The 122,857-nt window shown below is 30.5% G+C and overlaps 12 protein-coding genes and 1 pseudogene across 22 annotated transcripts; 10 read left to right on the top strand and 3 right to left on the bottom strand.

The window, feature by feature from the left end:
- The first annotated feature begins 4,441 nt into the window (after positions 1-4,441).
- On the top strand, positions 4,442-6,372 carry LOC137814991 (AT-hook motif nuclear-localized protein 15). Its single transcript, XM_068617982.1, has one exon. The coding sequence runs from the start codon at positions 5,312-5,314 to the stop codon at positions 6,173-6,175; it is 864 nt and encodes a 287-aa protein (XP_068474083.1). The 5' UTR covers positions 4,442-5,311; the 3' UTR covers positions 6,176-6,372.
- Positions 6,373-12,880: 6,508 nt separating this feature from the next.
- On the top strand, positions 12,881-19,091 carry LOC137814990 (probable phosphoribosylformylglycinamidine synthase, chloroplastic/mitochondrial). 6 transcript variants are annotated; one of them, XR_011081708.1, is made up of 6 exons: positions 12,964-13,152; positions 13,500-17,673; positions 18,123-18,168; positions 18,293-18,345; positions 18,477-18,586; positions 18,930-19,091. XR_011081708.1 is itself a non-coding variant. In XM_068617980.1 (3 exons), the coding sequence occupies exons 2-3, from the start codon at positions 13,111-13,113 to the stop codon at positions 17,664-17,666; spliced, it is 4,209 nt and encodes a 1,402-aa protein (XP_068474081.1). In that variant the 5' UTR covers positions 12,881-12,991; positions 13,086-13,110; the 3' UTR covers positions 17,667-17,813. The 6 variants fall into 6 exon arrangements, 3 of the variants coding, with proteins under 3 accessions (XP_068474081.1, XP_068474082.1, XP_068474080.1); XR_011081706.1 differs by having other exon boundaries at positions 18,293-18,586; XR_011081707.1 differs by lacking the exon at positions 18,123-18,168 and having other exon boundaries at positions 18,293-18,586.
- A 2,072-nt stretch (positions 19,092-21,163) lies between these two features.
- LOC137814997 (ribulose bisphosphate carboxylase/oxygenase activase, chloroplastic) lies at positions 21,164-24,771 on the top strand. 2 transcript variants are annotated; one of them, XM_068617991.1, is made up of 7 exons: positions 21,164-21,825; positions 22,420-22,748; positions 22,855-22,960; positions 23,055-23,140; positions 23,518-23,990; positions 24,175-24,471; positions 24,554-24,771. In XM_068617991.1, exons 1-6 carry the CDS (start codon positions 21,781-21,783, stop codon positions 24,459-24,461), a joined length of 1,326 nt encoding a protein of 441 aa, XP_068474092.1. In that variant the 5' UTR covers positions 21,164-21,780; the 3' UTR covers positions 24,462-24,471; positions 24,554-24,771. The 2 variants fall into 2 exon arrangements, with proteins under 2 accessions (XP_068474092.1, XP_068474093.1); XM_068617992.1 differs by lacking the exon at positions 24,554-24,771 and having other exon boundaries at positions 21,331-21,825; positions 24,175-24,472.
- Positions 24,772-26,942: 2,171 nt separating this feature from the next.
- On the top strand, positions 26,943-29,412 carry LOC137814996 (L-type lectin-domain containing receptor kinase S.4-like). The gene has a single exon (XM_068617990.1). The coding sequence runs from the start codon at positions 27,278-27,280 to the stop codon at positions 29,270-29,272; it is 1,995 nt and encodes a 664-aa protein (XP_068474091.1). The 5' UTR covers positions 26,943-27,277; the 3' UTR covers positions 29,273-29,412.
- Positions 29,413-30,626: 1,214 nt separating this feature from the next.
- LOC137814995 (uncharacterized) lies at positions 30,627-34,520 on the bottom strand. Of its 4 annotated transcripts, none has more exons than XM_068617988.1 (5): positions 34,273-34,520; positions 32,223-34,023; positions 31,639-31,840; positions 31,350-31,543; positions 30,627-31,132 (listed from the first exon to the last, which is right to left on the bottom strand). In XM_068617988.1, exons 2-5 carry the CDS (start codon positions 34,015-34,017, stop codon positions 31,053-31,055), a joined length of 2,271 nt encoding a protein of 756 aa, XP_068474089.1. In that variant the 5' UTR covers positions 34,018-34,023; positions 34,273-34,520; the 3' UTR covers positions 30,627-31,052. The 4 variants fall into 4 exon arrangements, with proteins under 4 accessions (XP_068474089.1, XP_068474087.1, XP_068474088.1 ...); XM_068617986.1 differs by having other exon boundaries at positions 31,255-31,543; positions 34,273-34,504; XM_068617987.1 differs by having other exon boundaries at positions 31,255-31,543; positions 34,099-34,274.
- Positions 34,521-35,403: 883 nt separating this feature from the next.
- LOC137816108 (thaumatin-like protein) lies at positions 35,404-36,400 on the top strand. The gene is made up of 2 exons (XM_068619202.1): positions 35,404-35,497; positions 35,683-36,400. Exons 1-2 carry the CDS (start codon positions 35,404-35,406, stop codon positions 36,354-36,356), a joined length of 768 nt encoding a protein of 255 aa, XP_068475303.1. The 3' UTR covers positions 36,357-36,400.
- Positions 36,401-36,831: 431 nt separating this feature from the next.
- Positions 36,832-37,098, top strand: LOC137814994 (protein RADIALIS-like 3). Its single transcript, XM_068617985.1, has one exon. The coding sequence runs from the start codon at positions 36,847-36,849 to the stop codon at positions 37,093-37,095; it is 249 nt and encodes an 82-aa protein (XP_068474086.1). The 5' UTR covers positions 36,832-36,846; the 3' UTR covers positions 37,096-37,098.
- A 1,030-nt stretch (positions 37,099-38,128) lies between these two features.
- LOC137814992 (anaphase-promoting complex subunit 2) lies at positions 38,129-48,783 on the bottom strand. 2 transcript variants are annotated; one of them, XM_068617983.1, is made up of 17 exons: positions 48,410-48,783; positions 48,249-48,341; positions 47,926-48,157; positions 47,239-47,531; positions 47,052-47,123; positions 45,847-46,091; positions 45,009-45,425; positions 44,699-44,900; positions 44,452-44,566; positions 44,261-44,343; positions 43,307-43,426; positions 43,081-43,169; positions 42,920-43,001; positions 39,618-39,809; positions 39,129-39,197; positions 38,846-39,014; positions 38,129-38,695 (listed from the first exon to the last, which is right to left on the bottom strand). In XM_068617983.1, the coding sequence occupies exons 1-16, from the start codon at positions 48,638-48,640 to the stop codon at positions 38,892-38,894; spliced, it is 2,658 nt and encodes an 885-aa protein (XP_068474084.1). In that variant the 5' UTR covers positions 48,641-48,783; the 3' UTR covers positions 38,129-38,695; positions 38,846-38,891. The 2 variants fall into 2 exon arrangements, with proteins under 2 accessions (XP_068474084.1, XP_068474085.1); XM_068617984.1 differs by having other exon boundaries at positions 38,129-38,632.
- On the top strand, positions 41,706-42,444 carry LOC137814993 (uncharacterized; annotated as a pseudogene).
- A 5,486-nt stretch (positions 48,784-54,269) lies between the features above and the next one.
- On the top strand, positions 54,270-56,221 carry LOC137814989 (probable E3 ubiquitin-protein ligase RHC2A). The gene has a single exon (XM_068617978.1). The coding sequence runs from the start codon at positions 54,668-54,670 to the stop codon at positions 55,826-55,828; it is 1,161 nt and encodes a 386-aa protein (XP_068474079.1). The 5' UTR covers positions 54,270-54,667; the 3' UTR covers positions 55,829-56,221.
- An 8,196-nt stretch (positions 56,222-64,417) lies between these two features.
- LOC137814986 (aspartic proteinase PCS1-like) lies at positions 64,418-66,377 on the top strand. Its single transcript, XM_068617974.1, has one exon. The coding sequence runs from the start codon at positions 64,730-64,732 to the stop codon at positions 66,050-66,052; it is 1,323 nt and encodes a 440-aa protein (XP_068474075.1). The 5' UTR covers positions 64,418-64,729; the 3' UTR covers positions 66,053-66,377.
- Positions 66,378-69,006: 2,629 nt separating this feature from the next.
- Positions 69,007-73,673, top strand: LOC137814987 (E3 ubiquitin-protein ligase SDIR1). Its single transcript, XM_068617976.1, has 9 exons — positions 69,007-69,290; positions 70,310-70,472; positions 70,618-70,672; positions 70,783-70,835; positions 70,937-71,165; positions 71,332-71,446; positions 71,972-72,017; positions 72,533-72,658; positions 73,326-73,673. Exons 2-9 carry the CDS (start codon positions 70,395-70,397, stop codon positions 73,443-73,445), a joined length of 822 nt encoding a protein of 273 aa, XP_068474077.1. The 5' UTR covers positions 69,007-69,290; positions 70,310-70,394; the 3' UTR covers positions 73,446-73,673.
- A 2,469-nt stretch (positions 73,674-76,142) lies between these two features.
- On the bottom strand, positions 76,143-81,086 carry LOC137814988 (peptidyl-prolyl cis-trans isomerase FKBP20-1). Its single transcript, XM_068617977.1, has 6 exons — positions 80,890-81,086; positions 79,709-79,827; positions 77,555-77,688; positions 77,398-77,477; positions 76,586-76,678; positions 76,143-76,471 (listed from the first exon to the last, which is right to left on the bottom strand). Exons 2-6 carry the CDS (start codon positions 79,815-79,817, stop codon positions 76,321-76,323), a joined length of 567 nt encoding a protein of 188 aa, XP_068474078.1. The 5' UTR covers positions 79,818-79,827; positions 80,890-81,086; the 3' UTR covers positions 76,143-76,320.
- Positions 81,087-122,857: the final 41,771 nt, after the last annotated feature.

Raw genomic sequence — 122,857 nt, 5'->3', positions numbered from 1 at the left:
CATAATATTTGACAAAATCATATTTATTTGCACAATTTTATTTTCATCATTTAGACTCTAGTCTAACAGGTCATAAAATTGTTTAAAGTAATGTTACAAACAAGAATATTAGCAATTATAATTCACTTGTAGAAGATATCCTGACGTCCAAGTTAGTAAGAGTATAAAATATAATAAGTATAGTATAAAATATAAATTGAAAATACTCTTCGTGTTATTGATGTTATGTTTTTTCTTTTACATAAGATAATTTTTTCCTTTTTTTCCTTTTTTTTATATATGAATTTATTATTGATTTAATTGAATAATAAATATTCTTTCTTCCTATTTAAAGCTGATTCAACATTTCTTAATCTATGCTTAATCTCCTTAAATATAAATATCTATAGATGTACGACTTTGTTTTTATTGAATATCAGTTTGGCCATGACGGTAGTAGTAAGAAGCTTCTTCTTGTGTCCTAAAAGTCCAGAAGTGTGACTTTGACTTTGATTTGTCTTGAGTTTCCAGAAATTCCTGGACTTGAGCATTAAGCAATCAACCATGGTTTTCCTGGTCAAGAACACCATCCCTGTAATACAGTGTTGTAAATAATTATATTTAAATTTAAAGTTTGTAAGATTCTTTTCTTTAGACATGGTGATATGATAGAAATATTTTTGTAATTAGAAACTTTGTGTCATTTCAATGTCTTTTCTGTGAGAAGAAGAGAAGGTATTAGTGCATGGTAATTGAAATCCTTGAGGTGTTTGGAGCTTATGATGAATTGGATTTTAGATGATCTTATCTCATGCCGCGCACAACTTATTTGACTAACTTTTCTATTATAATTTCATTCTTCACATCTCAGACCAACTCATAACTTTTACCTTCACCAAAAAAATCCATACTCTTTCCTACCAAACCTATACATACATATACAAAAAAAAAATCACTCAAAAACCAAAATATTTAATTAAAATTATTAATATTTAAAGCAGTTTTTATTATTAATAAAAATTTATAAAATAATTTTAAATTGGTATTTAAATATTAATTATCTTATATTCTAAATTAGTAATTTTTATTAGTAATTTAAAATTTAAAATATTAATAATTCAATTTTTTGTAATTAATTTGAATATTAATTTAATTATTTTTATTAATAATAAAAATTACTTTATATATTATTAATTTTATAATTTTAGAATAATATTAATTTAATAAATATAATAATTAATTATTTTTATCAATAAATATAATTATTATTTAATAATTTTATTGTAGTGTATCAAATTTTCTAGGATTAAATACAAACTCACCGATCTTTGCTTCAACTACTTGGAAAGGGGGAGAATTTCTCTTATTGCACCATTTGCATTTTATTTATGAAAGTACAGTTAATTCTTATAATATATTTTTTATTTTTTTACAAAAATATTTTGTTCTTATAAAAGAATTGAGATAGTAGTATCTATTCATCGGTTAAATAATTATATATTTTTTTTCTTTTTTTTTTCTTCTTTCTTTTGGTTGCATGATTTTGATTTTCGGTTGACATTTGCAAAAGATTATCTGACATTTAAGTAGGTGTTTAGTATTCGGGTGCAATAAATGTTATAATAATGACATAAATGTTATAATAATAACAAGTACTGGATTGTAGTGGCTATTTATAGTATTGATGAATCTTTTCACTCTTAGGTCTTGATCAAGGTATCTGTAGTTATTAACACTCTCATTACCTAATTTTTGTACGGTTTAATTACCATTAATACATACTTTAACAAATACATATAAACTTGTATCATTCCATTGTGGTCAGAGAGTTTTTATTTATTTATTTTTTATTTTGTTGAGATGAAAAAATAAATTTAATATGGTTTGTATTTTTAAAATAAATTTAAATGGGAGAGAATAAATTATAGTAAACTTGGTTTTTTATTTTTATAATAAAATTGAAATGAAAAGAATAAATTATTATAAATTACAATATTGATTTTTGAATTAAAATTTGCATTTTTAGTTTAGTAAAACATAAAAAAAAATAGTAGCAAAAATTAAATAAAAATATTGGGATATTTTTTAAAAATAAATATTAATTTAATGGTTTAAAAATTAAAAATAAAATTTAATTTATTCATTAGTGATATGTATGTAATGATAAAATAATAAGTGAATAAATGTATGATTTGGTTTAGTAAAAAAAAAGTGTATAAATTATATTTTTAAATTGTGGAATTAAAAAATAAATGATGATTGGAATGAAAGATGTTTTAACTAAAAAAATAATTATATATATATAATAAAGTATGATAAAAAAATATGTAATAATATTTGGTTATAAATTAATACCAAAACATATATAGAATAATGAAATATGTGTTGATAACTAATTAAAATGTAATTTATATATTAATTAAAGGTGGATGAAAAATAATACATCAAATTAATATAACAAAAATATGAATTATTACTAATTTAAAAAAGTGTGGATGTTATTTTGTGAAGATGGCTGATGTAGATACTCTCCTCTAAGTCAATTATTGAGGTGTGTGAATTTTTTTTTGAACAAACAATTCAATCTTGTGTAGTTGAATCGTAATGTTAAATACTTATATTAAGAAATTAAGTACTTTTTCAACTGTTAATCATTCTTGCATGTGAATATTTTTTGGTATTTTTAATGTTCGTGACAAATTTTCTAAACAACCAAATTGTATTTCACCTTACATAAATTTGTAATTTTTTTAGGGTTTTGGCGGTCAGAATTTAAAAAAATGTGAGAATTGAGTAGCTAGAGAGGCAAATTCTCACCAACTACAAAGAATGAGTTATACTTTTGAAAATAAAATGCAAAGCGGTTTAATTGGGGAAAATTTTCCTCTTTTCAATCCTACTACACTATGGAAGAAAAAAGAGACTCTTACTTCAACTACTATTAGTGACGTGGCATGATTATATTAAAAAACTTGACTTCTAAAATTTGTCCTCATTTGTTACGAGAATGGATAACGATGTTGCTTTCAAACCTCTTCTCTAACCAATCTTCACACCATTCTATATTTTCACACTATTTCAATTTTAGTCATCGATGACCTCAAACACAACTTTTTTATAAACTAGTTACAAAAATGAAAGAAATTTAGAAGTTGACGTGCGAATGGAGATAAGATTGCAGTGCTGGAACAAACTTACATGTCTGCTATTTCCTTCTAAATTTCTGATCAAGTGATCATCCCTGTGAAAACGACCATTGAACTATATTTTTTTTCCTCATCTTAAAATAAACTACATAGTTAATTTGATTTAATCCATGAAGTTAATTACACTGTCTCCCTTTTTCACAAGCATCTACTTTGTTGTAAGATGTGTTTATTCGAGTTGTTTTTCTGGGTTCCATTCTCACTTTTCTGGTGGCGTACAGTAGATTCATTGCAAAAGTGGCATCACCACTTACGTATTGGTGCCACTCATCCAAATTCCCATGCTCATTATTCACAGCACACTCACCATTCAAAGCTCAAAAATCTCCAACACTATGCACACTACACCATTTTGGTTTTATATCAGTGTGTTACTGTCATGTGAGATAAAATGTAAAATATATCAAACATTTGATAAGAAAAAATGTAATATTTGAGAACCCAATTGGTATAATTGAAAGGTAAAGATAAAATAGTTACTGCGTTGAAAATACAATGATAGAAAAAGGATTACTGATTCTGAAGTGATTTTGCTGAGAGAGAAAGAAATAATGTTGGCGGTGATGTTTCAGAGACCTTGGCATTCGTTATTTTTGTCGCCATTTGCAGACATTGATGTGTCCCACTCCTGCTCCTGCCGCCCTCCTTATAATCTTCTTTATTCCTTTTCTTTTTTTTCATTTTCATTTTTATTTCAGACCCTTCAAAAAATATTATATATTTTTCTCCAATAACATTAAAATCTCATCCACCAAACTCACTTTAATCACTGTTAAGGTGTTGTTTAGTTCAGAGGATGAATAACTGACCTAATCTTTTTACTTATAACCAAATACCTTTAATGCTTTTTTATTGTATTTCTATCTTGTCAACCTACTCACGTCTCACGTATTTCTATCTTCTGAACCTTTATAATCATAAAACCTGAACTTGAATTGACTTACACTTCTGCGTCCCAATAAATATACGAAGATGCCAACCAAAATCTTGAAACTAGAGAGTTAAAAAGGTGGCATTTTTAACCTTCTGAGTATTTTATTGCTGTAAAACAAGATTTAACTTCTGTGTATTATTGTAAATACAGCAGTTAAGGTTGTTGGGGTGTGGGAAAACACAAGGTTGTGCATGATAAGTTGGTATGTTTTTGTTGAAAGTGGGTATTGCAGTAATTGTTGATAGAATAAAAAGTAAGAAAAAGGTGTATTTGTTGTGATGTAAAAGTGAGAGGTGAAATTATTGGGAGAAGGAGAAGAGTGAGAAGAGGAAAAGCAGAAGGGCACGCGTCATTGGAAGGGAGCATGGTAGGAAGTAGCACTTGATGAATGAGGAAGAGAGAAGGGTAACAGAGTAAATTGGGAATGAAAACTCAAAACTGTTTTTACTTCTCCATCTGGGCCAACTTGCTGGGTGAGTAAGTGACACCACATCAACAAGTGGATGGAGTTCTGCTTGCTTCGGAAGTTGAAAACTTTGAACACAACACAAGAACCGCTTACCAGGGAGACTCCCCAAAACCACTTCATCCTTCAATACTACTTCTTTCTAATGCATATCATATCATAACATAACAAAACCATTTATTTCATCATTGATGGTGCTGCTGTTGCAATTGATGTTGCTAACATCATCTTCCTTCTCCTTCTCCCATAAAATATATATAAAAAAAAGAACAAGCATAGAGGACCCCGCTCACTCTCAAGGTACTTCCCACTGTTTCCATCTTTTGCCCCGTACTAATCTGACCCTTTTAGTGGCATAGATTGAGGTACAATTACAAAAGCATATTACCATATTACCGTATTATATCCTTTCTGCTGCAACAACAACAACCCCCCGAAAACACTGCGTTTTTGTCAACTAAAAACACTTCCTTCACCTTCAACTTCAACCCCAACCTCAACCTCAACTCTTCTCTTATCTTCTCTTGTACTTCTACACACCCTTTTTCCTCCACTTTCACCTTCTTTGATTTTTAGGTGGATGTGACTCCTCCTGTTTACATGTGTGGTTAGGGTTTACATGCAAAAAGCATGTCTTTCGTGCCTGATTCAGACACAGATCTCCCCTGTCTATTCTTTTCATCCTTATATCTCTTTTCGACATAAAATAAAGCTTCAGAGGCGAACATGGCCAACCGCTGGTGGGCTGGGAATGTGGGGATGATTAGAGAGCAAGAGTTGATGGAGAACAATAACAACGCGAATACTACTCCGACCAATAGCAGCAACAGCAACACCAACGCCAACACCAACACCACGGAGGAAGAGGTCAGCAGGGACAACGGGGACGACCAGAACCAGAACCTCGGAAGCCACGAAGGTTCGGAGCCCGGAAGCGGCGGTCGGAGGCCACGTGGAAGGCCTCCCGGGTCCAAGAACAAGCCCAAGCCGCCGATTGTCATAACCAAAGAAAGCCCCAACGCGCTCCGAAGCCACGTGTTGGAAATCGCCAGCGGCAGCGACGTCGCGGAGAGCATCGCCGCCTTCGCCAACCGCCGCCACCGAGGCGTGTCGGTCCTCAGCGGCAGCGGCATTGTCACCAACGTCACTCTCCGACAGCCCGCCGCGCCCACCGGAGTCATCACCCTCCACGGAAGGTTCGAGATTCTCTCCCTCTCCGGCGCGTTTTTGCCCTCCCCCTCGCCTCCCGGCGCCACCGGACTCTCCGTCTACTTGGCCGGAGGGCAGGGGCAGGTTGTTGGCGGCACCGTTGCGGGTTCTCTGGTGGCCTCCGGGCCGGTGATGGTGATCGCCGCCACGTTCGCCAATGCTACCTACGAGAGGCTGCCGCTGGAGGAAGAACAAGGTGAAGAGGAAATGCAAGTGCAACAACAGCAGCAGCAGCAGCCACAACAACAATCTCAGGGTTTGGGTGAACAAGTTTCAATGGCCATGTATAATTTGCCTCCTAATTTGCTACACAATGGTCAGAACATGCCTCATGATGTATATTGGGGAGCTGCTCCACCTCGTCCTCCACCCTCCTTCTGATATGATGGATTTGCTTAATCTTACTGACATGTGAATTAAGTATGTTAATTTTTCTGACGGTTTTTCTTTGTAAGCATAAGACTAGGCGGTTGTTTTTTTGGTTCCTTTTGTTAATTTTGCTTCTGAAAGAGACTCGAGTCAAGCAGATGTTATTATTATTATTATTATCATCATCATCTTTAAGACACTTTGTAGCAGCACTGGTTTGTTTATTTGTTTGTTTCTCTTGTGTCTAATGGATCTGCTTTTTTTGTGTGAGGAAGAGTTGGATTATGATTATGTGTAGGTAATAAGGATGGAGTTTGAAATGGTCCGGAATAAGAGTGGAGCTAGCTAGCTGTGTGCTGGAATTTGTGGTAAGCAAACGTGTTGTTTGACTCTTCCTTGTATTAATTGGAGGCTATGCCACATTGAATGTTTTGGCACTTGCTACATTCATATGGAAATGGAACAAACACTTCTTTAAAGAGAAGGGAAGGGGTGACAGTGATATGGTCGGTTCATCTCCCTTTCCCTCAATGAATCAAATCACTCTCATCTCATCTCATGCATGCTGTTTGTTTGGACTTTAGAATAGACCATACTGCTTAAACTCAGTCAACATTATTATGCCTCATGTGAGGTGGTGTAAAAAAAAGGTTGTCTGGGTGTAGTTCCCCTTGTTTTTGTTTTCTAGGTTTTACGGGGTTTGCTTTTTAGTATTTTCTAAGAACCAACCTGCACCCATTAAAGTTGGACCCATGGTGGATAATATTGTTTATGGTCTTGGCCTTTTGGTCTGTGTCACTCGTGCTTAGAAACCCGTTTAGCCAACATCGTTTTATAAATTTTTTAGATAATAGTTATCGATGGACATCAAGTATGGGATGCGTACCATAATTGTGTCCACTGTATTTTTAATTGAAGTATTCATCGGACCAAGGGTTTTCAAAATCTTGTACTGATCCTTAGCTATTCCTTTTCGTATCTCACTTTTGCTTGCTTTCTTGCTCAATTTGTTCATCAATTTGACACTTTATATATTCTCATTTTCATATGTTTTGGAATAATATGTTGAATGTGGGAAACTGTAACTTCTTTCATATTTCATCTGTGTGGTTGAAATCCATCTGCATTATTTAACACTATATAAGTGTCTTGCATTAATTTGAAAAACTATACTATTAGCCATTTGGATAGAACAAATTTTACAACTAAGAGAGGAATACGAGATCTAATAAATGATACAATAAAGAGAGAGAAAATATTTCTATTAATTCCGTTGTATACAAAATTGATGCATGTCATAATTAGTGTGTTATTGATATTTTTGTAGGTTATACTAACGGTTAGTGCAATCAAAATGAATATGATGTATTGTATTTTTTGTAGTGTTGTAAAATAGTAGAAACAAAATGGCTTGGTCTTAATGTTAGTTACTGATGTGATTTAAGGAGTGGCTGAATGAAGTAAGAATGGGTATGATAGATCCTTGATGAACATGAAATATGAATAATGTCCTTTGATGTGTGTTGTAGGGTTGTAGTGATGTAAATTAAGAATGTTAGTGGGGTTAAGTTTGTCTAATATGATGAAATAAAACCCTAGGCCACTTGAGCAATAGTTCAGATGACAGCCTGGTTTTCCACTAATAGGCAAACCATAATTCAAATGCATCCTCCCTTGGCTACCTCTTTTCTTGCTCTCTGCTGTGACTTCTGAATTCTCTCAGAGGAAATAACCATTTCATTCTAATATACACTTAAGCTGTTAATCAACATTTCATACAAAGTTTATTTTGGCATTCCTTGTAATTGTAAGTTAATGTGTGTCTTGGTTGAATACTGCATTGATCATGTGTCGGTGGAGGGTTGACACCAGTCTCTGGTGGAGTTTCGGTGGCAACCCCAAAATCAAACACCTGGCGCACATGTATACGTATGATAGGAAACTGGAGATAAGATAATGCCTCTACTCTCTACTCTGACCGAATAGTGGGAGCTTGCCCTCTTGCTTAATCAAACACCTGGCATGCATGCCACAGAACTTTAGATAATGCCTCTCAACACATATTCCTTTTTAATCAATTAATCAATGTAGATTATTCTAGCAAGGAATTCATTTTTTTCTTTCTATAGTAGGGTTTTTTCTTTGTATGGTTAGAGTAAATTACTGAGATTTAATTTCTGATTGGTCTAATGATCATGGGGAAAAATGATAGAATGTAGCAAGCTATTTGGTGAAATGGGAAGATTTTGAGCGAAAGTTAAGTGAAAATTAAGGTGAAGAGAAAAAGGGAACAATTTGATTGAATACAAATGATGTGAATGTTTTTCTTTCAACATGTATGATTTATTTCTCACGCAAGGTGATCGTATTCAAATTCTAGAATGAGATATTGATAAATTGAAGATATGATGTGATAAAAAAAAAGTAGATGAAAAACAAAAAATGTGTAGCATGTGAGAGTAGTATTTCAGCAATGAGATGATTTTTATCGTATCTATATATATTCATAATCATATATACATGTCAACTCAAAATAATAATATCTATCTAATATTGTTATAAACAAAATAATAAGTATATTAAGTAGAAAGATGTAGGAAAATAAGTTTAGTTAGTTACATATATACATACCAATAATAGAAATTTTGAATTTTTCGTATGGCTAAGTGAATTTTCCTTATTTCTCTCCATAGTATTAAATAAAAAATCTTAGAATGTTTCACAATTATGTCTAAACTAATTCTATAACTTTGAACATCTCCTAGTTATTTATGGCAAGTAGCCGTCATAAAGTTTGTGACATTAAATTTCCATTTGATGAAACCGCTACTAATCTTTATCACAAATTCACATCATCAACCAATACAATATTCTTTCAAAACATCAAAAGTCAAAGACGAATCAAGTCAAAAATATTAATACTGTAGAAATTTTGAATTGAACTAGAAAAGTTAGGGAAAAAATGTAGTGGGAAAAAATCAAATCAGGAGCATATTTGCTTTAATCTGTGAAAAACTGCTCCAGAACAACTAGATAATCCAAATTACATTTTACAGTGATTTTTTTTTTCTTTTTAATGCATCGATGGTGTTAAATTTCTTCACAGTTAGATTAAGAATTAAAAATTAAATAATATAAAAAGCAAATCAAAGAAGAAGAAGAAGAAAAAGTGTGTGGGGCTTCAATTTGAGAGAGAAGGTAGGTTTTGCTAGGGTTCTAAATTCTGATTGGAAACGATGAGTGACCCATAACTAACAACCTATCTAGTGGATAGATATAAAGTTAATGAAAAAATTCTTTGAACCCTCTATTCATGACAACTCCTTATAATAATATTTTTAATTAAAAAATAAAATGAATATAGTTAAAATATTAATTCATTAAATTGGTGTATTTATTCTTTGAAGTGTCAAACAAACTATTAACACTGGTTTAATATTTTGTACGCATATATTTCTTTTGTTTATGGTTCTTGAAAATTGAAATGATAAATATCTATAAAGATAAAATTGTACTAAAAGAGAATTGGACAAATTTGGTTTAATTGGTGGGTGAAATGCTTTAGTTTGGTGAAGCTTTGTCTACAAAAGTTCAAAAAAATTTCTTAAAGAACGTGTTATTACCATTATATAGTTGTATTTTATTTTATTTTTTTTTATTTTTTTTTAATAATTTTTTTTCATGTGATGATAGATGATTGTTGTTACTTGAGGTGTCAGCTTAACTGAGATTTGCATAATAATGCCTAACACGAAAACTTTATATAAAAAAAAGATAACATGTTTAGCAAATTTTGGAACAGGTCATTCATAGTGGATGTATTAAAATATTTTGATTTAAAATTCATGGTGGTGTATGAAAATATTTTGATTTAAATAATTAACCGTAAAAAAAATCTAAATAAGTAAAATCTTTTTATTTAAACGTGAGTAATGAGGACGTAATAAAAAATTATTTAGGTTATTGGAAGTAATAACAAAATGATTTATTATATACTTATTAATACATTTTTAAACAATATACATTTTTATATCAACAAAAGAATATTTTAGAATAATTTTATGTTCGAATAAATCAATATATTAGAAGTATTTGTTATTTGTAGTTTGTACACATGGTAAGAATTTTTTTTCCATGAAAAAAACACTGGAGATTATTATTGAAATTTGAAACAGATACATGACACATAAATAACACAAATATACTTGTAAAAGAAAACAATTAATTTAAGAACCGACTTTTACCAGTTTAAAATATATGGATTTATAATCATTAATGTTAACATTTTAAGAATATAAATTATAATTAATTACTTAATTACTCAATTTTGAAATTATTATTTCTTTAATTTTCTTAACACTCTCTAAGTTCTTAAATTTCTTTAACATATTTTTAAAAGAAATTTTAGTCAAATCTCATCAATTAAGGATGAATGCATCTTAGTAGTTTCTAATTCATTGAAGTTTGATTTGGAGTAAAATTCTTTTTTATTTTTAAATATATTTTGTTTTTAAGTGTAAGTGTTTCAAAGTTTTATATATTTGACTAATTGAAAAAGTTGTTAACTCGGTGGTTTCACTTTTGATAAGTGTTTTAGTTTTAGGTCTGAAGATTATAAATCTCACATTTTATTCTTCTACGTTGAAGTTGTTATTGTTTAGTAAATAAACGACTAGTAAATAGGGGAGAGTTGAACAATTTTTAAGTAATATATTGATTTGTATTTTGTGATATTAAATTGGTGGTAAGATTATGAGGTATTGAAATGATGTCGTTGGTCAATTAATGAGATTTAGTATGGTTTTAAAATCAATGTTGATTGTGTATATATTGATTAATTGATAATTGAAAAAAAAAACAAAATTTAATTTGTGTTTAAAAGTGAAGAATTATCAACATTCTTTAAAATATGTAAAAAAATTATATTATTATATGAATTTGCTAAATAAAATCCATTCAGTATAAAATCGATTCTCAAACATAATAGTAGATACTAGTAGTAAGTAGTGGAGAAGTAGTTAATAACCAATTATATATAAATATATATATATTTATATATAATTGATGAGAAAAAATTTATCTTTAATAAGATTTAAAATTTAAGATAATTAGTTATAGATATATTGATACTAATTATGATAGGTTTAAGTGAATAGTTACTAAACTAGTATGTTAGTTGTGTTTTATGATCTTGTAATTTTTTATATCATTTTGATTTATATACACTAGCAGAAATATAAGTGCTATCGTGGGGTATATCTGTTTTTTTAATATTATATTTTTTTTAATATTAAAATTTGAATAAATGATGTTATTATTCACATGTTTATATTATAAATATAAATTTATAAATTATTTTAAATGTTTGTGTTTTGTATATTTGTATTTTTTATTTTTATTATTATTATTATATGTGTATTTATATTTATTTAAATGAAATATAAATTTATGTGTATTCATATATTTAAAATATCAAATTCTCTCTTTAAGAAGAAAACATTAAATTCTTCATGAAAGGAAAATCAAATAAAGATAAAGATTGATGGGAATGTCTTTATACATATTATTCAAAATAAATAAAAATGTTGTTAACAAATATTTTCACTAATTAAATTATATAAAACATATCATTCATAATTTTTTCAATTTTAAAAAATTAAAAATTTTATTTATTATTTTTTTATTTGTGTACTCTTATCAAGATTAAAAAAAATAAAATAACTATGATTGCTAAGTATTAGAATTTATCTGTAAGATAAAATAAGAAATAAAAAGTATATAAAAAACAATTATAATGAGAAAGTTTTTTATATATAAATGTAGACAGTATTAAATAGAAATATACAATAAGATATATATAAAAAGTACGTGAAAAACTATCTGTGATAATTATTATTACCAAATATTAGAACACATATTCAAATAAAAAAATAGTTATAATGGAAAATTCTTTTATAAGTAGGCATATATATTTAAATTTAAATTTATATAATATATATTTAGTTACCTAAACACCTATTAAATATAAAAATAATGATAATAATAATATCTGTATGTTTATTAAACTAAGCACAAACTATATTTTGATGTTAAAATAAACACAGCAATGTAAAAAAATGTAGTACATAGGAGTGAATTTTATACAACAACAGAAGATAAAGTTTATATTGAAACATTTTATCTCATCAATTATTAGTTTCAAATATTTTAATATTTGATAACCATTGAAATTTTAAAAAGAAAATCTTTGTACTTAGAGTTCAGCGAAGAGCCAATTATACTTGGAGTATAGTGAAGGGCCATATAATAATAATATTACTAGTTTCTTAATCTAAATCAGGGAAAAAAAATCTAATTTAAAATCCATCCTTATCACAAAATTTCTTAAAAATTATTCTTTACTGCATCAAGAAATTAATTTTATTTCTTTTTTATTATACTGAAAAATATTACAAGTATAATACTGCATTAATTTTGTTATTAATACCTAAAAATATTAATTAAAAATATAATATCCACATTTATACCAAGCAACCTTCAAATCAAAACAATTTGGATTCACTATTTTTTTTTATAATTGAAATTAATTAATATTTGATATTTCACTATGCTGAAAAGTGTATAAATACAACTTTTAATTTTTAGGAAGTTTCAAAATTTATGAGACAAAGAAAAAGAATAGATCTATGAAACAGAGGAGTTGGATAAAAAGAATATAAAATTGAAGAATAAGAAATAGCGCCAAAGCAATCAACAGAGTTTTTTTTTTATTCTTGCCTCATCAAAACCCTCTTTGTTTTACGCTGCTGCCACACTCTTTTTGTTTCGGTATTCTTCGTTTCACTTTTATTCGCACCATAACCTTTTATGATTCTGCTTAGTCCTCAAAGATTTTATTTTTCGCCCTCTATTCTTGTTTAAGAGCTTCCCAACACTTGATCGAGGACATGGCGGCTGTCACGGAATTTGGGGTGTCTCAATTGCTGCAGGTTTGGTTTTCCTCCGTGTCTTTGAATTAGCATTATTTGATGGACCCCTTTTATTTATTAATTGTTGTTGTCGTCATTTTTTTTGGGGGAGGGGTGTTTCAAGCTTTGATGCTCGTAATAGCATATTTTGATTCGTTTAAGTTTTGTTCCTTTGGCATAGGTTGTTATTATTTCAGTTGTTCGTGTATTACTTGGTGAAGCGTGTTAAACTAGCAAACTAGCATAGGTTGACATGGGTTTGTGTTTGTTTTGTTTATATCTTTGTCGTTGACTAGTTGGTGCACTATGTTTAATTTGGCAAATGAAAATGCATCTTTGTTTATGGGTTTTGTTGATTTTGGTTTCAGGGTACTTCAAGGCAGACATTGTTCTTGAAGAAGAAGCCTCAGAAACATAGAAGTCACATGCTTTGGGGTACGCTTTGGAATAGGAATTGGGCTTTGGGATCAACTCGAAGAGCTTTGTCTTTAAGGTGTCACGCTCAAGAAAATCCCAGAGCAGTTGTAGAAGAGCAACCTGGCTTGGTTGAGATGCCTGCCTCGGAGGTTGTTCATTTATTCCGGGTACCGTTTATGCAAAAAAGTGCAGCTGCTGAGCTTTTAAAGGATGCTCAGGTGAAAATCTGTAGTCAGATCGTGGAAATACAAACGGAGCAATGTTATAATGTTGGCCTTAGTTCACAACTTTCGAGTGAAAAAATTTCTGTCCTTAAATGGCTTCTTGAAGAAACATTTGAGCCCGAGAATCTGGGAAATGAGAGCTTTCTTGAGAAGAAGAGGAAGGAGGGATTGACTCCAGTTATAGTCGAGGTTGGTCCCAGGTTGTCATTTACCACAGCTTGGTCTACTAATGCTGTGGCAATTTGCCATGCTTGTGGATTGACGGAAGTCACCCGTTTGGAACGGTCAAGGAGGTACTTGTTGTTCACCACAAGTGCACTGCAAGATAATCAAATAAATGAATTTGCATTTATGGTGCATGATAGAATGACTGAATGTGTTTATAGTCAGAAGTTAACATCCTTTGAGACTAGTATTGTTCCCGAGGAGATTCGTTATATACCTGTTATGGAGAGGGGACGGAAGGCATTAGAAGAGATTAATTTAGAGATGGGTTTTGCCTTTGATGACCAGGATTTAGAATTCTACACCAAACTTTTCAGAGAAGACATTAAGCGTAACCCGACAAATGTGGAGTTGTTTGATATTGCGCAATCCAACAGTGAGCATAGCAGACATTGGTTTTTTACTGGAAACATTTTCATTGATGGACAACTTATGAATAAGACTCTAATGCAAATTGTGAAAAGTACTCTGCAGGCAAATCCAAATAACTCAGTTATTGGGTTTAAGGATAACTCAAGTGCTATAAGGGGTTTCCCTGTAAAGCAGCTCCGACCAGTTCAGCCTGGCTCCTCATGTCCATTAGAAATTGCAGTAAGTGAGTTAGATATACTATTTACAGCTGAAACACATAATTTTCCATGCGCAGTGGCACCTTATCCTGGTGCAGAGACGGGTGCAGGAGGTCGCATTAGGGATACACATGCTACTGGAAGGGGCTCCTTTGTCCAGGCAGCTACAGCTGGTTATTGTGTTGGGAATCTCAACACGTCAGGCTTTTATGCTCCATGGGAAGATCCCTCCTTTACTTATCCATCGAATTTGGCACCACCTTTACAGATTCTTATAGATTCTAGTAACGGCGCATCTGATTATGGGAACAAATTTGGAGAGCCATTGATCCAGGGTTTCTGCAGAACTTTTGGAATGAGACTTCCTAGCGGGGAGAGGCGAGAATGGTTGAAGCCAATCATGTTCAGTGCAGGCATTGGACAGATAGACCACCTTCATATAACAAAGGGAGAACCTGACATTGGGATGCTGGTTGTCAAGATTGGAGGCCCAGCTTATCGCATTGGTATGGGAGGTGGGGCAGCCTCAAGCATGGTCAGTGGGCAGAATGATGCAGAGCTTGATTTCAATGCTGTGCAACGTGGGGATGCTGAGATGGCTCAAAAACTATATCGTCTTGTTCGGGCCTGTATTGAGATGGGGGATAAAAACCCAATAATCAGCATTCATGATCAGGGTGCTGGTGGGAACTGCAATGTTGTGAAGGAAATTATATATCCAAAGGGTGCTGAGATAGATGTCCGAGCAATTGTTGTTGGTGATCATACAATGTCTGTTCTAGAAATTTGGGGGGCAGAGTATCAGGAGCAGGATGCAATCTTGGTGAAGCCTGAAAGTCGTGATCTCTTGGAATCAATCTGTAGCAGGGAAAAAGTTTCAATGGCTGTTATTGGAACTATTAGTGGTGATGGACGTGTTGTGTTAGTCGATCGCTTAGCAACCCAACAGTGTATTTCAAATGGACTTCCTCCACCTCCGCCTGCAGTTGATCTTGAATTGGAGAAAGTCCTTGGTAACATGCCTAAAAAGTCTTTTCACTTTAATCGGGTGGTCTATGAGCGGGAGCCACTTGATATTGCCCCTGGGATTACAGTGATAGATTCTTTGAAGAGAGTGTTGAGTTTACCATCTGTCTGTTCAAAACGTTTCTTAACAACAAAAGTTGATAGGTGTGTTACTGGTCTAGTTGCTCAGCAGCAAACTGTTGGTCCTTTGCAGATTCCCCTTGCCGATGTTGCTGTTACAGCTCAAACTTTTACTGATTTGACTGGAGGTGCTTGTGCCATTGGGGAACAGCCAATTAAAGGCTTGTTAGACCCCAAAGCAATGGCTCGGTTGGCTGTTGGAGAAGCACTAACAAATCTTGTATGGGCGAAGGTCACTTCCCTTTCTGATGTCAAGGCTAGTGGTAATTGGATGTATGCTGCCAAGCTTGATGGGGAAGGAGCTGACATGTATGATGCTGCCATATCTTTATCTGAAGCAATGATTGAACTTGGCATTGCTATTGATGGAGGGAAAGACAGCCTTTCTATGGCAGCCCATTCTGATGGAGAAGTTGTCAAGGCTCCTGGAAATCTTGTTATCAGTGTTTATGTTACCTGTGCTGATATAACAAAAACAGTGACTCCAGACTTAAAACTTAAGGATGAAGGTGTTTTGCTTCATATTGATTTGTCAAAAGGTCAGAGGCGGTTAGGTGGATCTGCTTTTGCCCAGGCGTTTGACCAAGTTGGGGATGAGTGCCCTGATCTTGATGACGTTCCTTACCTTAAAAAGGTCTTTGAAGGTGTTCAAGATCTTCTTACTGATGAACTGATCTCTGCTGGCCATGATATCAGCGATGGTGGGCTGCTTGTTTGTGCCTTAGAGATGGCATTTGCTGGTAATTGCGGACTTAATTTGGACATGACATCTCAAGGTAACAGCCTCTTCCAAACACTCTATGCTGAAGAGCTTGGGTTAGTTCTTGAGGTAAGCAAGAAAAATCTGACTTTGGTAATGGACAAATTGATCAATGTGGGAGTTTCAGCTGAAATCATTGGTCAAGTAACTGCCAGTCCATCAATAGAAGTTAAGGTTGATGGGGAGGTTTTCTTAACAGAAAAAACTAGCACTCTAAGGGACATGTGGGAAGAGACCAGTTTTCAGCTGGAAAGGTTCCAAAGACTGGCATCTTGTGTGGATATGGAGAAAGAAGGACTAAAACATCGATATGAACCCTCATGGGATCTGACCTATCTTCCTGTCTTCACTGAGGAAAAGTTTTTGTCTGCAACTGTGAAACCTAAAGTGGCTGTGATTAGAGAAGAAGGAAGCAATGGAGACCGAGAAATGGCTGCAGCATTTTATGCTGCTGGTTTTGAGCCATGGGATGTTACTATGTCAGACCTTCTCAATCGAAAGACGTCTTTGCAAGAGTTTCGTGGAATTGTGTTTGTTGGTGGATTTAGCTATGCTGATGTGCTTGATTCTGCAAAAGGTTGGTCTGCTTGCATAAGATTCAATGAGCATGTTTTGCAGCAATTTCAGGAGTTTTACAAGCGACCGGACACTTTTAGTCTAGGTGTATGCAACGGGTGTCAGCTAATGGCTTTGTTGGGGTGGGTACCTGGGCCACAAATTGGGGGTGTGCATGGTGCTGGTGGTGACCTATCACAACCAAGGTTCATTCATAACGCGTCAGGGCGGTTTGAATGCCGCTTTACAAGTGTTACCATACTGCCCTCACCAGCTATGATGTTCAGGGGCATGGAAGGTAGCACAATGGGTATATGGGCTGCTCATGGTGAAGGAAGAGCTTACTTTCCAGACGAAGGTGTATTTGACCGAATAGTTCATTCTGAGTTAGCTCCTGTAAGATATTGTGATGATGCTGGGAATCCAACTGAGGCCTACCCTTTCAATGTGAATGGCTCTCCTTTAGGGGCTGCAGCTATTTGTTCCCCAGATGGGAGACATCTTGCCATGATGCCTCATCCAGAACGTTGCTTCTTAATGTGGCAGTTCCCATGGTATCCAAAGCACTGGCATGTAGAGAAGAATGGGCCTAGTCCTTGGTTGCGCATGTTCCAGAATGCGAGAGAGTGGTGTTCCTGAGATCACCGTATGTTTTTTCTTTTTTGTATAATAAAGCACTTGTCCTTGTTTTTGTTGATGAATTATCCATCATCTCTTCCTTTTGTTTACTATCAATAATTAATGGACAGGTCTTGGCAGTGGAATATACCAAGATTCTTGAAGAAACCGTTTTCAGCACTAAAAATATTTGTACTTGCACAACCGTTTATTACCAATATGCACACTGACTATAGGCTGTTGATCTGATGACTACCGATATGCACATTAATTATAGGCTGTCGATTTGATAAACAGTTAAACCAGATGCAATGGTTGTGAGGATAGCATAATTTTTAAATTAAATTTATAAAATAAATGTCTGCAACATAATGCTTATTTTTATGCAATCATCCTGTACAAGTAAAATTCAGTTGCAGCTTTAGTTTTCTTAATTTTACGGTGCTACGATGTTGCTTGCTTGGAATGTGTTAGCAGGTAAGGAAGAATGGCCAAATATTATTTACTTGAGTGACTACACGGAGTAAGTTCACTCAGTCCTTCGTTATATCCTCCATTTGATTTGGTATTAAAGGTAGTCTGAGTTCTATTCCAATGCATTCTTTTGGAACATTGGTAATGGTAGATCAATTATTTTCTGAAAATAGGTGAGGTGGTTGATGTTGGTGAAGGAAAGACAAAAGTGGATGTTAGTGTGAAGGTAATGGTGCTGCTATGTTGGAGGTCTTTAAACCTTATGTGATCTGTGTTTAATTTTCTGGGGAAGGAGTGGGGTTGGCTCTAATTGATGCTTTCATGTGCTGTATTCCAAATACGCTGGTACTGAGGTAGAATTCAATGGTACAAAGCATCTTATTGTGAAGGATGATGACATTGTTGGTATACTTGAAACTGATGACGTCAAGGATCTTAATCCCTTGAATCATAGAGTCCTCATAAAGGTACTTCCTGTGCTTAGATCATTTGGCAACCGTGTTTTTAATCATATAATATAATTCTCTTGATGTATTTTTCATGTCATGGCTGTCCTCTCCTAGGAACAGTATGTTTGGTTTTGTAAGGAAAGTGGGTTTTTTTAACTGTAATAACGGTTGAAAAATTTAGTTGATTGCAATCTGTTCCTTAAACAACATGCCTTATCATTGGATTTTAAATCATCTTCTATAATGTCTTGAAAATCTAAATCCAGAAAAATGTTTTGAAAAAAAATTTCAAATTTATATTTTTATCCACATTCCCCTCTATTTTAAGAGTATTTTTGTCATTTTACGTGAGCATGTGCAGGTTAAAATTTTATCAGGATTTCATGGAAGGGAAACTCCCAATGCAGATTCTCGTTCGTGGATATTTATTATTGCTATTTGTAGGACAATTTCTTGTACAAACACTTCTGAATTTGGGTTCTTTATTTAGCAAAAAGTAAACCCTTATGTAGTTTTTTCTTTCTCTATCTGCTTTATGGTTTGAAAAAACAAGAAAACTGTAAAATCACTACTTTAAAGTTATCTTCAGTATAAGTATCTTTATTTTATTTTATACTAACGTCACCATATCACATTATTTTAAACTATTATTGTAATTTTTAATATAAAATTCTCATAAGATTTATAATTTAATATTTTTTTTCACATTTTAATTATTTCCAAACCGAAAAAAATAGTTATTATTTTTTATCATTCAAAATCTTATTCAAAATTATAAGTTTTAAAATTCATATCACATCAAGTTTCAATCAAGATTCCTTATCAAACTTAGATTTCAAAGTTATATTTTTAATTAAAACACTTACATTAGAGATAATTGAAAATATTTGAGACGTCCGAAGCTTTATTGGAGGAAAAACTAAAGTCCAAAATATAAATGGATAAATAATGTTTGTTGAAACACGTACGCAACGTTGATCTTTTATGTCTTCAAAAGGTAGGGATTCATTATCCTACCCACATTATTATTTGTGGACCATTTAATTAAAACTTTAATGTTTTTTTTTCAATTTCTTATAATTTTTTGTTAATATAATTTTTTTTTTCAAATTTACATTTATTATTTGAGCTATATATTATTTTAGTCACCAATTGAATTTTAATTGATAACGTATTCTTCGTTATTTATATCATATGTTATTGTTATAATTTTATTTTAATATAATGTGTATTTACAACTTATTTTTAATGAAAGCTAAGAAAAATAGGAAACTTTCTAGCAACTTGAAAATATATGAAATTTTTAAAAAGATTCATCATTAAACAATGTAATACTAAATGATGTAACATAACATAATTCTATGAGATAATGCAACATTGAATGATGTAATTAGGTGATAAAAGCACACTATATTCTTATGATATAAAAAGATAAAGTAGATTTGTAGAAGTCTAATGTCTTGTTATTTTTCCTCTTCTTTCCCAAAGATAAGGCATGCAAATACTCTCATGCAAACAACACTTTTCTCCATGCACAATCAAACTAATTTTCCAGACATTTTACTCTTATATTGCAATGTCATATCTCAGGTTGTCAACTTTTACAAACAATTCGAGTTACTGTAAATTTGTATCACTATTGGAGATTTTTCTACCAACTTTTTACAAAACAACTATAGTGAATAAATGTGTTATTTTTTATATAATGTATTATAAAAAAACTGAGATAACAAAAGAAAAAAAATAAAGAATATGAAAAAAAAAATATTTCTTCTATTTTCTTTTCTTTACATCAATCAAAATAGAGAGCCTTAATAGATTCAAGCTGTACATTCATTTTAGTCTAGATAAAAGATAAAATATAAAACAAAGAGACAATAAAAAATAAAATTAAAAAAGTAAAATAAAATAAAGACTAGACATATATACAAAGAGAAACAACTAAGAATTATAAAAGATAAAATTAATATTAATTTTCTTATAACAACCTTACATCCATATTCTTTGTTACAATGTTATCAATAAAAAAAATAAAAAAAATAATTAAATTAAATCAAAATAATAAGTAAAATTGAATATGTTTTAGACACATTCATTTATATAATATAATATGAAATTTATTTTAACTTTAAACCATCTAAATACTTAGTACGAAAAGAATTGGAATAGGTTATTATGTAGGTTTAGGTTTTAAAGGTTAGGATTTAGTATAAAAATAATTGAAATAGGTTATTCTATGTGTTTAGGTTTTTTTTTATCATCAAAGAATGAAATTAAATTAAGAGGGATACAAAAGGGGTATCCCCACCCTTTTACATAAACCAGACCACATTAAGAATCTCCAAGAATAAAAAGATGAACAAACATCCCAGAAACAATAGACCGATAATGTTTTCTGCATAAGCTAGACATTCTATATGTTTAGGTTTTCAAAGTTAGGATATATGATTGAAATGAGAAAATGAAAATATTAAACAAGCTTATATTTTAGATAATTAAACATCAAATAATCAATTTTTTGTAGTTTTAAATTTGTTTCTTGTTATTTGGAAGCTTAACAGTGAAGAAAAAGCAGTGAAGTTGTGAATTTCCTTTAGTTGCAAGTGAAGAATGTTGGCCACACAGAACAGATAGAAGAAAGAAGGAGAGAGACATGGTAGGGTCAAGGGATGTAATAGGGCTCAATCCCCTTCATTCATGAAATTATCTGAGACTCACCAATTAAATTTCTTGTTTCTACCAACAATAATTCATCTTCAAATGAACCCATTGGCTCCAATGTGGGGTCATTAGTACCATCTCTACCTCTGTAAAAAGACAACCTCAAAAATTATGCCACTTACCAATTCTAATATTATTACTCTTATGATTGGTTATCAAGATTGAAGATGCTTGAATTTGAATAAACGACACAAGTTCTTCAAGGCTTGTGTGGCAAACAAATCTCCTTAATTCTGGTGGAGATAGAAAAAGCTGCAATGACAACCTCAAAATCCTCGACTAAGAGGGACAAAAAACCTTGGAGGCACAGTATCTTGCCACGTGGCTGCTGTTCAATCTTCTATGTGTGGATCTTAGGCCTCTGTGACCAATCCTTTTGAGCACAGGCAACTACTATAAGTCAGACGTACCCTTCGCTTATACTAAGCCATCCACCACTGAATTTGCAACTCAACAACAACCTTACCCTTTCTCTCCACAACAGCACTTCCATGGCTGCCTCCCTCTCCACTGTCGGCGCTGTCAACAGAACCCTTGTACGATATCTTTCCTACTTTCTTACACTCTTTCCCTTTTCATGTCTTCTTTGATATCCATCTTTATCTAGCATCATGGTAATCATTGCATGATGAATGCTCAAGTGTTAGGAAATGTAAAAACAAGTAGGCTCGCACATGTTTATTCAGCTCACGTAACCCTCTGTCACTTCCAAACAAGGGTTACTATATCTTCATTTTATGTGTCATAGTTGTAAAGTGTGTCATGGTTGTATAGTTACATGCTGAGTTTAAATATATGAGTTTCGGACTCTTATGTTCATGTTGGATATACATATCGAATATCGACATCCTGATATTAGTAGGACACGTATCGGTGAAGTATCCAATTCAAAAAATATTTATTGAATTTATAATAATTTTAGTTCGGTTCTAACATAATTTAAAAAAAAAATACATTAATCTTCTTAAAACTTAAACTTATTATGAAAAACATATTTGTAATCCAAACAAAATCTAAGAGTATCAGTGTCTGTGTTGTGCTATTGGTGCATTAAGTTGCTTGATTTGCATGTTTATATGGCTCATGATTGTGCATGGTATAACATGAGTTACTGTGATGTGACATTGCAGTTGAATCTGAATGGATCTGGAGGCGGAGCTTCAGGTCCCAGTTCAGCTTTCTTTGGCACAAGCTTGAAGAAGGTTATTAGCTCAAGGGTCCCTAACAGCAAGTTGACATCTGGAAGCTTCAAAATTGTTGCTGCAGACAAAGAGATCGAGGAGACCCAGCAGACCGAGGGGGACAGATGGAGGGGTCTAGCCTACGATGTTTCTGATGACCAACAAGACATCACAAGAGGGAAGGGTTTGGTTGATTCTCTTTTCCAAGCTCCAATGGATGCTGGAACTCACTATGCAGTCATGAGCTCCCACGAGTACCTCAGCGCTGGACTACGCCAGTCAGTATACTCTTTCTTCCTCACATAATCTCTAAACCCTTTATTTACCGTTTCATTCTCTTTTTTATATCATCATCATCATCATCTTCTGTGCTTCTTAATTTAGGTACGACTTTGACAACATGAAGGATGGTTTCTACATTGCTCCAGCTTTTTTGGACAAGCTTGTTGTTCACATCGCCAAGAACTTCATGACCTTGCCCAACATCAAGGCATGCCACCACAAACATCTTCTCTGCATAAATTGCACTTCAACTTTTCTCAAATTGGGAGACACCATTCATTTTTTTTCTAATCCTTTTGCAGGTTCCTCTCATTCTTGGTGTCTGGGGAGGCAAGGGACAAGGAAAATCTTTCCAATGTGAGCTTGTCTTTGCCAAGATGGGAATCAAGTGAGTTCTTGCTGAACTATCCCCTTCATTATGTGAACTTTTTAATCACGGTCATCAAATATAGCTAAAGTAATTTTATATATAAAATCACATGTTCTGTATCATGGAGAGGAATTTAAACAACTTTTGTGTTGAACCCAAAATTTTGTCCTAGATTTTACTATTTTTACATGGTTTGAGATAAACATGTCCAAACATGAACTATTTAACTTCGAATTCATTTTCACAAATCCCCACTCAAACACAGAGTAGGAAGTATTGATATCTGGCAATACTCATACTTCATCAAAGATTTGAATTATATTGTATTGAAGCTCACAACAAATGAACTGAACACTCTTTATATTTGATTTGTTTGAATTGTGATTACATTACAGCCCCATCATGATGAGTGCTGGAGAGTTGGAAAGTGGAAATGCCGGAGAGCCAGCAAAATTGATTAGGCAGAGATACCGTGAAGCCTCAGACTTAATCAAGAAGGGAAAGATGTGTGTTCTGTTCATCAATGATCTTGATGCAGGAGCAGGTCGTCTTGGTGGAACCACCCAATACACTGTGAACAACCAGATGGTGAATGCCACTCTCATGAACATTGCTGATAACCCCACAAATGTGCAGCTTCCTGGTATGTACAACAAGGAAGATAACGCCCGTGTGCCCATCATTGTCACTGGTAACGATTTCTCAACACTTTATGCTCCTCTCATCCGTGATGGTCGTATGGAGAAGTTCTACTGGGCACCAACAAGGGAAGACCGCATTGGTGTTTGCAAGGGAATTTTCCGGACCGATGGTGTTCCTGAAAAGGACATTGTCGAGCTTGTTGACAAACACCCTGGCCAATCCATTGGTAAGAACTAAGAACCAAAAACTGTAACACTAAGGTAGAATTTGGGTTCCAATTTTAAAAAAGAACAACATTAGATGAGTTTAAGAAAGAGAACAATTTGATTCCATTGAAAATAATAAAACCAAGGAGCAATTTGATTGTATTTTCACAAATAACTGCAATAACATCCCATGTTGTGGTGCAGATTTCTTTGGTGCACTGAGGGCCAGAGTGTATGATGATGAAGTAAGGAAGTGGATTTCTGGTGTTGGTGTTGATTCTGTTGGGAAGAAGCTTGTGAACTCAAAGGAAGGACCTCCTACCTTTGACCAGCCCAAGATGACTCTGGACAAGCTCTTGCTGTATGCTAGCATGCTTGTCCAAGAACAAGAGAATGTGAAGAGAGTCCAATTGGCTGACCAGTACTTGAATGAGGCTGCTCTTGGAAATGCCAACGAGGATGCTATCAAGAGTGGATCTTTCTTCAAATAGATCATTGAAGGTTTGCATCTAGCTTAATCTTCCTTCAACTTGCAACAATAATCTCACTTTGATATGAAATTCTTGAATTGTTTTATGTGCAGGCAAAGCAACCCGACAAGTAAATATTTCTGTCCCTGATGGCTGTGCTGGTCCAAGTGCTAGCAACAGTGTATTACATTCTTAGCATTCTCAATGTGTTGTGTGCAAAGAGAAGATGCTAAGTTTGAAATAATTTTACCATGTTTCTTATTGGACTGTCCTCTATAATTTTGGTTACAGTTTGCACTTAATGAATTTGGTGCCTTTTCCTTTTGTCCTATATTCTTGATTCTTCTTTATATTTTTGTCTGTCACTACAGCTTCATCTTCCAAGTTCAGATAATAAACTGTTAAGAGAACATCACAAATCATAAACATTACAAATTGAAATACGAAAAGAAAAACATTGTTCAATATGATTTCTTGTATACCTTTCAAATTTAATGCACCTTGAACATGAATACCAAACATTGCTAGAAAGTGATTAAGTTTGGAAAATCATTGACACTACTGGAAATAATCATTTGAAAAACGCACACAGTTGATACAGAAGTATATAACAGACAATGAGAATGCTGTAAATTTTTTCCTTCAAGAAAAAAAAATCCTTCTAAACAAGATTTTGAAAACCAATGCAAGAGAACATCAAGGTCATAAAAAAATCAAGCAACTCTATTGTGCACCCATATTACTTTGAGTTTAAAAGTTAAAAATCAAAGCAGAAAAAAAAGGGTCTGTTCTGTGTAAATTTAAAAGAAAGGACCTCTTGACATCACATTTACAGGTCATCCATATTCCTATATACATCTCTTCCAGGAGCAAATAAATAAATAGTGGATATTAAATTTCACAAAATAATTGTTGGACACCCTAAATCCTATTACTTAGGAAAATGAGAGAAAAATATGAGAACAAAGGTGATATAATATGATATGATCGAGAGAGAAAAAAATAATAGAAGAAAAATATGTGTTTAAGATGTCTTAATATCATTCCTTTAAATTTTAAGGGAAAATGAGAATAGGAGGAGATAGTCCTGAATAGGAACAAGACTTTGTTGTTTGAGAAACCTACCTTCTGTAGCTAAAAATGATGGTTTTATAATTTTTTTATATACAATTAATTGATAATTCTTTTATGATACAATGAAACTCTAATGTTTTTCCTCTTGTTGTACAAAGGGTGAATAAATATCTAAAAATGTCTAAATTAAAAGTTGCCATAAAGCAACAAGAAGAAAATTGCAGGCATAAATGAGTAGAGGGAGGGCTAGGCTATATAGTTGATATGCATGGAAATGGTGACTAGATAAGACTAAGTTTCTCCAACAGCTAGAGAATAGTGAAGAGCACTAGTGATGGGTCACTTTCTCATTATTTGTGTCTATACAATTAGAGGAAAAAGAAATGGAAAAGATTTTATAGAAATATTCACTTTTTGTATGAAAAAAAAATGGTATTTTTGGGATTCATAAGTATCTCCCCTCCCCTTCAATTGGCATGTAATAAGGAAGATGATTGATATTTTTTTTCTACATATTTTTTTTATTTTTTTAAAAAGGTGTAATCATTTTATACATAAAAAATTGAAAATAATATGTAGTTTAATGATAAGAGTGTGTTGTTTAAACTAATTTTTAAGTAATGTGAAAATAATTTCATTATTTATTAATTTTTACTCATTTTAAATAAGTGAAAGAATGTTTTTTTTTCTTTTTTCTCTCCATTTAAACACCTTTTTGCATCTTATTTTTATTCTCCATTTTTTAGTTTTACTCTTTTTCTCTATTTCACTTATGACGTGAGGGAGCATTAGTGCAAGCACTCAAATTTGGTGGAGGTAGTCAAATTTGTCACGAATAGAAAAGGAGTGCAATTTGATAGAACTAGCATATTTGGGCTAATTTGGATTAGAGTTTAGGGTTTATACATTATAAAGAAAATTATACACATGTTTGTATAATTTGATTATCACAATTAAATTTGATTTCAATCAACTTGCAAAATCCAGAAATTAGTTTTTTTTATTCTGCTTCTGTAGTTCATCTTGTTTTATAGAGTAAACCATTATATTATTTTTATGTTAAGTTACCTGCATGTTCTGACTTTCATGGTATCACTTAAACCAGAAGACAAGCCCCAGAAAATCACAGCTTTCTTTGCTGAGTTGGAGATGCTCCATATTTAATTATATCTCACACTCTTAAACATATAATCCAGAATCACACTCTTGCATATCAAATTATAAATCATGATAATAAGCTATTCAACTTTCCATCATGTTATTTTAATATCACTGTAATTTAAAAATTAAGAAAAAGAGACAAAGTTCTGATCCATGCAAGTGGTAAAGAAAAACATTTGACATCAAATATTCACATGCTATCCACGTTCAGCTAGACAATTCTCCATATAAAGCCTACATGCAAACAAATTCATAGTGGATGACAAATTATAAGGGAAAAGGACCATAAGAGGAAATACCAACACATAAAATAAATTGTGTAAAGCTGATACAAAAAAAGAATTGAAGTGGAAGTGGACGATGATGATGATGATATTCAAAATGGTAAAGCTGTGTTAAGTCACAATCCGTGGTAAACACCAAACATGTGAGAGAAATGAATCATGAAATAGTAACCACGTTTCAGTTTATAATCCACACACACTCTTGAATAGCACCTCACAGCACAGAGCACTATTCATTTGAGCTTACTTAATGATTCTTACAAACAGCATGAAGTACGTAACATTTGTGTACAAGTTTTTTGGTTGCTCTGCCTCGTGATGGCCAAAACCAGAACACTTGTGCTTGTGTGTGTTTTGACCCTTCTTCTGGTCACAGACATTGCAAAGTCTCAAGAGTTTTTCTTCAACGGATTCGGTGGTGCTTCTGCCACCAACATGGCCTTAAACGGAGGAGCAGTGATTGAGCACAAGGGCTTGCTTCGTTTAACAAACAACACTCAGAGAGTAATTGGGCACGCGTTTTATCCAACTCCAATTCAGTTCAAGCACACCAACAAAAGCTCTTCCACCGACACAAAACTTTTCTCCTTTTCCACTGCTTTTGCATTTGCAATCATCCCTCAGTACCCAAAACTCGGTGGCCACGGTTTTGCCTTCACCATTTCGCGCTCCGCGTCCCTCGCGAACGCGTACCCGAGCCAGTACTTGGGCCTCCTCAACCCAAAAGAACTGGGGAATTTCTCAAACCACCTTTTTGCAGTGGAGTTCGATACCGTCCAAGACTTCGAGTTCGAGGACATCAATGACAACCATGTTGGTGTCAACCTCAACAACATGGTATCCAACAAATCCGTGGAAGCTGCGTTTTTCCCTGAGGACTCAGCCAATAAACAAAACCTGAGTTTGAAGAGTGGTAAAGTGATACAAGCATGGGTTGATTATGATTCATCAAATAACCAATTGGAGGTTAGACTCTCCCCAACTTCCTCCAAACCCACTTACCCAATTTTAAAATACAAAGTAGATCTCTCACCAATTCTCCAAGATTCCATGTACGTGGGGTTCTCTGCTTCAACAGGGTTACTAGCAAGCACACACTATATTTTTGGTTGGAGCTTCAAAATAAACGGAGAGGCCAAAACCCTTTCCTTGCACAACCTCCCATCGCTCTCTGTCCCTAACAAAACTCAAAACCACTTAATCTTAGGACTCTCCCTTTCATTCATTCTAACACTCGCCGCAATTTCTCTGGCGTGTTACCTATTCAGAAGGATGAAGAACACCGAAGTAATCGAAGCTTGGGAGAGGGACGTTGTTGGGCCGCACAGATTCCCGTACAAAGAGCTGCACAAAGCCACGAAGTGTTTCAAAGACAAGAACCTCCTCGGGTTTGGAGGGTCCGGTCGCGTCTACAAAGGGGTTCTCCCGAAGACCCACATGGAAATCGCGGTGAAGCGAATCTCCCACGAATCTAAACAACGTGTGCAGGAGTTTGTGTCTGAAGTATCAACCATAGGAAGACTCCGACACAGGAACCTCGTACAGTTACTGGGTTGGTGTCGGAAACAAAACGACCTTCTACTTGTGTACGATTTCATGAAAAATGGAAGCTTGGACAGATACTTGTTCGATCAACCGAAGAAAATACTGACATGGGAGGAAAGGTTTAAGATAATAAAAGGGGTGGGTTTGGGGTTGGTGTATTTGCATGAGGAGTGGGAACAGACGGTGATTCACAGAGACGTCAAAGCTGGGAACGTTTTGCTGGATAACGAGATGAATGGGAGGTTGGGGGATTTTGGGTTGGCCAAGCTTTATGAGCATGGTGCAAACCCTAGCACCACACGTGTGGTGGGAACGATGGGGTACCTTGCACCTGAACTCACACGAACGGGGAAACCCACCACCAGTTCTGATGTTTACGCCTTCGGAGCATTGTTGTTGGAGGTGGTGTGTGGGAGAAGACCCATCGACATGAAGGCGTTGCCGGAGGAGCTGGTGCTGGTGGACTGGGTCTGGGAGCGGTGGCGCATGGGGGCGCCGCTGGCGGTGGTGGACTCCAGGTTGGGTAATGTGTTTGATGAGGTGGAAGTTTTGATGGTGATCAAAGTGGGATTGTTGTGTTCCGCGGAGGCACCGGAGAAGAGGCCCAGCATGAGGCAGGTGGTGAGGTACTTGGAGATGGAGGTGGCGCCTCCGCCGGCGGTGGTGGATGGTGGTGGTGGCTGCTATGGAGAGTTGCATTCGTATTCGCCGTGGTCGTCGGTGGGTGATGACGTGCCGTCGTCGCTTTCACTTTCCGGTGGCCGGTAAAGGGACAAAAAAGACAGTTAAATTACTAATTTTCAATTAGTTGGAATTAAAGGGTCAAAAGATTCTCTTCTCTGCCTATTGTCTTGACTTGAATGATTATCTTTTTTATATTAATGAAATTTGTTTGTTTATTTAGGACATATACTGTTAAGACTTCCAACACTTCTTAAAAAATGAAATAAGTTTATTAATAAATTAAAATAATTTATTTATGAATTAAAAATTGCTTTTTCTGTTACAGCGTTAATTTTAACTTTTTTAACAAATTTAAACTTGAGCAATAAACTTTTCATTTTAATATAGTATTAATTATTATTTTTTAATTTATTCTCATATTAATTACTCTTCTTGTTTTATTCGAAATAATATGTTTATGAAAAAATATTTGATAATCATACTAACATTTACAAAAATATATTTTTAATTCATGTATAAATTAATTTCTTTTATAAAAAAAATACTTCTTTAAAATATTTATGAAAAAAATTATCCGAAGTGAGAAGTAGTAATAAGTATTTACGATTTATGATGTTTAGGAATTAATTAGTATTTGTTTTATTTTATACAATATCTTGAATATAAGGTAGAATAAATTAAAAATTATCATAATTAAACACTACATTAAACACTTTTACTTGAACATAAACAGCAGAATTTGCTTGTTTTCGAATTAAACCCAATCTAAAGTTTGAAAAACTGAACCTGTATTTCCCCATTAACACCCTCACAAACAGACTTTTTTAGCTGGGAGAGTAACCTGTTTAATTTGAATGGAATATTAAATTTAAATTATTTTAAATTTACTTTTAAGATAATCTGGAAATTTATTTATTTTTTACTTTATTTATATATGAATTTTAAAATCAAATATAATTTTACAATTTATTTAAAAATGATAAATAACAAACTCTGAAAGTAATAAAACAAAATATTATAATAACTGTATGTGTTTTGGTTCAAACTTGTATTTGGCTCCTATGCAGTAGTACTAGTCCCATGTTTTCTTAGTCAAAATCTCAATCATTTATCATACAACTTTTTTATTCTTATTTAAAGATTTCTCCTACTTTTCATAATGCATTTTTTGTTATAAAATTATCAAACTTATACAATATCACTTTTTGTAATATAACTCATTAAAATTATAGTATGAATTATATTAACTAAATGTATTTAAAAAAATACAAATATATTTGAACCTTTTTAAGATGATAATTTATTCAGAGTAAATCAAAATATAAACCTAGTGTATGTGTGTGAGAAAATTATTGAAGTGAAAATACTCATGAACTTGTTTAACTGTGATAATGTATTACAGTACTTCATAAAAGACGAATCTTAGCCAAAAAAGAAATTGAAGGTTCAAATGGTCACTCTCCTTTTCATTTATTTCAGTTTGCAATAGCTGTACACTCTAGAAGGCAAGAAAATTAGCAAAACTATTAAATACAGCAGATGTAATGTGACTAACTGTACAAGAACATTGCAAATCATGTCAATTCATACGTGTATATACATACATATACATATACATATATATATATATATACATACACATATACATATATATACACATACATACACACATATACATATCGATAAATAGGATGCTGGATGCTCCTCACTTGTCTACCAAGAACCTCCTCAATCTCCCTCCATCTTCTTCCAACATTAATAACTTGGAAACAATGGAAACACCTTTTCTGAATTAGGCAATAATGTGGGAAGCTATCAACACTGATCAACAAACAAATGCATGGTTATTCTCTCTGATAATTTGCTATTGGTTTACCAACTTTTCAACAGTGTTTTCATCCTCACTATCTTTTCCACAACTGAAAATTTCATCATCATCAAACCCTACAATCAGTTGAAAACATGTTCGTTAGTATCATTTTCTACCGCACAATATTTTATAAATACTTTAGGAAATAAAAATAACAAAAAGAAATTAAATTCTTTATAAGCTACAGTCTACTCACATATAAGTTCATTTAATTTTTTCTTCTTATTTTACTTTTCTGTAGGTGTTTAAAGAGAGACTTGTCCAAACAGATCCTAAGCACATGTAGTGTACCTTCATCCAATTCTTCAGCTTCATCATTTAAAGGCCTTAAAAGCATTGTGTTAACTGAAGATGGATCCAATGCCATCCAATCTGAGTTCCCATACTCGTCTATGTATAAATCCCTTGGCCTAATCCACTCATCAACATAACTAATGGTGTCAAATGATAGGGGATCACTAAAATCTTGATCTTTGCTCGTAAACCTGAAAGAAAAGTTAAACATTATAATAATTCCCTTCAATTGGCAACTGCATTAAAACAAACCATCAATATTCAATGTACAACAGTTTAAGCTCACATTTGTCTTAATCGTAAATTGCAGTGAACAAAGACAAGATCGGTAAGGTGTTGGCGCTCTATATAATTCCTTGTGTTGACTATTTGTTCAAAAGGAATCTGGTTTCTCTTGCAGGACATCACACTGGATGTTTGGCTGAGAATACGAATTGCTAACCGTGATAAGTTAGGGCAGCCTCCTCCATATGTTGACCACCATTCAGCTGCAAAAATAGCATATGTAAGTCTTATGTAAGGAAAATGTAAATTATCAAGCATAGAAGTCAAATAGAATCTAGCTGTCGACTCCAGAAAGATTTCATCAGGGCAAAATTTCAAAAGAACTACGCTGCCAGTGATTCTTAAACTACAAGTACTTTGTGCAGAACTTTCAGACAACAAAAAATTCTACTTCAAATTCTACAGCATTGGTCATCATGCCAAAGTCAAATTTTGTCCTCTTTCATCTTATCGGTTTTTACACCAGCATTCTTATACTATTACTACTTTCATACTATGAATAGATTCTAATTCATTTTTTCAATTAAGTTACTTAGACTTGAGAAAGTTAAATCACAATATAACAGATGTGTATGCTACTCTTACAAGGAAGCAGATTATCTCTTGCTCTCACTGCCATCTTTCTCCCAAAGTCACCTGCAGCAGACTTATACAAGTTTATCTCTTTGATAATTTTATCTTGGATTCTTGTATCAGATACCAATCTCTCTATGCAGTCAAACATTCCTGAGACAATCTGACTGTGAATATCTCCTTGAATACTATAGAAGAACTTTGGATTAAGGTAGAATCCAGCAGCGTGAAGAGGATGATGCCACAGCCTTTCCCATCTATGATGTATAATATTCCAGTACACCATGTATTCCTCCCTCTTACCGAGAGCTTTTTTAATTGCTTCTTTTGCCCGGTATATTCCAGCATAAATGTATCCCATTGCAGGTCTCATCTCACTACTAGCTATTCTCAGAACTTTTAAGAGAGGGGCTGTTAGACGAACAATCATGTCACACGAGGACCAAAATGTTTGACTGCTTAGGCAATCTAACATTTCAAGCCCTGCTGATTTCTTTGAATATGGGCAATCTGCCCACTCCTGAGAAGTCACCAAGGCCTGTAAATTGTGTTTAAGATCAACCATCCGTTTCAATGTGGTAAAGTTTGTTGCAAATTGTGAAAAAGATGGATCCACAATATCATTCCCTAACGTATACCTTTTAACCATAATCAAAATTGCACTGTAATTGTACACAAATCTTGTTACAGATTTAGCTTGTTCAATCACTGCACTAATCCACTCAAGATTTCCAAAATCTTCAAGTATGAAATCAATGCAATGAGCAGCAGAAGGGCTCCAATAAAGGGTGGGAAAAGTGTCGGTCAGCCGTCTACCAGCAACAGCATATTGTTCTTCACCAGACGTAATCACTTGCAGCACTTGCCCGACTCCAACTTCATCTACTACTTGTTTTATCATGTCATACAGAAAATCTGCAGAAGTTGAAATCTCAGTCGCATCCATAGATTTCAAAAAGACAACGCCTTCAGGACAATAAGCCAAAAAGCTTATCAGTACTCTCCCAGTTTCTGTTGCCCATTGATCAACCAAAATGGAACAGCCAGTCCTACCCCAAGTCATCTTGCATCTATCTATATCATTCTTCACTTCCTCCACAGAGTTCTTCAGGATCCAACCCCGAAGTTCATGATGCGAGGGCCGCTCGAAACCCGCCCCCCTTGAAGAAATTGCATCAACCATTTCATGAAAATAGACTGAGTTCACGGCATCAAAAGGTGCACCAATGTCATACAAAAACCGACCAATCGCCATATGAATGTGATTGTCCACCCTTTTGGGAAACAATCCATTCTTCTCCACAGCAACAACACCCTCCGAATTTGCATAAATTGCTGCAGGATTCTTACTAGCTCTCATCTTCTTCCTCCTTTCCATATTCTTACTCATTCCTTCACCAGGATTCACTACCAAACTTGAATTGTGGTCCACTCCAATGGCCTGCAGCCCCTGATTGACATCAACCTGGTTATTATTGGGAAGCGAGTTCACAACAGTGGTCAAAGGATTAACACTCATAATCTCCTCCTCGATCTTCTGCTTCCTCCTCTTCTTCACCACAACCCCATCCAAACTCTGCTGCATGTGAAGCCTGACATCATGGGGGACACGGCTGCAAGTGGATGCATTCCCTTTCTGGCAAGCTAGGTGTTCCTTAATCCTATGAATCCCACCACCCTTGAACATCTTCTGACAATATATGCACTTCAGCTGCACCTTGTCCCCATTCTTATACATCTGAACATGTTTCCATGCCGGGTCATGTTTCTGGGATGTAATTGGCACCGGTTCCAGATTCGAACCCATTTTTCCCTATAATCACAGCCACCATTTCAGAGATTAATAATAACATAACAGCCATATTAGTGTGAATGCAACAAAACCAACCACTTTCTCATGACCCAAATCGGTGTTTACTTTCCACCGAGCCAAATTGTAACAAAGATGCAATCTTTTTTCAATATCAAATCCTTAACGCTTCTGGGTCTGGTTTTGAGACAACAAAAAAACGGAAATTGAAGAACCAAATAGAGAGAGTGGAAAAGAGGAAAATATGCATACCCGGTTTGATGAATCGCTTTTTTTTATTATTGGAAGAGAAGAGAGGAATAGGAAGAGAGAATGAACCGACTCCAAGAGAGAAGCCAAGAGAACCGTGGAGATGTGACCGGACAGACCGGTTAGGGCATAGAGAGAGGGGTCCGGTTGAGTTGGCTTCGCTTCGAATAGATCCGGTTTCGGCGGTAAAAGGTAGCTGGCCGGACCGGTTTGTTTTCCAACAAATAATGAGAAAACCGATATTCGTGCCCATCCTCTTCTCCTCAATCTAATCTTCTGTTTTTATATTATTTTAGAGTTTTAAATTTTAAGCATGATCTTTGGAAATACACTTACTTTTACATTAAATACAAATTATTAAATTTTTAAGATAGGTGTGCATAAATTAATCCAATTGCATTCTAATAAATAACAACAAAATAACCCAAGAGTTATTAATCTACCATCATTTTAGTTGTTACTTTTAAAATTAAATTCTTTCAAATTTTTAGTTTCAAGATAAATTAGATAAAAAAATTCTCTATCATATATGAAAATTTATATGCAGTATTATCAAACATTGCAATTACATTAATAATGGCGACATACTAATAACAATAATAATGATTGTAAAAGTAATAATAATATTGATTATCAGCATAAACATTACAAATAACTCCAATGTAAATAATAATTGTGATGATAATATATATATAGTTTTTATTATCTAAAAAATTACGTATAAAATTGAAAATGTTTTATTGATTATAATTAGAAAATTAATAAAATATTTTATAATTTAATTTAATTTTGTTACTTGTAATTTCAAATTGATGAATTAGTTTTCAAAACATAAAGGGTGACAAGGATGCTATAGTAGTATATATAAGCTTAAAAGGAATATTTTATCTTCATGAATTTCTGGAATAGAAGTATATACTAATATAATTTTATTTTCACATCAAATTAAAAATCATTGCCTAATTTTTGTTTTACAAATATTAATTGGTGAAAGGAAAGTAGTGGGAAACGGTTTTCAAACAGAATTAGAAAATGGCTAAAAGCAAGGAACCTCCATCACATATATATAGCTTTTTCCTTCTACACAGCACCATTATATGAAACACAACACAACACAACACAGTTGAAGAAAGAATGAGCAGAAACAGTTCCACTCTCCCAAACTCAATGCCTACTTCCTCACATTACTTCCTTCTCTTCTGCTTTCTAATCTCCATCTCCCACACAGGTTCTGATCTTCTTCCCTCTCTCACAATCCATGCATGCATATCCCATGAAAGATTTTCACATCTTTTTTCTTCATGATTATAGCTATTTATTGTGGTATTAATGTTTATAATTCTTTTACTCATTCATACTCACCCTTCTCTTATAGTTTACTTCCATTTTTCATCACATTGTTTGTTACTTCAGATGGGACACAACTCATAGTGGTAAACAACTGCAAAGAAAGTGTATGGCCTGCAATTCTCGGCAATGGAGGACAGCCTTCACCTAAACATGGCGGCTTTTATCTTGGAAGTGGTGAAGAGGTTGTTGTCGAAGTTCCTGAGGGTTGGTCAGGGAGAATCTGGGGCAGACAAGGGTGTTCCTTCGACCAACAAACAGGCAAAGGTTCTTGTCAAACAGGAGATTGTGGAGGCCTATTGCAATGCAATGGCATTGGTGGAGTTCCTCCTGCAACCCTAGTAGAAATGACCCTTGGAACCTCAAAATCAGCATTGCATTTCTATGATGTTAGTTTGGCTGATGGGTTTAACCTTCCCGTCTCAATGAAGCCACTGAATGGTGGTGGTGCAGATTGTGGTGCTGCTGGGTGTGAAGCTAACTTGAACGTTTATTGCCCTTCAGCCTTGGTTGTGGAGAGGAATGGGAAGGTTGTGGGGTGCAAGAGTGCTTGTTTGGCAGCAAAATCAGATAGATATTGCTGCACTGGTGAGTTTGCTGAAAGATGCAAGCCAACTGTGTTTGCTCGTCTCTTCAAGACCGTTTGCCCTAATGCTTATAGCTATGCTTATGATGATTCAGCAGTGCTCAAGACTTGTGTGGCACCTCGCTATGTCATTACATTCTGCCCTCCACATTGATCATGTGTCTCTGCTGTTTTCACTGTTTTGTTTTTCTTGTTCTTCATTCAGTATGAACTTTAGTTTTGCAATTTTCAAGGGTACAAAACCCATTTAAGCATATGACAACATCAATTCATTTTACTGCTCTACCATTTGGAGTTGTGATTAACTGATTGTGTTCATTATTTCAATTATTAGATTTTAACCAGCCTCTTACTTATATTATATTACCATATATTTAATTTTCTAATTAATATTTACTTAAAAAACCATATTCAGCACTTGTGTCATTGAGATAAGGATATTAACAGAATTGATATCTGTCACTGGTTCAATCTATTTATATTTGTTTCTTCAAAGCTATCCACTACTGACCCTATACTCAAGCCACAACTTACGTAAATCCATAAGGATAAGTGCAACAATTCTAAACATACTTCTATATATATTTCTATTCTTCTCTACTCTTTCAAATGGAGTGAAACTACACCTTCAACCTCTCTAATTAATGGCTTCAAATTCCTTGGACATGAACCCCTCTTGGACAAGATTGCAGAACAAACAATTTGAGAAGGCACTGGTCTTGTACGATGAAGACACACCAGATCGGTGGCATCATATAGCGAAGGATGTTGGTGATAAATCAGTGGAGGAAGTGAAGAGACACTACGCAATTCTTTTAGAAGATGTTAGTAGAATAGAGTCAGGGCATATTCCAATTCCCCAATACAAGTTCTCTGAAAACATGCATGGATGATGATGCAGAGGTATATGCTTTAATTAATTAATATACATATTAAACTTCACAAGTATTATTTCTCTTCTCTCTTGCAATTTATCGAAATTAATAATAATGCAGTTCACCATGCAATTTTGTTTCCTTTTAATTATGCAGGCATTCCAAGTATCTTATTTTCTGAGTTAAAACCAGCTTCGAACCTTGGTAAATATCCGTCGTATTCAATATCCATTTTTTTTAAACCCATCACTCGTCTCATTTGTTTTGCTTTATTGGGTTGTCTTTCAGAATTTAAATTCAGAAACTGTCTAAAAAATTTACTTTTGAAAGTCTATTTGCTACACGTTCATAACTCTAGCAATAGTTCATAATTGCGTGTTGAATTATAATTCTGGAAATAAATAAATAGAATAAGCATTGATTAGAGATTATTTTTTATTAAATATAAACCAGACATGTGATGCGTTTAGGAAAAAAGTACTGGCTAAAAAAATCCTAAAACTTTCTCAGATATGAGTTAAGTGGTGCTTAAAGTTCACTTCTTAATATAAAATCAGAATATTTTGAATATATCCTAACAAAAATTTGTTGAATCTATCATGTCACCCGTTATCGAATTGTTATCGAATCACTCATAATATATTGTCATATATACGAGCTGTCATTCTCGATATGAAGAAAATGTATTAAAGATTCCACATTAACTAGAGATTAAAACATTTCATAATATATAAATGAATACAAATCTCATCTAAAAAATCGGTTTTATAAGATTATTTAAAGTTCATTTTTTAATATATTAAGATATGTTATCATCTAAGAACAAGATTGAGTGTGTGACGCTAATGTGTCTTGGGTGAGTAATTTATTAGAATGACAACAACAATTAAAATAAGATACGAGGTTTAAAGGTATAATAAGTCAAAAAACCTAAGTGATGACTTTTATCTCCACATTTTTTTCATTCAAAAGATTATAATTATTAATCTTAATTTAATAATTTGGGGTAGCAGACATACACAGCTAGGTATTAGTTGTGGTAATGATCACCTTGATTTAATGTAATTTTTCGTTAAGTTGGATCGATGAATGGTACAACAAATATTCTGTGCCTTTGACTTTCTTACAAGTTTGCTCGTGTTTACTCTACTGTCTAATGAGTTATGTAAAAAGTAACATACGAATTAATTTACACATTTGAAGTAAACACTATAAAATATTGTTTCATATTCGATTCAATTTATCATCTAAACTTACTAGCAGAAAATACTACAAATTTACAGTAAACTCCTTTAGAATAGATGATAATATCAGAAAGGTGGAAGCTTTTGGAAAAGGTTGGCAAACCCAGGAGTAGCACTTGTTGAAAGCCAATAAAGTCTTCAAATCCAAATCTCCTAGAGCAAAGATGATATTTGGTGTGCTTGAATTTGCGTTATCTAGCATATCTTGGACAGTGTTATCCCAAGAACTTGATGAATGCTTCAGATTGGTACTACCATTGCAGAACCGAAATAAAATTGACACAATGACTAGTCAAGTCTGCAAACAAACGCTTGACAAAATGATGCAGTTTCATCAGGACAACACAAAGATGCCACCAAGAATGGAGATCAAGCTGTTGGTTCAGTAAATTCCGAAGATAAAGTTATTCGTGAACATCATGTATGATAATCAACATATCAGTAAAAACATGGACAGTTAGGAGTGAGTTCATAAAATATACACCAATTTCATGAAATTCAGGTTCTGGAAACACAAATTTCACCTTTTTGTCGTGACCAAAAGCATTTCATTTCAACTCTGTAATCAAACTACTTCTTTAGAAAGTACATTCCATCCCGAAGTTCTAACTTTTCCTCAGAGACCAGACCAGATAAAAAGCTTTGTAGTTGTTGGAGTGACTTGTCATATGGGGGATCAGCAATGCAAAACATCTGAATACAACCATGTAATTAAATCTATCGGATCATGGTATCAGCATACAAATACTAGTATAGGTGTAAAACTGATCTTTTTATCAGGAAGTACAAGTTTAAAACCATTCTTACCTTGAGAGTATTGTGAATTCGATCCAATACCATGCTACCAAAGTTTGTGAGCATCCCCAGGATAAATTTCTGCAAAGAAACTTCATCAGTTAGACATGCTTTAATCTATGCATTGCACATCCCCTGTGTTTAAATACCTCGAGATGCATAAATGAAAATATATGTGCACCCCAAAAGCTCAATCTTTGGCAAAAAAATATTTGTTCATATTGGCAAAACTAGGAATAACAGGCTGATGACGATAAAGAACTGTATTTATTTATTCAACATTCATTCTCTAGTGTGCTTCTTCATTAAATATTTTCCCTGCCCTTGTGCATGAAAGCCTATTTGTTGTAAGAGATCCATTAAGAATTGCTTTTCTACAACATATATTAGCCGTCTAAGATTAAAATTTAAATAGCATACATTCCAAGGATTCTCAAGTCTAGGTATTGGATAATTAAAGTAAGTCATAATTATCAACTGACCATTAATTTTCCCACGTACCTCATAAACAGTCATTTCCTTACGAAGTTGATTTTCCACAGAGGCCACAGATCTGTCCTCCTCCTCGTCACCTCCTAGAAGTTCCTGAGTACCAGTAGTACTGGCCCCATTCTTACTTGTCTCAGCCATGTTTTCCACAATGGTGTATACATGGTCAGAGGAATCTTCCCCTTGCGACTCTGTAATGATTCCCTGGGTACAAAAAAGACAGCAAAAGTATTTAGTTTCAACTTCACTACTGAACTTAAGACTTCACAGTTTTAAAAAGAAAATTCACAGCCGTGAAATTGTGCTCAATTGAACAGCAAGTCATGTCATTGAAAAATTAGAATCATTATACATAAAGGAACTTCGAGGTTAAAGTAAAATGTGTACTTTCTTTTGTGAAAAAACCATCATAAGTTAGTTAACTCAAAAAAGAAAATAGTATTTGTCTCCACAAAAAAAATATAATTATTAAGAAATGATCTAACTCAATCTCATAAAACCGGCTTATAAAGTGATGTTTGCACCCACTTATATACTATAAAATATCCTTATCTTTAGTCGACGTGAGATCTCCAAGACACACCCAATCTGATATATGAAGGAAAATGTTGAAATTCAAAATGTTGTTGATCTGCATTATTCAGGAACCTTTGGATATCCAACTCTATTCACAAAATGGTGACACGATGACGAGGGTTCTGAAGCGCCTCAACCAAGAAAGGGTCAACCATTGACTCCTTATCTTTGAAACTAGAAATGACGTTGTTTGAGATAAAGTAGGAATCCATGGTGTCAATAAGAAAGCTCTGACCCAGAGAGATAAAGAAAACGGCGACTTCAAGAAGGTTGTTCCTTTTTTGTGTTTCCTTATAATATGGGTTCAGAAGGAAGAAGAGGTGAAAGATTTGTGATTGTGGCCTAACATAGAGAAGAGATAGGAAAAAGGAGGCTCTTGGGTTTTTCACCATCCATTCTTCCTTCTAAACCCATATCAGAAGGAAACACAGAAAGAGGCACAACCTTCTTGAAGCCTCTGTTTTATTTATCTCTCTGGGTCAGAGCTTTCTTATTGACGCCATGGATTCCTCTTTTATTTCAAACGGCGACTTTGCTGGTTTCAAAGATAAGAAGTCAATGGTTGACCCTTTCTTGATTGAGGTGCTTTAGAACCCTCTCATCGTGTCACCATTTTGCTAATGGAGTTGAATATCCAAAGGTTTCTGAATAATGCAAATCAACAACATTTTGAATTTTAACATTTCCCTCCTTCATATATCAGATTGGTTGCACATCGTGTTGCTCGACACTATGGTATGCAAACAATCAATGTAGTCAAAATCGCGAGTAAAATCACACGAGGCAACGAATTTGGAAGCCAAACCGAGGTGACTCGGTCGACGGATTGTCGTCGAAGCGAATCGTACCGCGGCGCTACGCAGCTCGGTGCATCATTGCATCGAAAGGCATCATCGATCCGCCTCATAAACTAGTGCAGCACGTTTTTGCCCCAAATTTATTTGACCTAGTGCGGCCCAAAAGCATATTTCTAAGTGAGCGAGTGAAGCGGGAAAGAGTAGAGTGAAGAGTGAAACAAGCACCGCAAACTCCATCGGTGTCGTTGTCGTGCTCAGGTTCTCTGCCACCTCCAACGCTTGCGATCATGTTCTCCATTGCTGACGTTCACCACCGCCACCGTTTGAGTTTGCCACCGTTCACGTTTGCCATCGCCACCGCCACCGCCGCCACCAGCATTCGCCATCACTGTCGTCGCTCGCGTTCGCCACATCAACTGCTCATGTTCTCCTCTTTTTTCATTCTCCATCACAGTCATGGTTCTCATTCTTTTCTTCTTCAATACAAAGCCTTTTATAATGGCTTCAAACGGTGAGAGTTAAAAAAAAAAGGAATTATTTGTAGAAGAGGATGATGATTATCCTTTAATTAATATGAAGGATTTCCTTGGATAATTTAATTGTATTAGATATTTGTGAACTTAGTTGTTTTCTATATAAATAATTTATGATTTAAGAATCTATTTACGATTATGTTATGTATTGAATATTATTTTTCATATGTTAGTAACTCTTACGAATTGAGTTACGATCTTTTAGCTCTTTTTCAATCCAAGTTACGAGTTTGACTACATTGCAAACAATGGTCCAGGATAATGGCTTAGATGGTCGGGGAACCAAGATTATGGTTAGAAAGTTAGCTAAAAGCAAGTATCCTATGGTCTGCTTGTCTGAAATAATCTAAATAGTTGGAAAATGATAAACTTGAGCAGATAAAAATTGCCATAAGGCCTAGGCCAAATGGAACCAGTTTAAATGAAGCCAATGAAGTTGGAAAAAAAAACAATGCTCTTAGAAGTGTGGAAGAGAGGAAGGAGGAATATTCCTGGGCACAAGCATGCATTTTTAGTAGCTACAAAAGTTGTGATTCAGATTACTTAGTCCCAGTCTTCAACAAAAGAGAAAAAAAATCTTATAAGCAAAGATCAGAATGAAACTAGCAAGATTCATGTGGTTGATTCTGAAAAGTGCATGACTAGCACGGATATTAATTCTACCCGAGTTTCCATATTTAGAAATAGGGAAAAGGACCGTAATGATCCAGATTATGATTGTAACTATGGAAGGTGTGTCAAGGGTATTTTCCACCTTCTTCGATACCATATTCGAGCCTATCCTAATGAAAGTTTGATTTGGTGACATCTGACTCAATTGATTGAAAGCAATGTCATACTGCATGAATGGATTTTGAACTTGTTGGAAATTAAAAGGCATCAAGTTAAGGGAAGAAGGTGGAATTCCCCTAGCATACCTTCCATAGTTACGGTTATAATCTAGATCACTACGGTCCTTTTCCCTATCTCTAAAACTAGCAAGATTCATGTGGTTGATTATGAAAGTTCTGATAACATATTAAAAAATAGACTTTAAGTTTAATTCAACCTCATAAAACCAACTTATAAGGTAAGGTTTGCACCCACTTATATATTATGAAATGTTCTTATCTCTAGTCGATGTGGGGTCTTCAATACACATCCTCCCACGCCGAGGCTACCAACTCGTGTGCGGGACTATATATTATGGATGATTCGATAACGACCCGGTAATGAGTGGACTGATATGCCCAACAAACTCTCGTTAGGATAGACTCTAAATTGCTCTGATACTATATTAAAAAATGGACTTTAAACCGGTTTTATTAGGTTGAATTAGGCTTAAAGTCTACTTCTTAATAATAATCATGCTGCAATTAGTAATGCCAAAAAGAACAACAAAATTTGCAGAAGTGTCTATTAGACCCACCTTGCTTATCCAGAAATGTATTCTCCGGTTTAAAGCATCTGCAGGTATCCCAATAGCAGCACCAAGGTTTTTAGCAGTCCAACTGAAAAAAAAAATACAGTATAATATTACTACTCAACCAAAACAACAGACTAAAGGTATGCAAAGATTGCTAAGGATACCTTGGTTGATCTTGAAATTTCATAATGATAGATGCATGAACAGGGGCTACTGTGAATTGCATTTCCCTATCTTGAAACTGCAACTCCAACTGAACAGTAGAAAATGGTAATATAAGGAGCAAATACAGAGGTAAAACAGTAAAAGGTGAGAAAGGAGGGGCATCATTATTCATAAAGTTCAAAACTGTGTCAAATATCTGCAGACAGAAAATATAGAGCAACTAACCTTGATGGTTCCAAGACTTTTTTTCCACTGTAGCTTACGAGGAGTTTTGATTTCACTAAATCTCTTTGCATAATCAGATAAGAGCTGGTCAACAGGTTCAGGCAGGTTAAGGGGTTCATCCTGTAAATCTCTTCAAAGTTAAAATAGTACAGACACAGTTTTGCAGGACAACAATGAAATCACTAAATCTATTATATTAAAAAAGGATAGATTTTTTTTTTTATCAGTGGCTAGATTACGTTATCATAGTGTCCTTGGTTTATGTTTCAAGTTTAACACAACTCAATAAAACAAAAAGTGATAGGCAAAGTTGGCTGAACTTTCTAGAAGAGAGAATTGAAATGTAATATCACAAACCTGAAATTGTTTAACTGCTTGAAAATAAACACCAAAAACCTGATTTCATTTATGTGTTTTTATTTTCTACTTCACCTTTTTAGAGAAAAAATCAAATATTTGCTGCAGAAAATTGTTTCATACGTGAGGAGTACATTTACATTTGGAAAATATAAATTTGCCTTGGCATAATGATGACAACAATGAAAAATGAGTGATAATAGCAGGAAAGGTAGGGACAGAAAAAGAAAATTTTGATCATTTTTATTTGTTTAGACAATATAGGATAAACTGTGTAAAAAATTGTTATGGAACAAATGGACCAACATAATTCCTGCATCTCAAGTAGAAGTGATTCTTAGACAGAAATTAATAGAAAGAAGTAATGAATTGGTACTGCTAGAAAGTGAAGAGTACATATAATAGTAAACAAATAATAATAAATGTATTGAAAAATAATTTTTTGCACTTTCTTCTGAGAATAAGCCTTATAGCTGAGCCTAAATATAATACACAATCCTAGTGAGAAATAGATGTCGTATCATGACATGAATAAATGATTTATCTGCTCATTAACTAAAGTTTAAAAGAATCAATAAAATAATTTTGACTGCAAACCTGTATTGGAGGCCAGAAATTAGAAGATATGATAGTGGCAGAAATTACATCCATGGATATTGCACTGTCTCCCACTTCAACACCTGAGGGAGCATCACCAATTTGTTTGTGAAAAGGACTTAAAGATAAAAAATAGTTAAAAATGTTGTTGGCAATTATCACAAACATGGAAATATGAACTTGGAAATTACTTGTCTGGGGTTGCTGATTTATGGTAGCTTTAATGTTACTGTTGATTCGCTTTGAGCCAATTAGGTCATTGAGCATAATCTCACATTTCTGTAGGCTACTCTCTCCAAAGTGTATCTAACAAAAAGCATTAATAAGTGTTTAGATACCAATACAAAACATGAATGGATACAACAAAAAAAGTAATAAAATATTAACTCGACACCTACCAAACAACCAGGTTTCATGAGTTTTTATTTGAATAAATACCTTCAGGAGTTCTAGAGTCCGTATCTCTGAATCAATATCATAATCTGATTTATTAAGAAGTTTCTCAGCAAGCATAGTTCGATATTCATGAACTAGTTGATCTTTTGAACCAATTATGCCAACAATCATCCCAAGTATGTCAACCTTCCTTTGGTTTCTGCTTCCCTTTAATGGATCAGCTTCCACAGGGTCAGGTTGCCATCTGCTTGGAAAAGGCAATTACAAGAAACGTCATTTATAATATGGCAGGCACATCAAATCAGAAAGAACATTTAAAAACAACTGATCGTCATCCAGAATACAGATATACCGCATGGCATTGATCCATGCTTGCCTATCATCACTGTTAAAATCATCATCAACACCAGCATTCTCTTGAATTTCTTCATCTCTGTTCAACTCTTCAAGAAGGCTATCTCCAGGATTCCCAGAAGAACTTGAATTTCCACCAGTCCCATCAGTGAGCATTGTTACTATGCACTTTATGGTATCCCTCCTTCCTCTTAAATAATCCCTTATGGGTTCACCAACTGCCTCAAGGAAAACACCTGCAGGATCTATTGTCCTAAGTGCTTTAATAGTTGAAACATACTGGTGTAGTATATCATTGGTTGATGCACCTGCAGTAAGCAATCGATATCGTAGTGCTGAAATAAATGATTCCACCAGCTTTGAATGTTGTCCAGTGTATTCAAGACACAATTTTAAGTCTTCAATTGCAGGAGAGCTTCCAAAATTGGTAGAGAGAGAAAGAAAACAAATTATCAGAAGACATGGCATGAACAAGAAAGCCACAATCTAGCAAAGAATTAATTAGTTGAGACAAGTCAGATGGCACAACTGCTAGATGTTGGAACTTGAAAATTATCCAAAACCAAAGTTAAAGCATGCAACTGCAAGAAGAAAGAGTTGATAATTCAAATTCAAAGTTCATTGTTCAGGCAAACAGAAACAACTTCATTTCTAGAATAAAATGTTAAATCCTAGAACAATTGTCGATCTCTTTGATATGACTGGAAGCTATAACCATAAGTATGTTTTAGTCAAGGGTGTTGAACTAGCCATTCAATTTGTCAAGAAATAAAAGAGGGTAATTAATTTTCTAATAGAAAACCCAGAAGAAATAAAGTGAACTAGAAATAAAGTACCTCTCAGGATAATCAACAATTATCTCAAATAATTTAGCAATTCTTAAATCTTGCAGTGTTTCATATGCAAAATATTCCAGCCGCAACTTCCATCTCACTAGCCCTTCAGAGGGAGTATTAATTCCAGGACAGCATGAAGATGGTTGTGGTGCCAAAGGTGATTTCAAACCTGATGAAGTACTCTCATAACTAACTACATCGCCAAGATAGACAAGAAGTGCATGCAGAAATTGGAGAGGAACAGCCTGAATGATTCCAGTTACCAGCATACTGTGTTAGAATTGTGAGAATGTACATTTTTTTCTAAACTGGCTACTATGGGCAGAAAGTATATTTTAGATAAAGTGCAGTGACTGTCAAATTATATAACTAGGGTCTGAAAATAAGTTATTCCATAAATGACTTTGGAACTCGTATGCACTATGCAGATACTCTTTATCTACCACACTTAATGCATATGAACATCGATATTTTAATAAAGCATGTAAAATTAGGTTGTTCCTGTGAAAACAAATAATTGGCCAAAGCAAAGCATCATAATAAAATATTATTTAATTGAATCCATATACATATGGTATATATAATGTATTAAGTATATATCATGTATGATATATGTAATGTATCATGTGTGATATATGTAATGTATCATGTTCATGTGTGATATATGTAATGTATCATGTGTGATATCATATATGTAATGTATCATGTGTGATGTATGTAATGTATCATGTGTGATGTATGTAATGTATCATGTGTGATGTATGTAATGTATCATGTGTGATGTATGTAATGTATCATGTATGATATATGTAATGAATTTAGCATATGTCATGAGGAAAGAAATCATAGTTATGTAAGAATTGAGATGCAACACGACTAACAAAGCAAAAAATGCTAATAAGAAAACAAGTGGAGTGAAACTTGTATGTGGCATAAAATTTTGCCAAGACTGGATATTGGAAATGTTTTTTGGCTGGTTGGGCATCCTTTGACCAGTCCCTTTTAGCAATTCCCAACATCTAAATTTAATAAATAGCTAAGTGCTATCTGAATGATGAAATGTACTACAACATCAATTATTACAATCTGATGCAAAATTCACATTTGTAATGTAATTAGAATCATAGTTATGTCTCAATGTAATTATAAAAACAAAAATTGAAAATACAGCATAATTAGGATGAAATTATATATGCATAACAAACCTGTATCCAGCTTTTAATAGATTGTAAAACAGAACTCCGGAAATCATCACCAGCTACATCATTCACTTTTGCCTGCCATTCAGACAGGAGAAAGGAAAATGGCATCCCAAGATTATATTTACAAAGAGACGCAAAAGTGAAACAAAATGGCGTGAGCCAGGATTTTGAATTTCAGAAACATTCTCACCTTCAGTAGTAAAAATATAGCAGAAGCATAAGCATCTTCAGCCATGGAAGTAAATCCTAGATTTCTAAGATCAAGAACAACCTTTCCAATGTTCTTCACCAGTCTACTGTTTTCTGAGAACCTATGGTCGTTATAGCACTCATCAACATCCATTTCACCAACCTTGTTGCATACTTTTCCTTTTTCATCTAAATCCATGCCATCCTTATTTTGAGATGCATCATCGCAGAACTCTTCATCCATGATCGTACTTAACTCCTCCAGTTTTCTTTTAAAATACCAATGCAGTATAACTAATAGTTGCAAACAGGAAAAAACATACAAGGCAAAAAAGGAAAGAAAGCAGTAAGCTCCTTAAAAAATATCAAGAAATTGATGCGATCAAGAATGTATTTGGAACATCAACCATTATTTTTTTTTATCAATGACAGACATTACTTATTTACTCATACTCAGTTACTCACTTTAAAAGAGTCAATCAAAATAGATCAAGTGCTCAAAATATTGCATTAGGAGCTAACCAATGTTAACCAGTATATTAGAGCTAACCATAGCAAACTTTGATATAAAAGTACACATATGGTGAAAACCATGAGATTTGTAAACAAGTTTTCAAAATTAAAACAATCGATTTACTTATAACGAACCCTCGTTAACCTATCAAAAAGCAACAAACTGCAAACAAACCAGGGAAATGCCGAGGAAGTGTGGCCATAAGAACAGAAGAGACAATCCATTGATACTTAGAAGTAAGGTAATTTCTTTCTCCTTCAAAATCATGTTTATCCTCTGACATCTGGTCCTTGTAAGATTGTAAACCATGCACCAACATCAAAAGACACTTCTCCTGATACTGTTTCTCCAAAGTAACCTCTTCCAAAGCATTATACAAAACACTCTGAATCTCATCCTCATCAATCTGTTTCAACCATTCACGAACTAAACACTCACCACAACGAAAAAAAGAAAAGAAACAAAAAAGAATTCAAGTAAGCATCAAAAACACTCACATCAAGGTCATCATTCTTGTTCAAACCCGCAACATGAGAGTAGGGATCAAAATGGCGCCAAAATCTCGATGCCCCATTTCGTTCAAAAGTCTCCTGCAACAAAAAGAATCGATAAATTTTCAAACTTTGGACCACTATTGGTGAAATAAATTGTGGGGTACCTCGAGGACTCGAAGAAAGTGGTCTTGAACGAGGGAATGGAGACGATGTTTGCAGAGGGCTTGAACGTGAGAAACGAAGTCGGGACCCACGGAGAGATCGCCGTTCCCGGTGAGAAGGGATTGCGTTGCGGCGCAGAAGCCATTGTAGCTGCAGATGATTTCGTGAAGAGAATCCTCAGTGAGGGAATCCAAAATTGCAGGGTTGAAGAAACAAGAGTTTAGTTCTTCCATAGCCTTGGGAATTTTGAGTCAGTGAACTAAACTAAAAAATGAAAATGTTTGGAATTGAAAACGCAAAGACCCAAAATTGAGAATGTTTCGTTCTTACGTGCAATTGTTATAATCAAAATGTAGTTGTTTTAACATACTTTCATATTCTAATTTTTTTGGTGCTAATTCTTCTTATTTCAAAGATCTTAGGAATTTTCCTAATTGTGTATGTGTTAATGTTTAGTTCATAACTTTTATGGGAAGATTGGTAATCAATAAATTTTTCACATTCTAAGGATTTTAAATCCTAAAAATTGTTAATTTTAAGAATGAATAAATTATACGGTAAAAATAATTTATATTATTTTATCATCTTTATTGTCATTTTAAATGTTTTAATAAGTAAAAAACAAAATGTCAAATACTAAAAGTTATTAAGGGATTTTTAACTCTTAATAATAATAACACATTTGTAATTATGAAAATTTTAAAAAATTGTTCATATTTTTTAGAAATATATATATATATATATATATATATATATTATTCTAAAATTCATTAATAAATATTAGATCCGTCAAAGGGTATGTTTATAATTTTCAAAAATCTAACAATTTTATAAGAATGAGAACTGGAGATTTATAATTTTACAAGAATAAAAAACGTGTGTTACCCTTAAATCTTCATTTAAAATTAAAACTACTAATTATTATGTGGCGTAAAAAATTAAAATATGTAAAGTTTGTTCCATTAATAACTAAATATGTTTAAGCATTGTTACATATTGCATGACCTAAAGAATCATTTAAAAATTAGGAAAAAATTGAGATTATTTCATAAATTTTAATTTAACTTTTATAATGCATGAATTTACATGAAGGAATTTGAATTGACTGCATAGACTCCCCGTTTTGCTACCTTGTCTTCTATTCTAAACTTATCTTAAATAACAGGAAATAAAAAAAATGAAATTTTAATAAAATTCATTTGGTTTGTTTTTTAAATGAATATATAAAAGCATGATAATAGCATTTTTTAAAACCATTGCAACTACACTAAAAAAATATCTAACCAGAAAATTTAAGTTAATTCGTAGGTTTGATGATAATAGTTGACCTAAGAACAAATATATGTTTTACCATCTTGATATGTAACAACTTCAATATAATACTTCTGAAAAAAAAATCAATATTCTTCATATAAAACATATTTCTTCGTAAAGTACAATGTCTATATTTCATAAAATATCTCAATTTCATCCTAAAATATTTTAGAAAAATATAATTGACTATTAAAATATAACAATAACTTCAAATTAATTTTCTAATTTAAAATTAAAGTAAAAAGAAATCGTACGCACAGTTCTAGAACTAATAAATAACAAAAAGGATAATATAATATAAAAGTAATACAATATACTTTACTATTTTAACAATCGTATTAATATATAGTAAGTTGACATTTGTATTGTAAAATAAGATAAAATAATACCCAAAGAATAAAATGTGTCAATTGTAACAATAATCAAGAGCTATGAAAAAAAACAAATATTAATACCTAAAACAAACATTAAATCGTGTAATACTAAATTTGGTAATTATAATTTTATCAATAAAAAAACTGGAAAACTAAGTTAGCAAACTCACTCCAATACAAGTAAGTAAATTCATACTAAATAATGAACTCATCACTAGTCATGTAGCATTAAAAAATTTATCATTCAACAACTTAATATCTTAGTTAGGCTGACTCTTCAAGTAACAACAATCATTTGTCATCACATAAAAAGTATTACTAAAAAATAAAAAAATAAATAAAATACAAAAATATGGGAGGATTATATCAAAACTCATATGTTAACAAAAACAACATATAGGTAGATTATACATATTCATAAAGAATTTTAAAAACATATTAGATAGTAACTTATTATACCAATGAAAAGATTCACAAATCCTAAATTAGTAAACTCATTAGCACACGCATTCCCCTCACGAAAAATATGAGTAACCCTAAACTTGGTTTTTCCACTCTAATTAAGACAAGTATTCTATCAATTACGAAGCATAAAAGGAACATTGGTCATAACAGTAAATGCAACACGAACCAAAATAGAATCACATTTCAGTTAGACATTAGTAAATTCATCTTTTGAGTTTCCTCCATAACATATATAACTCCACAAAACTAAACAATGAAAGTCGTATGAACTTAAAAAAAATACAGAAAAAGTTTCAATCAATTTTTCCATACTCCATGAAAATAATATTTTATATCATAATTATATTGTATAAAAAAATAATTATTAGATTTTTCAAACACATCAACCAGATGATTTTGGATAATCAGCCGGTACTTAACTTTAAATAATGGACGACGAAGTTTCATCACTCACTTAGATAACAACAAGGTTTAAAACCACTAATATATTATTGAAACTAATTGGACTTAACTTTTCCAACTAGAGTGGTTCTAGAACAAATTCTGGATATAACTTTTCCAAATTCTAGAACAAATTCTTCATAGGCAAACAATTAAAATTGTGCACCAATATGTGTTCTAGAGCAAGTACAAAATTGGCTGGCTTCCTTTTCTAACCCAATGAATGTGAACAAATAGTTTGTCATCAAAATGAATGAATGATGCAGTGGTGAAGTCTACTTGCATCAGTCAACCCAATTAAGAATTAGCAGACAATTAACTTCACTTCAATTATTATATCCTATACACTTTTTTCAGTCTTTTGTTTACTCCCAAATTATGCTCATCATTTTGCGAGAGATAAAATAGTTGGTGGCTGGTGTGAAGTAAAAGTTTATACAAAGATTAATTGTCAATGTTTTATAATGCAATTTTTATACAGAATATTTAGCACATGATATACACATAAAGGGTTATTACAATGAATAGGAAGATTTTAGATATTTATGGTTGGCAAGGAAAGAACTCTTCTAAAAGAAGAGATTACTTTATACACCTGTTATAAAAACTCAAAATCACTTTATATAAAAGCTGTTAATACTTCTTTTCGTAAAAAAAAAAATTATAGGTTAAGAAAATGAACATAATTTCTCTCCAAAATACTTATTTATTAAATAAAATATTTTATCATTTATCTTCGAATAACTAAAAGTTTGAATATATTTTATGGCCTTTAATTTATGCATAAAAAACACAAGGCAAACTGATAAAGAAAACTAGACAGAAGATTATATTAAATTTCAAATTAAGGATCGAATGTTATATAAACAACTAACAAATGCTTTTCTTTTTCTTATGTAAAAGTTTTTATATTAAACACAATACTATATATTAATGATATGTATTTTTAGTATAAGTTCTATCACAAACTACGTTTTACGTTAAGAATGATAGTGAAGAAAGAAAAATACTATATTATTTAATATTATTCATGTATCTGTAATTTTTACAAACATTATCATAATACATAATAAATATTTAGTTAGTATATTAAATATCTTAATTTAAAAAATAAATAAAAAATTGTTTATCCATGCATTTGACAGTTTATAATATTAGAGTACAATATTAATTTAGTGGATTTTGAATCGTACGGATAACATTCATTACCGAAATCTGTATTAAAAGATTATCCGATCGTTTATTTATTTATTTATTAATTAATTAATGTGTGTCATTTAAGACAACCAATTCAAATTCAATTATTGTTACTTTTTTTTACGGATTTTCAATTATTAGTATTACTTATCATAATGAAACGTACACCTTTATTTCATTATTCCTTCCATGTTTATATTTTCTGAATAAGAACAAGCAACCGACCAAACACGGCCTTAAAAGATGGGAAGGAAAAATGCACCCAAAACGCTCCTTTGAAAAACAATGCCCTGACCCCACCACTTTCGAAAATGTGTTAATATTTTTTTCTATTTGTAGAGAAAAAAACAAAACAAAAATCCCAACAATCATAACAAAGGAATGGATATTTTTAAGGGAATGTTAACAATGTCAAAAGTCTTTTTCTTCTAAAAATAGCATTATTTATTGTGCTAAAACATGAAATTATTTTTGGCTTAATTGAGTTTTTTTTTTTTTTAAATTTTGGTCTATATTCAATTTTTCTTTTATTTTATACTCTCTTAGATGGATTAAAAGTAGAGTTTTTTTTTTTTATATCAACACTACATAAATATTGAATTTTTTTCCAATTTTTTCTTTAAGCATAATTTTAAAATACTTTTAACAAATGTTCAACTCATACCCTGGCCATTTTTAGGTAAAAGGAAAAGAATACAAGTTTCGTTCATTAACTGTGATTTAAAAAAAAATTGGAGAAGAGTTAGGGACTAAAAGTTGCAAGAGAGAAGATTTGTGAATTTTCACCAAAATTTATGAGTTTAGAAGGGTAGATTAATTTCACAATCGATTGCAAGTTGTTGTCATGTTAACCATCTTTCAAGTTCCTTTTAAATTACAGAATTTTTAAAAATTTAGAATGTATTTCGTAGAAATAAATTAATGTATAATGCTTTTTACATAATTTAACGAATTAATATAATAAATAAAATAATAGAAATTGCATTTATCTAGATGTTACAAAAGATTATATTGATGGTTTTTTTTGTTAAACTTTTAATAAACATTTGACTAAGATCAATATGAAAATAATTTAGTTAGCATAGGTAATAATGTAAAAATATTTTACGATATTGATTAATAAAAAAAAGGTTTTTCCAATTTAAAGACGACATTAATTTAATTGGTAAGAAATGTTGACAACATTAATTTAAAATAACAGCGAGGATAAACATTGTATACGGGTATATATGTTGATGAAATTTGAATTTAAATTTATTATGATTTTGGTATTGGTTAAGATTAAGATTAAGATTAAGATTAAGAAAATCTTAATAAAACGAAGTAAAATAAGGTTAATGTAGTGTGTTTATAGTCTTAAATGCGTATGAATAAATAAGATGAGATAATTGCAAGTTTGAGAAAATTTTGGTATAACCATATCAAATTCTTTTTAAACAATAAGACTCATAATTAAAACTACAACTTATAGTATTTAAACAAAAAGAATTATTGAGACAATTTTCTCTATTCTAGAAATAAAAACTTTTTATTTTCTCTTAAAAAGTATTAAGATACATATTTCTTAATAATTAAGTAAACAAATTTATATTTTACTTCCCTTAAAATAATTGAATATTTAAGTTTATCTAAAATTAAAAAAAAATACATATGTAATAAATGAGTAATCAACATTGCCATATGTTTTTAGTAATTATAAATAAAAATTAAAGTAAAAGGTAAAAAAAAATACATGTATTAAATAATTGAATTTTATTGTTTTATCTAAAATTAAAAACACACATCTGCATTAAATAATTGAATATTTATTTTTATCTAAAATTAAAACAAAATGCATATGTATTAAATGAGTAATCAACATTGATATATGTTTCTTATTAATTATAAAGAAAAGTTAAAGTAAAAGGTAAAACAAAATCCAGTATATTACAAAAATACAATACAGAAAAAGGAAGAAAATAAAAAAAATATATTAAATTGAGAGAAAATTTGAATACAAAGTGTGTAATATTTTTTGTAAGACGGAAAAGAATGATTAGCAGCAAGTGTCGAAGTCAAGAGAGAGTAAAGTCAGAAACAAAGTCCCAAAACAGGTCATTTAGTTTATTAACAAGGTTCCATCATTGAAACGGTGCCGTTTGGGTTGCATCCAACGGCAGTCCGCCACGTGGTTGGTGACACGCTAAGACATGACTACGCGGTTTCGCTGTTATCTTTGTTTCAAGCGACACATGACTCTGCCGTCGTCCCCGCTTCCCTCTCTCTTTCTCTCTCTTCCATGGAAACTCCCACATAGACACATGAACAGTTCCTCATAGTCTCTTACTCCTTTGATCTTATCTTCTTTTTTTCCCTCCTCGTTTTGGGTTTATTGAACTGGGTTTCAGAGGTCTGTCTGTGCAAGAATCTGGTCCAAAAATTTGAATCCTGCTTGCGGATCCGTTCGGTTCCTTCGAGATCTACTGCACGATGATGTCTTCTGGGACATCCTCGTACTGGTGCTACCGGTGCAGCCGCTTCATCCGCGTTTTGCGCCATGATGCCGTGGTCTGTCCCGACTGTGACAGCGGATTTATCGAAGAAATCGAACACCCGCCGCGTTCAGTTCACCTCGACCCTCGCCGCCGCCGCTTCCCCGCCGCCGCCATGTACATGATCGGTCAGCGCCCCGCCTCCGATAACGCTGCCCGTCCTGCTCTACGCCGCACCCGCCGCAACGGTGGTGACCGCTCCCCTTTCAACCCTGTTATCGTCCTCCGTGGCGGCGCAGCTGCCACCTCCGCTAGCAGCGAGGACGAAAGTCGAGGCTTTGAACTCTTCTACGACGATGGTGCCGGTTCTGGCCTGAGACCCCTGCCTCCGAGTATGTCAGAGTTTCTTCTCGGATCTGGATTCGATAGGCTTCTGGAACAACTCTCTCAGATTGAGATCAACGGTATTGGAAGGTACGAGCACCCTCCTGCCTCAAAAGCAGCCATAGATTCGTTACCGACCATCGAAATCGATGACACTCACTTAGCCATGGAATCACACTGCGCCGTTTGCAAAGAAGCTTTTGAATTAGGTACGGCTGTGAGGGAAATGCCGTGTAAGCATATATATCACCCTGAATGCATCTTACCATGGCTTGCCCTTCACAATTCTTGTCCTGTTTGTCGGCACGAGTTACCTGCGGATTCCTCAAATGTAAATTCTAATGCGAATTCAAATCCACCACAAAACGTGGGCTTGAACGAGGAAGAGAATGTGGGGTTGACGATTTGGAGGTTGCCCGGTGGAGGGTTTGCTGTGGGGAGATTCTCCGGTGGGAGAAGAGGTGCTGAGAGGGAGCTTCCTGTGGTGTATACTGAGATGGATGGAGGGTTTAACAATGGAGGTGAGCCTAGAAGGATTTCATGGTCTTCTAGAGGGAACAGAGGGAGAGAGAGTGGGGGATTGAACAGGTTTTTCCGCAATTTGTTTGGTTGCTTCAGAGGTGGGGTTGGAAGTAGTGGTACTAATGCTACACAGCGTTCTACTTCTAGTAGAGAGTCTATGAGAGCAAGTTCTTCTCGTTCTAGTATGGATCCTTCTCCGCGGTCACGCAGGACTTGGTCTATGGATGTAAACAGTGGAATGAGAGCATGGTAGTATTAAAGGGAAAAGAAGAAGGTAAGTGAGAGTGTATAAAAGCTCTCAACTTTGTTTCTCTGGATTCCCCTTTATCATTGTCAAATGTACATAATGATATTGGTTGAGAGTCCTCAAGGATGCAATCCAATCATGGAGTCTAGTGACGGATTCTCACATCTTCTTTTACTGGGAACTGTTATGTTAGCAATAGGTCATAGGGACAGGGAGTGACAGCAATGGTTGAAAGTTAAACCCATGGAGGAAGGAGATTGAAGCAGGGGTTCTGGGGCTGTCAAGTGTTTGTGTATCTTTGAAATTTTTGGGGTGAGGGGATATGATATGATAATGTTGATGATCTTGAACTTCATTTTACTTTCATAATGAACTGAAGTACCCTTCTATTGTTTTTTATTCTATGTTTTTATCCTTCTCTGTCACACCTATACTGCAGTTTATGGTCCTTCAGATTCATTGGTCACGGTGTCCCTATTTATCATGGTTTTTATTTTTTTAGCCTATTGCTGTCTCAAATTGATTGTGTTCTTGGTGATAACTTGCTTAGTTTAATGGTCAGCTACATCACTTTTTCTTTACTACAATATATTATTTTTCCTACCTTACTAAAACATTGATCCTTTTGATTCTAAATAAACATTTGTGTAGAATTGTTTGTTTTTGTCTCCTTCTGTTCTGCTTTTCTCCTGTTTTATTGATCAGGTAGCAGTTTTTTTTATGGTCTAAAATTCTAGTTCTATAGGTTCAGTCTAAGTATTAAGACATTCTTGAACTCTTTTCATGACAATTCTGTGTGAAACTAACTCGAGTTTCTACACTAAAAAATACATCCTTATTATGATGAGTGTTTCAACTTTGAATGTGATTCACATTTATTTACAGTACATCCTTATTATGATGAGTGTTTCAACTTTTGAGTAATGTTTCTGGACCCTGTATAATGCACAACTTGTTCCTATTAAAGTTAACATTACTCATGAATTTATTAGGCTATTTGGTACAAATTTTAAGGTGATGTTTTGTGCTTTTTTGTTTGATCGGAGTCCTTTGCTAACTTTTGTGAATTCTGTGAATTCGTACTTTTTTACATCATTGGGGAGTTGGCTCTGTATTTTGAGTGGACATTGATCAATTATCATGAAAGTAGCATTACTAAATCAGTAAAACTATTTACCCTTCTTTCCAAAGACCTTTTTTAATGACACAAAAATTAAAAATTCCCCAATCGTGCATTCTTCTTACTAAATTATCTAAACAATTCAAATCAATATTTTAAGTTGAGAATTTGTTATACAGTCTAATACCTCTTTGAGAATTTTGATTATTGGGTACCTCGCTTTTATTAATTAAAAGAGTTGATAATATTTTGAAATCTGTAAAGTAAAATTAAAACAATTTTATAAATATGTGTCAAAACAAATGGTAATATTTTTTTGTAATATATTTTTAAATAAAATTGATAAAAAATTTAATAACATTGTAGAAAAAATTGAGGACGTGGGTAAAAAATGAATAAAGACAATGATGTCTATTTGAAAAATAATATTATTGTACCATAATTGAAAATATATAGCTTGAAATATTTTACTAAATGAATAAATCACTAACATAAAGGTTGGGAATTTTTAAACAATGATAACCAGTTAGTAGTAGTTTATGATATAACGAATTTTAATTAATTTTAAGAATGTGAAAAATCTTCAAGTTATTAATAGGCTGAACAAGGTCATTTCAAACACATCCAAAAAAATCAAACTCAAATTATGATCGATGTGAAACCACAATTTGTAGCACGAGAGACCATTAACTTAAAACAATTTATAATAAGGTATGTGTTTGGGTTGGGTTTCAATCCCTGTCATTGGATAGTGGATACTTATTTCTTCTGCACGCGATTCAAGTGCCAATAATTTCTACACATGCCCTTTACCTGTATTCAAGGAAATTTCAAAATTGGAAAGGGATCTTACAAGATGCCACCACCCTTATGCTCATTTTGATGCCTTTGCTTGGGATCATTTCATGGGGAAGAACATTAATATACTGCATACTTAAAGCTTCAAGCAAGAATATATTAATAACTGAACTTTAATTCAAATTTAACTTAATAAAATCAATTTATAAAGTAAGATTTATATATATATATTATAAAATGTTTTAATCTCTAGTTGATATGAGATTCTCAACACACCGCTCACAAAAAGAATGACAAATTGTGTGAAACAACATATTATAGGTTGTGTGATATCATCATGTTCCGATGATATTTTTATTAATATGTTCCGATGATATTTTTATTAAAGGATCTGAATCTTGATATGTATGGAATCCTGATTTTCCCAACTATAAATAAGTCTAGAGATGAGCATCAAAATCATAGAACACTGAGTGATTATGGGTTGTGTGTGAGCTGTGATATAATACTATCATATTTTTGTGCTTAAAGCACGTAGCCACGTTTCATTTGAAGGAGAAATAAAAGACTAGGTAGTAAGAAATTGCCATCATCTTACAAGGTTTGTGTTCTCTCTCTAATATATGCAGTGTCTCTTTCTTACATTTGTTAAGTTCATAACAACTTTTGTGAGTTTTATTGTATAAACGACAAAACGCACCGCGATAAAGCTATATATTTTCCACGTTTGCTTTGGATTTTTTCTTTTTTTTTATATATTTTTTATTTTTTCTTTTTTTAAAAATTATGTTTATTTATATGATTATTATGAGTCATTTATTATTGAACTAAATTAAAAAATTTAATCATGATTACAAATATATTATTTAATAATTGATCATTTATTAATCTTCTGTATGACTAGTTTTAATCGATCAGTCTTTAACGAGTACTTGACCGTTTTATATAAAAGTTAAGCAAATTACCATTTTAATTTCATTGTCCGAGTGAAAAAAAGGGACAGCATTTTTTTTCCCCTCAGCTTGGTGCAGTGTAATTTAGACACCAAAAAATTTAAAAACTAGAAGCAAATAGAGGTTAAATAGCACAGTTCTAGTATATGAACAAAGCGTGTACGTTTGAACTGCTTGAATGAAAATTAAGAATATTCATTTGTTTAATATATGAAGTATGATGAGGAGAGAATATGAGTAGGAATTTGGTGTGAATATTAGTGCAAAAATAGATGAATTTGGTGTGCTAATTTGCATACAAAAAGGTCGTCCCGTCTAAGCCGTAAAATTATGAAATTTTCAAATCTATTTTATTGGGATTGGGTTGGTATGAATTTGTTGTCCACTCTTATTCATAATTAAAATAAATAAGCCTCTATCCCTAATTTTACTCTCTTATATATATATATATTATGCGTATAATATCTAATTAACATATAAATATATATTATTTTTTCATATTTGTATCTCAAAATATATCCCTCCTCATAGGAATTTAATATATACATTCAAAAAGTTTAAAAACAAATTAAAGCAAAGCATTCAATTTAAATCTATCTAATCCTTCTGCTGTTCATTTATGAGCTCTATTACCTGCAATCTCATCTGCTCCCGTGTAAATACACTATCATCACAAGAAACAACACAAACAAATAACAGGGTAAGCTAGCTATATAAAACAAAATTCTATATAAAATTTCAATTTGAAATTTATAAACATAAATGATTAAGTTTCATACCATTTTTCAAATCAACACAAATTCTTAAATCATCAAGTGTCTATTAAAATTCAATATTCATTTTTCACATGTCAGACTTCCACTGACTCATATCACATGTATTGAAATTAGAATCCTGAAACCTGAATAACAAAATTTCTATTTATATGCTCTTTTAAGTTTAATAATAAAATATTCAGATGTCATTTTAATTTTACCACTTTTACTCTAAGACTATTTTTCTCAATCCTTACAATTCACATTTAAAAAATATATATATTGTTTCAAAAATTATGAAAGTGATACATGCCTTTTTAAAAATTGTATAGCATAAGTTAATTCTTCGAAAGTTGGTTTTATTTTGTTTGTATTTTGTATGACTGGAAAAGGATACAAAAGATCTGATAATTATAATTTTTAAGTTGTTTTTATATCACTAAAGTCTACTGTTTGAAAAAATCATATGTTAAACTTTTAAAATGTATTAATAATTTAAAAATCAACTTTAAAAAAAATCATAAATTTTTCATTTAATAAGTTTGGAAGTAGGAGTGACAAAAGGGGGGTTAATTTCATCTTCTTTTTTTTTTATCTAATTTGTAGTATATAATGGCAAATTGGGTTAAAATTTTTGATTTGTTCTGATGGACTGCGAGTTGATCAACCACTCTATCAATATTTTTTAAATCCTTTTTTGTTTTGTAATTTTAATTTTTTTATAATTCTGTAAATATTTTTTCTACTTAACTAATTAATATCTATAATTGAATAAATTAAAATAATAATTATTCCATTATAATTAATAAATAAAATTTAATTTGTAAGTATTAATTATTTAAGTTACCATATTTACATCACTCATATAATATAATATAATATAAAAAATTAATTTTTAAACTATTTTTTATTTTATGTTTAATTTAAGAAAATAAACTGACAGGTTCTTTCATCCTATCTCTGATCTGCTAGTTTAACGAGATAGATCAAAATAGATTAATAGATTGAAAATACTAATTGGACTCATAGTTCAAACAAACCAATAGATTATTCATTTTGCCACCCCAATTTAAAAACACTAAATATTTCTTGTATGTTTTCTATAGTGTTAGACTTAGATTCTAGCTAGATTACTTTAAAAGTACTTTCGACTGAATCATATTTTTGTTGAGTAGAATTAATATTGTATAATCGTGTTGTAATTGCTATATTTTTAAATTTTTCTTAAGAAAATCTCAATGAAAACTTTCCTTTGTTATTTTTTTTTCCCAAAAAGTAACACAATGAAAACTTATTTTTTTGTATTATTTTATTAAATTTCTTAGAAAACATCGAATGATGACTTGTTATTTCCTTGATATTCAATGATAACCCTGTGGAAAATTTATTCAATTTGTATTTTTGAATCCACAACTCTATACAAAACCAATTTTGGTAAATTTTTTTCATTGTGTTTAATTTTCTTAAAAAAATATGGCTAAAACTTGTTTATCTGATAAGAATTTTAGTAGAAAATAAAATAAAAAAGCTTGCGAACTTAAATAGTAAATAAGGGGTAGCAATAGCAATGTCTGAGCTTGTGTCTTCTTTGTCGATTGGTGTATTATTCTAGTGATGCGCCTTTTAAGCATTTTTATTCACCAAATAACAAATAATATATCGTTTTAAAAAATAAGTAGTCAATAATTATATTTATACTTTGATACCATAATCATATTTAATTGTTTTTTATTTTTTATTTATTTATCTCTCAAACACAGAAACCAAGATGGTCTCAGTCATCATCATAGTTAAAATTATGTCTCTTCTTTTTTAGCATTTTTGTGTTTTGTATAAAAAAACTTATGTTCACACGTCACTAGCTCCTTTTTCTCTTTGTTAAATTTCTCTCTCATTGTTATATTTTTTGTTGTTGTTTTTCATCGAAAATTGACGTTTGTGTTTGCATTCAAATTAAGGCCACCTATTGCGTAACAATTTCCTTTTGTCCTCTATTCTCGTGTGCCGTATTTAATAGATTCTTTCTTTTTTTTTGCAGATTATTAAAAATAAAAATCTTATTAAAATTGATGAATTAGGTTTTCTATATTACACTTCAAAAAACGATTAAATATACTTACTGATAAAAAAATCCATATCAATAATGAGATTCAAACTTAAAACTAATATGGTTCTCTTTTAAAGTAAAAATATAAAGTTGCACTGAGTAATTTGTATGTTAAAAATGAATAATTAAATGAATGTAATAATTAAATTATGTTATTAAGTTTTCAAAGATCAAGATTGTAATAGAAAATATTTGCATTTCTCCGGCAAAGTGACAAGAAAATTAGCGGTGAAGCTGATGATGATAACTTGTACTTTTCAACCCTTTTTCCAATTTTTTTCATTAAATTCCAACTTCAAATTCTATGGTGGGGTTTGTTGGCATGGCAACATCTTTCTTAGCCGTTCTTGTTGAAGATAGTTCACAAAGAACAATTTTAGGGTTTTATTAGGGTTTTTGTTCTATGCTTTCAAAAAGATCTTAATTATTTGATTATCACAAAACACATTTTTATAAGGCAACTTTATAGTATAATTTAATAGAGTATCTATCACGCGCATACTTATATAGTTGATTAATAATTTAACACAGATAAGAAATTTAAAGAAAAAGAAGATTGCAGCCATTGTTCTGCTATGAAGACAAAACCACATATGAGAACAAAGAAGATGCCAACATATTCATTTGACCCATAATTGAAATTAAGGTAAGTTTTTGTGTCGGTTTACTTAATGGAATGGCATAAAGCGAGTGGTATTGGAAAATTAATACCAAATATTTGGCCATATGTTACTAGAAAAACAAATTAGTTAGTACTGAAATTTGTGAGTTTGATAGGTTTGGAGATATGGGTATGTCATTATGTGCAAATTTCAAAGGAAAGACCAAAGTTGACTTTGTTGCCCTAATTGAATTTATATTGATTGATACCAATTCTCATCTTAGATTCTATTTTTTTAAAACTCATTCTAATATAAGCATAATATGTATTATTTATGACTGAATATTCATTATGATAATAGAAGATAAATTTAATTTATTTTTTAATAACAATTATGATTGATTAATTAAAACAATCTTAGTTGATAACAATTAAAAAATTGTGTTTGACCTTAGTTAGATCAGATAAAAAATATCGATGATAAATTTTGGCATGAAAAACTTTAGTGACACAAAACACCTTAATAGAGATAAAATGACGTATAACTAATAACACATAACCAAAATTGACTTAACAGTACACATACTAAGTTTTAAGCTACTTTTACTAAAATTGAGTTGAAAATACTCAAACTAAATAAAAGAAAGAACACAAAAAGAATAAACAAATATAAAAAAAATTATGATAAAAATTATTTTTTTTGTACATATAAGTAAATATATAATTCTATAAATTTTAAATTTTCTTATTCAAATAAATTATTTTCTATGCAAGTTTTTTTTTTAAATATCCCATTCTCATTCGGATAGCAAATTTAGTTATAATTGGCATAAATCTTAATCACAATTGCCTACCAAACTGCTAGCTGTAACAAAATTTGAACTTAATCACAAGAGTAGAAGCACCAACCAAATTGTATGATTTTGTGAAAAAAAAAACTATTTTTTTATAATGATTTTTTAGTTCAACAACTCATATTAAGAGTTACATTAATGTCTGATTGAAAATAGAAAAATATTCTTAGTCTTGTGTAGAAGATAGAAAGAAAACAACAATGATTAAAGTGAACAGAAAAAGTTATTAGAAAGGATCACATTCACTTAATTAAAACTGGAGTCATTATGATCATACCATATACAACTCATACACGTAAGTCTCAACCTTTTTATGCCCATAATAATTTTTACTAAAAAAAATCTAACTAATGCCCTTAAATCATTAATTAAAATAGTTTAAAGTAAAAATTATTGCTGTTAAGATATTTTTAATGCATGGATTGTAATTAGATTTAAAATTTAAAACACTAGTCTTGTAAGAATTTTCATAATTTTAAATGTGTCATAAAATTTTAAAAATATTATGAAAAGTTATATTTACATCAAAATGTAGATTTTATAATTTTTTTAATTAGAATAAAATTTTAAAAATGTAAAAAAATATAGCTCTTGGAAATAAGTTTGATAAGTTCTATGCTCTTGAAGTTGAAGTTATTGAAATAGAAACATAATCTCGATTAAAGTGCATAAATTTCAATGTGGTGATGTCTGGAAAAAATCAAATGTTCATAGTCCCAATAAAAGGGAAAAGTCAGTGTCGTCATTAAAATTATAACTAATCATATCAGTTTAGTCAAAGACTGAATCAAAAGACTATTAAACCAGAACTCATCTTAACATCTTCTCGAATCAATCACTTTAATGGTTCATTTCTGGCGACAACTGTGTAACCAAATCTTACTGAACACATAAAAAATTGGTAATATCAGTAAATTATCACCAACTCAACTAACAACCAATCAAAAGCAAGTCCAAATCAAGTTGAACTACATATTGCCCTGAATTGACAAAAAAACAGTAACTCATAGAACATGTAGCCTAATAGGTGTCTCCATCTAGATGCAAATACACAATGAGTTTTAACAGAGTCAAAGGCCACTTTATTATCTCTAAGCTCAACTTTTTTCTCCCGGTTTTCCTAAAACTCTGCTCTTTATGTCTGATTATACCTTCTAAAGTGAAACCTTTTTCCTCAGAAAAGCCCTGCTAGCATCTAACTTTTTTCCTTCTTTTTCTCTGCCTCACCTTTCAAATTAATCATCAACAATAGAATTAATCAACGAGCATCAGTGTTTACAAGAGCTGGTTATGGCCAAAAGATATACTTTACACTAGAGCATAGTACTATAATATAGATAACAGAATGGAGTATGAATGAAAATAATGTAACAACACCATTTTTTAAAAGGCAAGTGTAAAGAAATATGCAGATAAAAATATATTAGCACATCAGTTTATGCAGTCCACACATCTTGAAGGGCCAAAGTGAAAGTTGTACACATTCACCTGCATGTCGTGACATGACACAATTCAAAGTTGAATCCAACTACATAAGAGAATTTCAAGAGTAGAGTAGAGATATAATGTGTGTACCTCTAACACTTTCCCACCACACAACAACAACATAGTGACTGTCTCGCAGGAAACACATCCTTCACCTTTCTCTCTCCCCATTATTTCCATTCAAGTTTGAAGCCTCCAATTTAAGGTAAACCAAATCAATAGACACAACACAACATGGCCTCCAATATCCTCCTCCTCCTGCTCCATCTTCCTCCTCTTACAATTACCCTTTTCACTGTTTTTATCCAAATCCAAACAACAACTTCTTCACCCCAAGGCCCTCTCATATTGCCTCTAATATCCCAGACACTCTCACATGGGTTTGTTTCTGTTCCAACTCCTTCTTCACGTAAGCTCTCATTCCACCACAACGTCACCTTAACCGTTTCACTCACCGTAGGCACGCCCCCACAGAGCGTTACCATGGTCCTCGACACAGGTAGCGAACTCTCGTGGCTCCACTGTAAAAAAAACCAAAACATTAACTCAATCTTCAACCCACAACTCTCTTCCTCCTACACTCCAACACCCTGCACCTCACCTATTTGCACCACCCGGACCCGAGATTTCTCCATACCCGTTTCCTGCGACCCGGCAAAGCTCTGCCACGCCACCGTCTCATACGCTGACGCCACCTCCTTAGAGGGGAACCTCGCCACTGACACGTTCTCCTTATCCGGTTCGGGTCAACCCGGTATTATTTTCGGCTGTATGGACTCCGGGTTCAGCTCCAACACCAAGGAAGATTCCAAAACAACCGGGTTAATGGGCATGAACCGCGGGTCGCTCTCGTTTGTTACGCAAATGGGGTTTCCGAAATTCTCGTACTGCATCTCCAGCCACGATGCCTCCGGCGTGTTACTCTTCGGCGACGCCAAACTCACGTGGCTGGGTCCTTTGAAGTACACGCCGCTGGTGAAGATGAATACCCCATTACCCTACTTCGACCGGGTCGCATACACGGTTCGGTTGGTGGGTATTCGGGTCGGTTCAAAGCCATTGCAGGTGCCGAAGTCAATTTTCGCGCCGGACCATACTGGGGCGGGACAGACAATGGTGGATTCGGGTACCCAATTCACTTTCCTTCTCGGGTCGGTTTACACTGCTCTAAAGAACGAGTTTTTGGAACAGACGAAAGGGGTGCTGACCCTTTTGGAAGATAAAAATTTTGTGTTTGAAGGAGCGATGGATTTGTGTTTTCGGGTCAGAGGGGGTGCTGTGCCGACGGTGCCCGCCGTGACAATGGTGTTTGAGGGGGCGGAGATGGGTGTGTCCGGGGAGAGGCTACTGTATCGAGTGGGTGATGACGCGGCAATGGGAAAAGATGTGTATTGTTTGACGTTTGGGAATTCAGATTTGTTGGGAATTGAGGCTTATGTGATTGGGCACCATCATCAGCAGAACGTGTGGATGGAGTTTGACTTGGTCAACTCAAGAGTTGGATTTGCTGACACAAGGTGTGAACTTGCGAGTCGAAGACTTGGCATGAGTTCTTAGTGTTATGATTCTGCTATAACTGTTCATGATTCATGTACACTGTAGTTATTTTTTCACTGTTTAACGCAACAAATCTATATTAATTACACTAACTCCTGTGCTGATATCAGTTTAGTTGTACTGTTTCTTAGATCCTACTATTTGTTAATGGCAGTGAGAGTTTAGTGAGAGTTTGGTGATTTGTGATGATGAAGTTTTGTTGAGAGGTTTTTCTGTAGAGATGTAGTATTGGTAGGGCATATAATGGTGTAACTTAACGTCACAGTTACTTACAACTAAGTGAACAGAGTTTGGTAAGAATATGTTTTGCGCGCTTTCTATTCAATGGTTTTGGCTTTTGAGTGATTTTAAAGTAATATAACAATGATTTCTAAGGATTACTTTTGTATTTAAAATGATAAAATATTGAAGATAGAATGGAATATAATCGATTAGAAAGTGACCAAATCATTTTAATAGCATGAGTTTTAAAATGTTTTCTTATTTAAAGATATATATCATTTCGGGGCTAGAAAATAATCAAACATTATGTTAATACTTGAAAAAAATAACCACTTTTAGTTTAACTCCATTTAAGGTAGTTTGATAAATATTTAGTCATTTAACTGCTAAATATGAAATAATTAATTACACTAACATATGATCTCTTGTAAAAAAAATTAGTTTCATGCTTTTTAACATTATTTTGAGATCAAGATAATGCTTTTTTTTTTACAGAAATTAATAGTTTCATAATTAAATACTACAATTGTCAACATAAGTTTACATCTCAGATATTTTGATTGAAAAAGAATATAATTATTGATGAATGTTGCACATTTATGGAAATTTTATAAATTTTATGCTTGATTTGGTGGGGAGAATGTCCAAGAACTTCCATTTGGAGAAACAATCCTTGATGATAAAAGAAAAAAAATGGATGATAACTTTTGTTTAAGGAGAATTTACGGAAAAAAAATCATCTCCTGAAATATAAATGATGTTAGGTATTTTTAGTGAGTTTAGTTTAGATTCAAATTTTCCATATTTGATTTAAATTTTCATATTAAAAGTAAAAAACAGTAAATAGTTGTTTCTCGTTTTTCGAATTTTAGATGTGATTTTAAAAACTATAATATATTATAATAGGTATTCATTAAAACATGTATTTAATATTATGAAGGGAAGGATAAAAAAAATGGGTTTGGTACCAAAATAAGATGAAAATATTTAGGGTGTAAAAAAAATTAACAGTTAAGGGTTTTTTTTTTTTATGTCAGACGCATCAGGTGTAATATGAATAAATCATATGGATGCTAGCGTAATTTGATCATTGTAAAATGATCAATATAAAATGATACAATTATATCAAAATGTTAAAAGAAAATGGAAGCTTTAATTTTTTTAGTTGATTTTTAACTCTTGTCAGTTTTTATTATTTTTATAACTATAATTTTATTATATATTTTATTAAAAATTAATAAATAAAGTGATATTACTGTAACATTACGAAGGTAAATCTTATAAACAATATAATATTAAAAAAATAGATTGATATTTATTGATTTATATTTTAAAACCATTAAATTAATTAAACATCAATCAAAATATTTTATATAAGAAACTCAATACACCCCTTTTAACTCAAAATTTTAAGACATTTTTTTTCTGTTATATATTATTTTTCATGTATATCTTCAAATGCGAGTTTCTTCAATATTCATATTTTTGTTCGAGCAATGTGCTTATCTATTTGTATTGTAAAAGATTTTTAATACATGAAATTTTAATATATAATGCAAATTCACCAAATTAGATTATTTTTTCTTGGGAAAACATTGGGTAACTCGGCATCATTAAACTATTAAACTATGAACATTTAATGTAAAAATTAAAAATAATCACTTCTAATCTAAAATTTTAAAACATGTACTATTTCTTATATATTGTTCTTCAAACATGTTCCTACACCACGTGAGACAAATTCACACTTAAATCTTAACAGTAAAATTATTAATAAATACTCTCAAATAATGAAAAAAATTATTAATATTAAAGTTTAAAACATAAAAGAAATTATAAATGACAAGTTAAAATATAAGTTCAATTGGTTTGATGCTATTTTAGTTGATGTTATTATAGATGATCATACATGTCACAACGAAAATAAATAATTAAAAAATTGGTAATTAAATAATTTACTCAAAAATATATTATTGTTGTTATATTATTTAATATTTTAATCTATTAAGTTATGTAGACTTTTTGCTTGAATTACAGTTGGACTTTCTTAATTGATTTTTTTTTTCAAATATTTTAAGTTGATTTGTGTCATAATTGAATCATTTTTTACCCCTTAATTTTTATTAAATTTTCCACCTATTTCGGGTGTTAATATTACTATAAACATCCCTACAAAATATTTTTCTATACGAGAGTAAAACTAAGAAATCATTGTTTTAACTATATACAAAAATATTTATGGTTAAAATGAAAATATATAATTTAGAGAGAGAACTTTGTTATTTTAATTAAACATTTTAAGTTATTTTTTATGTATACATCATATTACTTTGTAATCATCTAAAAAAATTATCTTTTACTAATTTTTTCTTTATCTATTATATACTTTTTTTTATTCTTTACTTCTTTTAATCAATTTTATTCTGCTTATACACGATTTTATTTATTTGTTAAATAAATATTTTTTGATAATAGTCTTACGGAAATTGTAATTAGCATATTATTTAAATTCATCACCACTAAATTGACTAAAATGATTTTAAATAAATAAAAGTATCTTAAAAAAGACGAAGTAAATGTGGTAGAATATGAATGCAAGAGTAAATAATACTATTTTTAAAATTGTTAATTTATTACAGTGTTATTTATTTATTTATTTATTTTATTTTATAATGTGTTTTTTTTATTCGTCCATTACATTACTTATTTTATCTTGTACGTATTTTATTCTTCTTCACTTTTTTATCGCTCTAATTTGTAAAATGTTGAGAATGGACGCATATACGCGAGGATTACCACACACCACAGACTTGACCATTGTTTAACCATAATACAAAAAGATCCAAAAAGAAAAGAAAAAGAGAAAACTATATCACCGTTTCTCGTGATCTTCGGCAAAGAATCGAATCGGGAGGTGAAAGATCCAATTCCGACTGTCTTGTGATCGAAAGCGGATTAACGCTGTTTCCGATCACAACCCCCAATCACATTCAGCTGTCGTTCCTCGCCAATTTCGGTAACCCTCTACCTCTCATTGTCCACGCGATTCCGTTTTCAAATTTTCATCACCTGAAATGTTTTGCCGATTTTGTTGTTGTTGTTATTATTATTATTATGAATGAGCGTTTCTTTCTTGTTACTACTCGATTCAATGTTATCTCGAGATTGAGCTAGGGTTTTTATTTGACGTTGTTGGAGGATTTGCTGTTGGTTTCATTGATGCCGTTAAATGACCACGGCGTAGCGAACGGTTGTGTGGATTCTTGATCGACGTTATATCCTTGATTTGTTTATCTCCATTGGATTGGAATCTTGAAAATTGTGTAATTGTATGTAATGCTTGGAAATGATTTGGCTCCGCGGCTCTGGTGTTTTGTGTTTTCCTGTGGAAAATGGATTTTGAGTTAGTAGTGGAAGCCTAGTGACTGGTTCTGTCGATTTATGTTATCCTTGATTGGAGCCGGTGGATGGTATGACATATATTGGAATGAATGAATCATGTTCTGTTAAGTTTAAAACTGGCAAATTTTCTTTCATGACGTATTTGGGATGATTCTTAATTTTTCACAAATGCTCCATACACTAAATAAACTGAATAACGGAAGCATATTTTAGGATCATGTTCTCTGTGAGAGTGGAAACATTTAAAATGTTCACGGATTACTTTGAAAATTGAAATATGAGTTATTGTGCTTTAGATAGTTATTTATTGTTAAGCAAGATCCAAACTTGGTCCTTTATTATTCCTTTGTAGTAATGTTGTTTTTATGATGAATATTTCCGATAAGTGATAATATTTTATAGCATTGGCCAATTTTAGGGATGATCCTGTTAGGGTCAGGATGTGGTATGTTAGATACCTTCTGTCTGTCTGTCTGCCTCTTTTGATTTATCTGATACTTGATAAAATTATATGGTATTCATGGTAAATTTTCATTCTTCCCCTCCTTTCTGTTCCTATCGAACTTTATTCTTTAGCATTTATCTATTAATTGATTTATTGTCTACTGACCATGGTTTTATTTGATATTTCAGAATATTCAAAGGTTTTAGTTGCTGTTTTTTGTCAACTCTAGCAAACCTGTGAAGTTTTAATTCAAGTTTTCAAACATATAGAGCCATGAGTTTTGTTTTTCGAGGAACGAGAGCAGATCTTGAAAATGGGTTTCCAGGATTTATACCGGAGAGGCGAGCATTGGTATGTACTCATTATCTGCACCTGTATAAATTTTTTGATGGAGCTAACACGTGCGATGCTTTATTGTTTCTGTGTTTTCTTGTTCTATGAATAAAACATCAACTGAAAGTCTAAAACTTCATACTGATTCCAATATTTTATCCAGCGTGTCCATGCAGCACGTCCTAGTAATTCCAATTCACTCACTTTTCTCGTGACAGGTTTGTTGTTACATTATGTTTTCTTCATCACTTTCTCTTTTAATATTTTATTTTTCCCAATAGATTTTCCTTCAATGTCCCATTTATGTCTTATTGTTTATATGTTTCAGTTCTTCTGTTATTCATGATACTGAACTCTCACCAGATGTCCCCAAATTTTCTGGTAAGGTCCTGTAGTATGTAAAGTAGGCATGCAAGTTTTTCAATGAAAAAAATGACATTAATTTATCCATTTGGTTTATAAGTTCTTATCTCTACTTGTAGCTTTGGCTGGTGCTTGGTGTTTTCTTGATGGCAACAATGTTGAGGATGTATGCAACATGTCAACAGCTTCAAGCACAGGGCCAAGCTCATGCAGCAGCAGCCAGTGGCATTCTTGGCCACACGGAACTGAGGTTGCATATGCCACCATCAATAGCACTTGCAAGTCGAGGGCGTCTGCAGGGTCTCAGACTTCAGCTTGCACTTCTTGACCGGGAGTTTGATGATCTTGGTTTGTTGTTATTTTCAGTCGTTTGTGATATAAATTGCTACTTTGCTACTCATAAATTTTTTAGAACTTTCTGAAAATGATCTCTAGTATAGTAAATTTTTGTTTTTTAATCTCTTCAGATGTTTCATATAGTATATTGAATACAGATTTTTCTTTCCAATCTCAGATTATGAAACTTTGAGAGCTTTGGATTCAGATAATGTTTCTACTGCACCTTCCATGACCGAGGAAGAGATAAATGCTCTTCCAGTCCACAAATATAAGGTTGCCGGTCCCCAGAGGTAATTAATCAATCAGATCTGTTATTATGTTCTCCCTTCAAATGGATATTAATATTTTATACTAACAGCTCTTGTCTGTGTGATGCGGCAAAAAATACTGCTCTCTATTGCATGTTATTAATCAAATATTTCAAATATGTGGATACATTTGAGGGTAAGAGTGTAATGATAATATAAAAAAAGGCCATGTTGAAATTATGATAGCTCTGATTATGAATAATATATTCTGAATGATGACAAGGAAGCACTGGTATTTCAGTGCCATGCTATTTGGGATGCTTATGATTATTGTGTATTACCATATTTTATATGATTATTGAAGACAACCTTAAACCATATTTTCTTTATTAGCTGTTGACATGTGAAAATGTCCTGTCCAGTACAATTTTGTCTGCCAGTTATTAGTATTAACTTGAAATTCTAATTGAAATGGGAATTTACATCCTCATTTAGAGATAGCGTATATATGCAAAGTAAATAAATTTAGTATTTGATTATTTGACAAGAAGCTGCTTTTGCTTACAGTGGTGGTTCCTCAATGCAACAAGCATCATCCTCCACTTCTGTTGAGGTATTGTCTACATTTGGGCCTTACTTTTTCCTCCATCCATGTGGCCTAAACAAGTGAATTTCAAAGTTTCTCATGATAACTTCATTGATTCCTTGGGTGCATTTTCTACTTGTTTTTCTTGTAATTTTCCTATGATATTCTTGACAGTATGGGAAAGTGCTGTCACTGCTCATGCTGATGTGTTATTCTGTGGATAGCATTGTATCACTTTACATCATTATTATTTGTCTATTCATTGCAATTCTTTTTGGTGATTTAAATGACTAAAGGATCATATGAATATGCAACGTCTACATTGTAAGTCTTTGTTTTGTCTGTAGAGTACAGACATGATTCACTGTAAAACATTATGGCATTTTTTGGTCGTTGTAGCCCATCTCACTTGAGGGCAAAGACATGGTTATCATTGTTGTTCTACATTGTTATCTTTTCCTTTCGGTCAAATTGTAGAATTTTTGTTTTATGAGCTGCTAGTGTGTTGATCTACATGTTTCATTCTTTTTCATTTGTGGCAGAAGAAGCAAGATAATTCAGGTGCTGTTGGGAGCATGAAAGCCTCTGACGATGAGCTCACTTGCAGTGTATGCTTGGAGCAAGTTAATGTTGGTGAAGTACTGCGTAGCTTACCTTGCTTGCATCAGGTTTGTTTCATAACTTAGTAATCTGTAACTTTTGGTCTAGTAGCTTTTCATGTTGTTTGATGATTCATTGTGTCATTTCATATCTGCTATTGTCATCTGATTCTCTTATATATAGAAGTAAAAAAGGTTAGAGTCATTTTGAATTTATGAGAAGAAAGAAAGGTTTTTCTTATATCTAAATTAACACCATTTTCTAAGTAAAATGTGGTTGAAATCCTGTCAATTTCAGCTATTGACTTGGATTTGTAGGTTGTTGCTTATATTGTGAAAACTTCCGTTGATGTGGATTTCCGTTATGAATTTGAGCATTTAACGTTGTGTATCCATGGGAGAAGCACCTGCAATACATTTTATGTAATATATGCTTTGATACAATTATATCATGCCAGTGATAGTTTTCTCCAATTTAAAATCTGAACACATTTAAAGAAGTGTAACATGTTTTAAACATTATCTTTTGGTAGTAGTGAAGCAAAACATCTGCAATTTTAGGAAAGTAAATATCAGTACGAGCATGTTTGATAAACATTTGTGTTATTTATTTAGGGACATTTGTTGACTATTCTCTTGACAAAGAATTCTACATGCACTGAAATGATAGTTGATATTCTGTATTAATCTCGTTTTAATGATTCTGAGACCTTGTTTATGTTTTTATGTTTTGAAGTTTCACGCTAGTTGCATCGATCCATGGCTGCGCCAACAAGGTACATGCCCTGTATGTAAATTTCGAGCTGGATCTGGGTGGAGTGACAATGGACATAATGATATCGCAGACATGGTTTGAATACATCGTCTAATTTTTATTTATGGACGTGTGATTAAAATCTACAGCAGTAACTTAGTGTCGTGATGTATCAAAAGTAGTAGTTTTTAACTAGTATTGGTGTAATTACCCCCTGACGTGTAGGGATCAGAAGAACGGCAGAATACCGTGTAACAACTATTCTACTTATATTTCTTCGGCGTCTGTGCTTAACCCAGCGCCATCTGCACAATTTTTTCTTTACTGCTACCATACCTCTCTTCCCCTCCCATTTTTGTGTCTCGCAGTGCTTAAATATCAATTCAACCAGGATACTGATACTGCGTTATAAGGGACAAACAAGGTAATTTATTTTATTCATCCTATTTCTCTAATTTATAATGAACAGGATCTTATAAGGTTTTTATGTATAAACTAAAACATAAAATATTTATTAGATTTTTTATTTTCTTTTTATATCACAATAAATTTATTATAAAAATTAATGAAATATAAAGTGACAGCGGGAGTATAAATATTATTTAAGATTAATAATAAATAACTCATGATGTTTACTTGTACTTGTTACCTTACCAAGTCATCTGTTCAGCCAGCCATGCCTAGTTCAAGGTTATTTCTTCCTTCCTACACGAGGAACCTCTCCAGGGACCCCTAAAATAACCATATGAATATGAAATGACGATTTCAATGAACTTTTAGAGGGTGATTAATTTTATAAGGATTTTGAAATGCTTTAAGAAAAACTGTAAACAAATGAAATTTTAGGAATTTGATTATTTAAAATAATCTGAATTTGAAATTCTTCATGAGTTTTTTTGTTTCATTGTTGTGTCCATGACTTTGTTTAGAGGGGAAAATTATCGGTTTGGAAGAGACTAATTTTTTTGACTAATGTTGGTCATTTCTTTTAAATTAAAATTGTGATTATATTTTTATCGGTATCAGACAAAAAAAAATATTTTATTGGAGGTTGTTCAAAGTTATTAATTAACGTATTATTTCTCCATTGACTTTAGTAAGAGTTTTATCATATAATGTTAGAGTTGTATCGATAATTATACTTATTTTTTATCCAATATAAGTCATTTATTTTTCAATTACGTTGATAAGAGTTTTTTTCCGTTGATTTTGTTGAGATTATTTTTCCATTTATGTGAACTAAGGTTATTTCTCTATCAACAATGGTAAGAGTTTTTTAGGTCAATGTTGCCAGAATTCTTGTTTGATGGATGTTAGATTTTTTTAATTGTCGTCTTTAGTTGTTATTTTTTGGTTGATATTTGTGGGGTTTCTTGGTTGATATTGTTAATGTAAATTTTTCTCCAAAGTTGGTAAAGTTTATTTTTATAATGTTTAATGGACAGTTTCAACAAACTTTGACAAGGGTTATTTTAGTCAATATTAATTAAGAACTTGTTTATACGGTTAAAAGGTAAGTAAAAAGATTGACTAATTATGTTGGAAAAATTGTGACCTATTTTTATCCATTATTAATTTTTTTATATTCTGTAATAAATTAAATAAAAAATTAAAATATAATAAATTTGAATTATTTTATTCAAATGAAATACTTTATAAAATGAATCAATTCGAAATGAAAAACAAATAAAATTTAGTAGATTTGAATTCTAGGAAAACTATATATATTCCTATCCAAACACGTGGTAAATATTTTAAATATTTTGTTGCATAAATTTAACAGTCTTCTAGAAAAACTAATTAAAAAAAAGGATAACACTCTTTTAGAAAGACCATTTTGTAACATCTCATTATGAGATTTATCGTCATATAATGACTTTTTGGAAATCGTTTACATTTTGAAATAGATTTTCAAGAAAAGGTGTTAAATTCCTTTTAGAATGGTCTATGCATGTCGTACGTGCATAAATCGAAAGAACATTGAAAAGAGCTTTCCAGAAATAACCTTCCGGCTTTAATTATATATTTTCTAGAAACCCATTTGAGAATAATATTTTCAAAATGATAATAAATTATTTCCAAAATAACCTTTCGGAAAAAAATAATATGGCCTTTATCAATTACGATATGATAATTGTAGGATGGAGTAAAATTGTTTCTAAAATGATCTTTTCGGAAGAGTGTTAAATTTGTTATAAAATGATCTTTCACAGATTTTTTTTTCGTATAGGTTGCATTAGTTTTTCTTTGTTAAAAGGAAAAACAATTATTCTTTGCCAAAATTCTCTTTAGATGCATATGCAAAATATATTTTAAAAATAAATTAAACCAAAGGTGCAGATACAAGATGACACACAAGCCACAACATATCACATCACAGAAAAAATTAGGTATCCAACGCCAATTAAGGCAGAGAACTCTGAGAGAATTATTAAAGAATTAAGTGTTAAGTATCTGCTAAAGAATTTCTAGTGTTGCTAAATATCTATCTATAAAAAATGCTAAGAACGCAACTACTCTTATGAACACACTTCTTTTTATTGGTTAAAATTATTTAAAATCACAAAAAATGTGTAGTTTCCATATCTTGTTTAATGTTTCTATATCATGGTTTTAAAGTTTTCAATAATTTTAACTCACGAACACTTCTTAATATCTCTATATTCTAAGTTCTCCTCACTGCCCAACTTAGCTACGTCTCTACCTTCAACCACCCTTCGTTGCAAGTAACTCAACCATGGCTGTAGCCTGTATTCAGAAGGAATGAAATAGGGTGTCTATGTTGTTGCTAGCTGCTGATTACCTAGCATCTTACCAAACATCATATTTATGTTGTCTGGATGGACAAAACCAATTATTTATACATCGTTTAGGATTGGCCAAAGGGTAAGTGAGATGCTGAATAGTAGATAATACATAACTATTTGATTTGATTGTCACCAAAATATATCAAAGTTGTGTAGATGTTTATGAGACCCTACTTTGCTTTACCTTTACCCTTTCCCTGACCTTTTTTCGCTCCTAACTTGGCTTGCACACGTGCAGCAGCAGCTGCTTTTGCTTCTTCTCTCTTCTTCTTCTCTTCCTCTTTGACAGCAGCAGCTAGCTCTCTCTGCTTCTTCAGCTCGCTGTTTTTTTTTTCATCACAAGATATCATATTGTTGGTAATTTCTAGTGAAAGGAGACATCCAAAACAAACTGAAGCATATGTATTTGGTAAAATGTTAAAAAAAGTTACTTACTCAAGCCTGGCCCTCTCCTCTGAAACACTTCCCAAACTGGAGCCCTTCCTTGGCCGACAGGCAACTAACTCAACTTCAAAAACAAGTGTTGCTCTGCAAGGTAAATGAAAAATTCTAAATTTGAAGTCACTGGTAAACGCATGTTCTTGTGGCTAAAGTGAAAGTGGATTAGTAGAATGGGGAGCAAGGCAAAGCTTCAAAGAGTTACAGCATGATTTCATCTAATAGTTATATAAAGATAATTTGGTGCTACAAAACTCTCACTACAGATGGGACTAGGTAAGTGTTCGATCGACCCACCACGCAAGAGAAGGAAGCCTTGCGAGGAGAGAAATAGAGTGAATAGAAATAAAAAAAAATAAAATGAAATAATTTAGATATAAAATGAAAATTAAAAATGTTTAGTTGAAGAGAAATAGATAATAGATGGTAAGAGAAATAGAGAAATGAGTAGAAATAAATGATAAATAGCTCGGTAGATCTTAACATTTTTAATTTATTTCCATCTTATTTCTCTTCTTTTAAACACTCTAACTTTATTTCCGTTCACCCTCCACCCCTAATTTCTCACCTACCAAATGCATTACAAAGGCTGATTTCATGACATGATAATTCAATAATTGAAAACACTTGGAACACTGATAGAATTGTATCCCAGGTTGTTTTTCGGTTTATACCTTTTAAAGAGTAAAAATGTATTGACAAATGCATGTTCTCAGCTTTCTCATTTTTCTAAGGAACATCTTTCATTTTTAAACTTTTTTGTTAAACAATTATGTTTCCTAACAATAATTGTGGCATGGGAATAGTACTCTGGAGGGATATCTGGAGGAGATCCCGCACTGCCATATGCATATTCTGGTTTGCAGGTTATTTTTGCAACTTCTCCGACCTAGCAAGATTAGCAGATAAATATCAGATAAAACCATTATCTAAATACATTTTCATCAAAAGTATGCTTTATTAGACCTTCATGGTTTTGACTGCAATTTCCCAAGCCTTGATAACATTGCCCTTTCCAAGCTCAAAAGAGAAGATAGTGTTATCTTCATGTGTTGTGTCAAAAACTTCACCGGTATCAGCAAGTGTGCCTTCATAATGAACTGATCAACACAAACAACATTGAAATGAGAACCAGAAAAATCAAGCATTTCATGAAAATAAACTTTAAACACTCTAACATAGAGAATCAAAACTTATAGTTAGTTTAGATAAACTTCTCATAGGCCAAAAAATTAGAACGAAACAAGGTGAAAAATGAATCAATCTTCTTGCACAATTAAAATTAACTTGTACACATAAGCTTTTTAAAAAACACGCTCCTTTATATTCTCCAATATCCATAAGTACATATCAACTTGTAACTTGTTTCGTAAGTTAGAAATCAAACATGTCCAACTGATAATTAGGAATATTCTCCATTGTTAAGTTTTCTTATATTATACTTTGAATGATTATAAATAAAGAACTTACGTGTGATTATACACACAATTCACAACAGAGAAACTTTTTATGGTATCATAGCTACTTTTTTCTTTTTTTTCCCTTCCTTTTTGGATTCAGTCACTGTTCACATGAACCATTGCAACCCTCCACACATCACTGTCCATCAAAGTCACCTCTCTCAAACGATCACCACTGTGCAAGAATTGTTGCCTAACAGTGCAGCATACGCTGCCTCTCTCTGACGCGTCCATCTCATGTGCCACCCTCAGATCAAAACAGTCAATTTTTCATGGTATTATAGCACCTCCCTGTAATGTATCTCCTTTGGCAAACCACTTTTAGGCTTTTGAAACTATTTGACTCCATGGCTTCTTCTGACTTGGTACCATGTGATGTGACTTTCACCTATGTACCACTGATCCCACTGCTATCCAGATATTTGACTACTATAAATCTCAGTGCTGAGTAATCTTGTTGGAAGCAAATTGATGCCTCTTTATGTAGCTTCATGTGGTTCTCTTTTGGCCCAATCTTCAGGCATAGTACTAAGCCTTTACGGCCTGCTATGATGTATGGATGAAGGCCAAGAAAGTTTATTCAAAACAATGTCCATTGTTTCTCTATAGTGTACTTCCTGACTTGAACATCAAGTTAGAGAACATGAACATGCAGACATATCTTGGAAAGCTTGATCATTTGAGAGCAAAATATTATACTCTCATGTCCTTCACTTCTTTTGTACAAACATTCTACAAATAACGCAGTCAATTTTTCAAGATACTTGCTCTTGTCGAACTTCCATCAAACCTTGAGCCTATTCGTAATCAATTTGCAGACATGCTCACTAAATTCCTAAAGAGCTCTCATATTGACCACATTTTTAACAAACCCATGACATGTATGCTCCAGCTTGAGGGGGAATGTAAACTTTGATCTTTGAAATTAGGGAAATATGTACAAGTACAACCAATAATTAGAGATATTCTACATAGTTAGTCATTTTAAGGTTTCCCTATATTATACTTTGAATGATTATAAGTATAGGATTTACTAGTGTGATTATACACACCATTCACAATAATAGAGAAACACTTTATATCTAAATGGAAAACTTACCATAAGCTAGAGACAAATCCAAATTGGGCCTTAATATCTAAACTTTTCCTTGTAAGTATCCTAATATCCTACAATTCCGATCCACTGTGTAATAGTCCAACATGATCTTTCCATAATAGTCTCAAATAGATGGACCTGGACTCAAAGATACTCATGAAGATAATTACAGTTTCACATTTAAGGGGAAATTTTAACATCCAAGTAAATTATAGCAAGTGTAATGTATGTGTTCTCATGTATTTTAGAATTGAGACCATGCATGAAGACAATATAATAAGCTTTTGAAAATAGCATTATATGATTGGTTAATGCATAACAGACAAGAGATGTTCCTTTTTATTCTAATAAGAAGGTCTATATATAATTAATGATTGGAATGACTTCTTCAGCACCTTAAAAGCCACGAGTCACTTTACTAGATAAAAATTACAAAAGTATGACTGATTGTGTAGGAAAACTCTAAAGGTGTTGAGTATATTGCATCTTGCTTTGAGACTACAATGTCCTGTAGTCCACTACTAGACAAGTTCCAAAATATTCCCCATGCCAGTACAAACATACCATCAACAAGAGGAAAATTTTCTGTTGGACCAACAGCGTCAGCTTTGCTTTTTCTCAAAATGGTCTTAATGACTCCTCCATCACTGGTCAAATCAATTGCATCACCCATTGTTTGCACTCTGTTAATAAGACAAAAAAGCTAAGAAACGTAAACATGGATAAATGGAACAATGCCATGCACCTCACAAGGTTGTATTAAAAATCAAGCCATCAAACTTCTCAGAACAAATAGAATTAAATTCAAACAACCTGATCAGAAAACACAAGCATGACCAAAAAATTTAAAATTTAATGACCAAAGTCACCAAGTTTTTGATCAGTTATCAGTTAACTTTATATCTTAAGAAGAACTAAACTAGTGGTGATCCCTCTCAATCTTTGAAAATGTAACAGTCATTACAATTACAAAACTTTCTGTATGTCCAAATGTTATTGGAAGGAAAGTCAATCAATTTCATAACTGCGCAAAAGAACATGCATAAAACAATTGATCATGAAATATCTTTTAGCCGCATCGTGAAATTGTGAAAACTAAATAGTAGAGCTCAGATGAACCAGTCTAGATCCAAAGCTCAAGGACAGTATTCAATTACTATCTTCAGTTGTCTGAATGTAATTGCCATTGCAGTATAGATGCTAAATTACCAAGTTTATGATGCATTGCTGTAACTATTTTTGTATGGGGATTAGGGAAATTGGGGGGAAATGTTGGAAAAGGGCCCAAAATTTCCTTATACCCTCCCTGGTAAGATAAACAGTCTATAAAAAGGTTCAATATATTCTCAGTACAGAAGTACATGCAAAATAATAATATGAAATGAAAATTTAAACTATAAAACAAAGTACTCACTAAACATCAGTCACACAAAAAAACAATCAACAACATTTACCATGATAAATTAAATCAAATCACGAAATTTAGATTCCATTTCATTTTTCAGCAATCTATTCCCAACACAATACCATTAGAAAAACAACAGTCCAATTCTCAATAAAACAACAAGGATAACAAAAATTCAAGTTCTCCATTTTCAGAACCTTCAAATCTGCAATCTTTTGCCAAGTTTTCACAAGACCCATTATGCATACACTTAAAAAGATTTTGAATTTTTCCAAAAACCCTCACAAATTGATTCGGAAGCAACGAAAGAGTGGAACGAAATGAATCGAGAGAAACTAACCCTTTTTTAGGTGAACGGAAGAACGAAGCTAGTGAACGGTGTAGTTGATGAAAGCGCCGAATTTGGAGTGGCCATGCGTTTGAAGAAACTCTTCTCCTTCAGAGGTTTTAAGAATAAATGCCACAGCACAATCATACCCACGCGCAAACCAAGCGTGGTTTACACTGCTTGTCAAATTGCCTTGCGCGTGTTTTACACATTCAAGAAAGAGAATGGGGGAGTTAAATATTAAGTGTAGTTGTCTTAGTGAATGAGCATATTTTCATCATCAAATAACCATGAATATACCTAACAGTAATTTATTTAGAATTTTAAATAATTTAGTAATTTTATTTATTTTTAAATTTTTTAAATATAATATTAATAATTTAAACAAATATTTATTTTATATTTTTATTTAAATAATTTATAATTTATATTTATATTTATTTAAAATTTAACAATTTAAATTTTTTATTTATATAAAATATATGTGCCAAAATTTGTAAAATACTTTTACATAAATTTAATTTATTTACTACCTCAAATCTATTTTCAAATACTTTATAACTTTCATGAAAATGGTTATAATATATATAAAAAGTTTTCATGTTAGACATTGTTACTTGACATCTCAACTAGGATGACACCTCAAGTAATAATAATCATTTGTCATCACATGAAAAACCTATTACATACTTATTGTTATAGTGAAGAAAAACGTGTTTTAGCAGAAGGATTAATATATAAAAGATTTTTGGAAAGCAATTAAGCCTAACAAAATGCAAGATTGAGTATCACAATATGGTATTAGAGGTTATTGGTTTTTTACAACTGATTATTGTTATTTGAGGTAATAGAAACCTTGGTTACTAATTAGATATCAATTTAAAAATTAAATAATTGTTAGTTAAAACCTTGGTTATTAATTAAATATCAATTTAAAAACTATTTAACAATAATAAAAACTAATTTATAAATCATTTTGTTTAGTTTCTAAAATGATATGTAATTTAATTACTATTGCAACTAATTATTTTGGTCTCTATTTCATGTTTTTATGATAATAATTCTAATAAAGTTAATGTTTCTCGGTTACACCATCCATATATTCAACATCCCTAGTTCAAAATCAATAATCAATGCTCATAGTTTCTTAACGTCAACTATATCATAAAATAATTCAACTCATTTATACTATCATTTAAACACTTCCAATATCAATTAATACACATTCAATTACTATATTCACATCACAAACAACATAAAATCTAACATTTTACAACCTCAAATAAAATACATTATATCACTCATTCAATCATTCCAACATCTAATTTCAAATAACACTATTTTACTCATAAACAATCAATCCTCCAAACAAATTTTGGAACTCATGACTACACCATCCCCACATCCAAGTCTTTTTAATTTAGGATTCTATTGAAAATTTAAATTAGTTTTTCTTACCTGAGTTTGAGTAGGTGCTCACAAAGAACTCTAAACAACTACATCACAAAGACTAATCTAAATATATTACTAGGACCTCTGAGTTAATATAGACTAATTCTAAAGCTAAAAGCATCACATGCAAAAACTTAACTGGAGTCAAATGATAGATGAGTGAGGAAGACTGAATTTTAAAGAGAAGATTAAAAAAAAAAAAAAATTATAAAAATATAAAACTTAAATAACTATTTTTTTATTTATATATTTTTTTCATTTTAATAATAAAATATTCAGATCATTCTTCTAAAATTAATAAACTGGATGATATGTGAAACTTGTGTGAAGGCTTTTAAAAAAAATCAGGATAGAGTTACTTTGGGTTTTAGGCAATCATGCATATAAAAAAAATACTCTATGTATAATTACAAATGCTAAATGATGGTTGAATTTCTAAACTCATAAGATAACTATTATCTAACCTAAACTACTTTTACAATAAAAGATGAAATATTTTTTTGATTATATTTATTTGACATCCCCAACAAAAATTGTTAGGCAGACAAAATTCTCACATTTCACAATAAAATAGGGGTAGGAAAAATTAGAAAAATCAAGAGAAAAACAAAGAAAAAATGTGATGCAAGTAACACAACGTTGGTGGTTGTAGAGCCAAGTTTATAACTGACATGACGAGAGAATGTTCAGCTCACTATTGGAGGTCGGCGACAGTAATTACTCTTTGCTGCCATGTTATAACGAAAAATCAGACACTGAAGAAAATTAAAAAATAGTAAAATTAAAGCTATTTTTCTTAAAAAATAAAAGAAAATTATTTTTATTATGTTATTATTATTATTATTATTACACTCACAAAATAATAATCAATTTTATCACCTTCATAATAGATGTTTTTCAAGTAATATATATGATAAAAGGTAAAAATAATAGACTATTTTAATTTTTCACTAATTTTATTTTATATTTGTGTATAAAGTGACTTACACATTTTTTTTTCTTGACTCCAATTTTTTTTTCCTTCTATAGCAAATCGATAACATCCCTTTTTCCTTTCCATTTGTACACCTGTGCGAATAAAGATAAATATACTATTTTTGTTTCATAATAATAATAATAATAAATGTTTCACTTCTTAAAATAATTTTATTTTTTAATAAATATATTATTTGTTAGCTGTTATAAATATATACAGTAAAATATTTCTGTTTAGGGCTAGTTAGGAATAAAATTATTAATATTCATGGAAACTAAAAATATTAATCAATTTATTTTAAGAAAAAAACTAAAACTGTAATAATTTTGGAGGGGGAAATCGATAAACATCATCCCAAATAATAAGTTTGGATTTTACTATTCATATACAGATTTGTGATAAATAATCCACAAATATTCTCACAAATGTTTTTGAGTCATGTTCTAATTCCAATAATTTTTTTGAAACTTGTTCCATATAAATTTTTTTAATATAATAAAATAATTACAGTAAAACAAACTGTGAGATTAGATGGATAAATTTGAACGGAAAATTTTCCTTCTAATAATGTGTTATATTTTTAGGTTAATTGCTCATGAACAATAATGTTAAATCTTACAATAAATTATGTTATTTTATTATCTTATTATTAGTGTAGAATATGTGACTTTGTAGGTGATGAATCGGATAACTTAGTTGGATTGGCTTAAAAACTTCATTGGTTATTTTCACTATGATCTCTTGATTTAATTATTAGGTTTTCTTTTCATATCAAATTTTTAATTATTAATTTTTTGAACAAATATTTGATCACAAGTCAAATATAAGTTAATTATTTATTAATTCGTTAAAAAAAATATGAAATAAAAATTAATTTTAGAGAAAAAAATAATTAATTGATATAATGCCTAAATTAAAGACTATTTTAAAAACTAAAAAAATTGATTTTTAAATTAGTTTATATTATTGTTAAATGGTTTATAAATTGGTATCTAATTAGCTATTAAAATTTTTGTTACCAAATTTAGAATCTAAATAATTTGTAATTAATTTTTTGGTAGCTAATTAGATACCATTTAAAAATCATTGAATAATAATATAAACTAATTTAGAAATCAATTTTTTTTAGTTTTTAAAATAATATCTAATTTAGTCATTATAATAATTAATTATTATTTTTTAAATTTAATTTCTGTTTAATAATGTTTAATAATTTTCTTAGTGAACATACCATTATTTTTTAACTAATTGTTATTTAACTTACTCTCATGAATTTAGGGAAATTTTATTTTAAATTAAATAAAGAAAATAGAGAAAATTATAACTATTTTTTGTGTGTTTAGATTTGCATGGATTAGGTGTTAGTATTAAAGATAATTAAAAATAATTGGTACATTAGTAGTAATATTATGAGTGGGTGAGAAAAGAAAAGGACAGAGAGTGGGTGAGAACAGGAAGCAGTTGATGTGTCAGTGTGCGTGCGCGGTGTCTGAGTGTCTCTGCTTCGCACTCACATCATACTCTTTTTTCTTTCTTCTCTTTCCCCAACGCTCCAATCCCAAAGCAACACGTGCCATCCCTTTGGTGATGTGACCGTTGACCATGTCCTTGGGCCCGGCCCACCCACTAACTAGTCCTTTCCTTTACCCACGGGTTTTTCTTGCCTCAACTTCTCAAACACCCTTTCTACACATGCTTCGCTTTTGGTCCCACCTTTCTTGGATTTTACCCATCTGAGCCCACCCATCAGGGCCACTCCCCCTTTCCTTCGGCCCTTTTTCTTCACTTTTCTTCCTTCCCTTGCAAACCCTATTACTTTTTATATTCAATCATTTTTTTTCTCTACACAATTTTACTTTAATTAACTACAATTATCACCAACCATCAAAATTCTCTTTCGGTCACTTAATACTTTGTAAGAAAAATATTGAATGCAATTAAATGCATTCAAGGTTCTAAGATCTGGATTTATTTACGTTGATGTGACCATTGTTGCAAAATAATCACAAGAGAGTATTTTTGTGTTTACAGATCACTGCATCATATAAGATATTGTGTTTATCGTATTCAAATTACTAAATATTCACGTTAATAAATTAAAGAATTTACAATGATATTGAAGGTTCGTAGAATAAAATGATATACAATAAACGAACTATTAATGAGAAAATAATTTTTGGATCAAATTTCAACAATTCACGTGTACCTGTTATCCTTTTTCAAGAATACACATAACTATTCTTATTCTCTATATCGTTCAAATGAATTAATAACCATTTATTCATAAGTTATCATTAATTTGGAAATTAATATAATAACTAATAATTCAAACTTCACTTTTTATAATATAACTGATTGGTTAATCTCTGCTAAATTTAGATTATAGATGTATTTTTTAATCGATCTTTATGGATATTTATTGAGTTGATTATTTGTAACTCAAATCAATCTAATCCAATTCAATTATATTTGGTTGAGTGATGTATTTAGTATGAGTCACATTCATTCTTATAAAATTGTGTTATGGATAATTATGCTATTTTTTTATATGTTTTAAATTAGTTTGGACAAACAAGATTTGACTAATTTGAAAGCTTTTAATTAATTTATGTAAAGGTTGTCTTTTTTTTTAATTAAATTGATATTTGAGAACTACTTTTAACAAAAAAAAGAATGTTTTTTAAAATTTTGATCTAATTAACGCAATTCAATCCAATATGCTTAAGAGTCGATTGAATTGGATTAATTTAATATAAAAAATGTAAAAATCAAATCTAACTCAACCCAATTCAATATAATATTTTTTAGTAGGTTAGATTTGTTCAAATCCTATCATACCCAATCTGACCATAAATACTCCTATGATCTTTCAACTATAAAATCAAGTCATAGTTTTCAGAAAAATAACAAATATTAAGACAATAAATAGATCAAATATATAGCTTAATGAAAGTCACACACATAAACATACATATATGTCAAAAGGAATATATCCATGAAAAATAACCAATAAAGATTACGTCTCAAAAATAAAAAGAAAGACGAAAAAGTCTTCTATGGTTGCTTTCCAACTTATAAAGTATAGCATAATTGAAAAAATGATAAAAAAAATAAGTGTAATGATAGTTTATACCTTTAATTTAGATTATTTTCTTTTTAAAAAATTCTTCAAGTGGTGAATCAATATTTCACTTGATCTTAAATCCCTTCAAAGTGTGTTCTTACTCGTTTCTTATGTCACATTATTCATAAGAGTTGATAAATCTATTTAGTTGCAGGAAAACCTCATAAAAAATTATATTATAAAAGAATAATATTATAATTGTTAATTCTCAACACTTATTTCCTATTCTATCTTGTTGGGGGCTAATGATATGTAGAGGAGAAGGTATCCTCAATTATTATGGTTGCTTCTTTAGGGTTCTTCAACATCGTTGATCCTCCTAATGTAGCATCTTAAATCATCTTAGAATTTTTGAAGAAATTTTTGGTTCTCTACTATAATTCTCCAAGTGTTATTATTATTATTATTATTTTATTTTCTCTATCTCTGAGTCAAATAACAACTTATCAATAGGATTGAACTTATAAATTTTACAAAGGCTAATCAAAATATTAAAAAGAAATATAGAAAAAAGAAAGAATAAAATAGGTAGGGCTAAAATAGAAATTGTTTATATATTAACACGAACAACACCAATTTTATCGTAAAAATAATAATAAGGGGCATCAATGCGTCCACACGAGAAATTAGAAATATAAAATATTATATTTAGTCTATTAAAATTGTTGAATATTCCCAATAATAATAATTATAAGGATTCACAATAATACCCAATGTTTATAAAAGGATACATATTATATATATATATATATATATATATATATATATATATATATTAAGAGTTATACACATAAGAACACTAAGATTTATAATTTGTTATATCTTATTCTAAATTTTTCTCTATTTTTTTCTTTGTTTCGATATGTCTAATATTTTATATCACCTAAAAGTCGAGATCAATGTTAATTTATATATATCTTATTTTCTTAATCTAGCGATATATCTTTAAAGATAAAATCATCTAATATAGTTAAATGTCAATGTCAGATTATATACATCTACCTAGATACCTTTTAAAAATAAAATTATCCACCATGCTTAGGAGTTGAGATCAATGTGAGTTTATATACATCTTTTTCCTTAATTTATGATAATATTTTTTAAGGACAAAACTGTGACCCAATATTTTCCATAAATAACCAAATTAAAAAAAAAAATTATGAATTACTCTAGATCAGAATGATTTTGTTTTACTTTTGTACTAAATTAAAGTAAAAATATAAAATTTAATTAAAAATACCAATCCGTATATTTATCAAGGAAGCACACTAAACAATTAACTACTACTTAAAAATAGAAAATTTCATTAAAAATACCAATCCGTATATTATAATTTTTTATTAATAATATAAACTAATTTATATATTAATAATTTTTTTAATTTATAAAATAGTACATAATTTTTAATTAATAAATTTTTTCTCTCTAAAATTAGTTATTATTTAATAATTTTTTCCTAAAATTAAACAATAAAAGTAATTAATTAAATGACATGAAAAATTGTTTTCCTAGTTTTTAGGTAAAATGGCTTATTTTAAAAAAAAATTGTTGATCCTATAAATTTAAAAATATTGTTTTAGTAAACAAATTTAAAAGCAAATCTTCCATATCTTACATTTCTTTAGTTCTCTAATTAAATCCATTTTAGTATTTAGAGTTGATGTAATGTAATTTAAATAGTATATTAGATTCTCGATATTTTCTTATCTAATTAAACCCATTTTAGTATTTAAATTTAATGTAATGTAATTTAAAAATAGTATAAGGATGACTTTAAATATTCAAAATTTAAATGAACAAGCAATACTTACACTCTCTCTATATATATAGGTTTTAAACCTTCCAATAGTCAATAAAAAACTATCAACAATTATCTATTTTATCTAATTTTTAATTCAATTTCTGAATTTTTAAAATATATTTTTTATCCCTTTTAACATTTTCTTCATCATTATCTCAGTAACTTGTATAATATTTGTTTGTCTTTTACTTCTTATATTTCATTTTTACATTTTTTTCTTTATTTCTTTCCCTCCTTCTTTCTTTTTTTTCCTTACCTTTATCCTTCTCACTTTGGATCTTGAGTAACTATTTTGATTGCTAGGATGCGTCTGGTTTCATCTTTTTCTTACAAATTTCTTCAAAAAAAAAAAAATATAAAAAAATAAAAAAATAAAAAAATATATATAGTGCTAAGGTTATGGTCATGAATGAAATTTTATTCTATAGTACTAAGGTTATGATTCATAGTTAAAATGTTCAAATATGATATTTACTTTCACTATATTTAATTTTATAACTTTAAAATATAGTGTCCTTTTAATTTTGCAAATTGTGTTAATTCTAATTTTAATTTACCAACTACTTATTCAATGACTTTAATTTGAATCACATATTCATTTTCTCAACAGATAAATACCGGAGAAACTAATATCTAATTAATAAAAAATAATTTGTGATAAAGTATCATGTATAATATTTAAGTGATATTTTCTAAAAGAAAAAAAATTGTCTTAACTTTTCTCTCGTTTAAGTTATAGGCCAACGCTGAAACTATACGTCTCATCACTTAAAGGATTAACTCTTCGCTTAAGCAATTACATATCGTTCAAATAATATTTAGTTTAAAAGAAAATAAAATTTAAAGAAATTGTTTTAAAAGAAAGAGATAGTTTAAATATAATTTTTTTTAAATAATCAATTTCACTTTAAGATAGTGAGAGAAAATCGGATGGATAAATTGAGTATTTGTAGAAAATAAAATAGATTGTCTATGAGAAACAAAAATCCTTGTAAAAGGGTTTCACAAACAAATAACGAAAAACAATTATTGATTGATAATTACAGGGGTTCAATATGTAAAAAAAAGTGCAGAGTGAGAGAGAGAAACAGCACTGTTCAACAATTATGAAGAATGAACTATCAATTTTTCGAGGTTATGAGATGCCATTATTTAGATGGGTACATGTTGTTTGATATATGACAACAAACTAGACAAAGATGGTTAAAACAGGGGACAAAAGATAATGATACTTGATAGAGTTTGATTTTTTCCCCCTAAATATAAATTACACTCAAATTTAGATATATATAAAAAATACTGGCATCACATATACATTAAAAAAAATCATCAAATTTTAATTAATTATAAAACCAAAATAATTAATTAATATTGGATTAAATTATAAATATTTTAGAAACTAAAAGATATTTGTTTTTTAAAATAATTTCTATTACTAATAAAAATTTATAAAGTAATTTTTAGACTGATATTTAACTATTAACTACCAAGATTTTATCTACTAATATTTTATATTCTAAATTAGTCTATAAATCACTAATTGAGATTAATTTAAGATCTAAAATATTAGTAGTTAAATCTTCGTAGCTAATTTAGATATCAATTTAAAAATAATTTTATAATTTTATATTAATAATAGAAACTACTTTAGATACTAATAATTTTTTAGTCTCTAAAATAATATATTAATTTAGTTAATATAATGATTAATTATTTTTTATCTTTAAATTTAGTTTTTATTTAATGAATTTATTGTAGATAATGAATTTTATAGTAATTTGATCAAAATTCATAATTACGTTAAAAAAACTTTTGATTTCCTTTCTTTATAATAAAATAACATTTTCCTTCCTTTTGGATAATATTTTTAGTTTTATTTATTACTTTCTATTATTTTAGTTGTCTAATATTGCATAAGTAAATGATAAGTAGTGGTCCAAATCAAATCTAAGCATAGATGGAGATTTTAGAAATAATCTAAGCATAAGAGTGGATTGGGACATGGGATGATTATGTTTTCACCATTGAAGCATGAACCATTTCCCTTCTCTTCTTTTCCCACTTCCTTGTACTGTGTAATCATTAACTTAATCTAAGATTCTCAGAGTATGTTTTATTTGATTGCACACATATTGCATCAAAAGAAGGTTTTGGAGGAAAACCAAAATCTTTGACTACAAAACCTGTAAGCTTGACCATGTTTAGAGAAAATAACAACAAATCCGAAGGATTCAAAACCTGCATAAAATTATCCAAATTGGTACAGTGCATGATGACATATAACCCTTATAAAACTAACACCACTTCAAGAAAAATATAATGACTCATTATATCAAACTAACACGAAAAGAAAGTATCACCAAGATAATATATATTATAGACAACACAATTAGTATTACAATTCAATATTTATCTTACACGGCAACAATTTGTAATATTTAATTAGTGTAGATAAACTTCAACTCACAAAATTCTAATTCCTATTTATTTTTTCATTCACTTCAAGAAAATACTTCATAGATAGTTTTAAATTCTTCAATTTGAAATATACAATAAATTTAAAAACTTCCTTGACTTTTTTTAAGAATCGGTTAGATGACCAATCTTTTATAGTTATTATAATTAAGTCATAAAAGCAAAAACTCAATTTAACATATTTTCTTACAAAAAGTTAATTATTAAGTTTAAAAGGTGTTAGTTCTTTTAATTGAATCAACATAAAGATTGAAAAGTAAGTTTTATATAGTTTTATCATAAACTAGATAATAAAGGAAAAGATACTCTATTAATTAATTGTGACAATTGTTATACAGTCTAAAAATTCCTATGTCTATTAATTAAAGTAACACTTTATCTTAAACAATTAACAATAATCTTATTAATTAAATTAACACTTTATCTTAAACAATTAACAATAATCTTGTAAGAGAAATTTTGACCTTGTAACGGATAACCATGTCATTTTCATATTCAAAATCTTATAATCTAGAATATTATTGCAACTCAATTCTAACTTCTCTTATCCTATTAGATGAGTGACTACCATAAAGGAGTTTTAGCTCCCAAAATATGCAAAGATAACCTAACATGCATTACAAAATTTTGATTAATGATATGTAACACATTTCTAGGATCTTGAACTCACAAAGACTAATCATGGAATCACATATGATGTAGAATGGAGTCAAAAATTTAGAGAGAAAGCAAAGGAGAAAACAAAAAGTATTTCTAGAGGAATGGTTGTTATTTTAAAATGAAACTTGAATAAGTAATTTTGTTATTTATATGAATTTTTCACTTGAATAATAAGATATTCAGATATCACATTATTATAAAATCACTAAATAGAAACTAATTTTAGAGACAAAAAATAATTAGTAGATACATTGACTAAATTATATAATATTTTAGAGACTAAAAAAATTATTGGTATCTAAATTAGTTTATATTATTGATAAATAGTTTCTAAATTGATATCTTTTAACTACCAATTATTTATAATAAACTTACCATTTTAATTATACTATACTACTGTTTTAAAATTATTTTCTAGGCCCTTACATTATTCTCAACAACAAAATTTTTCAAAAATTATCTTACTAAAAAGATGTAGGGACAAGTTTATCTCATGGTTTCTTCCATTTTCTGCATGGAATCACCATACCTAATAACATCCTACAACACCTTCACTATACTGATGGTCTTTCCTTTGAGTTGTTTTTACTCTACTGATCTTCAATCCTAACTGACTTTGTCTCAAAGGATAAGTCTTCCTTGAATTATAAATCATCCACTTCCAACACATGGCTAGGATCAGGAATATACTTTCTCAGTTGACACAGATGAAACACACTATGTAGGTTTCCTAACTAAGGAGGTAGAGTGATACTGCAAGCCACTGGACCTATCTTTCTTAGAATTTGATAAGGTCCAATAAACTTAGAAGATGTATTTCTCAATTTGATAGCTCTTCGTACTCTCAGAAGCTTTCATCTCACTTGAATTTGCTTCACCTTCTTAGTGATATTCTAGAGTAACTCTGGTCCAAGCAAAACTGTCTTTCCATCCTAGTACCAACTCAAAGGATTTTTACACTTCCTCCATGTAAAACTTCCATGTTGTGTCATCCAAATACTAACATATGTGAACTCTAGCACAGACAAATTTTCATTCCAACTACCTAGATGATCAAATACACACATTCTCAACCGATATTCTAAAAATTAGATTGCTTATCTGTTTGAGAATGATATATATAAAACTCATTCTAGTCTAGTCTCCAAAGTATTTTGCAGAGTCTAGAGTTTTTCAAAATTGAAAAGTAAACCTAATATATCTATTAGACACAATGCTGGAAGACATTCTATATAGTCTCAAAATCTCCTTATATATAACTGTTTAAGCTTAGTCGTGTATGCATTTTTTTTAGCATGTCAACTATCACCTAAACTATAAATTTAGTTGAATTAACTTTTTTGTAAAAAAGAAGTGTGAAGATAAAACTTAACATGAAATAAGTAACATATATGTTATTTATAAACACACAACTTATGATGTGAGGATAAATTCATAGTGATAGGAGTCTTTTATTTTAAAAACATACAACTTATAATCATACTTGTTAAGTTTCACAAGAAAAAGATTGATATAAAGGGTGCAAGTCTGTACATTATTTTAGTGAGACAGTAAGAACACCATTACATAAAAGGTAAATAAATTTAAATAAAATAAACTATAAGATTTTAAGAAAAAAATGAATAAATAATCTCAAAGTATTAATAAAAAGTACTATTATTATCATTAACATAATATATATGCATGAATATTATAATCTTAATAATATTAAAGGTCTTTTATTTGTTTTATAAAAAAACTAAAATTCTTTTTATAATTAACCTAAAACCTAACCACTTTAAGATGTTTCTAGTTCTTCTAAGAACTGTTTAATAAATAAACAACTAAATTTTCTTCCTATTTGTATCTCTAGCAACACTTTCTCGTGATGTTAGTAAAAAACGACAATTTAAAGTTAATTTATTGATAAAAAAAACCCTAAACAGTAACTCTTGAACTTGTTTCCATTTAAATAATTCAAGTTAACTCGTGTCCAAGTGAGTGAGAGTTCATGTGTTGCTCGCTCGCCTGCGATGCCATTGTCAGCGTCTGTGCCAACCTACCATTCCCAAAGTCATCAAAACAATAACAATATTATTATTTTACTTTTTTTTTTACTTTTTCATACAATTTTTTTTTACTATTAGTGGCCAAGTAAATGGTTATTTTCCTTAAAAAAAAAAAGAGCTTAATTCAGTTATGATTCCCAAGGAGAATTCCACCTTCGTAAATTAAATAATCTTTACCCGATCTTGAAAATAAAAAAGATATTATTTATTTAACATGTTTTGTTTTGTTTTTCTACGCAGAGTCAGGTTCTGGTGGCAGTTCTGCAACTTCACTCCCACTGTGTAAACAACAGCAAACCCAGCTGTAAATAAATTATTTCATGGACGATATCACCCCTCTGTTGCATTTCAATTACTCTTCCGAAAATTTACACTTAATATCATAATTAATCAATCCATAAGAACATGCAGTGGACCGAATTCCATCAATGTCCCTTCACAACTTTCTCGGTCCAACTCTCTCTGTTACATCTACCTGTTAAAAAGTGTTCAAAAAGCATCTTTTTCACTGGACAATTTTGTCATTTTACAAAAAATAAATAAATTGCCTTGGGAATTGGGACTTTCTCCAAAATAATCTATTTTGCCACCCACTCGTAATATTTAAAAAAAATAGTTGATAATTTCAATACCAAATAATATATAATTGCATTTTTTTTCCTAAAATGATACTTATATATATTAGTTTTAAAAATATTTACACTGTAATAATATGATACTTACATTTTTCTAAATTTTTAAATAATATATATTATTTTTGTATTTCTAATAACCAACATTACCTATAATAAAATGAAATCTATTTTATAGAAAACAACTTTTTATAAATATCTTTATTTTTTATATTTCAAATTTTTTATTTAATTTTGTATTGATATTTAAAAAAAAAGTTCACTTTTATTTTATTAAAAATAGGTTAATATCATTTATCAAAAATACACCAGATATGAATGTCTAATTAAACAATTAAAGAAATATAAATATACTTTTATCAATAAATGTGTATTATTTTTCAATAAATTTCTAATCTAATATCCAAGATGAATGGCATAATTTTGTAATATTTTACTAAAATATTTTTTTTTTAAGAAACTTAGCTATTTTATAATTTTGATGTTGTTTAATATAAAATAATAAAGGTAATTATATTTATAAAATTAAAAAAAAATGGTATTTATAAGATTTAAAAGATAACACCGAATATTGATTTTGTTGGAAAAAATAGGTTGTTTATTTGACAATATTTTATAGTATTAAAATGAGAAATATCTAACTTGCCGAATTCAGAAGATAGATTTGTGATTCAAACAAAAAAGATCTCAGTGTAATAAAGACTTTAAAAATGACTTTTAATTTGTCTCGTAAACACCGTAATAATAATATTTAGCACCAAAGTTAGTGCAGACCTTTGACCGAGGAAACGGCATCTTTGTTGCTTGCCCCTTTGCTCCTTCCAAAGATGTTTATATTTATTTGGCGTAGACCTATTAATTTTAATACTAAATTACAATTAATTAAACACAAACATTAGAAAAATATCAGTTGAAAAAAAAAAATGATTCTATCGTAATTCTCTAGAACATAATTTTTTATTAAAAAAAATGCAATTAATTATTTAGAGCGGTGGAAGCATGTTGAGAAATAAGAAATTACATGAAATGATTATAGAAAGTATGGTGTTGCGTCATCCTAAGCACCCATTAGATCTACACAAAGCCTAGCACACACCTCATCACCCTGCAATGCTTCAAAGAAAAATCTCTCACTCTCAGGTTTTAGATCTCAGTTCTTCTTCAATCCCAAACAACAAAAACTCCTACAAATAACCTAAGTTTATAAAAACCAAGTTCAGTTGATTTCTGAATTCTAATTTACCATATATGTGCCCTATTTGAGGTAGATAAGAAATTAAAGTTGAAAGCAGCAGTAGCATGAAGAGGTTGAAACCCCATTATTAATTGTAGCTGACAAAAAAAGAGAGGAGATTTGTATGTACAGTTGACTCCAAGAACAAGTTCATGTCCAACAAAAGGATCTCATACAAAGAGAAGAGAGAGAGAAAGATAGAGGAAGAAGAGAAGAAGAAAAGAAAGAGAGAAGAAGAGAAGATATTTTTTGTGATAGCAGAAAGCAGATTTAGTGGTGTTTCATGAATCACTGTACTCATGCCAGCATATGAGCATTATGACACAGCGTCTCATGATGTAGAAACGAGCCCTTTGTTCTTTGACCAACCTTGCACACTTTCTAGCAAAAGCACACTTCCTCTGAGTGGAGGAATTGTTGATGAGAGGGGAAGTGGTGGAGGTAGAAGAACCTTCTTTCTTTGAGACCTTACAGTTCTCAGGAGTATTGAAGTACAAAGTGGTGGTGGTGGTTGCACTACATGGGGATGCAGAAGTGGAAGAAGCCATGGTGGAGAGAAGAGAAGAGAAGAGAAGGAAATTGTTGACTTGAATGAGTGGGTGGGAAGATGAGTTTAGTGAGAGTTGAATGAGTGAGGAGTGAGTGAGTGAGTGAGTGAGTGAGTGAGTGAGTGAGTGAGTGAAGGGAGAAGAGAAGAAGGGAGAGAGGGTGAATATTTATAAGGGGTTTGTTAGATTGGGAAAACAAGTAGCAGAGCAGATGGTATGTGTGTGGCACTGGGTATCACCTGGGCCTTCCTTTCCCAACACTGGCCCACCATAAATTTAAATATATCACCACTCTAATAACTCCCATCTTCTTCTAAATTAATACAACAAAATCATCAATTTTTTTTACTTCTTTATTTATTTCTTTACTTCTCAACTCTAACATAATTTTAGATAGAGAATTTATGTTTGTTAAATTTTTTAAAATAGGTTAGCAAAATATGGATAATTATCTTAATTTAAACAAGATTTAACAATTAAGGTTATGATTGATTTATCTTGTTCTTGATGTTGGTTGAGGTTATTCACAACCTTTTGTTATTGAGGTTATAATTAATTATTTAAATTGATATTCATTAAAGTTATTTTTTTGAACATTATTAGTTAATGTTTATGTTTACTACAAAATGTTATTGATGTAAACAATTTAACCAACATTAACAAAAAAAAATCATTCAACACTATAAAAATCAACAACTTTAAAAATTGATATTGATAGTATGGATCAAGAAAATGTACAAACATTTATTAAGAAATAGTAGTAAAATATTACAATTGAAATAGAGAAATAACCTTCACTTTTATTGAATAAATAATTTTGAATAATATTAATTGAGAAAAAAACTTCTATCAATTTGGTTTGTTATATTGATTAAGAAAACGTATAAAAAGCTCTATAAAGTTGTTACTTTATAAGGTTTTGACTTAGAAATAGTTATTTGATCTTTAGTATGTAATGTTTATGACTTATTGATGTTAAATTTATATTGTGTTTAGTTTAAAAGAAAATGAATTGATCAAACTAATAAAAATATTGTATCATATTTATGATTCAAAGCTTGTTCAAACAAAAATATACTAAAATGTGATTATGTAATGCTATATTGGATGTTTAATATGTATTAAGGTTTTAGCTAAGATCATGGTTTGTATGACTTTTATAAGTGTTGTAGGGATACATAAGGTGATATTGTGCATACCCTGACACTAAAAACATATGTTAGATTTTAGCATGTGTCAAAGTATTAATCTCAAATAAATGACACTTTATATTTAATCATATGACACTTGTGATTAAACTATACATGGGTTCATTGATTTCATGTTTCGTGTGTGTATATAGTGATACATTTTGTTTACATTATCCTTCGACACTTGTTATCTATGTTTGTTTTAAAAAATATATGTGAAAGTCGGATAAATTATATTATTTTGTAGGTAGGTGTGAAAATTTGGTTAAATAGCATATGGATAATTAGTTATTTATGTATATGTGATACTTATATTATAATTAAATTATTATATAATTTGAAAAAGATTATAAAGAGAAGTTATGAAAATTTTCATATTTTAACTTTTCAGAAAATTTTGATTTTTAAAAAAAAATTTAAATAAACAAATTAATCTTATAAATTTCAAAAATGTATTTTTCTTCTAGAATTCCTCATTTCTCCTCCCCTAAGTTTTAATTCTATAATTTTTTTCCTAATTTTTTGAAATATGTAAATTTTGATCAAGTTATTTTTGTAATATTTAATCCCACTCTTGATCATCAATATTTGTGATTTAAAAAGAATAGAAAAATCACTGAAAAATAATTCAAACACATGAATTTTTACATTTATAATTGTTAGACACATGTTCGTTGTTATTTAAAATTAATAAATAAAAAAGTATAATGTTAATAAAATAAATGATTTAACTTCTTATTTAGTATATTTTTATACAATAAATATAATCACATAGTAATTTTAATATCCACAGATGACATATTACTACATATTTCAATATTAACATTATTAATTATCTCAAGCTGTATATGAGTGCATATGCATCAATGTTAAGAGGGGTGAGAGATATGTGATCAATGATTAGCTGAATAGTAATTTAGATATTAAGGTGAGAGACCAAATCTTTTCTACTATTATGAATACAATTTTATGAATACAATTGAGTTTTAAAATCATAAAACATAATAATAATAATAATAAATAAAAGAAAAAATATAAGTTAGTAAGCAGTTATTCATGAAGAGATTAGTAAATGTTGTTACTTATGTAATTAATAAAAAAAATATATAATCTAAAAGTAATAGATAGTAAAGGTAAGTAAACGAATCATATATTATTATGTCACAATGATATAAAAAGCTACTAGTAAATATATCCATAAGCATCAAAAGATTCATGTTAAAATATGTTTTTCAATCAAACTTTGTATCATGATTCTATTTAAACATAAAAGTTTTGTATAAACCCTAAATTATAGCAGCACTGTAAATATTCATAGTGTCTCTGTAAGATTTGATTTCATTTGTAGAAAAATGTTTGGGAGGGAAGTTCGGGAAGGGATTGAGCGGGATAAAATTGAAAATATGTGTGGAAGGTGTTTTTTAGTAAACGAAACCTTAGCGTTGAAAAAGTTCCTTTTGATTCAGGTAAAAAAAATGTTTGGGTTTGCAAAAATGGCCAATGAGGAAGAAATAGTGATAAAAGAGAGTCTGCGACATTGTGAGTACTGTAGGTGAAACTACTGTAGATGATGTAGAAGTCACTTTACTTCTACTGTCACCAAATAAAGTTGTTATGCATGTAAACCAACCTCTTCTTGTTTTTCCTTCTGTAAAAGGAGATTGTCATTTTCTCATTCAGTTTTTAAAATGTCTCGTGACATAATCTCTTTTAAGCACAGCTTCTTCTTCTTATCTTTCGTTTTTCTTCCTTTGCTTCTTACTTTTTTTTTTTTTTTTTTTAAATCAGAAAGATAGTTTGCACTGTTATATATTTGACAAAATCTTTAAATGCATATTTTAGAAAAATAAAAATAATAAAATATGTTTTTCATTCAAAACCTATATAGATAAGACGATATAATTTCAGTTATTAAAAAAATTGAGAAGATCTTAAAAACCTATTATTCTTACATTAAAATTGTGCAAAATTGTACATACTCTATTTATGTAGCTGAGTTTTAAAAAAAAATCTTCTTAAAGAGAGAAGAGAAATCATTTATTTAATTATTCTTTTAATTTAGTCTTTAATTATTAATTAATTAACTAATAATTATTACTATTTGAAAGTCTTTATTACATCAATATTAAAAAAATGTATACTCACCTTTTTCAAATCATCCCTTACTTTTTATATAAAGTATATCCACTACCATTTCCCTTATCATTTATATATATATATATATATATATATATATATATATATATATTTTAATAAAATTCTTTTCTTTCTTTGTTCAGTAATCAATTAGTTACAATTATGTCCTAATGTTATTTATTTTTGTTTTTTTATTATTTTGTTATAGATGTTTAACATTCAAATTTAGTTTTTATTTCTAATTTTTTCTTTTAATTTTGATTGACAATATAATTTTGTTATACAATTTTTTGAATTGTATATATATTCTTGTAATGAATTAAAATCAAAACTTCAAAACTAATTACATTTTATGGATATTTTTTATATTTTGTTTTAGTCACGCCTTTGAAAAAATATTTAACACATTTAATACATGTAACAAATTCAAATAAATAATAATCACACATCACATTCTAAAATTAATATTACAAAAATTTAAGTATAAAATTATTATTTTTCTTTAATTAATAAATTTATCGCTTACTCACACCTTATCTTTCACATATAAAACTATTTTTAAGCAAAATTATGAACAATTAATTTGTTTAAACATTTGTTTGTTAAACACAATTTATGAAAGTTCTAAAAAAAAATAAAAAAATCAATAACTTTAAGATGCCTAGCTTAAGCCCAAACACAATTGTGTCTTTGAAATTTGATGGCTTAAAGTGACCATGATCTTAAGTTAGAATGATCTTGCTTTAAACAAGTTCACTTGTTTGTTTTAAAGATATTCATTTCAATAGTTATGTTATATCTAACATTCAAAAATTATAAAGCAATATCTTATCTTACAATGTTTTAAATCACATTATTATTAAATAATTTGAATATTTTATTATATACCTTTTGAATTTAAGCTAATAATACATGTTAGGCAATATGCAAAGCTTTAGTGGACACTCTTTGTCTAAGAAGTTTCGTTTGACAAACTTAACAAACTAAAGACTTCGTTTGACACACTTATCTCACAAACTCTGAAGGACAAACTTATGCTAGTTTTATCACAATTTGAACTAGAAGGATTTGTTTACCTTTAGTCATGATGACGAGTTTAATGCAAATGATAAGTTTAATTATATTTTTCTTCTTCTCCTTCATTAGCGAACTTTCAAGAGTAATTTACAATTTTTTTATATATTTTATTTAGAGGATTTATCCTTTGATCAGATATACACATCTTTTACAAACTACCCACCTAAACTTTCATTTCGTTTGAAATCAAATTACAAAATTAGAGTTAAAATTGAAAGAAATGAAACAATGTCAAATCTTGTAAATTATTTGTAGATAACTTCCCTTTAAGGGACAAGTTCATTACTTCTAATATTGTGAGACAATGAACAACTACTATATCAATAATGGATCCTATATATTACAATTATTTTCACGATTCTTGGAATCACCACTTACTTGAACCCATTATACAATAAACCACTTGATTAATCTTCTTATAAAAACATGTAATCAAGTTGTAATATTAATAGTACAATAAATATATATGAATGAATATATGTAAATATTTATAATTGTGGATAAAACTTATAAAATGTATGAAATAAAATATATAGTAAAGATAATATGACATTTTACTTATAAAATGACTTTTTGATAGACACGTGTGTAATATTGGACAAAGTATTTTAAAAAACTCTATCTTCAAATGTAATTTCAAAATTAATACATGAGATATTTTTATCGTCTATCCATGTGAAAACTTATAAAACAAATTATAATAAATTATACGTATTGTCTAACCAAATAAAAATTTATCAAACAATACTATAATACAAGATTTCTTCATGTATTAAGTTAGATGAAATAATTGCATTTAACAAAACCTAACACTTATATCAATATTGTAAACCTTATTGAATATTGATCTAATTAATATATATATATATATATATTATTAATTTTTATAAATTAATAGAAACGATATATTGAAAAATAGTGTTACATTAAGTTAGATGAAATAATTGTATCTAACAAAACCTAACACTTATATCAATGTTGTAAACCTTATTGAATATTGATCTAATTAATATATATATATATATATATATATATATATTATTAATTTTTATAAATTAATAGAAACGATATATTGAAAAATAGTGTTACATTAAGTTAGATGAAATAATTGCATCTAACAAAACCTAACACTTATATCAATGTTGTAAACCTTATTGAATATTGATCTAATTAATATATATATATATATTATTAATTTTTATAAATTAATAGAAACGATATATTGAAAAATAGTGTTACATTTAGTTTGTGATAGATTTAATATCATTATAAATACTAGTCACAAAAACGTGTTTTTTTATAAAGCATTTTGTACTTTGAATATATGATTTTTTACATTTATATTGCATAAAAAAAAATGTTTATACTGATTTTTTGTTCACCAAAATAATAATAAAACAAAGTTATGACTTTTTTTTCTTAATATTTTATTGATTATCCATACTTTAACGATCATGAGGCAATAAGTATATAGGACCAAATTCTATATATATGTCTACATCAATCTTTATGGTGCTATGATTCTGAAACCTGTCTCAGATTCTTCCTCATTCCATGAACATATTCCATGAGAGGAGCATGAATTACCATAGAAAATGATGAAAATTGAGAAAACATATAAAAAGTGCATTATAGGGTCCCTCATAATTGAAGGATCGTGAAAGGTGAAGATAAGGTCACATTCACGTTTAGAAATTGCCCACAAAATTTATACATCAACTTGGCCATAGTTATTATCACTATATTTTAGTATGTATATTATATATAATTAAAATGATCACAAATAAGATTTTGGAAATAAGAAATCTATTATTAAAATTCATAATAAAAATTGTTTAATATATAAATTATATTTTCGATGCACAATATTTAAAATATTACACATTTTAAATTATTTTAACAATATGAAAATCTAATTTATAGGTAAAGATAAAAAAAAAATATATTTGAATTTAAAAATAAGATGGAAGACTAGTTTAATATTTGAATGATAATTTTTTTACTAGTTATGAGAGTAATGTATGAAATATGTTTCCAAATGAGATTATTTTAAAAGAATATATCTAATTAAAAAATAAAAAAGAATTATACCCTTTGAATTATATTTTTATTTATAATAAAAGAATAAATAAGGTAATAAGTATTATGAGATGACTATATAAATGTTAGGTCCCTTTTACCATTTGATAAAAGGGAGTTCCTCTTTCCTTTTATTGTGGATGTTGTTTTTAAAAATAAGCTGGTTAGAATCAAACTGGTCATTGAATAAAAATATAGATTTTAGTTACAAAGGGTTAATGGAAGTCAAACTAATTTTAAAAATCTTATAACTTTATTTTTTAATATAATAGTATAATATACAAGGTAATATTAGTAAAAAAAAAGTTATATATGTATAAATTTGTAAAAATAAAATTTAAACTTTATTTACAAGTCTCATGAGCCATAACATATGATAAAAATAAGTTATATAGAAAAGCAAAATAAGTTATATATTTAAATTCAACTTGAACAAATAAAATTCATTGACTATTACAAGTTACTTACAAAAAACATCTAATAACATGTTAACTTATATAATTGTGTAAATAAATTAATTAAACATTAAAATCATTCAAATATTATTGAAGAACATTCTAATATTAAAAAACCAAAATATCAACCTACATATACTTAGAAATAATAAAAAATTATAATAAAAAAATAGGTGAGTTACATTCAATTTGAACCTAATGCAACTTGAATCCATTGATTGAGAGATCTAGGTCATTTTGATACCCTATCCATTCATGTAGTAACAATAATACATAAAAGGCAATTAGACAGGAGAGTTCTTGGCCACTTAGAACAAGTTTGATTTGATACATCCTTGGCTATAATGAAGCTACCTTCAATGTTGCAAAGACAAGTTCAATCACATTACCAATATGTCCACTTGAGTTTTTCTAAAACTACAAATAATCTTTAATAATAAAATTTATGTGTCCAAATTCAAATATGTATAAAATGTGTGTTTTCAGTTCAAATTTCAGATCATAGAATAACTCAATTCATTGGTTTGATTTATTTCCCGGAGTTGGATTCGAGTTAGAATTATTTTAAATCATATAAACTTAATTTTTGTAGCAAGTTGAATTGCCTCATCGACTTTTTTTTTTACTGTAATTTCTCTGGATTAAGTTATAGGTGATAATGAATTAAAGTACTTATAACAGTTTTAGTTTTAACCCTTTATGGTGTATTTCAAGTATTTAAATGACATATTCAGTATTTTTTTTTATCAGCAATAAATATCGAATATCAGGAACCACTTAAGAGGTGGTTCAACCTTATAAATACCTAACTGGAACCACTTAAATGACATATTAAGTAATAATAGTATTAATCATTTGTGTTATTTCTTATTTATAATTATATTCTGACAAACTGAGATGTACATGCGCATTATAATTAAATATTTTTGTTATATTTTGATATCTGTTTATAGCCTTCTAGACAGACAATTTTTCTTTGGAAAACAATAAATTAAAAATGAAATGGATTCACCTTGCACTAGTTCTAAACATACACTTAATTAACTACTCACAAGAATTTTTTTTAGACAATTATGCTAATAAATAGTATCTCTAAAAGGATATATCCCACTTGTCAATCATAGATTTTATTTTAATCCAATTTATCGGCCTAAAGTATAAGTTTTATATAAATACATGTTAATGAGAGATGGATGTAATGCTAATTCAATTGTCAGGCCAATAAATGTGAACTTCAAATATAGTTTTTTTTATCAGCAATAAGGATTGAATAACAGGAACCACTTAAGGGTGGTTCAACCCTTATACATACCTAAAAAATATGAGACAAATTCACTGGTCTCCCAAACCAACAAATAGAGAGAGACAAACAAATCATTGCTTCCACTTTGTTAAAGCAAAACCTTTTTATATTTTTTTATAATTTTGATATATATATCCAAAGAAATTAGCTTCTTGAAAAGGTGCATGATTTGAGTCTCATCCTGAAAAATAAGGATAAAGAGGTTTGGAATGATAGCGATTCTATTGAGTATTTTGTTAGTTCTGCCTACAATTTCTTAAGGGGAGAGGAAGAAGGGGAAGTTAAGCGGTTGTATAATTATTTCTGGATGATAAATGTTTTGCCCTCAGTTCATGTTACTGCTTAGAGGGTGTTGGAAAATAAGTTAGCTACTAAGATCAACTTGGAGAGATGTGAGGTTGAATTAGAAAGTATTTTATGTTATCTATGTCGGGCAAATGAGAAAATAACAAGTCATTTGTTCTTTGGTTATAGAATTATTTTGCTAGTTTGGAACCTTTACTTCGAGTGGTTAGGGTTGAGTTCAGCTCTTCATCACACTTTTGTCTCACATTTCCTGCAGTTTAATATACATTAAACACCTACTTCTGTTAATTTAATTTTGGAAAGTCTGGACTGTGGTGATAAGATTTGGAGACATAGGAATAAACACATCTTTAAAGGTGGAGTGATTGATCATTCTGAAATCTTCTCCTTGACTCAACTAAAGATCTAGTCCTGGGTAACCTCTAAAATCCATTTTGCTTGTTTTTATTTTTCTGATTGATTTCTGAATCCCTTGATTTATATGTATTCAATTAAAAATAAGTTATTTATTTAGATTGATCAGACTATATTTATTCTGATAGAAAATTATTCTTGAAATGAGAGATTTTTCTGTACGAGTACATGAGGTGAATTACATTGAAAGGAAATTTTGTTTTTATTTTTTTTATTATTTTTATTATTGATAAAAAAATAATAAAAGAAACATTTACATTGTGATAAAAGTGTGTTAGATAGTTATGAAGTTGTACATTAAGTATCTGAGTAGTGATCAGAAGAGATGCATGGAAGGTAATAAATTGATAGCAGGGAAGTGGAAAAAGAAAACATTTGAGGGATGGTGATGTTACAGAGAAATGTGGATTGAAAGAATGACGTGGTGTGAAATGGTCGGTGGGGGGTCCTGCAGGGAAGAGATTACAGAAAGCGCAGAAAGGGGTGTAAGTTGAAGCGTGGAGCCAAAACCTAACCTTGGGTAATGTACATTTTTGCATTCCACACCTAACCTAATCTACTCACACCTTTCAACTTTTCTGCTTTCAATTTTTTTCTAATCCATACTCATTCATTCAATCTTATATATAAACCTATTTCTATGCATCCACTTTCTTATTTTTTAAAAAGATATGTAAGAGTTCAGGTTTATAATATTTATTATCTATATTTTTTTTAAGTGTTTCATGTTCTCCAAAAGATAGATTTATAATTATGTATATTATTGATAGTTTGTCTTAGCCAAATGATCGTTTTAGTACTTGAAAGTACACTTAACTTTCAACTAGGTCTCTTAAATTATTAACATTAAAATCGTTTATAAAGTAAATGTAATTTTTCTCTCACTTTAATCTTGTTGTTAGTTTATTTAACAGAATTTGTTGTAATTTTGATTCTCGAATGTTATTATCTATTATTATTTTTTATTGAATTTGTTATAATTTTGATTCTTTAATGTTATCATTTATTATTGTTTTTTTTCATTAATTTACTATTATTTTATTTCTTAAATTGTATGATTTATTGTTTTTTCATTAACAATAAATAAATAAAATAATATGGAATACATAAAGGGTGTTTCAACCCTGCTACAAAGAAAATGTTCAATAAAAAGGTTAGGTCCAAGAGAATTACATATTCTTGTGTTCCAAAATTAAGATCATTAAAAAAGTTTTTCCAAAACTTTACTCTACTGATAATTTCACGAAGAACCAACGGTTAAAAAGGTTTTTTTACCATGATGAGGTTATTTTTTTTGGTTTTTACCAAAACGGGATATTACAAAGTGGACTTTAAGCCTAACTCAACCCCATAAAACCAGCTCAATGAGGTGAGATGCTTCCTGGAGATGCAGGCGGTGATAATTCTGATGGAGGTGCAATGTTGGATGCAGGAGCAGAGACACTATTTGTTGGAAGATCATAGGATAATGAGGCTGGTGGAGGAACAATATTGGGTGCAGGAGTAGAGGCACATGGCTCGACAGGAGGTGCAGTATCAGAAAAAAAATCAAAAGCAGAATTATATGCATTAGAAATAGGGAGAGATAAAGTGTTAGGGTCCTTAGGCAAGCCACTGTCCAATTTATATGGAAAGTGATTTTCATGAAAGATTACATGTCTTGATATCTCTATGCTATGAAACTTTAAATTTAAGATAATATAACCTTTTGTATTTTGCGGAAAGCCAAGAAAAATACATTTGATAGATCTATCATCTAATTTTTTCCTATGTGCAGTAATGGTACTTGCATAACAGAGACAACCAAACACTTTTAGAAAGGAAATGTCATATGGTTTTCCAAACAACTTTTCATGAGGAGTGATGTTATCAAGTAATGGAGTAGGAATAACATTTATTAAGAAAACAACATGATTTACAGCAAATTCCCAAAAAATAGGAGGAAGATTTGCTTGAAAAAGTAAAGCCCGGGTTACATTTAGTATGTGTTGATGTTTACGTTCTACAATGCCATTTTTGTTGTGGTGTTTCAACACAAGATTTTTGATGTATAATTCCCTTTGAAGCATAAAAATTTGACATAGCAAACTCAACACCATTGTCAGTACGAATCGTTTTGATATTAGTTTTGAAATGATTTTGAACGAAAACAGTGAAGTTAATGATGTGTTGACGCACTTCAGATTTGTTATGCAGCAGAATAACCCAAGTATAACGCGAGTAATCATCAACAATAGTCAAGAAATAACGAAAACCTTGCATAGAAATTATGGAACATGGTCTCCAAATATCAAAGTGTACAAGATCAAAAATAGCAGAGGTAACAGTATTACTTAAAGTGAAAGGAAATTTTCTCTGTTTTGCACGACTACAAGTGTCACATACATGATGAATATCAACAGTAATAAAAGAGTATTGTTTGCTTAAGACATGTAATCTTTCATGTGAAGGGTGTCCTAGTCTATAATGCCATAGTGCTTTGTCTGTGATATTACAATTAATAAAAGGAGCAAAACAATGCGGTTTAGAATTACTAGAAGCAGGCAAGGTAGTGACAAGGTACAAGCCAGCGGTGGCTTTAACTGTACCAATCCTCTCTTGAGTGAGATTGTCTTGTATAATGCAGTGGGTTGAAGTGAAAGTTAAAGTGCATTTAAGTTGGTGTGTGAGTTTAGAAACAAATATTAAGTTTAATTGAAAATGAGGCACGTATAACACTTCAGACAAATAAAACTGATCAGAAAATCGTACTAAACCAGAATATGTGGCATAAACAGTTTGGCCATTTGGAAGACAATCACAACATGAGCCTAGTCACAACATTCCCACCAGGCTTATGTTGTTGGTTGACACTGGTGTGTGACAAAGTTGTTTGGTTTCTCTAGCAGTTGATTCCACACTGCTCAACATCAGGACCACTGACTTTGGTGGTAAAAGGGTCGATTCTGACCCACAACAGAGAGAAAATGGAGGCAAGAAGAATGGACCAGACCACCACAATGGTTGGTGTTCTGTTCTGGCGTCCCATGAGACCTTTGAGGAAGGGATAGAGATGAATGATCACCCAAAATGCAAAGAAGAGCTTACCAAAGAGGGGACCCCATGATTGGTAGCCACTGTTGATGGCATAGGAGATACCTGCAACAACTCCAACCAGGTTTATGATGAGAAGTGTTGTGCTCTGATACCATATTACGAAGTGGACTTTAAGCCTAACTCAACCCCATAAAACCGGCTCATGAGGTTGAGGTTTGCACCCACTTATATACAATGAAAGGCTCTAATCTCTAGTCGATGTGGGATCTCCAACACGGGATCCATTTAAAAAAAATTACAAATTTAGGCAAGTCGTACCTAATTGGGACGACTTCATATGTAGAAGTCGTACCAATTAGGCACGACTTCTGCCATGTCATACTAAAGTCGTACCAAGTTGGCACGACTTTTGCCCTGTCATACTGAAGTCATGCCAACTTGGCACGACTTTTGCCCCGTCATATTGAAGTTGTGCCAACTTGGCACGACTTCTGCCACATCATAATTTTTTTTTTTAATTTTATTGTTTATATATTGGGTAGTAAGTTATGTAATGTTAAAAATTAATTTCATACATAATTTTCTAAGAGTGTTAGTTTTAAGGAACAAAAAATTGGATAATCGTGTATGGATCATGTTTAACGGTAATGTAATACAATAACTTGATTATTTGATTAATTAAAAAATGAAGAAAATTGTTATTGAATTTAGAAATAAATACATAAATGAAAATTTATTGTATTTGGAAAATAAATAGAGAATTATTATTGTGAATTTGCAAAATAAATAGCATGAGAAGTAATGATTTTACAGAACACATAATGATGAGAAGAGATTAATTAGAACTAAACAAATTAGTAAGATTCATTACAATATATAAAATAAAACTATAAAGTTGAACTAGAAGTAAATTATTTATGGGAAGACGTGACACAACGTGGCAGAAGTCGTGCCAAGTTGGCACGACTTCTGTATGACATGACAGAAGTCGTGCCTAATTGGTACAACTTCTGCATATGAAATCGTCCCAATTAGGCACGACTTGTCTAAATTTGTAATTTTTTTTAAACGGACCCCATTTTGGTAAAAACAAAAAAATAACCCCATCATGGTCAAAAAACTGTTAAAAAGTTTTATTTCAGATATTCTTAGCTGGTCCAAAACCTTATACAAAACATATATATTCCTTAGTACAAACAACCCAAACTACAAAAGATATGTATACAAAATACAATCATATTAAGACCCATAAATACGTTTAAATTCCTTAAAAACCTTCTTAGAGACACAATTTCTATTCAGCCTATCAAAAAGAATAATATCCAAACTGAATTTTGCGTATTGAATTGTACAAATTTTTAAAAATGGCTGTAGCACCAACATCTTGCACTCCAATCCGAACCACCAGATCACGCCTTTTAAGCTATGTATTGTACTATGCATTACTAAAAAAAAAACCTTTCCCAACTAGCTAAATGATCTATAACTTAAAGGAATAAATTTTTCAACCAACCATACATATAAAAATCAAAAATTCATTTAAGAGATTTTAAACATAAAATTAAGCACATTATTATTTTAATATAACAATTAATATATAAAAAGGACTCCCATAAATTAAAATTATAATAAGTAATTAAGTTTAGTTTCTAAAATGATACCATATTATAAAGTTTAGGAACTAAAATGACAATGATAAATTTAGAGATTAAAATCATAATAAATGATAAAATATGAGGATCAAAATGACATTAATTATAACTTGTATGACATTTTTTTTAAAGGAGATCAATATAAAAATTATATTTATTGATACTTTCTTTTAAAGGTAAGGAGTTTAATTACATTGTATTGTTCATGGTGATATGTGTGTTATAAGTCGTATTAGAGTCTAGAAGCCACCTCATGCATATTGGAGTCTATAAGCTTTCTTTGCTTATTGTTATGTCATCTCAATCTTTCTTCTTAATTCATTAACAACTTGCTTTATGGGATGCAAGACTGGAAAATCTCTTTCTTTGGGGTTGGTTGAGGACTTATCATGGTAAATTTGAAGGTAATATGATATTTTAGTCAATATGGTGCACCTGGATCTAATTCTTAGGACTTTTAGCTTGAGCATTGAAGATGGTGTGTTTGTTCATAGATGTGTATTATATAAGTTCTAGTTAGTTGTTTTGTCATTCTCTAAATTTTAACTAATATTATCTAATCCTTCAAGTTTGAATTTTTCTTAATCGGTTTCAAGTACCACGAGTAGATATTCCTTATTTTTATCTAAGATTTCTGGTAGTTTTATTGAATATCTTTATTAATGATTAATAAGCCTTATGAGTTACATTCTCTTTTCACAGAGATTAGACTAATTAAGGGTACAATACTCAAATTGAATTAATTCTATCTACAAAATAACTTATTTCAATCATTTTCATGCTACAAACATCTTGATGATCTAAAGTTTGAACTAAAAATGAAAACCAATTTTATATTATAATACACAAACTAAAAACATATCTAACCATTTTTTTTATAAAATTTAGTGTGATTTAAAAGATAAAAAAAGTAAACTTCAAAACCAACCGGAATCCTCAAATTATAGCAGCAAGAAACTTTAATTATTTCTTAAATAGAATACAAACCCTGATAAATATTTGCTCGAGCACTATTCCACTATATTATCCATTGATATTTTTTTCTTTGAATTCTCATACTTTTCAAAAACTGCAACATGCAAAACGTTTCAAGTTAACCTTTATCAAGTTCAACAACATCAAGCTCTTAACCAGATAATGTGATATGGGATCATGGGATAGTAACATGCATGACAATACTTATAAATTGTCTATATTAAGTTTTCCAGTTATAATTATTTTTGTCCTATTAGGATACGAATTTAAAAATATTTGGAATCTTAACTACAGCGTTCACAACTACCCGCTTCTGCTTATATCACTAAACCAATTATGCTTATTTTAAAATTATGTTTATGTTACTTTTCTGTTTATTTGGCCATTGTTATCCATGATGTAGCTTGAGGTAGAGAGACATTAAGGAACAACAAATCTTGATAACCAAATACTTGCCCTCTTTCAACTCACTAAATCTCAATGATTTGGATTCAATATTTAGTATACCTCCCTGTGTTTTAAGTTCTGATGAAACCAATAAATACAACATAATTTCTTAATTTAAAAAAATATTTATAAAAAAATTTCATTGTCCACTAGTGTCTTCTTATTTTTGGGGATTTCGTTGTTGTTGGTACTAAAACTTTGAGAAGTTAATTTTTTTTTAAAATAATTAAAATTAAAATGATAGCTTCAAACTATGTTTTTTTCATATCATTTTCGACCTGCATATGTTTTTTTTTTTTTATAATATCTCTCCTATTTCCATATTTTACCACAAACCCAACACTCTAATGTATTTGCTTTGTCCATTAGTCATCATCTTGGATATCTTCATTGCAGTGAAATTCAATCATGAAGAAAATAAGTATGAAATTAATAAACATACAAAAAAAAATTGAAAAAAAGAATTAAACAGAAACCCGAGACATGATAAAAATAATAATCAGATTTCTTTCTACTTCTTTTATTATGTAACGATAGATTGTCATAGAATAAGAAAGAGATAATATGAAAAAAGAAGAAGGAAGAGAACATACTCAAATTAGGAAGATGGGGAATAGAGAAAATTATATAGGGCAGAAAGTTTCCTACAAAAACTAAACACAAAAGCAATCGTTTTAATTTTAATTAATTTTTTAAAGTTAACTGTAATAAAAAAATTAATAACTAAATTAAATATTATTATTGAGATTAAAAAAATTATTAATATATAAAATATTTTTTATTAGTTAACTAAAATTTTGATAACTAAATATTTAAAAATTAATAAATCATTAGCTCAACCATGTCTACTGTTCTGGAATACCCTTCACCTTTTCTTCCCTATAACCAAACAATATCTTAAATTTATAACCATGAATAAATTCATAGCAGCAAATTGTTCTTGAACTGTGGAACAGAAGCCCCAGACACCTTTTCTCGGTCGACTTTCGTTGTGGATACTATAATGTTTTTGTCTTGGTTCTACCTTTTGTTGCATGGCTGTTTTGGCGGGTAATACCAGTCATTTGATTTTCTAATACTAAATTAATTTGTGGACAATCTTTTCCTCTACCATAATAATCCACTTCAAAGAATTAAAAATAAATGTTTGGAATCATAACAACATGCATAACGAAATTGTTAATCTTACATGCATAAAGAATGTAAAAAGACAATGATATTGTTTGACCAAGATATGGGGTAATTTTATGCTTCTATATTTATGATGATTAGTTTATGTAATTCCACACACCACACACGCATGAAATAAAACCTCATTTTTCTTTGGTCGTGTTTGCTTTTTGTCACTTGATTGGTCAAAGTGCATGTTACCATAACAAAAAATGAAAACATTAATTTCAAATATGGCTTATGCGTACCAAGTCACGAACCATGTGAGGTGTCAATTGAAAAATCAAAAACTGGCTACGCCATGTGGTGGTTACTTGATTTTGTTTACAAATTTGGGGAAGTTAATAATTTAGTAGAACTTTTTGTCCAATGACATGCCATGTGTTCAAGAATAAAACTAAATGAAGCTCGAAAACCATAGACATCAACATAAAATAATGACTTAAAAATATACAAACATTGGACTCATTAGTTACTTCATTTTATAAGAGAATTTCTATTAAATATCGTACCATATTCATTTCCATTCAAAAAGGGCATGCCTACCGTGTAACCAAATTGATCAAAGTGAACATGAGTTTATTTTGTACATATGCCTATTTGGAGATTTGCTACGTGCTTAAAGTTGAAGATTCTTAATTATAAATTAAATCGGTTGGGACTCATGGTTTTGAGATATCTTGGTAGTACCAATCAATCGATATGTTTAAATTATTAGGAAGTTGAACAAGGTTAAGTCGTTAAAAAAAACTATATGCAATATGTTATTAATCATGATACATATATTAATCTTGATTTAATAGTAACATGATCCATTTATATAGCTGTATAAATAGGCACAACAATTAAGGCAAATGTATGTCTTATTACATATTTATGACACTAAATATCAAACACTTACTTGAGTGTCGAAACACCTAGAAACGAATAAAGGAAGTAAAGTCAAACCAAAACGTAAGAGTTAATAGAGTGAAAAAAAAAAAAACTGACTGAAACAAATGAATTAATTGTTCAGCTGAGAGAAGATTTTCTCAATTCCTTTATACGAAAACATAAATATTTTTACTGAATTTTTTTTTCAAAAATAAGAATGTGAAAGAAATAATGAATATCAACATATCTTAACATTGTGATCTAATTCATGTTAAACAACTTATGTTCATTTAGATTAAAATACAAGTGACCTATCAACAGCAAGAGCAAAAAAGAGAAAATGTTAGTGGTAAGTATATTTCCTTATATTGGTCATTGTTTAAGGGTGAAATGCTATTCATATAGTGTCCCACAATCTTTTACTCCATCACTCACACCACAATAAGTAGAAACAATCAAAATACTAATGAAATGTTGTGACCAAAATCTTATGTCCAGTTTTTATTCAAGAAAATTAACTGAGATTTGACAAACCAACCTTGAAGATAGCAAAATTAGACGCAACACACTATAGGGTACATAAGCTACTTTTGGCAACATTACAGTTAGTTGATGGCTTGATGATGTTGTCAATTTTGTCTTCCACGATAAGGTTAGCTTGTTTTCCTAATTCACATGCCACAAATATGTTTATGCAACGAACTTAGACCAATAATTCATGAGAACAGTGCAAAGTGCTCTGCTTCAACCATTTCGCAGTTGCCAAAATCATTTTCTACTGTCCCCTTACTACACCAATACTTCATTTCTATTCAAAGTATTAGTTTCTTTCTCCAACATAGTACTGGTTTTTATAGCTTCCTACACCATCCAAGGGACACCAAAACTATAAGTAGGGAACATTTCTGATATTAACAGTACTTTCTGTAAAATTCATTTATAAATATATACACACACAAACACTTTGAACAATGACTTCAAAAATAAAAAGCAATTTGATCGGTTTTCAATTTGCCTCTGTTGTGAGTTGAAGAGTCATGACTAATGAAACACAATATATAAAAGCAGAGAAGCATTAGGGTCTACTGCCATGCTTGTTCAATGACGTTCATTCATCCTAAAAATTCATAATGAATGCAGCAACACAAATGAAGAAACCCTAAGAGCTTAATTTAAACTATATTGTCTAGCCTTTGTGCATTTTGATTCCATTCTTAAAACACTCCTTTCACCAAGACGTGTACAATTGGTTATAGGAAACTCCAATATTTTTTCTGCTATCTAGAAAATTGTAGACTAAAACATTTGATACCAACCATTTAGAACCATTGATTTTTGGATCATTTAATTACACAAGGTTTTTTTGGCGCATTAAATAGCAGTGAATTCATTAACTCATTGCATTTAAAAATATTGTCTGCTTATTAATGCTCTGACTTTCTATATGCTTAACTTCAGAGAAAAAAGGTATTAATATAATCTTCAATATCACATTAGAAAAATAAATAAATTCAAGAATAATGAAATAAAGTTTTTTTTTACCAACAAGAAAAAAAATATGAGTCACTTCAAAAAATAATAAAACCTAAAAAATCACCATAACACAAAACCACATAGCCAAACAAACAACAAGGAAATAAATACTAAAAAACCACTAAAACCATAGCCCCAACACTAAACTACCTTAAAAGCCTTCAAAATTATCTTGCACACTTGATTTGGAATAAAAATATCTTGCACACTTGACCAATTCAAAATTAAGAGGTAAATATTGTTTTTATCTTTTCACATTCAGCCTCCTTTTGTAGCATGTAACCATTTTTTTTTTCAGCATGAGTGATAGTACATTAGAATGATTTGGACAAATTTTGCGTGACGCTACCGAACACATGTTTTGTTATCTAGGGAACGTGCATGTGATTATGAATTAAGGAAGAGAGTTACATGACATGTAAAAACATTGTTTGTGAAATGGGGAACAAGAACTCGTTCACTAAATTTCATGGGAAACTTTGATAAGGTTTGTTCTTCCATTAGGTGCCTGACCAGTCAAACATAAACAAATGCATGCAGCTGCGCAAGTCCATCATCAAAATGTTACATATTAGGTCCATGAATCCACATCAAAAACTGAAAACTGTCGATTACAAAATATATTATTCCTCATGCATCACGAATCATGTGGTGGGTATTTCTTTTGTCTTATTTTCCATATAGGTTCCGTAATTCATAATTTGTCCTATTGTTTTATTCAACATCACCAAATACTGCATGCACAACCATTCTATAATCACTTTTGATACAACCATTATGAACAAAATCTGACTAGATAGATAGCAATCAGAAAAGTAGTGGTTGGGACTCTGATGCCTCTAAAAAATGTTAATAAGATGCTCCCTTAATGTAAATTGAAAAGGGATAGAAGGATAACCAAAATAAAACAAATTTTGGTCTATATTAATGCTCTAATAATGATTATAATGATGATAGGACAAAATTATGTATATAAAAAGTCAATTTAAATATATTTTTCGATGAATTTTAAATTTTAAAATGGACAATACTTTAAATTAGGATGATTAATTCTAATAATATCAAAAACATGTTTGGATTGCATAATAAGAAGCCTTCAATTCAGTGAATTTAGAGAAATACTAAATTTTATGTTTGATTGTCTATTTTGGGGAAGCCATGTTCACTAGTTCCGAAATGCTAACATGTTCAGAGACTTTCATCCCCAAAGTGTTGATGAATGTAACAACATATGATTATTAAGAAATTAAACCAAAGGTGGAATTTTACGTTAAAGGAAAAGTAGACTAAAGCATTTTTTAAGTTAATGTTTTCTTCCTAATCATAAACGGATTTTGTAAATCCCCATTTGAAAGAATATTATGTTGTCTTCTCTCTTTTTCTTATTTTAAAGTCTCCACCGTGGCTTTGTTTCATCACTCAATAAATGTGCAGAAGCAGTTGATTCTATAATTCTATTGTCATTATTTTTTCATTATGGGTCAAATATCACATGCCTCCATGAAAATAGCAGAACATCATTATTGAAATTGTAGCATTGACTAATCACCTTGATCTGATGTGAAAAATGAAAATGTCAGAAGTTGTTTTTGGGCATATACCATTGATTTGAATTATTTGAGTGTTCAAATTAACACCTTTTACTTGTTCACATTGTTTTTCTCTAACTTTCTTTTGCTGGAGAATCAGCAAAATAACCTTCCAAATTATTATAGTGATGAGGGGTCTAAGCAAACCCAAAGAGTACAAAGCTTAGCCCAAACTTAGATCAGCCCAATCTACTTATCATACTATTACTCAAGTACAAAGATATTCCAACACTTGCCCCCGGAAATATACTAAAAGACTGTTTTATCCTTTTATTGAATAGAGTGATGAAATCTGAGGGTGAAAAAAGAAGAAAAAAAATTAGAGTGAAAAAATTAATGGAATAATAGTAAAAATGGTTTTTAGTTTTTTTTTACAAAGTCTATAAGTTACGTTTGTATATTTTTATAAAATTCAAAGCTACAATTTCTACAAAACTAACCCGTGCATTGCATGCAAAAGAAATAGTTTTCAATCCTACATAATCAATTATATGCCACCAAAATTTTGCAGGTGAACATTAAAAATGGATGAAATGGTCTGTTTCTCAATATCAGCACAATTTCCCCTGAATTTCTAACTAATAAAAGGCTAGTCCAACTTACAAAATTTATCTTTTCAAAAAAATTTACATTTCATCTCCTCTACAAAAAATCATTAAACAACTTTAAATTAATTTTTATTATTAATAAAAATTTATAAAGTAGTTTCTATTTATAATATTAATTATCAAAATTTTAATTACTAACTACTTTTAATTTTAAATTAAATTTTAATTTGATGAGTACTAACTTAAAATATAAAATAGTTAGTAATTATAAATTTTTATTAATATTAAAATATAATTTGCATACCAATAATTTTTTAATTTATTTAATATAATAATTAATTATATTATTTGTAATATCCAGATAGTTTTTCAATTTTTTTTAGTAACATAACACCGATTTCTCTATCCTCTCTATCCAACCGTTTGAATCAATGTTTTTTTAATAATAAAGAGATTAGTGTAATATGTGTCAAATATTTATATAAATATTATCATACTTTTATTTATATATATCGATTTTCATTTAACCAACTTTAATATATCATTTTAAAATACGTTGTTTACCTTAGTGTGAATTAGCAACAATATAAAATTGTTCTAAACTATCATATATTGAACTACAAACCTCCATCTGCATGACGGTTAAAAGTAAAGATACCAAAAGTTACTTACCAAAGATTTTGTTTTAATTATTTAAATTTTAAAACTAAATTAAGAGTATTAAACTTTCCCGCAGCATTTTTACAAATAAATCAGTAAGTTGTTTTATATTGCTTTTTCTCTGCTACTTTTTCTTCCTTTAAGAACCTTTTGTTAATATGTTTTTTCTTTCTCAAAATCTTCTACTTGATTATACGTCAAGAAATTTAAATTATCCACGCATTTTAAAGCAAACGCAAGAATCCTCGTTGCTCCAAACAACCTTTTACTGGCCTGTCATGTCAAGCAACTTTTTGCTTTAGAAAATTATTGCTATAAGAAAGAAAGAAAGAAAAAAGCACCCTGTGATGGTCCTCTTCTCCATCACTATCACATGCATGCCACAACTCAAAGTGACACTGTAAATAACCCAAGTGCTCTTCCAGAATGCATACTCCACCCTTCATCACTCTTTATTTGTTACAAAACATTTTTTCTGCTTCCATACTGAGATTGTTCTTCTCCTTATATGTAACATCTGCACTCAACTTTTAAATTCCAATCTCTCCATTTTGGTTTGTTCTGGACATTTTCGTCTCTATATCTATTGTTTACTCATCAATCACTTTTACAAGTGAGACTCCACAATGTGGATTCATTTAACTCTACAAAGTGCCTTCCATTGATCTGTAAATCTCAATTTGACGTTTGGTTTAACCTCATTAAATCAATCATGTAATAAAGTTTACCATCAATTATATATTATATTTGGTCTCATTTTGAAGTTTTATAAAATAGAATGATGTCATGTGTTTATATTCGAAGTGATTAATTTATGTGTAAAGTTCCCCAAATATAATAAATAACTATGCAGTACAACTGCTGTAAAAAAAATTTAAAAAAATCTTTAAAATAGAGAGATACTTACAATAGCTACATCGTTCGTGTCACCTTGTAGAGCAAACAGCGAAATATATATGAATTTGTGTTGGGGAAAAGAAAAGTGTCGTATGATTGGACCATAAACTCTTTAACTTATGATGTATAACATTACCATGGTATCTTAGAAAAAAATTAAGCTGAGTAATGGTTTTTCATCAAAATGATGCAATTTCTTCTCTGTATTACCAAAATGTTTTTATTTACGCAATGTATTACCAATTCATTGGGCGTGGCACTTATTCTACAGAATTATATATGTGAAAAGACACATCAAACATAACCCAGAAATTTCGCTGAGCAAAACAACCTACTATACACATATATGTCTGCATTAATTGTGCACACAATACATCATATCCTAATTTGCATTGCATCTTAGCTTACTCCATGTGGAAAACTCCAATGTTTGGCCCCTACTCATCATATTCCCTTATTTTAGCTACTTTTACTTGTATGTGTATATGCACACGCCATCTATAACTTCATTCAAGAAATGTGCATGTGTGTGTAGAAAATGGGGTTCAAAATACGTTGATGTTGCTCTTGCATGTATGAATCATGAAATTAGTTTGGTAAGCACCACTTAATCATGACTGTGAACAAGTTAATGCTGAGAGAATGTAGCAAGTACCCAAATGCAGACAGCAGTATAAGAAACGCATGCAAATGCTAACTTTGCTATAATTATGTAAACAAAGACATTTAATGTCTTTTATTAAATTTATATAATTGGCAAGGTTAGAAATAAGTTGGTAGCTTGAATTTCTTTTTGAATGAATATAGTAGACACAATGTAAGGAAATGTAGGGTATGAATTAGCTGGGTAGCCATAAGAAAACAAAGTTCCAAAATAATAGAGTAACATTTTGTGGTTGGAAATAGTATCTTGAATGTGTTTGTTGGGGAGATATGGTGAAGATTAGGGTGAAGCACCCGTTTATCCACATGTAAGTTTGTGGCTATGGGAAGTGATTTGTAAGATTGGGCCATTGTACAAGCAGGGTAGTCTCTCTGAGTCAGCTCAGGCTCAGTGTGAATTATGTAGTGAAGAATTTTTAGGTAGTCGTGTTCATGCCAAAACAAATCAAATCGATCCCATCACAGGGAAGATGAAAGCTTGGATTTTAATAAACTTGTGGGAATCTGAGTAGTGTGATACACTGGTGTTCAGTTAATGTCCTTCAGGTAAAGGACCCTCCACCTCATACATGCAAAAAAATATTACGTACATTGTTCAAGTTTTATAGATAGATAAGACATGATTAACATATATATCACATAAGAATCGATCAAAACTTTAATCAGCACCATAAGACCATGTAATAGTTTTTGTCTCTCTGTGTGTGTCCACAAGTCGTGGGAGTAATTAATTGAGTGGAAAGAAAATCTCTGGTCATTGAAGGGTGGAATTTATGAGTGTGAACCAGAAAAACCGAGGGAGGGTGTGAAAGTGAGAGGATATTTATGGTTAGAAAGTGACTGCGGATGATCACATGCATGAAGTGCATATCAGATGATGGTGATGATGATGATGCCATGCAACGCAATATATGATTGTAGTTGGTTCTTCTTCTTCTGATATTTGTTTAGATTCATAATTTAAGTGGTGACCAAATAGGAGAGTGGTGATGGGTGATGGGTGATGATGAGAGTTGATTTGACCATTTGCCAGTGGCAGTAAAATTGCACTGCGATTTGAATCTAAGAAAATGTCTTATTATTTTGTCTGCTGCGGTTCCCTAGTGTTCTATTCTGAGAGAGTATGGTGTATGCATATATGCATATGATGTTGGAGGTAAAATCACAAGTGGGACCAGGTTAAGGAGGGAACAATCAACAACGTAAGAAAAATGTGGCAGAAAAAGTGAATTGGCCAAAAAATGAAGACGTTTCCTCTGGCTTTCACAAGTTTTTTACAGCAAAAGAACACGGAATGAAACACTAGCTAGCATTCCTCTTTCATCTTTCGCAGGTGGCAAAAATATAAGCCATTGTACCAAAAGAATAATTTACATTTTTTAAGAACATGACCCCACCATAGACCTTCTAACTTTTCTCTAGTAACGTACCCTGTGGTCCCAGGAATCTTCTCAACACACTCCAATTACAACAAACGACCATTAATAACTTACCTAATATCTTCACTCAACCATGGAGCCAGAAAAATTAATGAAAGGAAAATAATAGTTTGAGAATTTTGGAGTTTTATACCACTTTTTTTAGAAATAAATATATTAACTCTGAAATAGTTATTTTTCTGTATAAAGATTGGATCACCCTGAAATTATTCATATTTTTTTTTTTATTGATAAAAAAAAACTATTAGCTCTCTCACCAATTTTAAATTTTATCTACATACACTACAAGAAAATCATGAAATAGAAACCAATTTTTAGATACCAAAATAATTAGTTACAATAGAAACTAAAATAGAGACCATTTTAGAAACTAAAAAAAAAATTGGTTTCTAAATTAGTTTCTATTATTGTTAAATAGTTTCTAAATTAGTATCTAATTAGCAACTAAGGTTTTAGATACCAATTATTTAGTTTCTAAATTTGGTCTCTAAAACCTTGGTTGCTAATTAGATACCAATTTAGAAACTATTTAACAATAATAGAAACTAATTTAGAAACTAAATTTTTTTTAATTTCTAAAATGGTCTCTAGTTTAGTTACTATTGCAACTAATTATTTTGGTTTCTAGAAATTGGTTTCTATTTCATGATTTTCTTGTAGTGATAGATGTAAAATGTTATTAACAACCAAACCTACATGACCAATATATACAAAGCATCTATAATACTTAATCTACATCTACACTTGTTCCAAAATGTGTCTTACGTACATTCTTTAAGAATTTAAATTAAAGATAACTTATAACTCCCTTTTTTTCTATCTATGAAAACACTTTTTTAAAATAAAATTATAAAAAGTCATTAAATATAGAGATAAACAATACTTCAAACACATTAATAGACTTGTCAATTTAAAGATTCTTTCACCCATCTTTTAAGTTCCACTTCACAACTACTTAATATTTTGTTTATTATAGCACCTTATTTAATTTTGATTTCGACCCACTTTTTCCTGCTATTACTAGACAGTTGACAAGAAGAATAAGATTTCGGGCAGATTACGATCACTTGGGAGAAGAGGTAATGGATGCAAAATTGAAAAATAACTATACTACTATTCAACAACACCAAAATAATGAGAGAGGAGGGCCCGAGAAGTAGAGGTTTCTTGAACTGTTGAAGAAGACCAAAGAATAGACCTGTGTGAGAGAGTTCAAGAAAAAAAAAATAAGAGTACAAGATACTAAATTTCATTGTATACACTTATCATAAAATGATGTCTTTTTACTTGCAAGTATTCCAAGTTAATGATCTTAGTTAATGATGTCGTCTAGGTTTTGGTCTTTGATTGGTGAAGGTAGAGTATTTGTAAAATGTATCTAAGTTAGAATTTAGTATGAGATATAAGAAAGTAATAAATATGCAGATTTCTCTTAGTGGATGCACATTTATAGAGTTCTATTCCTATATTGAACCTAAATTGTGATAACTTGTCGAGTTAACCTTGAAATTAAGGTATATTTTGTATTATGATTACAACAATTAATCATATTATGGCCGCTTAACTTGTTTACAGAATATATATATATATATATATATATATATATATATATATATATATATATATATATATATATATATTCTTATTACATTACAAATATAATTAAATTTAATCACGAATTATTACCTACAAATCTGTATTAATAGTTAAATTCAACCTTATTTACGAATTATTAGTTATGGATATGTATTTATAGATAAATTCATCATTACACACAAATATCTATGTGTTAGTAAATACAACATTGTCCACAAATTAATATTTATGGATTTCTATCCATATATAAATCCAACATTACATACGGATTATTATCAAAATATCTGTATTCGTAAGTAAATTTAACATTACATATGAATTATTATCTACTAATTACCAAAAATAACAATAATATAAATAATATTATTAATATTAATAATACTATGAATATTTTTACTAATATTATTATTAATATTATCATTAACATTATTAATACACTACAGGAAAATCATCAAATAGAAACCAATTTTAGAGACAAAAAATAATTAGTTGCTATAGTAACTAAATTATATACGAGTTTAGAGATTAGAAAATTATTGGTTTCTAAATTATTTTTATTATTGATAAATAGTTTATAAATTGGTATTTAATTAGCTATCAAGGTTTTTGCTACCAAATTTAGAATATAAATAATGAGTAGTTAAAACCTTGGTAGCTAATTAAATACTAATTTAGAAACTATTTATCAATAATATAAATTAATTTAGAAACCAATAATTTATTTAGTCTCTAAATACTATCTAATTTAGTCACTATAACAACTAATTATTTTTTGTCTTTAAAATTGATTTATATTTAATGATTTTCTAGTAGTGATATTGTAATTAATATTATTAACACTCCTAATATTATTACTATTATAAATAATAATAAATACTATTATTATTATTAATATTTTTATCAATATTACTTATATTATGATTAATAATATTAGTATTATTATTATTATTATTTTTATTGATAGTATTATTGATAATAATATAAATACTAAT

This window comes from Phaseolus vulgaris, chromosome 1 (assembly GCF_000499845.2).
Source record: "Phaseolus vulgaris cultivar G19833 chromosome 1, P. vulgaris v2.0, whole genome shotgun sequence".
NCBI classification, from domain to species: domain Eukaryota; kingdom Viridiplantae; phylum Streptophyta; class Magnoliopsida; order Fabales; family Fabaceae; genus Phaseolus; species Phaseolus vulgaris.
The sequence above is the reverse complement of the archived record's forward strand: the minus strand, read 5'-3'. Positions and strand labels throughout refer to the sequence as shown.

What these genes read in the sequence shown, in the direction of transcription:
- LOC137814991 (XM_068617982.1), top strand. Translation starts at nt 5,312, where the DNA reads ATGGCCAACCGCTGGTGGGCTGGGAATGTGGGGATGATTAGAGAGCAA.
- LOC137814990 (XM_068617980.1), top strand. Translation starts at nt 13,111, where the DNA reads ATGGCGGCTGTCACGGAATTTGGGGTGTCTCAATTGCTGCAG. An exon ending in GGGTGTCTCAATTGCTGCAG is followed by an intron (nt 13,153 to 13,499) that starts GTTTGGTTTTCC and finishes TTTTGGTTTCAG; the next exon opens with GGTACTTCAAGGCAGACATT.
- LOC137814997 (XM_068617991.1), top strand. Translation starts at nt 21,781, where the DNA reads ATGGCTGCCTCCCTCTCCACTGTCGGCGCTGTCAACAGAACCCTT. An exon ending in GCGCTGTCAACAGAACCCTT is followed by an intron (nt 21,826 to 22,419) that starts GTACGATATCTT and finishes GTGACATTGCAG; the next exon opens with TTGAATCTGAATGGATCTGG. An exon ending in TGACCTTGCCCAACATCAAG is followed by an intron (nt 22,961 to 23,054) that starts GCATGCCACCAC and finishes ATCCTTTTGCAG; the next exon opens with GTTCCTCTCATTCTTGGTGT.
- LOC137814996 (XM_068617990.1), top strand. Translation starts at nt 27,278, where the DNA reads ATGGCCAAAACCAGAACACTTGTGCTTGTGTGTGTTTTGACCCTTCTT.
- LOC137814995 (XM_068617986.1), bottom strand. Translation starts at nt 34,017, where the DNA reads ATGGGTTCGAATCTGGAACCGGTGCCAATTACATCCCAGAAACATGAC. An exon ending in AAGAGATAATCTGCTTCCTT is followed by an intron (nt 31,841 to 32,222) that starts GTAAGAGTAGCA and finishes CTATTTTTGCAG; the next exon opens with CTGAATGGTGGTCAACATAT. An exon ending in AATTTACGATTAAGACAAAT is followed by an intron (nt 31,544 to 31,638) that starts GTGAGCTTAAAC and finishes CTTTTCTTTCAG; the next exon opens with GTTTACGAGCAAAGATCAAG.
- LOC137816108 (XM_068619202.1), top strand. Translation starts at nt 35,404, where the DNA reads ATGAGCAGAAACAGTTCCACTCTCCCAAACTCAATGCCTACTTCCTCA. An exon ending in AATCTCCATCTCCCACACAG is followed by an intron (nt 35,498 to 35,682) that starts GTTCTGATCTTC and finishes TTGTTACTTCAG; the next exon opens with ATGGGACACAACTCATAGTG.
- LOC137814994 (XM_068617985.1), top strand. Translation starts at nt 36,847, where the DNA reads ATGGCTTCAAATTCCTTGGACATGAACCCCTCTTGGACAAGATTGCAG.
- LOC137814992 (XM_068617983.1), bottom strand. Translation starts at nt 48,640, where the DNA reads ATGGAAGAACTAAACTCTTGTTTCTTCAACCCTGCAATTTTGGATTCC. An exon ending in ACTTTCTTCGAGTCCTCGAG is followed by an intron (nt 48,342 to 48,409) that starts GTACCCCACAAT and finishes TTTTTGTTGCAG; the next exon opens with GAGACTTTTGAACGAAATGG. An exon ending in TACATTTCTGGATAAGCAAG is followed by an intron (nt 39,810 to 42,919) that starts GTGGGTCTAATA and finishes TTTTGTACCCAG; the next exon opens with GGAATCATTACAGAGTCGCA.
- LOC137814989 (XM_068617978.1), top strand. Translation starts at nt 54,668, where the DNA reads ATGATGTCTTCTGGGACATCCTCGTACTGGTGCTACCGGTGCAGCCGC.
- LOC137814986 (XM_068617974.1), top strand. Translation starts at nt 64,730, where the DNA reads ATGGCCTCCAATATCCTCCTCCTCCTGCTCCATCTTCCTCCTCTTACA.
- LOC137814987 (XM_068617976.1), top strand. Translation starts at nt 70,395, where the DNA reads ATGAGTTTTGTTTTTCGAGGAACGAGAGCAGATCTTGAAAATGGGTTT. An exon ending in AGATGTCCCCAAATTTTCTG is followed by an intron (nt 70,836 to 70,936) that starts GTAAGGTCCTGT and finishes CTCTACTTGTAG; the next exon opens with CTTTGGCTGGTGCTTGGTGT. An exon ending in GCTTACCTTGCTTGCATCAG is followed by an intron (nt 72,659 to 73,325) that starts GTTTGTTTCATA and finishes TATGTTTTGAAG; the next exon opens with TTTCACGCTAGTTGCATCGA.
- LOC137814988 (XM_068617977.1), bottom strand. Translation starts at nt 79,817, where the DNA reads ATGGGTGATGCAATTGATTTGACCAGTGATGGAGGAGTCATTAAGACC. An exon ending in CCTCCAGATATCCCTCCAGA is followed by an intron (nt 76,679 to 77,397) that starts GTACTATTCCCA and finishes TTTACCTTGCAG; the next exon opens with AGCAACACTTGTTTTTGAAG. An exon ending in GAGGAGAGGGCCAGGCTTGA is followed by an intron (nt 76,472 to 76,585) that starts GTAAGTAACTTT and finishes AAAAAAAAACAG; the next exon opens with CGAGCTGAAGAAGCAGAGAG.